Source organism: Microcebus murinus, chromosome 2, assembly GCF_040939455.1.
Source record: "Microcebus murinus isolate Inina chromosome 2, M.murinus_Inina_mat1.0, whole genome shotgun sequence".
Classification (NCBI taxonomy): Eukaryota; Metazoa; Chordata; class Mammalia; order Primates; family Cheirogaleidae; genus Microcebus; species Microcebus murinus.
Window position 1 is genome coordinate 87,687,153 of NC_134105.1, and position 110,348 is coordinate 87,797,500.

Consider the following 110,348-nt stretch of genomic DNA (forward strand, 5'->3'; position numbering starts at 1 on the left):
AAGATTCTCCCCTTTTCTCTCGTGGATGCCCTTTTTGGCCTTTACCCATCTGCACCCAGATGCTCAAAATAAACATTTTGCCACACATGAGTCTTCTGTCTCAGCTCTGGACCTATCAAGACTCTGTCTCAAAAATAGAAAAAAGAAATAAAACCAATGGATATGTGAACTAAAAATCTTAAGGCTCCCCACCCCTACTGGCTGACTGAATGGACCCCCTCTTGGCCAAGGGGATATCCTAAAACTAAATTGCCTGCCATGAGGAGGGAGGTCAGACATACCTCATCATGCCCCCCTCCCTTCTTGGAGATATTCCTTTGTAACCCATTAACAGGCCTAAGACTATGCAAGACAAACCTGCAGGTCCTCAATTTGCACAATAAATATATGTTCCCTGGCTTTCTCTGATTAACAAACCTCCTTATGGCTTTGCTTTTTCGTTGTATTTTTTTTGAGACAGAATCTCACTCTGTTGCCCAGGCTAGAGTGCCGTGGTGTCAGCCTAGCTCACAGCAACCTCAAACTCCTGGCCTCAAGCAATCCTCCTGCCTCGGCCTCCTAGGTAGCTGGTACTACAGGCATGTGCCACCATTTCCAGCTAATTTTTTCTATTTTTGGTAGAGACGGGGTTCTTGATCTTGCTCAGGCTTGTCTTGAACTCCTGAGCTCAAAGGATCCTCCTGCCTCGGCCTCCCAGAGTGCTAGGATTACAGGTATTAGCCACCACACCCGGCCTAATTTCTTTCTATTTTTAGTAGAGACAGGTCTCCCTGTTGCTCATGCTGGTATGGAACTCCTGAGCTCAAACAATCCGCCTGCCTGGGCCTTCCAGAGTACTAGGATTACAGGTGTGAGCACCCAGCTTCAAGTATTTTTTTAAAAGATGAGGTCTTGGCTGGGCATGGTGGCTCATGCCTGTAATCTTAGCACTCTGGGAAGCCAAGGCGGGCAGAATGCTCGAGGTCAGGAGTTCAAAACAAGCCTGAGCAAGACCCCGTCTCTACTAAAAATAGAAAGAAATTAATTGACCAACTAAAAATATATATACAAAAAATTAGGCCGGGCGCGGTGGCTCACGCCTGTAATCCTAGCTCTCTGGGAGGCCGAGGCAGGCGGATTGCTCAAGGTCAGGAGTTCAAAACCAGCCTGAGCAAGAGCGAGACCCCGTCTCTACTATAAAAATAGAAAGAAATTAATTGGCTAACTGATATATATATAAAAAATTAGCCGGGCATGGTGGCGCATGCCTGTAGTCCCAGCTACTCGGGAGGCTGAGGCAGAAGGATAGCTTGAGCCCAGGAGTTTGAGGTTGCTGTGAGCTAGGCTGATGCCATGGCACTCACTCTAGCCTGGGCAACAAGCGAGACTCTGTCTCAAAAAAAAAAAAAAAAAAAAATTAGCTGGGCATGGTGGTGCATGCAAGTAGTCCCAGCTACTCAGGAGGCTGAGGCAATAGGATTGCTTGAGCCCAGGAGATTGAGGTTGCTGTGAGCGAGGCTGACGCCATGGCACTCACTCTAGCCTGGGCAACAAAGTTAGACTGTCTTAAAAAAACAAAAGATGAGGTCTTGCTATGTTTCCAGGCTAAATTAGAACTCCTGGGCCCAAGGGATCCTTCTGCCTCCTCCTCCCCAGTAGCTGGGACTACTACAAATAGGTACCATCATCTACCCACCCTCCCCACCCCCAACTATTTCAAGTTTAATTGCATTCCTTGCTATGTTGACCTGCTAATCTAGTGGCTTGGCAACTAAATCACCAGCATTGTCCAAATTGCGCTCAGCCTTCCCCGGCAGCTGGGCCTGTAAGTGTGTTATACCACTCAGCTTTTGAACATCTTTCTTTTTTTTAAGAGACAGGCTCTCTCTGTAGCCCAGGCTAGAGTGCAGTGGCATGATCATAGCTCACTGCAGGCTCCAACTCCTGGGCTCAAAGGATCCTCCAGCCTCAACCTCCTGAGTAGCTAAGACTATGGGCATGCACTACCACGCCTGATTAATTTTTTAATTTTTTGTAGAGATGGGGGTCCTGCTATATTGCCCATCCTAGAGTCAAACTCCTGGCCTTGCCAGGCACCGTGGCTCGTGCCTGTAATCCTAGCACTCTGGAAGGCTGAGGAGGATTGCATGAGCTCAGGAGTTCGAGATCAGCCTGAGCAAGAGCCAGACCCCCATCTCCACTAAAAACAGAAAAATTAGTTGGGCATAATGGCATACGCCTATAGTCCCAGCTATTTGGAAGGCTGAGGCAAGAGGATCACTTGAGCCCAGGAATTTGAGGTTGCAGTGAGCTATGATGACACCACTGCACTCTACCAGGGGTGACAGAGCAAGATGCCCTATCTCAAAGAAAAACAAAAAACTTCTGGCCTCAAGCTATCCTCCTGCCTCTCTGCCTCCCAGAGTGGCCATCCCAGCCTGATCTACCACCTGGCCAGAACATCTTTTCTTATGCTTATTTGCCATTCATTTATCTTCTTTAGTGAGGTGACTCTTAGGTCTTTTGCCCATTTTTTAATTGGGTTGTTCCTTTAAGTGTCCTTTGTATATTTTAGATAAAAGTCGTTTGTTAGATAAGTCTTTTTTTTTCCTAATCAGCTAAATTTAAGATCCAAGATGTGTCTTTTTGAAATATTCCAGTTTGTAGCTGCTTTTCCCATTCTCTTGATCTCATACATTTTTAAATTAACATCTAAAATTTTTCATCGAATGTCTAAGTAGTTGTAAAGTATATAATTTGCTATGTATTATAATTATTGACAGTTGAAAAGAATATTTGTACCACTCTTTTAAAGGTATTCATTGAAATTTAAATACTACAGTTAACTGATACCATTACCCATTTTAAAAGCCATGAAACAGGCCGGGTGTCATGGCTCAGGCCTGTAATCCTAGCATTCTGGGAGGCAGAGGCGGGCAGATTGCTTGAGGTTGGGAGTTCAAAACCAGCCTGAGCAAGAGTGAGACGCGTCTCTACTATAAATAGAAATAAGCCAGGCACGGTGGCTCATGCTTGTAATCCTAGCTCTCTGGGAGGCTGAGGCAGGTGGATCGTTTGAGTTCAGGAGTTCAAAACCAACCTAAGCAAGAGTGAGACCCATCTCTACTATAAATAGAAAGAAATTAATTGGCCAACTAATATACATAGAAAAAATTAGCCGGGCATGGTGGCGCATGCCTATAGTCCCAGCTACTCGGGAGGCTGAGGCAGGAGGATCGCTTGAGCCCAGGAGTTTGAGGTTGCTGTGAGCTAGGCTGACGCCATGGCACTCACTCTAGCCTGGGCAACAGAGCGAGTCTCTGTCTCAAAAAAAAATAATAATAATTAAAAAAAAAATAAAAGCCATGAAACAGAGCTCCTTTTGAGGTGAGGAATTTTATATCATTCATTTTTCTCCTTGAACTTATATTTGTGTTAGGTGGTGAGGGAGTCTCCAAGTCTCCTACGGACAAAAGAGTGTGCCTTGCCTTGGTGCTGCTTGAGCAATTGTCCCCCGCCCCAAGAAGAACAAGGACAGGCCCCAGACCCCCTACCCCAACTCCACCTTGGTACTGGCCCACCTTAATCCTGACTGGAGGAAACACCCTACCAATATGTCAATCAGAATTCAGCAGGCCACTGGGCATGGTGGCTCATGCCTGTAATCCTAGCACTCTGGGAGGCCAAGGTGGGCGGATCATTTGAGCTCAGGAGTTTGAGACCAACCTGAGCAAGAGTGAGACCCCATATCTACTAAAAATAGAAATAAATTAATTGGCTAACTAAAAATATATAGAAAAAATTAGCCGGGCATGGTGGCGCATGCCTGTAGTCCCAGCTACTTGGGAGGCTGACACAGAAAGATTGCTTGAGCCCAGCAGTTCGAGGTTGCTGTGAACTAGGCTGACACCATGGCACTCTCACCTGGGCAACAGAGTAAGACTCTGTCTCAAAAAAAAAAAAGAACTTAGCAGGCCAACTGCAAAACAATGCAGAGGACTGTTTAGCCCACAGGCCAAGTGACATAGGTAAAATAGTCTAGAAGGTGACTTAGAACAACTTAAGGCTAATTTCATGTCATTAGCTTAAATCTATATTGCAGTTCACCCTCTCATGGGCTTTATTTTTTTATTTCATTTTTAGTATAAGAACAACCCTCTGATCTCATGGGCTTTAAAAGAGGCTTATGGGAAATCTGCATAGGCAGTAAGACTCAGATCATAAAACTCTCAACTGTCCATCAAAGTAGTTCCATGATGACTTTTGAACCATGGGGAGGGAGGTCCCTGTCCAGGCACTATATATGACCCAAGACCAGGCCAAGCAAGGTGGCTCACACCTGTATCCTAGCACTCTGAGAGGCCAAGGTGGGAGGATTGCTCAAGGTCAGGAGTTTGAAGTCAGCTTGAGCAAGAGGAATATCTCGTCGCTACTAAAAATAGAAAGAAATTAATTGGCCAACTAAAAATATATATAGAAAAAATTAGCCTGGCATGGTGGCACGTGCCTGTAGTCCCAGCTACTCGGGAGGCTGAGGCAGAAGGATTGCTTGAACCCAGGAGTTTGAGGTTGCTGTGAGCTAGGTTGACGCAGGCAGCAGAGTGAGACTCTTTCTCAAAAAAAAAAAAAAAAAAAAGACCCCAGACCACAACAAAGGTCTCTTTTGCTATGACAAAGGGTCCCGTTGTCCTATGTGGCATATGTATTTTGCTCTGTAAACCTATATCTTACTCTATAATCCTATCTTGCTCCCCCTGGATAATTTTCACCTCATGCTTGCCTTACTTTGGTGTGTCTGGTCATTCTTTGGCCAAGAGCACACCAAGAACTGAGAACACAGAACGAGGTTGCCAAACCTGACATTTCCATTCCAATTCCCTCAAAACATTTTATCCCCAAAACCTAAGTGGACATATAGGAATAACATCTATCGGGTGACGGGCAGGTGTGGAGAGGAGGGGATGGATATATTCATACATAATGAGTGTGATGCGCACCATTTGGGGAATGGACACGTTTAAAGCTCTGACTCGAGGGGTGGGGAGGCAAGGGCAATATATGTACCTTATCATTTGCACCCCCATGTAAGGCTGGTGGTGGGCCCCTCTCTTCCCTAGATCAAAAAGAAAAGGCTCATGAGACCAGACCTGCCAAGGACAAAACTGCCAGGCCCCGCTGAGAGGAACCACACCCAGATGTCCACCTGGATAAGAACCTTTCGGCTCTTGGATTCCACAAATACCTCCAGCCCCTCCTAAAATCCCCAGCTCTCCCGCCAAAAGTCCCTAGCCAGGCCCAAAGGGTATAAAAGGCCTCAACCCCTTCAAACAGCGGCAACTTCTGGGGCCCCCTCTCTTGGGGCCCCAGAACCTCATCCACGAGTGTATAATAAAGCCACGTGGTTTGGCCCCCACTCTTTCTCTCTCTGTGTCTGTCTTTTCTTTTCACTGCCGCCGAAAAACCTTACACCCCATAATAATGCTGAGAAAAATAATAAAAAAATTTTGTCCTAGTGACAAATATTTTTATATTCAAACATCCTCTTATGGTCACGTTATTTCTCTGCAGACAAAACTACATATGATAAATATATATATATATATATATATATTTTTTTTTTTTTTTTTTTGAGACAGAGTCTCACTCTGTTGTCCAGGCTAGAGTGAGTGCCAAGGCGTCAGCCTAGCTCACAGCAACCTCAAACTCCTGGGCTCAAGCAATGCTGCTGGCTCAGCCTCCCGAGTAGCTGGGACTACAGGCATGTGGCACCATGCCCAGCTAATTTTTATATATATATATATTAGTTGGGCAATACATTTCTTTCTATTTATAGTAGAGATGGGGTCTTGCTCTTGCTCAGGCTGGTTTCGAACTCCTGACCTCAAGCAATCCTCCCACCTGGGCCTCCCAGAGTGCTAGGATTACAGGCGTGAGCCACCATACCGGGCCTGATAAATATTGTTAATTTCCTATAAGGCTCTAAGTTCTAAAACTTTTTCTTCTGTTTAACAGTTACTATTAGTATAGAGCTAATATCAAAATTACATAAATATAAATATTGATAATTACTAAACACAAAAAGTAATATTTTATTGGAATTATATATATATATATTTTATTTTTTTTTTTGAGAATGAGTCTCACTCTATTGTCCAGCCTAGAGTGCCGTGGTGTCAGCCTAGCTCACAGCAACCTCAGACTCGTGGGCTCAAGCATTCCTCTTGCCTCAGCCTCACAAGTAGCTGGGACTGCAGGCACATGCCACCTTGCCCGGCTAATTTTTTCTATATATTTTTAGTTGGCCAATTAATTTCTTTCCATTTTTAGTAGAGACAAGGTATCCCTCTTGCTCAGGCTGGTTTCCAACTCCTGACCTTGAGCGATCCTCCAGCCTCAGCTTCCCAGAGTGCTAGGATTACAGGCGTGAGCCACAGCGCCCATCAGGATCTGAAAGTTTTGTTATTATTAGGTTTAAAGAATTCACCTTCCCCAAATTTCCACTCAACTCTCCTATGGAACCCATCTCACTCACCTCCTAGGGGTGTATTGTAGCCTTTGCCAGACCCCTAGGGAGGTACAGGAATGAAATACAAAAAAGGAACTTAGTTTCCTCCACCCTCCAGGTAAAGGCGCCTCCCACTTGTTCCCTAGGGAGCTAAAGCAATAGAATCCAAGAGGGGAACTTACTTTCTTTATCCCTCAGGGGTGTTTGAAAAGTACTCCTAGGCCTGGTGAGGTGGCTCATGCCTGTAATCCTAGCACTCTGGGAGGCTGAGGTGAGCGGATTGCTCGAGGTCAGGAGTTTGAAACCAGCATGAGCAAGACCCTGACTCTACTAAAAATAGAAATAAATTAATTGACCAACTAAAAATATATATACAAAAAATTAGCCAGGCTTGATGGTGCATGCCTGTAGTCCCAGCTACTCGGGAGGCTGAGGCAGCAGGATCGCTTGAGCCCAGGAGATTGAGGTTGCTGTGAGCTAGGCTGACGCCACCGCACTCACTCTAGCCTGGGCAACAAAGTGAGACTCTGTCTCAAAAAAAAAAAAAAAGAAAGAAAAAAGAAAAGTACTCTTCCCAGAAAAACTCTGTAAAACCCAAGGCTCTGCCCTTTACTCTCTGTGGACCCCTTTTTTTGCCTCCACCCATCTCCACCCAGAAGCTCAAAATAAAAATACTGTGTGTGTCTCCCTCTAGAATCCGGAACTAACAGTTATAGCATTTTGTGTGTGTCAGAATAAACATTCTGTGTGTGTCTCCCTCATTGTGTGTCTCCCTCTAGAATCCAGACCTAACACTTATAGCAGTCTAACTTAATTCTTTGAATGACTTCCAAGTTATATGCCAAAATGACTTGGTGATCTTTTACCAAAAATTATATTTAATGACTTCTCAGTGGACAATTTGATTAGCTCCTTCAAATATATTGTTGAAAGCTGCACATTGGAAACTACCTGACCTGCCAAAGGAAATCTTAGCTAGTCTTTTTTTTTTGAGACATTTTTTTTCACTTTGTTGCCCAGGCTAGAGTGAGTGCCCTGGCGTCAGCCTGGCTCACAACAACCTCAAACTCCTGGGCTCAAGCAATCCTGCTGCCTCAGCCTCCCGAGTAGCTGGGACTACAGGCATGAGCCACCATGCCCGGCTAATTTTTTGCGTGTATATTAGTTGGCCAATTAATTTCTCTCTATTTATAGTATAGTCGGGTCTCACTCTTGCTCAGGTTGGTTTCGAACTCCTGACCTTGAGCAATCCACCGGCCTGGACCTCCCAGAGTGCTAGGATTACAGGTGTGAGCCACCGCCCCCGGCCTTTAGCTAGTCTTTAGAATTGTTCACTTTCTGAACACCAATGCCAATACCATTATTTAGAGATGGCACTTTGTTTGGCACCTTGAGGGTTTTATTTATTTATTTATTTTGATTTAATAAAGTTTTATTTTTCCAAATATACAGTTGGTTTGACCTGTTCACACGTCTTCACCAGCAGCTGGGGCGTCCCCACCCTTGGTATTTCTGGTGTAAATTACTTGAGCTCTGTGCTTTGGAACCAGCTTGATAAGTCCTTTACTAAGGAGCTCCTGAAGGGCTGCCCTGGCCAGGGAACCTCCAATCTCCAGTCTCTCAGAGGCCACAGCTGGGGTTATACGCTTATAGTTGGGAACTTCCTGACAGAGTTTGTCATATGTAGCTTTGTCAAACAAGACTAAGTTGTTGAGCTTGTCCTGAACTTTGCCTTTGGACCACTTCTTCTTTTTGGCCTTGCCCCCAGATTTGTTCACTGGGTCTTTGTCTTTCTTGGACGACATTGCGGCATCTTTCTTCTTCTTGTCGTCCTTGGGCGGCATTGTGAAGCTTGGAGAAGCGCTGCAGCTACCGCAGCCTCGTTAAGATGTCAGACAAAAAGGACACCTTGAGGTTTTTATACCTCAGGACAATGCACCATTATAAGATTTGAATAGGTCAGATGTAAACCTTTCTTTTGCAAAGTGAGAGAAGAGGTCTATTGTGCAAGAGGAGAAGGCAGGAACACAGAACCAGTTTTATACCCCCTTTTATTTTTATGTATTTATTTTTTTTAAAGGCTGGTCAAGTGCAGCAATGGGAGTGGAGAAAGAACAAAGGAATCTGTAATCGTTGTGATCAATTAGTTGTAAACACCACTGCACACAGACCAACCTATACCACCTTTTATTTTATTTTATTTTTTGAGTGAGAGTCTCACTCTCTTTCCTGGGCTACAGTGCCATGGCGTCAGCCTAGCTCACAGCAACCTCAAACTCCTGGGCTCAAGTGATCCTCCTGCCTCAGCCTCCCGAGTAGCTGGGACTACAGGCATGCACCACCATGCCAGGCTAATTTTTTCTCTCTATATGTATATTTTTTAGTTGTCCAATTAATTTCTTTCTATTTTTAGTAGAGATGGGGTTTGGCTCTTGCTCAGGCTGGTTTCGAACTCCTGACCTTGAGCGATCTACCCACCTCGGCCTTCCAGAGTGCTAGGATTACAGACATGAGCCACCGCGCCTGGCCTATACCACCTTTTAGATACAAATACAAATAGAAGTTGAGGATCTGGGAAGTCAAAAGTGAATTCCTTGAAACAGTGGTCACCAGACTTTTGGCACCAGGGATCAATTTCATGGAACACAATTTTTCTGCCATGAAAGATTGTCTTCATGGGGAGGGAGGACAGACGGAGAGAGGGAGCTCAGTCAGTGTTGCAAGCAATGGGAGTGGCTGTAAATACAGATGAAGCTTGCTCCTCAGCCACCACCTCCCGCTGTGTCGCCCCACACTAGGTTTCAATAAAGACAGTTTTTCCATGGCTGAGTGTGGGGGTGGGAGTGAGGAGTGGGGGGTTGTGGCGGGGCTCTGTGGCCCAGTTGGTAAGAGGCCACAGGCCTGTACCCATCCGTGGCCCCCAGGTTGGGGACCACAGCCTTAAAACAATCTGAATGTCCATGTATCCAGGGGTACCTCACAAAACTGTATGCATTATCCTACTTATAAACTATTTAAGGGATTTTTTTTAAAAATGGTTATATTGATTATGCTGCATTTTCATAGTACACTGACTTGAAAACTTGATCTTTTCTCCACCAGTTTTTGGTTACTGCTTTCTTAGAACCTGGATATGAACCTGGATGAATTCACATATGACTCCTTCTCTCATTCTATTCTTTCTGCTTTAGTGCTTTAGTGCCTATTGCTAACTCCTTCATTCTGTGTTCCCCATTCAATTTCCTATGAGGATCTGATAGCCCCAGATCATCTCTTCATAGGGAGCCACAACACAGGTCATTGGCTTGCATGTATATTAGTGCCATATCAGTCCAACTGGCTGTGGCCAGAAAGCCAAAGTCACTTAGGATAAATCATGGTCATATAGGGGTTGCCCTGTCAACAACACTATCAATGAGACAATTTTACTTAGAAGAGACAATGGGTGTGCAAAGACCAAATAAAGAAGTGACTAGTCAGGACTGTCCAATCCTGACTTTGTCTTGCAGCAAAAGCAACTAATAAAAGGGAAAAAATGCTTTGGAATCCATTACCTAATCTCATTTGGGTGTAATAATTATTCATGCAGCCCTAGTACTCTATTTCTGATCAGACACACAAATAATTTTAATTAAAAAAAATTTTTTTTTGAGAGACAGGGTTTTGTTATGTTGCCAAGGCTGGTCTTGAACTCCTGGCCTGAAGCAATCCTGCCTCAGCCTCTCAGGTAGCTGGTACTACAGGCACATGAAGAACAGTTTTGTAAAAGATTGTGACAGTTATCCCCTCCTTGTGTGATTTCTCCAAAGGTTGGAGATATTATAACTTCTGAATATTCCTTACTTCTTGTCAACATCTTACAATGAATCTGGTATGAACAAATTTATATGTTTTTTGTTTTGTTTTGTTTTTTGAGACAGAGTCTCGCTCTGCTGCCTGGGCTAGAGTGCCGTGGCATCAGCCTAGCTCACAGCAACCTCAAACTCCTGGGCTTAAGCAATCCTACTGCTTCAGCTTCCCAAGTACCTGGGACTACAGGCATATGCCACCATGCCCAGCTAAGTTTTTCTATTTTTAGTAGGGATGGGGTCTTACTCTTGCTCTTGTTCAGGCTGGCCTCAAACTCCTGAGCCCAAACGTTCCGCCCGCCTTGGCATCCCAAATTCTAGGATTACAGGCGTAAGCCACCATGCCCAGCTTAGTATCAACAAATTTACCACCCATCCGCTGAGCAGATCACTCCCATCTGTAACCCTGGCCATGCCACATGGTTGGCAGCCAAACAAAAATGTCCCTGGCAAAACATTGTATCAGAATTTATTTAGTTATTTTTTTATTAATCATATTATCTTCTTTCTTTTCTTTTTTATTTTTTCAGTGTTTGGCTTTTATTGCACACTAATGTATCAGAATTTAGATTCTTAGGAATTAAAGTTAACTGTTAGATTTAAAAGAAAATAAGGCTGCTATAACATTTTTAAGGTGATTTAAATACCTTTAATAATTTTCATATAAAATTTTACAAATATATAATCCCTTACAATAAAATGACCATAATTTAAATAATTCAGGTTCATTCTTACATGCGATACTGCTCTCCTGAATAAAACTGCTGCATCTTTGAGACACAACATGTCCTTCAGGTATATTATTTTCTATCCTCTTCTAACATGGCATTAACTGATTTCCTGGACTGCTCTCACATTCACTGAAGGCTTTGGATTAGTCTTACTTTCCAGACAAGTAGAACTAATAATTCATTCACTAAGTAAATATTCACTGGATTTACTTAGTACCTGCTATATGTCCACTGCATGCCTGGTGCTTGGAATGATTAGCTGAAAGGCAAAAGACCCTCCCTCCGGTGGTCAAAGATGACAAATAAGCAGATATTCAGGGCTACTATTCAGCCAGTATGTATTTGTATGACTATACTTGTTTTTAATATCACCCCTGAAAAAAATTTAAGTATTATAACAGTGACAACCTGTTCCAAACACACCATCTGTTCTTTCATGCCTGAGAGCCTTTGCGCAGGCTGGCCCTACTTAGAATATCCATTCCCCTTTATTTGCCTAGTTAACCTCTAACAATTCTTCTTTTTTTTTCTGCCCCCTATAATCTGCAGGAATTCTAAAAATTCTTAAATCTTAAATCATATCTTATCTGATTCAGTGTTTTGAAATCATAACCAAGGAGATGGATAGCTTTGTCTAATACCCTTGTTCTTCAGAACAAATCATCGGTCATATCAGATTTTTAGTTCTTGAGTATATTAGTCAATGGCTTCTTATGTTTCTCTAGATTTGTGGTTTTTCTGAGCAATCAAATGTTCAGTTTCTGTTATTTTAGTTACTCATGGCAATCATTTTAATCCTTTATTCGTTTATTCAAGAATGATACATGTTTACTGAGCACTTATACATACCAACATGACAGCCTCTTCTTTTAAATTGATGGAAATGCAAAGGACCAAGAGTAACAAAAGTACTTTTAAGAAGGAAGAATGAAGTTGGAATAATTCCCTGCCTGATTCTAAAACTTAGTATAAGCTACAGTAGCTAAATACTTTGGTATTGGTGAAAAGATACACATGAAGATCAATGGAAAAGAGTTCAGAAGTATACTACATATAGCAGGTTAACTGATTTTTTTTTTTTTGGTTGTTTTTTTTTTTTTTTTTTGAGACAGAGTCTCACTTTGTTGCCCAGGCTAGAGTGAGTGCCATGGCGTCAGCCTAGCTCACAGCAACCTCAAACTCCTGGCCTCAAGCAATCCTCCTGCCTCAGCCTCCTGAGTATCTGGGACTACAGGCACGTGCCACCATGCCCAGTTAATTTTTTCTATATATATTAGAATATATATATATATATTATATATATATTTTTTCTATATATATTAGTTGGCCAATTAATTTCTTTCTACTTATAGTAGAGACAGGGTCTCGCTCTTGCTCAGGCTGGTTTCGAACTTCTGACCTCCAGCAATCCGCCTGCTTCGGCCTCCTAGAGTACTAGGATTACAGGCGTGAGCCACCACGCCGGGCCGGGTTGACTGATTTTTGACAAAAGTGTTAAAGCAATTCAAAGGGAAAGAAAGGTCTTTTCAACAAATGGTGTTGGATCAATTGAATAGTTGTGTGGGGAAAAAAAATGAACATCAACCCTAATTCACACCATAGGCAAAAATTAACTCAAAATGGACCTAAATGTAAAATCCAAAACTATAAACTTTTAGAAATATAGGAGGATACTGCTATATTCTCTTATGGGATTGGCATTGGTAGTTCTCAGAAGACAAAAAAACAGGAATCATAAACAAAACAAAGGCTGGGCGCAGTGGCTCATCCCTGTAATCCTAGCACTCTGGGAGGCCAAGGTGGGCAGATTGCCCGAGGTCAGGAGTTCGAAACCAGCCTGAGCAAGAGCGAGACCCCATCTCTACTATAAACAGAAAGAAATTAATTTGCCAACTAATATATATAGAAAAAATTAGCTGGGCATGGTGGTGCATGCCTGTAGTCCCAGTTACTCAGAAGGCTGAGGGCAGTAGGATTGCTTGAGCCCAGGAGTTTGAGGTTGCTGTGAGCTAGGCTGACGCCATGGCACTCACTCTAGCCTGGGCAACAAAGTGAGACTCTGTCTCAAATAAAAAACAAAAATTGATAATTTAGCCTCATTAAAATAAAAAAAAAACTGATCTTTGAAAGACACCATTAATAAAATGAAGGCCAAGCATGGTGGCTCACGCCTGTAATTCTAGCACTCTGGGACGCTTGTAGCGGGAGGATCGCTCAAGGTCAGGAGTTCAAGACCAGCATGAGCAAGAGTGAGATGCCATCTCTACTAAAAATAGAAAGAAATTAGCTGCACAACTAAAAATACATAGAAAAAATTAGCCGGGCATGGTGGTGTATGCTTGTAGTCCCAGCTACTCAGGAAGCTTAGGCAGGAGGATCGCTTGAGCCCTGGAGTTTGAGGTTGCAGTGAACTAAGGCTGATGCCACAGCACTCTAGCCCGGGCAACAGAGCAAGACTCTGTCTCAAAAAAAGAAAAAGAAAAGAAAAGAAAAGAAAAGAAAAGAAAAGAAAAGAAAAGAAAGGAAAGGAAAGGAAAGGAAAGGAAAGGAAAGGAAAGGAAAGGAAAGGAAAGGAAAGGAAAGGAAAGGAAAGGAAAGGAAAGGAAAGGAAAGGAAAGGAAAGGAAAGGAAAGGAAAGGAAGGAAATTAAAAGGCAAACCACAGACTATGTAAGAATACTTGCAACACATATAGCAGACAAAGGATTTATATACAGATCATGTAAGGAACTCTTCCAACTCAGTTATAAGACAAAGTAATAAAATGGGCAAAAGATTTGAAATTACTTCATAATAGAAGATATATGAATGTGAATAAGCACCTGAAAAGATGTTCAACATCATTAGTGGTAAGGTCATTGAGATAACACCTCACACATCCAGTAGAATAGCTAAAATTAAAAAAAAATTATATGAAATATTAGTGAGTATATAGAGCAATTGGAATTGTCATACATTGCTAGTAGGAAACAGTTTGGCTATCACATAAAAAGTTAAACATATAGCTACCATATGACCCAACCACTCCACTTCTAGAAATTTAGCCAAAACAACAAAATGCCACACAAAGCCTAGTACACAATTGTTTACCTATTTGTGATGGCCCCAAATTAGAAACAATCCCAAATAACCTTCAATGATTGGGACCCACGCGACAGAATACTACTCAGTAATTTTTTTTTTTTTTTGAGACAGAGTCTTGCTTCGTTGTCCAGGCTAGAGTGAGTGCCATGGTGTCAGCCTAGCTCACAGCAACCTCAAACTCCTGGGCTCAGGCAATCCTGCTGCCTCAGCCTCCCAAGTAGCTGGGACTACAGGCATGCACCACCACGTCTGGCTAATTTTTCCTATATATATTAGTTGGCCAATTAATTTCTTTCTATTTATAGTAGAGACGGTGGGGGGGGGGAGCCCTTCTCGCTCTTGCTCAGGCTGGTTTCGAACTCCTGACCTCGAGCAATCCGCCCGTCTTGGCCTCCCAGAGTGCTAGGATTACAGGCGTGAGCCACCGCGCCTGGCCCACTCAGTAATTATAAAGAAAAACAAAGCACAACCTGTTGATACATGCATTAAGGATGAATCTCACTATGGTGAGTAAAAGGCAGGCAAAAAAGAGAACAAAGGCAGTTCATTTTTCCATTGGCCAGGAAGGACCTGTTGAGGTTGATATACCTATCAAGGACAGTAACTACCATGGCTTTAGTGCTTTGATGAAACCCCAGATGTGTGGCCTTCTGGCCAGGCATCTACAATTTCATATTGTTGGAACATTACTTCATTCCTGGGGGTTGCAGCTCTAAGTTTGCTGTGGCTGAACCAAGAAAGAAGGCATACACAGATTTCTACAGAAATTATAATTTCATGAAAGATTGTAAAATGAGGAAGGCTGATATATTTCAGAGTGCAAAGTAATTTTGGAATATAAGTTCTTTGGGTTGAATTACATAGAAGTCTATAACTGACCTGTGTTCCTGAGCTATGAATATGTGGGCTAAGGAACAGTTTCTCTTGGGAAATACACAATGAACAAATTTTAAAAAGAGAGAACAACATATGATGGCATTTATTTAAATTCTTTTTTTTTTTTTTTTTTTTTGAGACAGAGTCTCACCCTGGCTAGAGTGCTGTGGCATCGGGCTAGCTCACAGCAACCTCAAACTCCTGGGCTCAAGCAATCCTTCTTTCTGTCTCAGCCTTCTAAGTAGCTGGGAATACAGGCATGTGCCACCATGCCCAGCTAATTTTTTCTATATATATTTTTAGTTCGTCAATTCATTTCTTTCTACTTTTAGTAGAGGCGGGGTCTCACTCTTGCTCAGGCTGGTCTGGAACTCCTGAGCTCAAATGATCCACCTGCCTCAGCTTCCCAGAGTGCTAGGATTACAGGCGTGAGCATTTACATAAATTCAAGAAAATGCAAACTAATCTATATTGACAGAAAGTTGTTGCCTTGGGATAAAGTGGGAAGGAGAGATGGATTACAAAAGGGCACATAGAAAACTTTGGGGGATGATGGATGGTTATTTGATTGTGGTGATGGCTTAATAGTGTACATGTATGTCAAAACTAATCAAACCAAATTTTACAGCTTTACCTATGTGTAGTGTGTAGAGTTCCTCATTTACACCAGAATAGTTTTTTTGGTTTTTAATGGGGACAAAAGTATAATAATAACTTCAGGCTATTGTAGGGATTCACTGAATATGTAAAGCACTTTATTGTAATACCTGGTTCCCTGAGTTTCATACCATTGAGACTTAGATATCAAACTGCAACCTTTCTACTGAGCTCCTCATCCACAATCTAGGAGTAAAGATAGTCTAAGACTACACAGAAATGTATCTGAGGAATTTTAAAAAGTTCTTAATATTTGACAATTAGAGTGTCACTTCGTAAAGTTAACAAACCATTATTATCAAGGCAAAACGTATACACACAGGAAGGACTGGATTCAAAAAACTGCATTTTTTGGCCGGGCGTGGTGGCTCACGCCTGTAATCCTAGCACTTTGGGAGGCCGAGGCGGGCGGATTGCTCAAGGTCAGGAGTTCGAAACCAGCCTGAGCGAGACCCCGTCTCTACCAAAAATAGAAATAAATTAATTGACCAACTAAAAATATATATACAAAAAATTAGCCGGGCCTGGTGGTGCATGCCTGTAGTCCCAGCTACTCGGGAGGCTGAGGCAGTAGGATCGCTGAGCCCCGGAGTTTGAGGTTGCTGTGAGCCAGGGTGACGCCATGGCACTCACTCTAGCCTGGGCAACAAAGTGAGACTCTGTCTCAAAAAAAAAAAACAAAAAAAAAAAAACTGCATTTTTTTGTTCCCCCCCAAAATTGTTTTCAATGGATAATTCATTTTAGAGAGGTTAGGATCATCAGTTGTTCTTTGGAATTATGTTAGTATAAACTACTATATAAAAAAACAAAACCTACTAGGAAGTAAAAACCAATTCCCTCAGAGTTTCAGTTCTCCTCCAATGTAAAATAAAGGAACTAGACAGGATGATCACTCATGTACTGTACAGCTCTAAAGATTTATCAATCAATTTCTTCATTTATCTTTTATCTTTCCTTGCATTGTCATACCACTATCTCCTGCTTTGCCTATTTTTCTGCTTGTCTTCTCTCTCTCTCTCTCCTGGTTCATCTTCATTTAAGCGTGGATATTCCCCAAGGTTTCTGTCTTATCCTTCTCCTCTCTGGGTATGTGCCGCTGAAATTAAGATAGCCACCCTCAAACTTTCTAACCCAAAAGTTTCTAGGAAAGAGTTAATGATAGGTAGGGTAGTGATGCCCTTTTGGAATGACTCTGGCAAGCTCTGTAAAGAACGGATCGAAGCCAGAAAATATTAGCAACAGTAACATCCTAAAGTAGACTTTGGGGTCATGGATTTAATTATGTAACCCTTGGATTTAAATGTCACTAAATTTCCAATGTTTCATCTTGGCATTCCAGGCACCTCACAGCCATTACTCCCCCATAGTATATCTCCTGGCCCCTGTAACCTGGACTATTGACTCTCCAGTGAGCCCGAGCTTCCCTGCTTCTATATATGCTCAGGCCGTTGGACAATAAAACTGCCCATCCCGATTCCACCTGTAGAAACTTCAGTGCCCTCTGTTGCCTTCTCTTAGCTCCCAAACACAAAGAAACTTGCCTAAGTTATCAATAACCTTCGAGAAGGCAGACCGATTCTGACTCATTTCTACAGCTCTTCCCCACTTCCTTCCAACCCCTCACCCCTATTCACAGTGCCTCGCCCAATGTTTACCACCCAGAATGCATCAGTAGAATTGAAAGACCTCGAGGCACCTACAGATGCCCGGAAGATTCTGCTAGGCTACAGGTATAGGAGCTCTTTTAATGCTCACAACTCAGCCAGTTATTCCTATCTTATAGTTTAAATAAATTTAGGCTGAAAGAATTTAGACCTCCAGTTTGAGACTAGAAGCCAGAGAAAAACAAAAAGCCCTTTTATATGAACTACATGGAGAAGTGGGGTCCCTGACCACTGTCCCATCCAGGGAGTCTTAAAAGAACCCAGGAAATCCTCTAGCATACTCCGCAGAATTCAGTCACGAGTTAGAAAGCACATCGCAGCCATGCGAATCCTTTTCTGCCAGCCCTCGAGAAGAGAAATCAGGCAGGTCCCCAGCCCAAATACTAAAACATTCAGGTCGGGCTTACAACTCCCTCGACCCCCAGTTCTCAGGGGACATCCCCTCAGAGGCAGGCACAGTAAGCCACCTCGAAGACTTCAGCTCGCAGAGAACGCACAGAACCAGGAAGAGGAATCTCCTGCCCACCTGGGCGTCTCTCATTGGCCGCCGCCTTAGCGTGGAACGCTGGGGCGTGTGGCGTCACATCCGCCGGCCCGCCATCTTGTTCCCAGGGGCAGTTGGCGGAAGAGATCGCGCTCCCTGGTCGCCGGCTCGCCTGCTGCCTGGAGTTCTCGTGGGTCGCTTCTCGCCGTCTGCTTTCGACCCGGGGTTCGTTTGTCGGCATCCCCGTTGCTCTCCCTCAGCTGGCTGGGGCACAGCGAGGCGGCCCCCTCTTCCAACGGCGTTCCATGGAGTAGGGTCCCGGACCGTTGTCCCGAAGAGCAAGATCGAGCTTGGCCCCCTCCCTCCTCCCTCCCTCCCTCCCTCCTTCCGCCGCAACATGGCTAACAACAGCCCCGCGCTGACAGGCAACTCGCAGCCGCAGCACCAGGCAGCCGCTGCCGCAGCTCAGCAGCAGCAGCAGTGCGGCGGCGGCGGCGCCACCAAGCCGGCGGTCTCGGGCAAGCAGGGCAATGTCCTGCCGCTGTGGGGCAACGAGAAGACCATGAACCTCAACCCCATGATCCTGACCAACATCCTGTCGTCTCCTTACTTCAAAGTGCAGCTCTACGAGCTCAAGACCTACCACGAGGTGGTGGACGAGATATACTTTAAGGTACGAAGCATCTAGGCCTTGGGCTTGTGGGTAAGTTTGGAAGGCAGAGTATGGAGGAAACGGGCGGAGGCGGCCCCCGAGATCTGAGGATTTGTGGGTGGGGGAAGGTGGGACAGGTGGAGAGCTGCGGCCTATAGTGTGTCCGGGAGGGGTCCGACTGGGGCCGCCCTCTCGTTTCCTTTTCAGATTTTTAGGGCCTAGAGAGCCCGCCACTATTGATCTCTCTCCTCCCCCAGCCTCCTGCCCACTCCTGGGAGAAGTTGGGCAAGAGGGGTTGGGGAGAGGAGAAAAGAGTAATTAGAAGCCTGTCCAGTTTACAGTTTTAAAATTATTCCTTTTGACGTGGATCTATTCAGTGCCAACCTGTTGGTGCTTCTTCCGCCCACCCCGGGCCAGGGCGTGTAATGACTTCAATGTTGGCCTCGTGTTGTTGGTACTCACTATCCGATCCAGACAGGGAAAATGGTCCATGAGTGTGTGTCGGGAGGGGTGGGAGGGTTGAGGGTGGAGAGGTGCCAGTTCAAGAGGTGTACAGAAGGCCTGGAAATTTTCCCAGCAGGAAGTCAGGAATAAAAAGGTCTCAGCCACCTGTGCATTGGGCTTATTTAGAATTATCTGGGCCCTGGGCTTCTGCGGCAGGGTCGGTGCTGGCTTGGCTGTGCTGGGGAGCTCACCTGGCGCCTCCTCACTGCACTCTTGTCTCAGTTCTTGTTTCGTTAGCAGGATTGACTCAGTCTTGCAGCGAGGCTCGGAGCAGCCCAGGGTCGCAGGTAGAGGTATGCACTATTAATCATGCTCAATCGCCATAAATGCATTTCCCTGGTTAAATGAACGATTGATTAGATTTTTTTTTTTTTTTTTTTTTTTTTTTGGCCAATGGTTTTGGTCTTTTCTTCACCAAGTTTTAAAAATATCTTCCAGGCCCCTGAAGGTTACTTTATATTTTAAAGAATGTTAATAATATTGTTAGTGGTCTTTAAATCTTTTTGCTAGAGCATCTAATATATAATCTGTTTTGTCTATATTGACTGTTAAAAACTTGACAGACCACACATAAAGTATTTTCTGTCATCTGAATATATGTGTGGAGATGTTACCAAAAGGACATTTCTCTTTTGTCCACCGCCCCTCCCCGCCCCCCCAAGTTAAGTGATTAGATTATTGAAGGATTTTTTTTTTTAAAGGTACTAGTTACTTTTTATAGAAAATAGATCTTGAGTAATACAATTTAACTTTGGTATATAAAGTACACAGATAAGTTTTCTTCCTCCTCAAATAGTCTATTATAGGTCTAAGTATAATTCTTTGAACTAGATTTTTTAGCTTTTAAAAGGTAAGACCTTTTCAGCATGGATACAGTATGGCGAATATTTAACCATTAGCTTTATTTATGCAGTAAACTTTAAACAGTTGAAAATTGGGTGCCTGCTCTTTTTGTGGCAGGTTCTGCTTTATAACATAGGCAAAATTTTATTAGAAGAAAAGCTTATTTTCAAATTTCAAATGTTGTGTTTTGAGACAGGACTCTACTAGGAATTATTTTTAAATTCAGTTACAAAACTGAAGACTCAGGTATTATTATTACGATGTTTAGATCAAATAATCATTGAAATATGTAGGCTTCCAACTTTGTGATTTGATTTTCTATTGCATCCACCCCTTACTTTGGTTAGCCTTTAAGGAATTGAAACTAATTTATACAGCAAGTGGGGGGAGGAAAGGAAACAGTAAAGCACTGCAGGAGTTGATGAGCAAAATAATGTAGTGCTTAAATTTAAATGCATGCTTTTCTGTCTGAAGCCATTTTTCAAGAATATACAATGTTACCATGTGTGGGTGGAAATACAGTTTTAGAAATACATAGAATGAAAGAACAGGATTTTTTTGTCTTAAGAAATAAAGATGGGTCTGATCTTTCCAAATGACCTTTTGCGTTCTTTCTATTTTAGAGCTGATATTATTTTGGCTATTCTGGGGCAAAGAATGGTTTTTGCTGGATACTCTCTTTAGCAAAGATACTGTATCATCTTTGATTGTACTTAGTGTATACTAATGACTATTCACACTCTGTTTTTGACACAGTTTATATTCTGGCAAAAAATAGGTTCACATAATTAGGCATCAGATAAATTACAAGAATGATCTCTGTGGAAGTGTGGCCTTTGTAATTTATCTTTAATTACGAATGAACCTGATCTTGGTGAAAAGATATGCAAATAAGTTCTGTCATTTTGCACCAGAAGTAACTTGTTACTGTTTTAGCAAATTTTCTTCTAGTTACTTTCTTTTATTTTATAATGTAGATTTAAAAATTTGGACTAATGAGAGTATTTTAAAGATTTTTTTCAAACACTTGAACTTCATTTCATTAATATTTTTTACTTTAGATGCTTAAATCCTTTTTAAAATGAAAATTTTTATTTTTTAATCAACTCATAGTAAGATACAAAGTTAAAATATTTCTCACACATAAGTATCAGCTCTCTATACAGCTAGTTTAATGGGATTTCAGCTCTGTAAAGCTGTTATGGTTTCATTACACTATAGTAGCCTTATTGGTGCTCTTTAAATGTCTAGGCAGTTTTTCCCAACATGATTTACATGATTAATGTCAATAAACATAATGTATACTTAATGCCAAAATAATTTTGGAAGAACTACTCTATTACGGACTTGGGCTTTAATCAGACTTAAACAAATTCAGAGTATGAATGTTTGTTGTGTTCCTCTTTTCTGTTTTCAGGTCACACATGTTGAACCATGGGAGAAAGGAAGCAGGAAAACAGCAGGCCAGACAGGGATGTGCGGAGGGGTAAGTAGAAGTACGTGCATTTTTTAGTTTTTCTGTGTCTGATAACTAAGTTTATATTTAGAAAACTAGAGTTCCTCTTGTCAGTTACACACTTAAATGACAATTTGTAGGCAGCTCTTAAGAATTTATTTTTTTAAAGACATAGTCTCACTTTGTTGCCCAGGATAGAGTGACTGCCATGGTGGCAGCCTAGCTCACAGCAACCTCAAACTCCTGGGCTCAAGCAATCCTCCTGCCTGCCTCAGCCTCTCGAGTAGCTGAGACTGCAGGCATGTGCCACCATGTCAGGCTAATTTTTTCTCTATATATTAGTTGGCCAATTAATTTCTTTCTCTTTATAGTAGAGATGGGGTCTCACTCTTGCTCAGGCTGGTTTCAAACTCCTGACCTCGAGCAATCCACCTGCCTCAGCCTCCTAGAGTGTGTTGTTCTCCTTTTGTTTGATAGTTTTGTATTTCTTTTTATTATTTTTACTGATAAAGAATAAGTGTAAAGAAAAGGTGGTTTTTTAATTCTCTATTTTTAGGTGTGGATTATGGCTTGTTATTAATACTTAATAGGATTAATGAATTGGTGTTAAGTATCTTACCTATTTTACTACTTTTTCTTAACTCTTCTTTGCCCTGAAGGTTCGAGGTGTTGGAACCGGAGGAATTGTTTCTACTGCTTTTTGCCTATTATACAAGTTATTTACTCTGAAGTTAACTCGAAAGCAAGTGATGGGTCTTATAACACACACAGACTCTCCATATATTCGAGCTCTTGGATTTATGTATATAAGGTGAGTGTGCATTTATCTACATTTCCAGTAAATACCTCATTTTAATTCACTTGAGTTTAATAAGTCTTTTGTAATTCTAGATATACACAGCCCCCTACAGATCTATGGGACTGGTTTGAATCCTTCCTTGATGATGAAGAGGTATGTCAACAAGGGTAATAATTAGTTTCCTTCTGATTACTCTCATTTTTTAAATATCTTTTATTTACTGGAGGTGCAGTATCTTCCACAGTTTTCTGTAGTTAAATTTATTTTAGTCAAATACTTTTAGAATTAATATCCTTTTATTAAGACTTAGTGCCTCTTATAGATCTTAGGTTAAATTTCTGAGTTTTATTTTCTTTATATTGTTTTAAATGTGCTTTGGTAACTATTAAAATTTTCTCTTCCTAATTGTGTGTATTGTATTGATCCTGAATTGTACAACTGATAGTTACTTTTTACGATGGGCCATGCTCAAGATTGATGATAAAAAACATGCACAGAGAATACTAATTGTAGCTTTTTTTTTTCTTCTGGAACATTTCAGTTCTTCACCCTCTAACTTCTTCCAAATATCAATATTCCCACTTGGGTAGAAGTGCAGAATTGAAGAGCTGGGTGTGACTTAAAATAGACTGAGAGTTTGGATGACTTATTGAAGGTGACAAAAGAAATAAATTTTAATTCTAGTTTTTTTGACTCTTAGTCTACTATATATATATATATTTTTTAAATCTTTTTCTTAAATTACAGATTGTGTATTTCTAATCTGAAAATTTGAAATACTCCAAAATCCAAAACTCAAAATGCTCCCAAATCTAAAACTTAAGTTACTTTGGGAAATTTACTGAGTCAGATTTAAGTCACATATGTATTAATTTGCTTACATAGAGAAGTCCATGATCTCAGAATGTACTAAGTAGTGAGCCTTGTTGTTCATATATCTATCTCCACCACTGCTTTGTATTTTAAGGTTCATAAAGCAATCAATGATGCTATGTTTCAATAGTCTGTTTTAAAAGTTCCTCCAAAGAATTTGTTGAATTAAAGGATGGTTCTGATGGAAATCTATTGTGTTTTTGTTATTTCTGTGCACACCTAAAACAAAACTCAACACATTTAGACTTGGAGAATTTTAATTTTTCTTGTCTCTTTTTCTTTTTTTTCCCTTTTACCTGTTAACTGAGCTATTTAACAACCCAGAAAAAGCAAAGTGTTTTAAATCACAATCTTTAAAGTTCTCTTCAAATGAAAGTTTTTCAGACTGAATCACTTCTCTGTCTTTAAAAAAGCATGTCCCTCTTCATAATTGGTGTTGTATTAGGTTTGTTTCTGAATGCCTGTTTAATCTGTTTTTTATTATGTTTACAAACCTGAGGTCCTCTATTTAAGCTAACTTATTGTTTTCTTCCTTAGATATCTGCAGCGATTATATTTGGAAATACTGTATATCTGAACACTTAAATGTGTGTGAGTGCAAGCAGTTTTACCTTTAGCTCTTGTTTTCCTGTTTAGATAACAAATCTCACTTTCCTTGTGTGCTTGCACTATAGGTTTGGGACTGACAATAGCTGACTAACATGTCCTGAGCTGTGAGAGGGCATAGCAAGAAGGCCTTCATGCGGTAATGACCCTTTTCAGAGACAATGGTCATCATGGATTATGCGTTTCCAATTATTTGTTCATTTATTTATTTTCTACATAACTCTAAATTAGAAAACCTCACTGCTTCATGGCAGTTGGTTTGCTATTGCTTCCAGTTTTATTAGGGCTTCATTTTATATTAGAGCTGTTAAAAGATAACCTTTAGACAGGAATTGTCTAAAGTAGTTCATATGTAGCTAGGTTATAGTGCTAGGTATGATGTGTGCAAATATGTCCACAGACATAAATACATACTTAGTAGGTATGTGGAATGTAAATTTAAGTCAGTTGTTTCACTTAATTTAGAATTGTAAGGGGCTTTTTCATATTGTTAACTGAGTGAGATCGGTTCCCTTTATGCCCATGAGGCTGCAGGGTTTGTTCTCACCTGCATGCACACACTAAGCCCAAATGTTTCTCTGTATCATTCATTACCAGATTAGGATACAAAAATTAAAATTTTTTGTTAGAATTTTTTTTGTACTTGAGATTCCAAAAATGGTAATATTTTATAGTATTCATAGATATATTGAAATACGTTTTTTGACGGCTAGGGCATTTTTTGTGTTTCTGTAGGACCTAGATGTGAAGGCTGGTGGAGGCTGTGTAATGACCATTGGAGAAATGCTGCGGTCTTTTCTCACAAAACTGGAGTGGTTTTCTACTTTGTTTCCAAGAATTCCAGTTCCAGTTCAGAAAAATATTGATCAACAGATTAAAACTCGACCTAGAAAAATCAAGAAAGATGGGAAAGAAGGTGCTGAGGAAATAGACAGACATGTAGAACGCAGACGTTCAAGGTAGTGTGACTCTTGAATTATGGTTATTTTTAAAATATGCTTTATGAAGTGGTCCCAACATTTTAATAAAAAAAAGGAAAAATTAATAAATAGAAATTAAGAAATATATATGCTTTATATAAACTTGATGGTTCTCAGAAATCAGTGGTAAGTTCTTAGAAAATTCTGTGTATATAGTTTGTCACTTCTACCCTCTAAAAGGTTTTCCTTCAGGGCATTTTTAACAAAATTTGCATCTGGAAATGAGAACAACCAAATTTTTTGCTTTGGTTATTGTGGTTTTTTTTGAGACAGAGTCTTACTCTGTTGCCAAGGTTAGAGTGCTGAGGCATCAGCCTAGCTCAGAGCAACGTCAAAGCTCTAGGTTTAGGCGATCCTCCTGCGTGAGCCTCCCAAGTAGCTGGAACTACAGGCTGCCACTGTGCCTGGCTAGTTTTTTTCTATTTTTTATTAGAGACAGGGTCTCGCTCTTGCTCAAGCTGGTCTCAAACTCCTGAGCTCAAACCATCTGCCCGCCTCAGCTTCTCAGAGTGCTAGGATTACAGGCATGAGCCACCACACCCGGCCTGCTTTGGTTATTCTTGATGTTTATGTCAGCTGGAGACCTAAGTAATAATAATTAAGTTTTACTATGGGCCGTGCACAGTGGTTCGCTACTATAATCCTAGCACTTCCGGAGACCAAGGCAGGAGGGTCACTTGAGTCCAGGAGTTGAGGTTGCAGTGGCTATGATGACACCACTGTAGTCTGGCCCAGGCAGCAAAACAAGGCCTGGTCTCAGACAATTAAAAACAATTTTTTTAATGCTTAAGTTGGGGCTCTAAAAAAAAAAAAAAAAAAACAATTTTTTTTTTTTTTTTTTTTTTTTGAGACAGAGTCTCACTTTGATGCCCAGGCTAGAGTGAGTGCCGTGGCATCAGCCTAGCTCACAACAACCTCAAACTCCTGGGCTCAAGCAATCCTCCTGCCTCAGCCTCCCGAGTAGCTAGGACCACAGGCATGTGCCACCGTGCCCGTCTAATTTTTTCTATATATATTAGTTGGCCAATTAATTTCTTTCTCTTTATAGTAGAGACAGGGTCTCACTCTTGCTCAGGCTGGTTTTAAACTCCTGACCTTGAGCAATCCGCCCGCCTTGGCCTCCTAGAGTGCTAGGATTACAGGCGTGAGCCACCGTGCCCAGCCAAAAACAATTTTTTTTAAATACAACAAAAATTTTTTAAAAGTTTTACTGTGGAAAAAAGGTAAAATTTTTAATTAAGTTGTATTCATTGACATTTTCTTCTTACCTCCTCTTTCTTAGGTCTCCAAGGAGATCACTGAGTCCACGGAGGTCGCCAAGAAGATCAAGAAGTAGAAGTCATCATCGGGAGGGCCATGGGTCTTCTAGCTTTGACAGAGAATTAGAAAGAGAGAAAGAACGCCAGCGACTAGAGCGTGAAGCCAAAGAAAGGGAGAAAGAAAGGCGAAGATCCCGGAGCACTGATCGAGGGTTAGAACGCAGGCGTAGCAGAAGTAGGGAAAGGCATAGGAGTCGCAGTCGAAGTCGTGACAGGAAAGGGGATAGAAGAGACAGGGATCGGGAAAGAGAAAAGGAAAATGAGAGAGGTAGAAGAAGAGATCGTGACTATGATAAGGAAAGAGGTAATGACAGAGAAAAGGAGAGGGAACGATCAAGAGAAAGATCCAAGGAACAGAGAAATAGGGGAGAGGTAGATGAGAAGAAACATAAAGAAGACAAAGATGATAGACGGCATAGAGATGACAAAAAAGATTCCAAGAAAGAGAAAAAACATAGTAGAAGTAGAAGCAGAGAAAGGAAACATAGAAGTAGGAGTAGAAGTAGAAATACAGGGAAACGAAGTAGAAGCAGAAGTAAAGAGAAATCAAGTAAACATAAAAATGAAAGTAAAGAAAAATCAAATAAACGAAGTAGAAGTGGCAGTCAAGGAAGAACTGACAGTGTTGAAAAGTCCAAAAAACGGGAACATAGCCCCAGCAAAGAAAAATCTAGGAAGCGTAGTGGAAGCAAAGAACGTTCCCATAAACGAGATCATGGTGATAGCAAGGACCAGTCAGACAAACATCGAAGGAGCCAAAGTATAGAACGAGAGAGCCAAGAAAAACAACATAAAAACAAAGATGAGACTGTTTGAAAATTTTTTGTAAAAGTGGATCACATTGAATCCTATAGATGTTTGATTTAATCTGCTTCCCCCCCCCCCAGTTGAGATTGTGCAGTAGTTATGCACTCTTCAAAGTCCCTGTAGGCCGAATTTTCATTTCCTCTTTTGTGTAGGGAAGTGCCTTTGTAATCCCATTTATTGCATTGATGTTTTCACCCAGTTGTTGAGTTTGATACATGATGCACAGATTGTTCTTGCATTTTTATTGTTTAATTGTTTTTGAAATGTACAGTCTGTACATATGTCCTGAAAATGTTTTAATTCCTTTGGCATGATTGCCATGTTGGTTAAATTTGTATAAGGCAATAAACTGCCACTAATTCTATTTTTGTTTTGTAGGTGTGGGATTATGGTTTGTGTACTGAAGTTAGCATGACTGTGCTTTTCATAATAGAATGCTAAAGACTTTGAGAATGGATCTTGGATGTCTACTTTAGGAGAATTATGTGCTGTCAGTGTACATGAAGGCAGCAGTTGTAGGATTAACATTCTTGTCCACTGTATATTATCTTGGAAGGCTCTTGTTAGTATGTTATACTTAATATTCTCCACAGTTAACCTTTAGAGAGAATTTATGAGAAGTTAGTTTCTGATGCAGAGGTTTAAATTAGGCTGTGATTTGATCAAAAGTCCTTTTAGCATTCTACCTCAAAGGGACACTGTTAGTATGCCTAAAATTTATTCGCTTAGTTTTCCTTTTTTATTTGAAAAAATACATGACATGTAATCTTTTTTCCTTGAATTCTTTCTCAGATTTTAAAGTACTATATTAAAGAGAAAAATAATGTCTAAAGTCTAGCATTCTTGCAGAAATCTATACTAACATGTAATTGGGAGAGGGTGGGGCAGATGAGTAGAAAAACAGATTCAAGCCTCAAGCTTCCAAAGCATTTTTATAAATGGAAAATACTTAAATTATGAAACAGCTTGATATAGTGTCCTTTTTTTAAACTCCAAAACTTTTTTTATTGATAACAACGATCACTGTTTGAGTTTTTAAACTTAATATAGAACAGAGAAGTATTAAAGTAATGCTATGATGCATTATTTAAGACTATCAGCAAATGATTTGATAGATTGTTCTTATGACTTGTATTCTGATTACGGAGAACCATCATGAGTGTGGAATAAATGCTGGATTAAATCCTTTATCCTGGGTGTTGGCTTTCTCCCCATTTGTTAACATTTTTTAAAAGTATTTTTATTGTGGAAGTTGATACAATGTCAGTAGAGTCATTTTCCATAGAGGGATATCTTAGCACCCGGATGACAAGTGAATATTAACCTTGTCAGTGACATGTCACTAGGGTGATCTGATTGGGTGATTGTTCCACATCAAAGGTGCTTGTTTAGTTACTTTTCACTTAGACCATATGTTAGCATCATTTAAAATTTGGATTTGAAGGAAATGTTATAAAATATCCAATACTTTGTAGAACAGAAAAGTGGCCCAGAGCGATGTTTTGTGGGTGCTAGGGGTAAACGTGTTCTTGACAGTGCGGTGATCTCCCTGGCTCACGTTGTTTGTTTCATCTCACTGGTTGTATTGCCGGCTAATGGGCACTCAGAAGCTACTTTGCAAGAGTGTTAAATGGAACACCCTTGCCAGAGTCCTCCACATGTGGGCTTCACATTTGTACCTAACTCCATTTCAGAAAAATCTCATTAAATGAAGGAATTCCTCTAAAAATGGTATGCTTTTTTGTTTTTTAAGTAGAAGACTCAGTTATCTTTTAAGTTGTAATGAAAGCCAGGTTTATCTTGCATTGAAAATCTATTCTTAGCATGCCAAAATTATGGTGCTACTCTTTTGGATATAGTTCTTGAAATGTTAATGTCATATTTTAGATAAAATGTAGAAAATTTAAATTATTTCAAATAGAGGTGAAAGTACTACCACGGACTGCATTTGATTTCTTAAGATTTTTAATATTGTAAGTTTGCTTTTGAGGAAAATTTTGGGAGATGTGAGAACATGTAAATCATGCTAGCCAATGCCAAATAGATGCATGATTTATTTGAAGTGTAGCTTTCTAAGAGACTGGGGAAACTATGAAAGATATCTCAGGGTCATTTCTTGCAACAAGAGAACTTGAAAATCTTTTGATAGAGCTTAATATAACTAGCAGCTTCCATCCAGTCTTTGTATCTAACTTGTTGAAGTGATCTCACCTTTTTGTGTATTTATATCTTTGCCTCTTTTTATTTTTTAATTTTTTTTTTTGAGACAGTCTCACTTTGTTGCCCAGGCTAGAGTGAAGAGCCATGGCGTTAGCCTAGCTCACAGCAATCTCAAACTCCTGGGCTCAAGCAATCCTACTGCCTCAGCCTCCCGAGTAGCTGGGACTACAGGCATGTGCCACCGTGCCCGGCTAATTTTTTCTATATATATTAGTTAGCCAATTAATTTCTTTCTATTTATAGTAAAGACAGGATCTCGCTCTTGCTCAGTTCGAACTCCTGAGCTCGAGCAATCCGCCCGCCTCAGCCTCCCAGGGTGCTAGGATTATAGGCGTGAGATACTGTGCCCTGCCTCTTAGCCTCTTTTTAAATGTTCAATTTGTATTTTTTTTTTTTAAATTTTACAAATGTTAAGCAAGTATGTGCCAAAGGCAAACACTGATGATACAGAGGTGAACAAAGCAGACAAAATCCGGCTCTTAGGAGCTTACATTGCAATGGAAGGAGTCAGAAGATAAACAATATAAATAACAAAAGGTATGTTAGACAGTGATGAGTGCAAGTGAGGAACAAAATTGCCAGGAAGATAAGAAAGCTCTTTAATCCCCAAGGGACTTACCTCCTTGCAAACACATGCTATACAGGGGATGGTATATATCATCAACCTTGAAATTTTAATATGAAATGTCCATTTTAATGTTGTTGATCTTACCGGTCTTTCACTCTGGCTTAGTTCTTCAGTTTCTCCAAGATTGTGGTTCCCAACCCCCAGCCCTGTCCTTGGTGTGTTAGGGACAGGGCTACAGAGCTCTGCTCACCCACCCCCACCTTTCTTAACCTTTGAGTTCTGAGCCCCCTTTTAGGAATCTGATGAAAACTCATCGATCCTGTCTAGAAAATTACCCTGAAATTTGTGTGTAATTTCAAAGGAGCTCCTAAAAACTGCTCTAGAACTTTTATTCTGTTTACTTACTGATTTTTTAAAGCTGTGATTAGGTGTACAGTTTTTGAGGATGAGTAGTATAGTAAACCAGAAATTACATTCCTGGGAATATCCCAAAGGCAGTAACTGCTTTTGTTTTTAACTTAAGAGGTGAAATGGGGCCAGGCACGGTGGCTCACACCTGTAATCCTAGCACTCTGGGAGGCCAAGGCAGGAGGATCACTCAAGGTCAGGAGTGGGAAACCAGCCTGAGCAAGAGTGAGACCTCGTCTCTACTAAAAATAGAAAAATTAATTGGCCAACTAAAAAATATATAGAAAAAGCAGGGCGTGGTGGCCATGCCTGTAGTCCCAGATACTCGGGAGGCTGAGGGAGGAGGATTGCTTGATCCCAGGAGGTTGAGGTTGCTGTCAGCTAGGCCAATGCCTCGGCACTCTAGCCAGGGCAATAGAGTGAGACTTTTGTCTTAAAAAAAAAAAGAAGTCAATCCTGTAAGTGAGTTAGTTATCCAAGGCTGAATTCAGCATTTGCAAGATGCTAGAATCAAATTAGGACCAGAATCAACTTGTTGCCCGTCAGTTGGTCAGTATCAACAGTGAGAAATTGTCAAGTAGTCAGTGTTTTGAGGTTGCACTCTGGTCACTTCGAGTGATCCTCACTCCTCGGCCTCTCAGAGTGGTAGGATTACAGCTGTGAGCCATCGGGCTGGCCCATGGATGGATCTCTTAAGTGGAGCTAATTTTATGGGAAAAGTAACACTTCTTCCTGATAGTGTCAATCTCTTTCTTAAATTCCTCTATCATGTCACCTATAAAATCCATATCATTTTGCAAATATCTCTAAAATGACATTTTTAATTTTAGGATTATTGGGGTTTTTTTGAGACAGTCTCCCTCTTTCGCCTGGGCTAGAGTGCCAAGGCATCAGCCTAGCTTACAGCAACCTCAAGCCCCTGGGCTCAAGCAATCCTACTGCCTCAGCCTCCTGAGTAGGTGGGACTACAGGCATGCGCCACCATGCCCGGCTAATTTTTTTCTATATATTTTTAGTTGGCCAATTAATTTCTTTCTATTTATAGTAGAGACGGGGTCTTGCTCTTGCTCAGGCTGGTTTCGAACTTCTGACCTCGAGCAATCCGCCCGCCTCGGGCCTCCCAGAGTGCTAGGATTACAGGTGAGAGCCACTGCGAGACCAGCCCTTTGGGAGATGTTTAAATCTAAGATTATTGTTTATTATTATTGTTTATCAACGTGTTATTGTAGGGAACATGACTGTGAGTACGATCAACTGAACAATGAGCATCATAGCTGACTTAAAATCCATATTCCATTTCTCAGAGCATTGGTAGTCAATGAATTTCTACTATTATGTAATCATGATTAATAATGTATTGCACAGGTATGGGTGTGTGTGTGTGGAGGGGTGCCTTTTCAGCCTAAAGTTTGCAAAAAGTTACACTTGCTAAACAGCTCACCTGAAAGCATTTCATATAGCATACGAACTATGAGGTTTTGTAACAAGGATTGGAAAAAGAAAATGATTTATTGCAAGCATAAGCTTGCCTGATCTGCAGGTACCTTAAGTCCACCAAAGTTCAGTTGATTTTCTTGCCCAGTTCTTGTTCAGGCCATTCTGAAGCTGAATTATTTCTCTCTTTCTTGGGTCAGTGGAATTAGTCACACACACACCCCTGGCAAATTCCATCAGTGCTGACCCCCAACATCCCAAATAAACATACAGTCCAAGTGAAATAAAAAAAAACTGCTGAGCAAATGCAAGAGAAATCCTCTTGTCCTCTCCTTCCTTTTTATTTAGAAATTTTGAAGTCAACAGTGTCTTGGATATTTTTTAAATGCCAGGCTCTCATCCAGCCAGTCCAGGTACTGCTTCAAGGAATATTTCTCTCTGAATGAGTGTTCCATGTCTGACCCTCGCTCTGGGAAATGAGTTATGCTGAACCTTGTGCAGGGACAGCCACTGATTTGTGGATGTGCTAGTTACCAATTTATTTCTTAGCTCCAAATCCTCCCTCTATTGCCCTGCTTTGTGATTCTGGAGCTGAACCTTTTAAACATTTCTCCTTTGCCAGTTTGTATGATGTTAAGCTTGTCAGTAGAGGGTGATGGAGGGAGCTGCAGGAAAAAAGAGTTTCTCTTCTTTGTTCTATTGTGTTTTCTTTTTTCTTCTGGGTTGTGTAGGGGCCAGCGGCATGGAAGACACCCAGTCGCATTCATCTCCCAGCAAATTTCAGTGGCATCTCATTGAAGGGAGGTCAAGGGAATTTCCCAGCAAGTCCACTGGTCCCCTGCCAGCTTCCCAGCAAGTGTTACTAGTGCTCCAGCACGCAACTTCCCAGTCAGTTTCAGCAGCACCCCACAGATTTCCGAGGAAGTCTCAGTAGCATCCCAGTGGGTGATGTTCTACAGTTTTGCTGACACCTGCTCTCCAGCCTTCAGCATCTCAGCAACCAGAGGGTCACAGCTGCATCTTCTCCAACAAATTTGTTCTTTCCGTGGGTCCTCTGCCTCAGCCCCAGAGGTAGTGGCTGTTCCCTATATCCATTATTTCTATGTTTTTTAGAATCCTCTTTACCCTTAGTAATTAATCCCTCGTTACTGATTAATAATTGTTTTTAGAGTAGGGGTCTCACTGTGTTGCCCAGGCTGGAGTGCAGTGGCCCCATCATTGCTCACTGCAGCCTCAAACTCCTGAGCTTAAGCAATCCTCTTGCCTCAGCCTCTTGTGTAGGGACTATAGGTGCACATCACCACACTCAGATTTTTTTTGTTGTTGTAGTGATGGGGGTCTTGTTATGTTGCCCAGGCTGGTCTCAAACTCCTAGGCACAAGCAATTCTCCTGCCTTGGTCTCCCAAAGCACCAAAATTGTAAGTGTGAGCCACCACGCCTGGCCTAATAATTCTTTTTTTTTTTTTTTTTTTTTTGAGACAGAGTCTCACTTTGTTGCCCAGGCTAGAGTGAGTGCCATGGCGTCAGCCTAGCTCACAGCAATCTCAAACTCCTGGGCTCAAGCTATCCTCCTGCCTCAGCCTCCCGAGTAGCTGGGACTACAGGCATGCACCACCATGCCTGGCTAATTTTTTCTATAGATATTAGTTGGCCAATTAATTTCTTTCTATTTATAGTAGAGACAGGTCTCGCTCTTGCTCAGGCTGGTTTCGAACTCCTGACCTCGAGCAATCTGCCCGCCTTAGCCTCCCAGAGTGCTAGGATTACAGGCGTGAGCCACCATGCCTGGCCCATGGTCTAATAATTCTTTTTTTTTTTTTTTTTTTTTTGAGACAGAGTCTTGCTTTGTTGTCCAGGCTAGAGTGAGTGCCGTGGCGTCAGTCTAGCTCACAGCAACCTCAAACTCCTGGGCTCAAGCGATCCTACTGCCTCAGCCTCCCGAGTAGCTGGGACTACAGGCATGTGCCACCATGCCCGGCTAATTTTATATATATATCAGTTGGCCAATTAATTTCTTTCTATTTATAGTAGAGACTGGGTCTTGCTCTTGCTCAGGCTGGTTTTGAACTCCTGACCTTGAGCAATCTGCCCGCCTCGGCCTCCCAGAGAGCTAGGATTACAGGCGTGAGCCACCACGCCCGGCCTAATAATTCTTTATATCAAACTTTCCCTGTTGAAATTAACTGAACTCTGGGTGATACAGGATACTAAGAAGATACCAGTCATGTTGGTGCTACCTCATTAGGCTGGCTGATAACCTCTGAAGTAGCCTCGTATGAAGAGGGCTCAGCCCAATAAGTTTGTTGAGAATTATATAAGTCAATCAGATTGGCTCCTTCCAAAATTTTGACTGAGAACTAAGAATTGGCCAGTCCTGAGAAGAATATGTAAGACTTGAATAGGGTGGCCACATGAAAGAGTTACCATGATAAATAAGCCACTGTCCCCTGAAGCTACCTTGTCTCCTGCTGGCTTTCTAGATTTTTCCTTGTCTCGTCAGTGGATATTGTTGCAATTTCTCTGTTTTCCATAAGATGTCCTGAGTTTCTCTTCTGTGGAACCCAGGAGCCTACGTCATGTTCCTTTTAATGCAATCAAAAAGAACCCATGGTCACTGAGAGGGTCTTCCTGACATTATCCTGTTGTTTAATTTTTCTGTCTATTCTCAGAACCAGTAAAAAAGTATTATCTGGCTGGGCGTGGTATAGCTCATGCCTGTAATCCTAGCACTCTGAGAGGCCGAGGTGGGAGGATCGCTCAAGGTCTGGAGTTCAAAACCAACCTGAGCAAGAGTGAGGCCCCTTTCTCTACTAAAAATAGAAATTATCTGGACAACTAAAAATATATAGAAAACATTAGCTGAGCATGGTGGCACATGGCTGTAGTCCCAGCTACTCGGGAGGCTGAGGCAGGAGGATCGCTTGAGCCCAGGAGTTTGAGGTTGCTGTGAGCTAGGCTGATGCCATGGCAATCTAACCCAAACACAGAGCAAGACTCTGTCTCAAAAAAGAAAAGAAAAGAAAAGAAAAGAAAAGAAAAGAAAAGAAAAGAAAAGAAAAGAAAATGAAAAAAAGTATTATCTACTTTGATTTGACTTAGCAAAGAAGTCAAAAAAAGTTTTTTTTTTTTTTTTGGTTTGTTTTTTGAGTCAGTCTCACTCCGTTGCCCAGGCTAGAGTGCCGTCAGCCTAACTCACAGCAACCTCAAGCCCCTGGGCTCTAGCAATCCTCCTGCCTCAGCCTCTCTAGTAGCTGGGACTACAGGCATGAGCCACCATGCCTGGCTAATTTTTTCTATATATTTTTAGTTGTCCAGCTAATTTCTTTCTATTTTTTTAGTAGAGACAGGGTCTCGCTCTTGCTCAGGCTGGTCTCAAACTCCTGAGCTCAAATGATCTGCCCGCCTCAGCCTCTTAGAGTGCTAGGATTACAGGCGTGAGCCACTGCTCCTGGCCAAAAAAAATTTTTTATATGATTCTTTTTCCTTGGTATAAATGATCTGCCTACAGACGGAAGGGGAATTTAGAGGTGTGATGGAAGATTAGATTATGAATTAGGGCCACTAAAAATCTTATAGTGTTTTTTTTTTTCCTGGACAATCAATCCTACTCCATATTCCTTCTATAACCCAAAAAAGAACTCTTTTTTTATACCCCCAACAATGGCTCTCTCAAATCTTAACTAGTGTCTTAAGCCCCTGCTCCACCTCCATATTCATTCTCACTTCACATACAAAGACTATCATGTGAAAAGTCCTTCAACTTGCTGCCAGGCACATCTATCCTGTTTTCCTTCTTCTCTCTCTTTTTATCAGAGTGCCATGGCATCAGCCTAGCTCACAGCAACCTCAAACTCCTGGGCTCAAGCGATCCTCCTGCCTCAGCCTTCCTAGTAGCTGAGACTACAGGCGTGTTCCACCATGCCCTGCTAATTTTTTCTATGTATTTTTAGTTGTCCAATTAATTTGTTTCTATTTTTAGCAGAGATGGGGTCTCCCTTTTGCTCAGGCTGGTTTCGAACTCCTGACCTCGAGCAATCTGCCCACCTCGGCCTCCCAGAGTGCTAGGATTACAGGCGTGAGCCACCGCGCCCGGCTGAGCCCAGGAGTTTGAGGTTGCTGTGGGATAGGCTGATGCCACGGCACTCACTCTAGCCTGGGCAACAAAGCAAGACTCTGTTTCAAAAAAAAAAAATTGACATTAGCTAGAAATAACTGCTATTAGAATAATTATCTATCCGAACTTATTACTTTAAAATTGTTGTACTTCCAGACCGTTGTTTCTCTCCCTTCCCTGAACCTCCCTAGCTCCTATAAATCTCATGTTATCAGATTATACTATCTACTATTCCTTGGGTGTTCATATCATCCACAGACCTCAAAAGATACTCCCTTAGTGTTTTAATACTTATAGAGTTTAACAGATAGAGTTTAATAGCCCTTTCCTCTCTGGTCCTGCCCGAATCCTTAATGATTCCAGTATCTATTGGACAATCTTTCCAATACTCTGGCCTCTCAATTTCTTGACCTCCTGACCTCCAGTGATATTTTTTCCTTCCACCTGACCTTAGCTGCCGATTCCCATGGATAATCATGGAACTGGTCATCATCAATAACTAAAACTTAACCCACAGTTTCCATTTATTTATTTATTTATTTATTTATTTATTTATTTATTTATTTAAGACAGAGTCTGTCTTTGTTGCCCAGGCTAGAGTGAGTGCCGTGGCATCAGCCTAGCTCACAGCAACCTCAAACTCCTAGGCTCAAGCAATCCTGCTGCCTCAGCCTCCCGAGTAGCTGGGACTACAGGCATGCGCCACCATGCCCGGCTAAGTTTTTCTATATATATTAGTTGGCCAATTAATTTCTTTCTATTTATAGTAGAGATGGAGTCTTGCTCTTGCTCAGGCTGGTTTCAAATTCCTGACATTGAGCAATCCGTCAACCTCGGCCTCCCAGAGTGTTAGGATTACAAGGCGTGAGCCACCACGCGCCCGGCCTACAGTTTCCATTTTAAACATCCCATTCTCTAATCACCAACTCTTATATGTCCTGCTTACTTCCTCTAATATCCTTTCCAACAGTTTTTTAACTCCCCTGGCTCCTGAAATCTATTGCCTCTGCTGACTTTTCACGCTTGTTTGCAGCCCTCTCAGCCGCCACTGCAATGAGACGTTGCAAGCCTCACTTCCTGGCTTACCTAGCTTAGTTTCCACTGTCCAATCTTATAAATCACTTCGTTGTAAACACCCTCAGCTTTCTTGCTGTAGTCTCTATCACACTTGTCTAGTAATACCCTAATCCATGATAAATACCACTCTCAGCCTGCTCTGTGCCTGTGCACAAGTGACCCAATGTGACTGGAGAAAATACACAATCATGTGACCTGGCTTCTCTTTAAGTTCATGACTGTTAACCTCCATAAGTGATCTGTTGAAGTTTCAGCAAAGGTACCATTTGGAGAGAATACAATGTGAATACCGGGTTCCATCCTTCAGGACACAGTGATACGTTTCATCAATGAACAATGTGCTATATCCCAAACAGGTAAAATACTGAGTGGGTGCAGGAAGGGTCCTGTCTCCTATCACGCCCCATGACCCACTTGCAGGGTCTGTGCTTCCCCCCTGTGGAACTCTGGGCTCATGTGAACCGGAGAGTGAGAGCTTCCTTAATTTTTGCACCCTAGAAGCCTCTCTTGCCTTTCATCAGCCCTGATGGATGCAGAGGTGCACCATCCAGATCTCCCCTCCAGTGTTGTCCTGAATTCAGGCAAGAAGCACTGACATTCCTTTGTCCACCAGTCATTGGGTGCCCCAGCGAGGGGCTGTGACTTTGAGCAAGGCAGCTCTTGTCACCCAAGGGCAAGTCAGAGAGACTCAGAGCCCTCAGCCACTCCCACTCCCTACATGTAAGGAGTGAGTGCCCACACTGCTGTTGTAATCAAGCCTTCCCCCTCCATGGGGCCTTTGTACTTTCTCTTCCTTCTCCCTGGATGCTCTTTTCCTAGATTTCCAAAAGACCCACTCCCTCACTTCCCTTAGCCAGGGGTGGGAAACCTGCTGCCTCTAGATCCCCAAGTGCAGCCCCTTGACTGAATCTAAATACCTTTATTAGAAGGATTTGTTCTGTAATATTTGGATTCGGTCAAAAGGGTGGACTAAGGCTTAGGCCTATGCTCAAGTACCGGCTTGCTGGAGAAGTCTCCCTTGACTGCTATATATAAACTAGAACTCTATCTTTCAATATTCTCTCCTGTTACTCTGCTGTATTTTTCTTCATAACATTTAGCAACACCTTACATATTGTATTTTACTACCTTAGCTGTGTATTGTGGCCTTCCTCTACCAGAGTTTATGCTCAATGAGTGCAGGGTTCTGGTTTGTTTTTGTTTGTATCCCCAGTGCCCAGAATAGTTACTAGTATGCAGTAGGTACTCAATATATATTTTTTGAACGCACAAACTAAAATACCTTGAATTCTTAGTAGTCAGCTCACAGAAGGCAGAATGGCTTAGTGGAAGGAGCTTAGGGTTTTGGAGTTAGACTGATTTTTTTTAACAGCTTTATTTAAGCATAACTGACATATAATAAATTGCACGTATTTAAGGCATAAACTCAATACATTTTGACATATATATACACTCATGAAACCATCACCACAATTCAGGTAAGGAATATATCCTTCATCCCCAAGAGTTTCCTCTTGCACTTTTGTAATTCCTCCTTCTCACCCTTTCCCATCCCCAAGCAAGCACTAATTTGCTTTCTATTTTTAGAGTAGTTTGCATTTTCTAGAAATTTATATAATTGGACCAAACCATCTGTATTCTGTTTTTTTGGTCTGACTTTTTGGAGGTTCATCCATGTTGTTATGTGTATAATAGTTTATTTTTTTTCCGGGAACTATTTCATTTCTTTATCACTTACCTTGGTTGATGGACATTGATTTGATTATTAAAAATAATGGTACAGTGAATATTTTTATGGAAATGGGCTTTCATTTCTGTTGGGTAAATACCCAGGAGTGAGGTTATTAGGTTATACAATAGATATGTGTTTAACTTTTTAAGAAACAGCCAAATTATTTTCAAAGTGGTTTTACCATTTTGCATTCCTATCAGGTATGAGATTTCTGGTTGCTCCACATCCTTGTCCACACTTGGTATAGTCAGTCTTTCTAATTTTAGATATCTAATATGTATATAGTGGTAACTTATTGTGGTTTTAATTTGCATTCTCATAATGATTACTGATGTTGAAGATATTTTCCATGTGTATGTCTTCTTTTGTAAAGTGTTTATTCATATCTTTTGCTCATTTTTTATTGAGTTGTTTTCTTTTCTTTTCATGTTTTTTTTTTTTTTTTTTTTTGAGACAGAGTCTCACTTTGTTGCCTGGGTTAGAGTGCTGTGGTGTTAGCCTAGCTCACAGCAACCTCAAATTCCTGGACTTAAGTGATCCTCCTGCCTCAGCCTCCCTAGTAGCTGGGATTATAGGCATGCACCACCATGCCCCGCTAATTTTTTCTATATATTTTTAGTTGTCCAGCTAATTTTTTTCTATTTTTAGTAGAGATGGGGTCTCACTTTTGCTCAGGCTGGTCTAGAACTCCGGAGGTTAAGGGATCCACCCACCACGGCCTCCCAGAGTCCTAGGATTACAGTTGTGAGCCACCTTACCCAGCCTCAATCTTTTAAATGAATTATTCTTTCAGCGTTGTATTTGAAAAATTTTTGTTTAACTCAAGGTCACAAAGATTTTCTTCTACTATTTTTTCTATATCTTTTCTAGTTTCAGATGTTACATTTAAGTCTATTATTTGTTTTGAGATAATTTTTTATTTTTTATCGTTATTTATTTATGTTTTTAGAGACAGGGTCTTGCTCTGTCACCTAGGTTATAGTGCAATGATGCAATCGTAGCTCACTGTAACCTCAAACTCCTAGGCTCAAGTGATCCTCCCATCTCAGCATCCCAAAGCACTGGGATTATAGGTGTGAGCCACCATGCCTGGCCTTGAGATAATTTTTTAATATGGTATGAGGTATGGATCAAAGTTTATGGCTTTTGCATATAGTTACCCAATTGTTCCAGCACCACCTGTTGAAAAAGTCTATCCTGTCACCTTTGGATTGCCTTTGCACCTTTGTTGAAAGGCAATTGTCTATATATGTGTGGGTCTATTTTTGGACTTTCTGTTCCACTGATCTATTTGTCTGTCTTGATGCCAATACTACCCTGTCTTAATAACTGCAGCTTTATAATTAATCTTGAAGTCAGGTATAGTAAATCCAGTCTCTTTTACTCTCTTGGTTGGAAGCAGAGGTCAGGCTGATGAATTTTAACTCCAGCTCAACGGTTTAATACTTGTGTGATTTTAGACAAGTCAGTTAAGTATGTTTGTTACTTGTTTATGTACTTGTTTATTGTTAGGATTATATATTATCATGCTTAGATTAAATACTAATTTTTAATTTTAATTTTAATTTTTTTAGAGATGGGATCTGGTTATGTTGCCCAGGCTAGAGGGCAGTGGCTAGTCTTAAGCACCGTTGTTGCACAATACAGCCTCGAACTCCTGGGCTCAAGTGATCCTCCTGCCTCAGTCTCCCAAGTAACCGAGCTAAATACTAATTATTATTAAGAGCCTGACTTGGAAAATACCTCTGGAAATAAAAGGTGTTGGATCTGTAGGGTGATACTGGGGACGGATTAACTTAATGTGCTTGCCAGGGACCTCTCACTATCTTTCTCAGAGCAGGGACAGGCTTTTTTTTTTTTTTGAGACAGAGTCTCACTCTGTTGCCTGGGCTAAAGTGCTGTGACGTCAGCCTAGGTCACAGCAACCTCAAACTCCTGGGCTCAAGTGATCCTTCTGCCTCAGCCTCCCAAGTAGCTGGGACTATAGGCATGGGCCACCATGCCTGGCTTACTTTTTCTCTATATATTTTTAGTTGGCCAATTAATTTCTTTCTATTTTTAGTGGAGACGGGGTCTCGCTCTTGTTCAGGCTGGCTTCAAACTGCTGACCTTGAGCGATCCTCCTGCCTCGGCCTCCCAGAGTGCTAGGATTACAGGCGTGAGCCACCGCGTTGGCCAGGGACAGGCTTTTGCTCTTTCATCGAACACATCAAAGCTTTATGGCAAATTGCTCTTGATAGCCGGACTGATCACTTTGAACTGAAACAACAACAATCGGAACAACAACAAATAAAGCTGAAAAACAAAAAATAAAATTGGTCAGTATCCCCAAGTTTAAAATGATCGTTCTACCATATCAATACTTTCCTATACAGCTTTGTAAAATTTTTATTTAGAAAAAAAAAAGTTTCTAAAAGAAAAGGAAAAGCATTCTATATTCTACTTTAAAACCAAGGTTACAGTAGCTTTTTGGCCCGTTTGGCGTGGCTTTCTCTCTCTTCTTTTATTCAGTCTTTGCGGTACCTGTCCCTGCTAGTCTCCAGGTGCCCCTGATTGCAGGTCAGCTCCACACTGAAGGGGAGGAGCTATTTCCTAGGGTCTCTTCCCAGCAACACGGCCTCACATCCCAGCTGCCAACAGCGCTGCCCTTCCGGGGAGCAAAGAGGACCCTGATCACTTTGTTTTGTGCCATGTGAGTGAGTGCTGTGTCCAACAGGATGGCTGGTGGCGTGGAGAAATGTTTGACTTTGATAGGATTCAGTGTTATCTGTCTTAAAATGGTGAGTTCACCTTTCCAACTACCCGAAACTATTTAGGGAAAAAAAGAGACATTCATCGTCTTTTTCTTTTTCTTTTTTTGATGGGCTTGGAAGTGGGGGCGATAAAAGTCAAAATACTTTTGGATTGCACCAAGATTGTATATGTTTGCATGTTTGAAATTTAAAATGATATGCTAAAGAAAGAAAACAAGATTATCATTATATTTTAGGAACAAAGATTTCTGAAGTCTGTCAGCAGCTACTGACTTAGTTCAATAGGCAGATTCAAGAGGAAAAATGAAATAGTAATGTGATCTGCCTCCATCCTCTAAATTCTATTTTAGGGTTCTTTGTGATAGATTTGAGTGTTGGGAAATTATTTGTGCAGATAAATACTTGTATGGATTGAAAGAGTACTCACTTTAGGTATAAAAATGTTGTGATTAATTTACTACTGCTCTGAGTTGTATTTTACTTTTCCCCAAGTAGTGTTTTTCTTTATGGTTCTAATTTTCTAAACTTTTCTTTTCAGGTTGCTTCAGCAAAAACAGGTAAACTTTTCTAACATGCAAGTTTTTCCTCCCCATATTTGATTTTAATTTTCATTGTTAATTCACGGGCTGCCCTGAAATATAAAGGCTATACCAGGAAAAAACTTCATCATTTTCTGAGTACTCACACTGGATGCTAACCGTTGTATCAGGTGCAGGGGAGATGATAACTGGTAAGACAAGTCAATATATCAAACTCAAAAGACAAGTCTTTGTATTTTTATTAAGTACTGTAACATATAGAGTCATGTAGCCATGCATTTTCTCATACACAGTTGGCCATGAGTAAAATATTACAATGATCATCTTTCTAGCCAAAGAAATAACATCTTAATGAAGGGTCTAATTTATATAACTTTTCTTGGATGTCTGGGGAATTAGACAAGAAAACTGGAAATGTTGTATTTGATTAAATTGTGAAGATTCCATACTTTAATCAAAAAAGGACTTTACACTTCCAATATTGCATATTTAAAATATGGATGATGGTAAATCACAGCTGAAAAGGGGTTTTCTTTTAGAAAGATTTGATCACCATTTTTCTTAAATAAATGACTGAAAGCAAAAATAATTTCTTTAGAGGCCTCTCATAGTTCATTTATTCTCTTATAGAAATGTAAGTCCCTAGATAGAAATTTATGTTTAATAGGATTTAGATTGTCTGTAGGAATCATATAATATCAACTATATCACCAATAAACTCTCATAGTGATTCAACATAAATTGTAATATTTTTAATTTATTATTTCGTCTACACCAAAGAAAAGGAAATAGAATTAAGACAATTTTAGAATTTGATATATAGACATGGCAAAGCCATAAAATTTCATAAAATCCATGCATATATATTTTTTATTTATTTTTTTTTGAGATAGAGTCTCGCTTTGTTGCCCAGGCTAGAGTTCTGTGGCGTCAGCCTAGCTCACAGCAACCTCAAACTCCTGGGCTCAAGCGATCCTTTTGCCTCAAGCCTCCCGAGTAGCTGGGACAGGCATGTGCCACCATGCCCGGCTAATTTATATACATACATATATATATATATATATATATAATTTTTTTTTAGTTGTTCTGCTCATTTCTTTCTATTTTTAGTATAGACAGGGGTTTCACTCTTGCTCAGGCTGGTCTCGAACTCCTGACTTCAAGCAATTCTTCCGCCTCAGCCTCCCAGAGTGCTAGGATTACAGGCATGAGCCACCGCACCCAGCCTCACTTATTGTATTCTTAAGAGACCTTCAGGATTGGCCAGGAAGCTCTGGGAAGGACTGCTTGGCCATATACAAAGCGGCTTTTTTAATAAGTAGCCTTTGGGTGGACAAAAATCTAGTTCTATTGTCTCCTACAAGGTCCCAGCTCACCCAGGGAACACTAAGTCCTCAGAAAAGGCCCTGTTTGAGTCCCCAGAGCATTGACACTCTTCAAGAGAAAGAGTAGGTCAGGCTGCGATGCTGAGGATGCTGTTCATTGAGTTGTCCTGGCTTTTCAGTAGATGGGATGTATTTCATTTATACTGTATAGGAAGTTTTATTTGAGGGTGTGTGCATTTTGATTGTCTTTGGGTTCTGGCATTGCTGTTTTTCTGTGTTGGCCACTGGAGCCTCATGGGCTAATTAGGTCTGAGTTGGTAGAAAGCACAGGTGCTGGGAATCAAAGGGTTTCATTTTGACTGATCAGAGTGGTTAGCTATATACATCCAGGGAATAATCATTTGTTTCTCTTTCGTCAATTCAGTAAGTGGGCTAAACAGAGAAGTAAGAAAGAGTAGGGAACTGCTGCTACTTTATGGAGCCTTATACCCACGCTTTTCATCTCTTAAAGGGGAACATAGTACAGAGGTGTCCATCTTCTTTCATGGCTGGTGCTGGTCAGAGCCTGCCCTAGAACCTAGGGTAGGGCAGGTGATCTGGTTCTCCAGCCTCTGCCTGCCTCACACTCCCCAGAATCTCATTGTCACTGGCACCCATCCACGGCAGAGCCATATGGCCTGGCTTTTCCAAACCCATCAAAAGTTACTTGTCACACACACACACACACACACACACACACACACACACACACACACACACACTCGCACTTTCAAAATGCCCTTACAGGCCAGGTGTGGTGGCTGATGCCTGTAATCCTAGCACTCTAGGAGGCCAAGGCAGGTGGATCGTTAGAGTTCAAGACCAGCCTGAGCAAGAGTGAGACCTTGTCTCTACTAAAAATTAGAAAGAAATTAGCTGGACAACTAAAAATATATAGAAAAAATTAGCCGGGCATGGTGGCGCATGCCTGTAGTCCCAGCCACTCAGGAGGCTGAGGCAGGAGGATGGCTTGAGCCCAGGAGTTTGAGGTTGCTGTGAGCTAGGCTGATGCCACGGCACTCTAGCCTGAGCAACAGAGTGAGACTCTGTCTCAAAAAAAATGCCCTACATGCCCTATTTCACTTAATCTTTACAACAATCTTAAAATGTGGGTATTTTATATTTTAATGTAAATCCTATTATGTAGATATTATTACTATTCCACATTTCTCAAGGGAAAAAACTGAGACTAGAAGAAATTACATGATTTGCACGTGTTCACACCCAAAAGTAAAAGGCAGATTGTACTTATTCATATGTGGGAGGTAAATATTAAAATAATGGATCTCATGGAGACAGAGAGTAGAACGATGGTTATCAGAGGCTGGGAAGGGTAGCAGGAAGGAGGATAAAGTGAGGATGGTTAATGGGTGCAAAAGTATAGTTAGATAGAATGAACAATATTTGATAGCACAACAAAGTGACTACAGCCAACAATAAATTGTGGTGTACTTTAACTAAAAGAGTAGAATTGGAATGTTCCTAACACAAAGAAATGATAAATGTTTTGAGCTGATGGACACCCCAATTACCCTGATTTGATTATTACACATTGTATGCCTATATCGAAACCTCCCAATATTCTGTAAATATATACAACTATTATGTTCCCATAATAATTAGGGGGGGGAAAGCAAATGGCAGAGCAGGGCTCACACCCAGAGTTCCTGAACCCAAATCCTTAGTTCTTCTGCTACCATACAACCCCGAGTTTCCTTCTGCTGATCCTGGCTTCCGGCATACTCCTTACAGGCCAATGTGCCTCTCCTCACTCAGTTCAATGAGGCAAGTTTTGTGGAGCCCTCAGGCCCCGTGACAGGCCCGTGGGGAGATAGTCTGTATCATGCTAGCCATTTATATGACTTTCAGACCCCTCCATGAATGCACTTTTAGGCCTTCTATGTCTATGGTTGGTTTGGTTGTCATTTTCCCAGGAAGTTGGTCCATTCCAATAAGCAGGACTGGCTAACATAAGAGATAAGACTTACTGTGGGGACAGAAGAAACAGAAGGAGTTGAGAGACACCAGATAATTAGAGGAAAGAAGGCATATAGCGTACGACAAGTCACTGGGGGAGCAGAAGAATGATGTGTGTGTGTGCACACGGGCTGAAAGGGGGAGCCCCTGCTGGGGCTTTCTATTCTGCAGCAGGGAGAGGGGACATGGGCCCTTCCTGCAGAGTCAGCTTCCACTGGCAAATGGCTGAGATGAGCAGGCCTGCAACTTTCCCCCAGAAAGTACAACTGTCATAATTTTCTTTTGATGGCAAAAGAGACATTCCTGGGTGATGTTCAAGGAATGTCTGGCCAGTGCACAGTGGAGACTTTGTTCAATTTTGCAGCATGGTTATTTCTGAGATGCTGCCAAAGCCAACTCTCTGGGCTATTGGTAGAGAAAGAGAAGGTTGTCTGTGTGTGCACACGGGGATTTGGCTGCGGGGGAGGGGAGCTGACGCTGGCAAATCACACGTCTGTATTGACTCTTTCTCCCTCTTTGCCCTATAGTTTTGTTTGTTTTGCCCTTTAGCTTTGAATTTGGCATTTAGCGATTTAACTCAGCAAATGGAGTACAGCTTCAAACTTAAAACCCAGCTATTTTTATTTGACCTTTTCTATCACTTGGATCTCCTACATCCAGGACATTTTTGTGTCTGTGGAGTTTTGTAAAGCGGTAAATCTCATTACCGTGCAGTGTCTCCTACGCCATACCCCAAGTGTAGGGGTGCCTTGTGCAAGCTCATGACATAAACATTCACATCCCCCTGGTAAACCAGGGCCAAGCCTGAGTGAGGCGGTCCACAGCATCACATTCTTATGCTGAGGCAGGTGTTTTGATAGAGAGAGAGAGAGAGAGAGAGAGAGAGAGAGAGAGAGAGAGAGAGAGAGAGAGAGAAAATAAAGTTTTTTTTTATTTCATATATAAGAATCTGAAAATTGTTCCACTCTCATAATATGAAAAAAAGTGCTATGGAGTAATTATAAAAAAGAACTCAATTCTCCCCCCTTCCTCCATTTAAATGCCGTTTGGGAAATGTGCAAAGTGCCTGAGAGAGTGACCACAGCCACTGGGCAGGGGTCGGGAGTGGAGGTGGGGCCAGCTGGAAGGCAGTGCAGCACATTTGTGGGACAAAGAGGGGACATCAATGCCAAAGCAGCCTGGGAAATTCACAGAATGCCAAACTAGAGTGGAAGCCCCTGGAATAAAGCCCCTCAGTTATTCTCTGTCTCCTCTAGGAGTTCTTTCCCACATTCTCTTCCCATTCTTAGTAAGCTCTTATTTGTACAAAAAGTGCAAATGATCTCATAGGCAACCAGGAAAAACCTCTCTGAAATCCCATTTCTGAATGAGAGGTTTGAGTTTTCCAGATCTCTTCTGGAGAGTAGCTTTGCCTTTCCTTTTCTCTGTTTTTCCTTGATCTTGAAAATAAGGGCAAAGCTTATGTCTGAGGGATGGCACGAGGATGACTTAGTTTGAAGAGTAAGATGACAAAAGAAGTAATCCTTGTAGGTATCCTGGCTAATGGACAACTTCAAAATCTCTTTCAGCTCCTGAAATACCCACTATTGATCAGGCATATTCAAAAATCAGTAACAGCATCACTGTAGAATGGGCTACAGTGCCAGGTGCCACCAGTTACCTCCTCACAGCCAAAGACGGGGACACGGTCATTGAAACTATGGTGGCCAATTCCCCAGGAACTGTGACAGGCCTGAAGGCTGCGACCTTGTACCAAATCACCATCAGATCCATCGGTGCTGCTGGGAGAAGCCAGGCATCACCTCCAACACAGGCAAAGACAGGTAGCTGGATGCTCATTCTCTGTTGAGTGTTTGCTTGTGACCTGGATCAGTTATACTGCATAATGCCATTTGGTGTCACGTGAATGCCTACAATTCAGGGCCCAGAACTGAAAGCCACCAAATGATGCTTTTTGGGAACTCAGATATCTGTGGAAGAGGTGGCATTTAAATGCCAGTTACTTTGCTTTGGAAAACAAAGACCATTTCTGGGCGTCTTTAAAATCACCCCTGCTTTTAAATCTCTGAAACAGGGATTTCTTTTTTTTTTTTTTTTTGAGACAGAGTCTCACTCTGTTGCCCAGGCTAGAGTGAGTGCCATGGCGTCCGTCAGCCTAGCTCACAGCAACCTCAATTTCCTGGGCTCAAGTGATCCTTCTGCCTCAGCCTCCCGAGTAGCTAGGACTACAGGCATGCGCCACCATGCCTGGCTAATTTTTTCTATATACATTAGTTGGCCAGTTAATTTATTTCTATTTATAATAGAGACGAGATCTCACTCTTGCTCAGGCTGGGTTCAAACTACTGACCTCGAGCAATCCGCCCGCCTCAGCCTCCCAGAGTACTAGGATTACAGGCGTGAGCCACCGTGCCTGGCCTGGCCCGGGATTTCCTTTTTTAAACCATGCCAAATGGACACATAGAAGGCATTTTGCTGCACCTTGATTGTATGGCATATATGTTAAAAAATAAAAACATTTGGAGTTTGTCATAAGCATTATGTGAATTGATTTGATAAAGTTGTACCTAGCAAGGCATATTCTAAAAAGCTATTTATACATTAAAATAGTATAATTCATCATTTTCCCCATTGGTTTATATTATGATTACAAGGATATATTATCTAATTTCTGACCAAATTCCACTTGAAAGTAGTGCCTAATATTTAGACTTTCTCTGTTTCCCATTCCTCTGCCAAGTCATTTATGATTAATACACTCTTAAATAGCAATTATTTAATGGAACTCTGTTGTGAATTCTTTTATAAAGCAAATAATTATTTTACAATATGTGTAATCAACCTCAATTTACTTATTCCTAAATGTGAATTATCCTCTATTGGACTTTTGTAATGTAGATACATATGCTTTTGTCTTTTTAGTGTTGGCTGCACCAATTCTAGAAGTCAGCTCTCCAAGTTCAGACTCTATTCTTGTGCAGTGGGAAGCTGTATACATGGCAATTGGATTCTCTGTGTCCATTATGCGAGCCAATGGCTTGGGCAGAATATGGAAAGAGAATACTACAAACACCTCCTTGACATTCACCAGTTTAGAAGCCGGGACTCTCTACACCATAAAGGCCTATGCGTGGAATGCCAACGGAATCCCTGGGGATGACTCCACCTGCAATCAGAGAACAAGTAAGAACTTCTCAGATCAACCTCAATCTTATTTTTGATTAATGAGCAGGGCTGTGCATTGAAGCCATCAAGAGTAGTATTAAATGATAAGTACAGAGCAGCTGGCAGCAGCTATTTAAATTTATTATGAAGTTATTTATAGCACCTTGACTATTCTTCCTTTGTAGTTTCAATGCTTTCTGCATAAATAAAGAAATGCTGCTCAGAATACACAGAGCATGGCACCTCCCCCTCTGACATCCACCTCAATTTCAGCTTACATATGCAATATCACACAGAAGGAGATTATTCTTTTTTTTTTTTTGAGACAGTGTCTCACTCTGGTGCCCAGCTTAGAGTGCAGTGGTGTCATATAGCTCACTGCAACCTCTAACTCCTTGGCTCAAATGATCCTCCTGCCTCAGTCTCCTGAGCAGCTGGGACTATAGGTGCTCACCAGCATGCCTTGCTAATTTTTTGTAGAGACGGGGTCTTGCTCTTGCTCAGGCTGGTCTCGAACTTCTGGCCTCAAGCAATCCTCCTGCCTTGGCCTCCCAAAGTGCTGAGATTACAGGTGTGAGCCACCCTGCCCGGGTGAGGAGATGATTCTTGTTAGGTTTACCAGTCACCCCTCGTGCCTTCCTGAGTTCAGGCCAACAGTATAAACACAGAGAATTGGGCCAAACAGGAATTCGCTTATTTGGCAGACATTGAGCGTATGTGCACCGACTCTGAGCCGGCATTGTTCCAGAGATACAGCAGCAAACAAAGAAAGGTTCCTGCAGCCATGGTGCTTTATGGTGTGGTAGGAATCAGTGTTTCAGATCTATTTCCAAGTCCTCAACTGAGGCCTGAGGCTAGCGTAGGGCTTCCCATCATCTCTCCTGCAGTCGTGGAGAGAAGCCGGAGCATGTGTATTCTCTCTCCACCCACACCCAGGGACATCCTGCCCAGGGCATCCTGCAGCAGAGCAACTGGAAGTCCAAACCGAGTTAGTGGAGTGAGGGGAGAGAGAGAGACAAGGTGGGCGATGGGGAGGGGTGTGGAGAGACAGAGAGAGCGAGCTGTGTTTTGGTGTTTTTTTTTTTTTCTTTTCTTTTGTACAGTAGCTTATGTTTGAGCAGAGAGATCTGGTTTTTTTTTTTTTTTTTTTTGAGACAGAGTCTCACTCTGTTGCCCAGGCTAGAGTGAGTGCCATGGCGTCCGTTAGCCTAGCTCACAGCAACCTCAAACTCCTGGGCTCAAGCGATCCTCCTGCCTCAGCCTCCCGAGTAGCTGGGACTATAGGCATGCGCCACCATGCCTGGCTAATTTTTTCCATATATATTAGTTGGCCAATTAATTTCTTTCTATTTATAGTAGAGACGAAGTCTTGCTCAGGTTGGTTTTGAACTCCTGACCTTGAGCAATCCACCTGCCTTGGCCTCCCAGAGTGCTAGGATTACAGGCATGAGCCACCATGCCCTGCCGGTTTTTTTTTATTTTTTTAATCCAATCTCAAGATGAGAGAGAGAGAAAGAGAGAGAGAGAGAAAGAGAGAGAGTGCTCTGTTTATCCATCCACTGGTAATGTGACCTAAGTAAACACCAGACTCTTACCAACCAGATTAGCTGTTTCATCCCTTGGGAAAGACCAAGGAAAGGGTGGAAAGAGACCAGAAATATTCTTTCCAATTTCCCTTAAGTTTGAAGGGGAATGGAAGCCCCACTGTTAATAGGACAAGGCAGATAGATATATGAGGAGAAGAGAAGGGTTTGCCTTTTATAATACTTCTCTTTCTTTTCTTTTTCCTTCTCTCTCTCTCTCCCCAAATATTTACTGAGGGCCCACTATATGCTTGGGCATAGGTCAGCTGATAGGAATACAAAAATAAAATAAAGCACAATCCCTACATTCAAAGAACTGGTTGTGTCCAAGTTTTATGCTTTGAACATTTGTAATTATCCAACAATTGGGGCACCCTATCCTCTGTGCTCTGTTAGGCCACATCTTACTTGGGTTTTTGAAGTTACAACAAAAGTCTTAACTGTTTCTCAAAAATGTAGGTCCTGGTGCCCCTGCCAACATTCAAGTCTCTTTTAATAGTGGGGCTCTGAAGGCGTCTTTCTCATGGGTACCAACAGAAGGAGCTTTCAACTATACTGTGATGGCTTTGAGTGACTCTTCAGAGCTGAGCTGTAGTACAACCTTCAGTTCCTGTACCATCTCCTCTCTCCAGTGTGGAACTGAGTACCTGATTTCAGTTTTAGCAAGTAATGATGCTGGATCTAGCAAATCCTCTTCAGCAGTGACCCTGAAAACCGGTATGTAAACGGGAGTGAATGGCTGTAGGCCTGGCAAGTCAAAGTGACTGCCATGAGGGAAACAGACAATCCCCGACAATGTTCCAGAACACTCTGGAAAGAGTGAAAACAAAAGCCTGCTCTAAATGAAAGCATTAAGTTGGACATTCTGATGAGTTTTGAATAATGTTGATAGTGAAACCAGATATTGTGCATTGCAAAAAGCATTTTTTTGAAAATTAGGAGGCCTGGCTCCTATCCCAGATTTTTCATTAATTAACATTTGTATGGTTGTAAAAATTCTAAGATCCATATTGAGTTATAAACAGCTCTAACTGAGCAGTACTACTCACTGCCTCTTCTTTACATTGTGTTTCATGAGCTAGGCTTGGTGGGAGCTATTTTTTAAAACAAAGGTAGGGCCGGGCGTGCTGGCTCACGCCTGTAATCCTAGCACTCTGGGAGGCCAAGACGGGGCGGATTGCTCAAGGTTGGGAGTTCAAAACCAGCCTGAGCAAGACCCCGTCTCTACTAAAAATAGAAAGAAATTAACTGACCAACTAAAAATATATATACAAAAAAAAAAAAAAAATTAGCCGGGCATGGTGGCGCATGCCTGTAGTCCCTGCTACTTGGGAGGCTGAGGCAGTAGGATCGCTTGAGCCCAGGAGTTTGAGGTTGCTGTGAGCTAGGCTGATGCCACTACACTCACTCTAGCCTGAGCAACAAAGTGAGACTCTGTCTCTAAATAAATAAATAAATAAATAAATAAATAAATAAATAAATAAATAAATAAATAAAATAAAGGTAGGATATTTCTACCATTGCGCCACGAGGTCCCCAAGGTAGGATGCTTCTAGTTCTGAATATGTGTTTAGATTTTTTTCCCCTTTGCATTCTTATCAGAGAGATAAATGCGTATGTACGTGGAGGTTTACTCCTCTATTTAGAAATATCTATTTAATACAAAGAAAAAATCCTGAAGCAGAAGAAGGGCAATATAATTTTTTAAATTAAAAAAATGTTATAATAGAAATATCTATGTGTTTTGGGGGTGGAAACTAACATTTGGTGAAGATCTACCATGTCTCAGGCACTGCAAACATTACATTATTTAATTCTCATTACAACTCAGTGAGGCAGGCTCCATTATTTCCTTTCTCAGATAAGAAAATTAAAGCTCAGGTTAAATAATTTTCCCAAGGGCACACTGACAATAAGTGGTAGAGCTGGGATCCAAGCTCAAGTTTGCCTGATTTCAATCCTCTTAGCCAAAGAAAATCTGGGTAATTACAATAACATCCACTTTATCCGATAGTCAGAATTATGTCATTCTAAGTTTAAAAGGCTTCTGAGCAGAGAGAAAAGGAGCTGTCACGAAGCTGATACGCTCTATTCCACGGGAAAATATACAGTCTAATCTCTCAGACCCACAGTTTTTTAGAGGTAAATTAAGGTCACTGATAACAAACTTGGTGATTTGGCTTCTCTTTTGACAACCACAATTTAATGTGGATGGGACATTCGGAGTGGTTATGAGGGCAGGATAGCTGAGAGTGAGGGGCCATAGATAAGAAACATGTTCGAAAGCACAGCAATTCCAAGTTAGTCATTTAATGTAGAGGAGTACCATGCAGTGTTTTTCAATCTTGGATGCACATTAAGGGCATCTGAGGAGCTTTTTTTTTTCTTTTTTACAATCACAGCACTTGTATTAATAGCTGTTGAAAGGGCATGAAAAATCCACACAAGGCCCTGGTACAGAGATTGAACATGCGACCCTGGCATTATTCACACCATGCCCTAACCAACTGAGCTAACCAGCCAGCATTGAGGAGCTTTTATAAACTGCTGATACCCAAGTACTTAATTGGTACCCAAGACCAATTAAATCGGAATTGCTGGGAATAGAGTCTGGACATGAACAGTTTATAAAAGCTCCCCAGTTGATCTAATGTACAGTCCGGGTTAAGTGACACTGAAGTAGTCCTGAACACTTTAGAGGTCTAGGATGTGCTACTGTAGTTTTGTATATCACAGTCAAGACCATGGGAATGACCTTGACTTATCAATAAAATAACTATGTTTAGAAAGTGCTGCGTATTTCCTGGGGCCCAGAAATGTATTTTAGGAAGATTTCCATTAGAGATGACTAAAATTTTAAAAGCTCGGGGCTTGAATGAATAAACTTTATTTGAATTAATTCTTTCAGAAGACTTCATTTCACACTGATCTTGAGTAAATGAGGCACTGCCTTAACAGAAAAACAGGCAGTATTAACCAAGGTGATCCATGCCTATTTCTGACGTGGTCCAGTGCACATATTTATTGTAGGAGATAAATTTTAAGACAACTGAGAATGTCTCATTGGTTTGCTTGAAGAATTAGAGACTATGTCAATAGAAAATACAATGATCGATGGCTATATTTTTGTCTCTAAAACACAACTTAGGATATATCCATTATTCTCTTCAGGGAAGACTGGTTTCATCTCTGGATAAAGCCAAATCGTTCAACAAATGTTCTAACAATGAAAATCCCCACATCTTAAAATGAGTATCAAACCCTGCTCATTATTTCAAACAATATTTCAAATAACAAGAGTGTGTAAGGGCCGGGCGTGGTGGCTCACGCCTGTAATCCTAGCACTTTGGGAGGCCGAGGCGGGCGGATTGCTCAAGGTCAGGAGTTCGAAACCAGCCTGAGCGAGACCCCCCGTCTCTACCAAAAATAGAAATAAATTAATTGACCAACTAAAAAATATATATATACAAAAAAATTAGCCGGGCATGGTGGCGCATGCCTGTAGTCCCAGCTACTCGGGAGGCTGAGGCAGGAGGATCGCTGAGCCCCGGAGATTGAGGTTGCTGTGAGCCAGGCTGACGCCATGGCACTCACTCTAGCCTGGGCAACAAAGTGAGACTCTGTCTCAAAAAAAAAAAAAAAAAAAAGAGTGTGTGGAGAGGCTATTGGAATTTGTTGTAGTGGTTTGGGGTCTATAGCATAGCCCTTGGTTCCATAAAGAATCTTCTGGATGGGCGACTTCCGGGGCCCCCGCTCTTGGGGCCCCAGAACCTCGTCCACAAAAAAAAAAAAAAAAAAAAAAAAAAAAAGAATCTTCTGGGGCTGGGCGTGGTGGCTTGCGCCTGTAATCCTAGCACTCTGGGAGGCTGAGGCCTGAGGATCGCTCAAGGTCAGGAGTTTGAAACCAGCCTTAGTGAGAGACTTCATCTCTACTAAAAATAGAAAGAAATTAATTGGCCAAATAAAAATATATATATTAAAAAAAAAATTAGGCGGGCATGGTGGTGCATGGCTGTAGTCCCAGCTACTCGGGAGGCTGAGGCAGTAGGATTGCTTGAGCCCAGGAGATTGAAGTTGCTGTGAGCTAGGCTGATGCCATGGCACGCACTCTAGCCTGGGCAACAAAGTGAGACTCTGTCTCAAAAATAAATAAATAAAAAGAAAATCTTCAGGCCGGGCGCTGTGGCTCACGCCTGTAATCCTAGCTCTTGGGAGGCTGAGGCGGGCGGATTGCTCAAGGTCAGGAGTTCAAAACCAGCCTGAGCAAGAGCGAGACCCCGTCTCTACTATAAATAGAAAGAAATTAATTGGCCAACTGATATATATATAAAAAATTAGCCGGGCATGGTGGCGCATGCCTGTAGTCCCAGCTACCCGGGAGGCTGAGGCAGAAGGATCACTCGAGCCCAGGAGTTTGAGGTTGCTGTGAGCTAGGCTGACGCCACGGCACTCACTCTAGCCTGGGCAACAAAGCGAGACTCTGTCTCAAAAAAAAAAAAAAAAAAAAAAAAAAAGAAAATCTTCTAATGCTTCTGGTTTATAGTTTTACATATCATGTATCAAACCAATCTGTTACAAAGCTCAAAGCTGATGATTTGGCCAGGCGCAGTGGCTCACGCCTGTAATCCTAGCACTCTGGGAGGCTGAGGCAGGAGGATCGCTCAAGGTCAGGAGTTCGAAACCAGCCAGAGCGAGACCCAGTCTCTACTAAAAATAGAAAGAAATTAATTGGCTAACTAAAAAATATATATATAGAAAAAATTAGCCGGGCATGCTGGCGAGTGCTTGTAGTCCCAGCTACTTGGGAGGCTGAGGCAGAAGGATCGCTTGAGTCCAGGAGTTTGAGGTTGCTGTGAGCTAGGCTGGCTCCATGGCACTCTAACCCAGGCAACACAGTGAGACTCTGTCTCAAAAAAAAAAAAAAGCTGATGATTTGGGTTGTCTTAAAATCTTGGATAATTGCAAATTCTCAAAGAAAATCTCCTGCAGTAGTCTTACAACTGCTTATTATTGATCATTTCCTAGTTGCTTGTGCACCTGGAAGAGTGATAATCCAAGAAGATCCCCCTGGCCACCTGTCTGTGGCTTGGTCCAATGTAGATCTGGGTGATTACTATGTGGCCTTCGTGAAGAGTGATGATGGCTTGGAAGTACATTGCAACACATCTCTTACCCAGTGCAATTTCCTATCTGAGTGTGGCTTCACTTACTTTATTAGTGTTTTTGCCTATAACAAGGCAGGACAGAGTCCTTTGGGTGACGTATTCAATTATACCACGGGTAAGTAGCAATTGATGCTTGTGAAGGGAGTTACTTCTGAGTTCACTAAACTCAACAGCAGAATGGATCAACTATTCTCCTACCTGGGAGTCATTCTAGGGCCAAGAACAGAAACTGAATCTCTTATCTCACATTTTTTTCCAGGCTAGGAAATTTTGGCATCCTGGACACAAGTTTAACAGGCATGCGAAATTTAGGAGTGAAAAGAGGGAAAAGAACACATTTGTTCAACCCTGCTCTGAAAAATTGGGCTCTGCACAAAGACGCACTCATTGTTCTAGCCTGTGCAGCATGCCTAGGGGGATGCAGTCCCTGCATTTCAGGAGTTCACTCTCCCTGAGACCCAGAGACAGAGATGCAATGGCCAAAATGCTACATGGTGTGGAGGGCTTTGGAGTAGAACACCTGGGTTTAAGCCCTAACTTGATGCTAACTCATTCCTACAGTGGGGATAATGATGTCCACCTCACTAGTTCCTTATATCCTCTACTGCAAAATGGGACAAATAATAATGAGACCACGAACATGAAAGGCCTTTGTATGTGATAAGGCATGATGCAAATATTTTTATTAGCATCATTAATCCTGTTACTATTATTTTCCTCCACTAGTCTTGGATTTTGTGCTAGGCAGGGATTATGTTTTATTTATCTCTTCCTCTTCAGTGTTTGTCACAGTGCGATCAGCATATGGGAGATGCTTGATTTTTTTTTTTTTTTTTGAGACAGGGTCTCACTGTGTTGCCCAGGCTAGAGTTGTGGCACCAGCCTAGCTCACAACAACCTCAAACTCCTGGGCTCAGGCAATCCTTCTGCCTCAGCATCCTGAGTAGCTGGGACTACAGGCATGTGCCACCATGCCCGGCTAATTTTTTCTATATATTTTTAGTTGGCCAATTAATTTCTTTCTATTTTTAGTAGAGGTGGGGTATTGCTCTTGCTCAGGCTGGTTTCGAACTCTTGACCTTGAGCGATCCTCCTGCCTCGGCCTCCCAGAGTGCTACGATTACAGGCGTGAGCCACTGCGCCTGGCCTGAGTTAGATGTTTGTCCATGGAGTTCTTTAGGGTCTCTTCTAAGATCTACTCATACAATTATGCTTCCCCTTGCTGCCAGCTTCATCTTGGTTTAGTGCCCGGAAAGACTGACAGGATCTGAGAGTAGTCAGCATACTGCTTTTGTCAGTCGGAAGAGGGGAAAGATTTTCCAGTAGAGGGGTCAGCAGACTTCAAGGCACAGAGAAATGAGAACACAGGCGGGGGAGGGAATTGGGGAGTCTGGTGTGGCAGGGGGTGGGGGGAGGTGCAACTTGTAACAGCCTTGAATGTCCTGCTAATGATTTGTCCCCTATGCAGGGACTGGGCCTGGGCAGATCTGTTGGAGGTTACTGTGGTAGTTTAGGAGGTCAGTGGCAGAGACTCCGGGCATGGGGAGTTCAGGACTCAGTCCCTTCCCCACACCCCGAATTGTTCCCCTACAGACCTCCATTCTCTCTCTGTTCCTGCTTTCAGCTCCCTGCTGTCCTAGTGACATTAGCCCCGTGTTGGTGTCCAGTGATAGAGTAGAGATTGTCTGGTCTCCTGTCCGTGGTGCCGAACTCTATGAAACCAAGGCTGTAGATGGGTACAACGTGGTTGAGTGCAATGACACCGTTCCTGCCTGCACCCTTTCGGCTCTGGAGTGTGACACCAAGTACAACATCACGGTGTATTCTTTCAGCGAAGTCAGGGGCAGCAACATGTCATGCACTTCCCGGTTTATAACCACAGGTACAGTGCAGCTATGATTTCATTCACTGGTGTCTGAATGACTCACCCCAGCTATGTGCCTCGGGATGGACATTCAGCAAGACCTATAAAAAGTTAAATCCTGTTAACCATTCTTTGCGGGGACCATTAGAGCCCCTGTTGTACTAAGGAGAGGTGGAAAAGAAAGTGGGAAAAATGAAAACAAAAGGAGACCAAGGGGACAGCGGGAGATTTTGCTATCGATGGTCTTAGCTGTTCGGTTCCTCCTTCCTTTGAGGGGCCTGCTCGTATTTACACCATTTGCAAATGTTTGTCTTATTTACTTTTTTTGGGACTAATATTTCCCGGTTAGTCCAATACTATAGGAACCTAATACCCTGTGTCAATGTCAATGGTTTTCCACACATAGGCACTATGAATTTGGCCTACATGCGTGATATGTTTGAAATTCTGATGATCTCATTGGTGGAAAAAAATCAGTTTTAAACCAAATGGGACGTGTGATGTTTTTGACTCATGCTATTTCAATTAATAATGTAAAAATCTCTTAGCTCCCTGCAGTCCTGAAATAAATGTTTCAAAGGATGCATCCTCCATGATTAAGGTACACTGGAGATCCACTAATGATGACGCCACGTACACCGTGACTGCCCAGGGGGAGACAGGGCTGTATCAGTGCAGCAGCACGGGGGAGTCCTGTACCATGGGGGCCTTGCCCTGCGGCTCGGTGTTCTCTGTCACCGCTGTGGCTGAAACGCAGGCAGGACGGAGCCTGCCCAGCTACAGTGTGCCCCTGGAAACTGGTAGGTAGCAACCACCAGCTTGAATGTGGTCTGCAGCAGGGTCCATAGGAATTGTTTTAAGATGTGAACTTTTTAATTTAATCTTCCCTCAGTGTGATAGAAATACATTAAACTCAGAGACTTTTCTAAGAGCCCCAGAGTTGAAAATAAAACTTTCAGCATTTTACAGGTTCTGTAAAAATGTCCTCAAAAAGCTCTAGTATAACCCCTACATTGGCATCAGAGGAGGAATGTATTAACTCTGCAAAACATTTATTTGAATTTATAGCCCCCCACAATACAATCTATCAAAACAGCTAACGAACAAGTAACTAAATGAGCTGGTTTGTTATTTATTTCTTGGCTCAGCCCTTTCAAATCTTTCTGTAAAAAATGCTTTCTGACTTTCAGTTTCCTAATTGGTAAAAGGGGGTAATGGCCTCATAGGGTGGTTATGAGGATTAACTCTTTGCACTCGCTTGCTTTTTTGTCCTTATCCACTCGGCATTATTCACACTCGACGTCCGAGTGCAAAGGGTTAAGTCAATGCTGCCAAGCGCTTAGCATAGTCCCTAATGCATAGTAAGAGCCTCAGAAAAGAAAATCCGTTATTTTCTTCACAGTACTGTGTGTGAACGAAGTTTAGCAAATTACTTAAAGCCTTTGGATATTATTTTTCTCTTATACGATGATAGATGGCAACTTTGGACTATAAAAGTTGAAACACCTAGCCAGGCACAGTGGCTTGTGCCTATAATCCCAGATACTTGGAAGGTTGAGGCGAGAGGGTCACTTGAGGTGAGGAGTTTGAGGCTGCAGTGAGCTGTGGTAATGCCACTGTACTCCAGCCTGAGTGACAGAGTGAGAGCCAGTCTCAAAAAAAAAGGCCGGGTGCTGTGGCTCACGCCTGTAATCCTAGCACTCTGGGAGGCCGAGGCGGGTGGATAGCTCAAGGTCAGGAGTTCGAAACCAGCCTGAACAAGAGCGAGACCCCGTCTCTACTATAAATAGAATGAAATTAATTGGCCAACTAATATATATAGAAAAAATTAGCCGGGCATGGTGGCCCATGCCTGTAGTCCCAGCTACTCGGGAGGCTGAGGCAGAAGGATTGCTTGAGCCCAGTAGTTTGAGGTTTCTGTGAGCTAGGCTGATGCCACGGCACTCACTCTAGCCTGGGCAACAGAGTGAGATTTTGTCTCAGAAAAAAAAAAAAAAGAAGAAGAAGAAGAAGAAGAAAAGAAAAAGAAATTCAGCAGCTGAAACACCTAATAAAAAGCAGCAGAATAGAGACAACAACAAACACTGTACACACAAAGATTCTAGGTATTCTGTATCCTGTATAGTGGGTCCCTAAAAAATTGAGTCAGCTAATGGTATCTTAGGTGGCTAAGAAATCAAGCTTTTATATCAGTGATGTCCTATGAAATGCCTTTCTCAGGTACATCACTTAATCACAAATGCTATGAAATGTTGTATTGGAAGAAAAGGTGAATGTAACCATTGCTTTGAAATTTGCAACTGGAATTGTTCAAGTTGGGAGACAAGAAAGGATTTATTTCTTTTTCCTTTTTTTTTGAGACAGAGTTTCACTTTGTTGCCCAGGCTAGGGTGAGTGCCATGGAGTCAGCCTAGCTCACAGCAACCTCAAACTCCTGGGCTCAGGCAATCCTTCTGCCTCAGCCTCCCGAGTGGCTGGGACTACAGGCATGCGCCACATGTCCGGCTAATTTTTTCTCTATATATTAGTTGGCTAATGAATTTCTTTCTATTTATAGTAGAGACAGGGTCTCGCTCTTGCTCAGGCTGGTTTCAAACTCCTGACTTCGAGCAATCCTCCCGCCTCAGCCTCCCAGAGTGCTAGGATTACAGGCGTGAGCCACTGTGCCCGGCCAGGATTTATTTCTTATCTGAAAAAAATGGGGGAAACTTCAATACCAATTACCAATAGCCAGTTACTGCAGTGCATTCTTGGGGAAAGCACCCACTAGCCATAGCTGATGTTACATGACATGTCAGAGGGAGGGAACAGGAAAACGTTTTTGATTAACAACTGAAAGTCTGAGAAATGTAGGACATTGAGCAAAATGCAGGCATTTTTTCACAAATAATATTCAGTGGAAATAAATCCCTAATTCATTTTCTTTTATCCCATTTAAGTGCCGTGCTGTCCAGCTGGTCTGACAGTAACTCAAATCACGCAGTCAGTAATCAACGTGAGCTGGACTATTGGGATGGTGGCCCAAACCTATGTGACAGTTTTGGAGTCACACACTGGACAGTCTAAGTGTCACACTCATCAAAACCACTGCCTCCTGGGATGCATCACATGTGGCGTCAATTACACAGTGGCATTAAAAGCAATTAGTGCCACTGGGTTGACTGCGGACTGTGCCCACCAGAGTTATTCCTCTAGTAAGTGAACTCTAAACTCTAGCTCAAGAGTATCGGTAAGGACTTTATTATACATCCAAGCATAAGCCCTTCCTTCTCATTTGAAAAGATGCTGCATCTCCACCTAGCTTGCTTTATAAATTCAGACTACTTTCTAAAATATTTTTAATTTTCCCCTTGACTTAGAACCTCAAATCAGAGCCTTCCGTTGGTAGTTGGTGAATTAATTCCCCCTGTAACAATATTCAGGTATATTAATACTTTTTCTGAAGGGATGATGTATCTTATATGACACAGCTACCTGCACCACAGAGTAATTCAGCCTGGCAGAGTTTACACGTTCTATTTGGTTTGCATTCTTTCCTTCTTCTTCTTCTTATTATTATGCTACTACCTCTCTGTCTAAGCCTCTCCAGTTCCCTTCAAGGGTTTCTTATTTCAACAGAATAAGAGAGCAAAGGCATCTATCTACTGACAGTATTGTACCTTGTTCTTCACAAAGAATAAACCATTAGGGAATAGCAGGGGAAGGGAAAGCAATGTAGGGTTGGCAAATAAGATTCCTCTTGTGTGATTCTAATCCACTGCAGTGGCTGCTTGGAGCCCTGTTTTGAAAAACCCCCCTGAGGATGCCTCCCAGGCTTAAGTAGAAGGAGACAATGATCAGTTAGTTATGTCTGCCTGGGGCATGGAATGGTAGAATTGAAAATATAATTTTGGCATCCCAGAGGTAGCAGTCTATAACTGGGAGTCTAAATTAGACATGGCTTCTTTTTTTTTTTTTTGAGACAGAGTCTCACTTTGTTGCCCAGGCTAGAGTGAGTGCCATGGTGTCAACCTAGCTCACAGCAACCTCAAACTCCTGGGCTCAAGCGATCCTGCTGCCTCAGCCTCCTGAGTAGCTGGGACTACAGGCATGTGCCACCATGCCCGGTTAATTTTTTCTAATATATATATAATAATTTATATACATATATTAGTTGGCCAATTAATTTCTTTCTATTTATAGTAAACATGGGGTCTTGCTCTTGCTCAGGCTGGTTTCAAACTCCTGACCTCGAGCAATCCACCCGCCTTGGCCTCCCAGAGTGCTAGGATTACAGGCGTGAGCCACCGCGCCCGGCCTAGACATGGCTTCTTATAAGCTATGTTGCCTTATCTTCCCTAATTCTGTCTCCTCATCAGTAAGAAAAAATAGGGATAATATCTTCCCAGCTTCTCCTTCAAAGTTGTTTGGAGAATCATAATAAATTATAATGTGAAAGCATTCATAACATGCTGCGCATATGTCAGCTGCTTTATACTTTCTTTGGCCTATTATTTTTCATTAGATTTGCTGCCTAAGTTCTCTCCTTGATACCCAGTTCTGCTTGGAATATGGCCCATTGCTTATTCTTTTAAGAATAAATCAAATGAGCCCGATTATAATAATTTTTAAAAATTATGCAATATCATTTTAGTTACTAAGGAATCCACCATTTGGTGCCCAGCTTGACACCTAATGTGTGGCCTGCTCAAGGTGCTTAGGAAAGGGGAAAAAAATACCTAATCAGCTAGCATGGATGAAGTGTGGACCAGCAAACTTGGTCCCTAGACTGTTGAGTGAGGGATTGTTTCCAAGGCATCATGCTACTCAGCTCAGTAAAAACAGTTTTTTTCAATTAAAGCTGAATGCAATTAATTATATAATATTTAAACTTAATCCCACCAAAATAAAATGAAACTAGGGCATGATGAGGGATCTTGACAAGTATTCTGTGCCTTTGACTCATAGTTTGAGTCATGTACAATATGTATCTGCCAAACGTGGACCTTTTTGACTCACCATTGTTTTATACTAAAAATTCATATCCACACCACCTTCACACACGGATTTCTGATCATGCAGCCCACCTGTATGGAAAAAGCTTGAGTACCCCTTTAAATCTTCCCCTAACCGGTAATTAATCACGTTATTTAGAATAGTTTACTTACATTAATATATTTTTCCCTGCAGTAATCAAGGCCATGTTTGTGTGAAGGTGGAAGAAGTGATTTTGTGCTTTTTGTGTTTTATCCTACAGGTGCCTGCTGCCCTTTGGGGGTGAAACTATATAGGCTGGGCCCTAATGGCATCCGGATCTACTGGCAAGCCTCCAGGGGCTCTGCCAATTACAGCACCGACCTCTATGGCTCCAAAGGCATTTTCACGTGTGTCCCAAGTGCTGGCCTCAGTTTCTGTGATGTCACCGAGATCCCCTGTGGTGATGTATATACTGTGATGGTCTCACCAGTTGCTGAAACAGGACTGAAGCTTACTTTCTGTCCCAAAAAAATATATTCAGGTAAAGCAAGTTATGACAGTTTATCTAAAACCAACCCTCAACTCAGACCTATGAATTAAGACTCAGAACAATCTCACTTATTTGCTATGTAGGAAGGGCAAAGAGGGAGTGACATTTCTACATGCCACAGACATACTCTGGCTGTGGGGAACACAAAGATTCTTTGGAATGGTGATGCTTTATTATTATTTGATTTGGAGACGCTCTTCTCTTCCCTCTCCTCCTTCCTAAAAAGGACTAGATGCTTGCTGCTTAAATAGTAAAGCATAATTTAAAGTGATTTTTCTGCTCTGAGATTTGGGGATAGATTTTTAACATAGTCTTAGAAATGATAGACATCTTGGGATGTTGGAAATTAAGAGACTTGAACTTTTAAGTGCTCATATTAAGAATTATGACTGAGGAAAAAGTTGGAGGATCCGAAAAAAAATGAATTTATAAATCATAAACTAGGTTTGGAATTATGAGTGGGCAGACAGTGTGTGATCACAAAGCATGGCTGTCAGCAACTGCCATCTCACCAGAGCTGGCAGAAAACATTAGCAATTCTCCTGCTCTGTATTCCAGCACCTTCTGCTACCTTGCCCAGAGCATAGTCTTACATTTTTTGTACATTTCTAAAAGAAAAGAGGTGATTAAGCCCTAGAACTTTGCAGATGAACACAGAAAGAGGAATAAGTATGGAATCACAAACTTTTACTGATAACCAGGATCTAAAATTTCCAATTATATATAGATGACAAGAGGTTCAGGATGGCTCTTGGTGATAGAACGAGGCCAGTTCCTCCTATGGGAGCATTTTCATTGTCCTTGGCTGTCATGCTCTGATTCCTTGTTTTTTCATTATCTTGTCCCCAGGACAAGCTGGCCCAAGCATAGCCCTATGGGAAGGGACAGGAATAGGTTCTTGGGGTGAGGATGAGCTCTTAGGAAGAGGCATCTACAGCTCAATAACAATACTTCATCACATCTGCATAATATTTTATAATTCATCAAGTATTTTCACATTCAATATCTTATTGAATGCTCAAAATAACCCTATGAGGTAGGCTCAGCAGATTTTATTATTTCTATAAATGAGGAAACTGAGGCCCAAATCTCTATGTACAACCCTTCTCTTCTCTTCACCTCTTCTAAATCATACTCAAACTCCTCTGGGCCAAAAGGAACTCCTGATCCTCTACTATTTCTGATCTTCCTCCCATCATCCTTGTTTCAGGATAAAAACTCTGGAGTCCGCTTTCCTCTCACTCACCCTCTGTTTCTAAGTAGTGTCCCATTCCTGTCCTGGTCACCTTCACTGTGGTTCCTAAATCCAGCTGCTTCTCCTCATTCCCACAGCTACTGCTATGCTTCAGGCCCCCACAGCTCTCCCCTAGACTACTGCACCGTCCTACATTCCTGCCTTCACTCCAGCCTCCATACTATCACCAACATCGTCCTTCTAGGACACTGATGCAATTGTGTTACTTTTATGCTTCCATATCTTCGAAAGTTTTCCGTTGCTCCACAGGATAAAATTCAATCCTCTGAGCATGGCATTTAAGGTCCCTCACAATCTGTCCCCTGTTTACCTGTGCTTGCACTGTCCAACAGAAATTTAATGTGAGCAATGGCTGAAAATTTTAATTTTCTAACAGCCACATTAAAAAGTAAAAAAGAAACAAGAAAAAAATTGATTTAATAATAGATTTTAGTTAACTCAATATACCTAAAATATTATGTCAACATCTAATCAATATGAAAGCTATTATTATTACTATTATTTTTGAGACAGAGTCTCACTCTGTTGCCTGGGCAGGAGTGTCGTGGCATCAGCCTAGCTCACAGCAACCTCAAACTCCTGGGCTCAAGCAATCCTTCTGCCTCAGCCTCCCGAGTAGCTGGAACTATAGGCATGCGGGCCACCAGGCCCAGCTAATTTTTTCCATATATTTTTCAGTTGTTCAGCTAATTTCTTTCTATTTTTAGTAGAGACAGGGTCTTACTCTTGCTCAGGCTGGTCTCGAACTCCTGAGCTCAAGCGATCCTCCCACTTCAGCCTCCCAGAGTGCTATGATTACAGGTGTGAACCACCACACCCGGCCGTGAAAGTTATTATTAATAATAAGATATTTTGCTTTTTTCATACTAAGTTTTCAAAATCCACTCTACATTTTGTACTTATACCACATCTTAGTTCAGACTGCCACATTTTGAGTGCTCAGTAGCCACTTGAGTGGCTACCGTATTGGACAGAGAAATTCTAGGTTCATTCCACAGCATCCTTCCTCAGAGGACTCAATTCTGTAGTGTAGTCTCATGGAATCATACACGCCTTCCTCAGGCACACACACTTCCCATCATGTTCCTGAGCTAATGCAGTGCTCTTCTCTTTGCCTGGAATTCCACCACACTCCACCAAGAGAAGTCATCAGCCCAATTTTCCCCCTCTGTGAAGCCCTCTCCAATTCATATGAGCTGAGTTAGCTCTTTCCCTCTCTCCTTGATGAGCCTACAGCACCCTTATCTTTTTTTTTTTTTTTTTTTTTGAGACAGAGTCTCACTCTGTTGCCTGGGCTAGAGTGCTGTGGCGTCTGCCTAGCTCACAGCAACCTCAAACTTCTGGGCCCAAGCGATCCTCCTGCCTCAGCCTCCCAAGTAGCTGGGACTCCAGGCATGTGCCACCATGTCCGGCTAATTTTTTCTAGATATATTAGTTTGCCAATTAATTTCTTTCTATTTTTATAGTAGAGATGGGGTCTCGCTCTTGCTCGGGCTGGTTTCAAACTCCTGACTTCGAGCAATCCATCTGCCTTGGCCTCCCAGAGTGCTAGGATTACAGGCGTGAGCCACCGCTCCTGGCCAGCACCCTTATCTTTACTGAACATATTACTGTGAATTGAATGTGTGTGCTTTCTCCTAATAAGTGATGGTCTCTCTGACTCTCAGTACTTAGCACATAACTGTTGCCCAGTATGTTTTGAATTTAAGAAAGAACGAGGGCCGGGCGACGTGGCTCACGCCTGTAATCCCAGCACTCTGGGAGGCCGAGGCAGGCGGATTGCATGAGGTCAGGAGTTCAAAACCAGCCTGAGCAAGAGCGAGACCCCGTCTATACTATAAATAGAAAGAAATTGATTGGCCAACTAATATATATAGAAAAAATTAGCCGGGCATGGTGGCACATGCCTGTAGTCCCAGCTACTTGGGAGGCGGAGGCAGAAGGATCGCTTGGGCCCAGGAGTTTGAGGTTGCTGTGAGCTAGGCTGATGCCACAGCACTCACTCTAGCCTGGGCAACAAAGTGATACCCTGTCTCAAAAAACAAAAGAAAAACAACAACAAAAAAGAAAGAACGAATCTATGAGTTTATATGCCTATGATCATACAGCTGAGTGATGAAAGTCTCCCGTTCTTTCTCCTGCTCCTTGCCCACAATTCAACCCTTAGGGAGTCATTCCTCTGATGGCTTGTTAGCCACCAAAAGTCCTTGTTAGTTAGAACTCTGATACCCTTAGGTGGGGTGCCATATCACGCCTGCAGCCATTTCAGCTCGGTAAGGATTAGGTGTCCAGACTCAAGTTAGGAAATCCTCCTTTGCTTCAGTCTCCTAGTAAAAGCCATGCATTTGGGAGAAGTGCTTTGTTTTTTTGGAGACAGAGTCTCACTTTGTTGCCCAGGCTAGAGTGAGTGCCGTGGCATTAGCCTAGCTCACAGCAACCTCAAACTCCTGGGCTCAAGCAATCCTACTGCCTCAGCCTCCCAAGTAACTGGGACTACAGGCATGCACCACCATGCCCGGCTAATTTTTTCTATATATATTAGTTGGCCAATTAATTTCTTTCTATTTATAGTAGAGACGGGGTCTCGCTCTTGCTCAGGCTGGTTTTGAACTCTTGACCTTCAGATGCTTTGTTTTTGTTTGTTTTCTGCAATATAAGTGGTGCCTTACTCTGATAATCAGGACAATATTGTAAATGATAATAATGACTAACATTAAATTCCACATGCCACACACTATCCTAAGGGCTTTACATGTATTAACTCCGATTAATCCGTATAACAAACCACTGAGGTTGGCATTCTTATTTTTACCACTTTACAGATAAACTGAGGCGTAGTGAAGTGACTTGCCCAAGGTCATACTGCTAGAAAGTATCTTCCCTTATCACCCAAGTTTGTGCTTATTCATTCTTTGGTTTACTTCACTATTATCCTTTCTTAAGTTATATCTTCGCCATCTTAAATATATCAATAAATATATTTTAAGTGCTTGTATTTTTATTGCAGTAACTTGCTCTGGAAGTACACTTGGAATGGGTAAGTCATTTTTCTCATGGATAAAATAGAAGGGAGTTTTTGTAGCCGCATCATGGGCTTATTTAACTGACTCTTCAATTAGAAAGGCAAATGCTTGCTTTCTTTCCCTCCCTCCTTCCCTCCCTTCCTCCCTCCCTCCCTTCCTCCCTCCCTCCCTTCCTTCCTTCCTCCCTTCCTTCCTTCCTTCCTTCTTTCTTGAAAGGGGTTCTTGCTCTCCCATTCCATAACTTTTGCTTCCCAAATATAGTGCCTCCTATCAGATTATAACAGTTGCGATGAATTTCCTTGGATTCTGAAGCCTTTTCAGTTTTCTAGGGTCCCACAGGAAAATGTAACTATTTCTCAAAGGGGCGGTGCTTAATCCATCTTACTGTGGTTCCCAGCCTGGCTATACATTGGAACCACCTGGAGAACTTGAAATTAACTGATGTGTGAGCTCTGCCCCCAGGAAGTCTGATTTAACTGGTCTGAAGGCTGGGCATCAAGATTTTTAAAAGTTCCTCAGATGATTCTAAAGTATAGCCAAGGCTCAGAACTGCTCCTTTAGAGCAGGGCTTCTCAAACTTCACTGTGCATGTAAATCACCTGGGGCCTTGTTAAAGCCAGATTCTGATTTGGTAGATGGGGTCTGAAACTCTGCATTTCCAACAAGGTCCAGGTGACGCTGGTGATGCTGCTGCTGCTGCTGCTCTGACCACACCTGCAGTAGCCAGGCATGGGGGAGAATCTGCTAACAGCTGGCTGGGATGTTTGCTTCTGGTTTGCCTGGGTGGGTTTGCCCAGGGGAACAAAAGGGGTTCTGAAAAAGTGGAGTTGGAGTGAAGATAACCTTCGCTGCTTCCTCGGTTTTGCTCTGGGCTGATCTTGTCTAGCCTACTTTGGTTGCCCCCAAGCAGAGTACTTCCTGGGCAGGGCAGTGGAGATGAACACCCAGAGCCGTGAGTGCTGATGCAGTAAGTAGCATACGCCGCTTCAATCCTTGCCACAGTCTTCTAGGAGACAGCTTGCTTTGGGGCCTTAGGAAAAGCCCCAACATATTTCCCAAGTTTGTAGTTTTTTTTTGTTTGTTTCTTTTTTTGAGACAGAGTCTCACTCTGATGTCTGGGATAGAGTGCCGTGGCGTCAGCCTAGCTCACAGCAACCTCAAACTCCGGAGCTCAAGCAATCCTTCTGCCTCAGCCTCCCAAGTAGCTGGGACTACAGGCGTGTGCCACCATGCCCGACTAATTTTTTCTATATATTTTTAGTTGTCCAATTAATTTCTTTATATTTTTAATAGAGACGGGGTCTCACTCTTGCTCAGGCTGGTTTCAAACTCCTGGCCTCGAGCAATCCACCCGCCTCCGCCTCTCGGAGTGCTAGAATTACAGGCTTGAGCCACCACGCCCAGCCCAAGTTTGTAGTTTGATATCCCAAACTACTGAACTCTCCCTCCCCCCCCACGTCAGACATGGCTGACTTCTTCCCAGGGTGTGAGTGGAAGTGAAGCCTCCTGCCAGTAAACCCCATCAGACAGCCTCCCAGGTGGGGCCAGCTCCCCACCGACCACCTCCTTCCCTGGTAGGGACTGACTGGGTCTGGAGTCTCCTTCCACTGCTTGTGTTCTACCTGAGCTCCTTCCTCTCCCTGTCCATTGCTTCCCTGAGCACAGCAGGATACATGCTTTCCAATTCCTGCCCCACTTGCAGGTCTGAAATAAGCATAATCCTTATTAATTTTTTAAGTTTTGGTTTCTCATGACTGCAGGTAAACAGATCTGGCTTATTGAAAACAAACTGAGAGAAAACTTTGAATTATAAAAAATTGCTTTTAAGGCCCGGCACGGTGGCTCACACCTGTAATCCTAGCATTCTGGGAGGCCGAGGCGGGCGGATCGCTCAAGGTTAGGAGTTTGAAACCAGCCTGAGCAAGAGTGAGACCCTGTCTCTACTAAAAATAGAAAGAAATTAATTGGACAACTAAAAATATATAGAAAAAATTACTCGGGCATGATGGTGCATGCCTGTAGTCCCAGCTACTTGGGAGGCTGAGGCAGAAGGATTGCTTGAGCTCTGGAGTTTGAGGTTGCTGTGAGCTAGGCTGACGCCATGGCACTCTAGCCCAGGCAACAGAGTGAGACTCTGTCTCAAAAAAAAAAAAAATGCTCTTAAAAATCTCCCAAAGTACTAGTGACTATAGCCCTGGTCTTCAGTGAAAGGTACATGGGCCTAGATCTGTATTCTTAGAACCTATTTCTAGTATTATGGCGATTTTTAATCAGTATTCCCTTGAGTCAGAGAGGGCAGAGGAGGAGAGGAGTGGTATGTTATATATTAGCCTTCCCTAAGATGTTTTCTTTTTTCTTTTGAGACAGAGTCTCAGCCTGTTGCCCGGGCTTATAGTACCCTCAAACTCTTGGGCTCAAGCAATCCTGCTGCCTCAGCCTCCCAAGTAGCTGGGACTACAGGCATGCGCCACCATGCCCAGCTAATTTTTTCTCTATATATTTTTAGTTGTCCAGTTAATTTCTTTCTGTGTTTTAGTAGAGACAGTGTCTTGCTCTTGCTCAGGCTGGTCTCGAACTCCTAAGCTGAAACGATTCACCCACCTCCACCTTGGCTAGTATTACAGGTGTGAGCCACCATACCTGGCCCCTAAGATTTTGTTAAAGAAAGAGTTGCAATGCTTTAAGAAAAAAACAAACAAACTTGAAAACTGTTACTCTTAGATCTTGCTATTTTCACTTATCAGCATCCCTAGAGAGCTTGTTAGAAATGTATAATCTCAGGCCCCACCCTGACCTGCTAAATCCCCAGCAGATTGGTAAGTGTGTTCAAGCTTGAGAAGCACTGCTTGGGTACTGTTCTCTAACTTTGCCATGTATCGGAATCTCCTGGACAGCTAATAATGAATGCAGAGGCCCAGACCCTATCCCAGAGAAGTGCCTGTGTGTGTCCATTGGGTTCTCAGGTGATTCTGATACAGGTGGAGTTTGAGGAGCACTGCCCTACTGGTCTTCTGTTTTCTGTACCTTTGGGCTGCTGCTTATCCTGGCTCTACTTCTCGTTAGCAAGGGTCAGTCTTCAGCCTGAAATCTGCCACTCTCTTAAAGTATTATAGATCCTTATAGAAACCCTGCAAGACCCTCAAGACCCTAACCCTAACCCTAACCCTAACCCTAACCCTAACCCTAACCCTAACCCTCCTGGGCTTACCAGAGTAAGCCAGGTTATCTGAGGGGCTCTGCAGTCATCTGGAAATCATTATATCTAGGGGGAAATTCTAAATTGCTGTCTTCAATGTCAGCATTTCTCCTCCCTGTGCACAGGGCAAGTCAAATCAGGTCCCTGGCTAACATGGAGCCTTTGAACACGCTAAGGGGAGCTGTGGGGATCTTGTTGGTCTAAAACTCTGGGTCTTTGACGCTTGGATTATCCTAAAGCTTTTCACCTGCGAGAATGGACTTTTTCAGACTTGGATCAGGATTCAAATCCTGCCATTATTACTTGCCTTAGGTTGCATCAATTCTTTCTAAGCCTAGGTTTCCTCATCTGAAAATTGGAATAAATAATAATCTGCATAAAAGATAATGAGGATTAAAAGATAATGGGGATAATTATGAAGATAATATTGAGGATATGAGGATAAAAATGAGGATAATAATTAAAAGATAATGAAGATAATCTGCATAAAAGATAATGAGGATAATTGTGCATCATCTGCGTAAAAGATAATGAGGATTAAATCAGATATAAATTATTGGACAAAATGTCAGGTCCATAGTTAGTTAATAAATGGTAGCTATTATTCAGGATAAGTTTAAGCTCATATCATATTTTATTATGTATGAGTTATTAACATTTTAATGTGCTACTTCTAACTAAGACATATACATTTTAACCTCAGTTCTCATAATACCATAACTCATGGGTTCTCAAAGTGTGGTCCTGGAGCCAACAGCATCAGCTCCATTTGGGAACCTCTTAGATGTGCAGTTTTTGGGGCTCTACCCAGACCTACTGAATCAGAAATTCTGAGGCTGGGGCCCAGCCATCTTTGTTTTAACAAGCTCCTCCAAGCAAGTCTGATGCATGCTAAAGTTTGAAAACCACATCTTTAATTCAAGCAAGCTACTTTGATGCTGGGAAACTCATGTAGGCTGGGAGGAAGAGGAAAACAATCTATTTGAAGTGACAGGGCTCTAATAAGAGGCAGACAGGAGGGGTTTATGCTTGACATCACTCCGTGGGGGGGATTCTTCATCTTCAGGATCCAGCATGTTTCACTGTCACTTGCACATCCTGGGGAACTTCAAGGAAGTTTCCTCTCCTTAACAACTTAGCAGTTGAACAGGTTTATGTTCTCCCTATACAACTCCCTGAATCAATAAAATTTTGGAGTTCCCCAAGGAACACAGCAAGTTGGCCTGGGGGTAGAAAGGAAAGTTCCTTGTTCTGAGTCAGTAGTCTGAGCTAAAAGAGGATTTGTTTCAGGAAGCAGGAGAGAGATCACCCTGGTCAGTTAGAAAGTGCTGGTCAGTTTAAACAGTCTGCCTCTTAAACAGTTCAGATTCTCTTAGTATCCTGCTTACTTACTGTGAAATACTGCAAAATAGCATTTCAAAACAAAATACTAATGCAATCTGAGACATGTGTACTTTTTCATTTAAGAAAATGTCTGCATATTTAATGCATCTTTCTGCCTTTTCCATTCTTCATCCTTTTCAGTGATTTACAGAGGGAAGAGAAATCCAGAATGACCCAGTGAACCCTGGATAAAAATAGACACTTGACCAAGTGAGTAATGTAAATTGATTTTGTGTGGTTCTACGGCAGAGTTTTTTGTCTTTGTTTTAAAAATTCTTTCCATTTTTCTTTTGCAGAGCTGTCTCAGTTGTTAGTGATTAGAAATGGGAAAGATCTATTAGAATACAGAATTTTTCTAGGATAGGAAAAGCTCCTTTTACCTTTAGAAGAACAACTTTGACTCTGCTTCCTGAGGGCAAGGTCAGGTGTGTGCTTACTCACACGGGAGTTCAAGATCTGCTGTGGTGAGGACTCTAGAGTCATGGATCCAGAAAGTTCTCTGGAAGGCTACCAGAGTGAGCCAGCATGCTGTGAGAACCCTGAAAACATGAAAGGTCTGCTTAGCAGAAATTCTTCTGAGATTTCACATCCGGGCACATCACACCCTTCATGAGTGTTTCATCAACACCAGCGCTTGCCATGCAGCCCTTAGCCATTCAGGGGCTAGAGATGTTCACACCCAGAGAATTCAAGCCGCCTACACAGAGACAAGGCTCACCCCAAGACACAACACCACCAGGACTCCAGCATAGGTTGGATAGCAGCAGCTACCAGGGCAACCCATGGTAACAAACACCCTCATCACACTTAGAAGGGAAGCTGAGCTGCTTGCTGGGTTTGCTGAGCCAAAGCATCAAGTGATGTGACATTCTTGAGAGAGCATCTGGGAAAGCAGAGCAGCTGGCCTGTTGCTAGAAGGATTGCAGTTATGCTTCTGAATGAGCAAAGACGCCGGGTGGAGGGCAGCCACTGGCAGAGCCTCAATCTGTGGCAGACTGACACACGCGCATCTTTTTGGGGGAGGACCATCCATCTTATTGGCTATGTCTCCCACTCCCACTGTAACTGCTTTTTTGATCTTTGCAGAGGAAAGGCAATAATATATAACATAAATCTGTTGTATCTAGAAAAATGTTTGTCCTTCGAATGCCAGTAATCTAATTTTTAAAAATAGTGCAAGTAGGACTTATGTAACACACACACACACACACACACACACACACACACACACACACACAGCTGCATTGCTTACTTCCCGAACACATGGCTACGGAACCAAGAATGTCTGTAGTTGGGAACTAACATAAAACTCTGCCCACGGGGAATCGGAGCATGGAGTTAGGCTTCAGCTAACCATGGAATCGGGGGCAAACTTCCCTTTCTATGTCTCCTCAACCTCCCATAAGGTGTGCTCCAAGAGAGGTGATGTTTTCTCTGCAAGATCGATCAGAGATCTTCCCCAGAGCACTTCCCCTCTGCACTTGAAAAGGGAACAAGCCAATGGCACAGATCTCTAAAAATGGAGTTTGAAGCATCAGACAGCACACGCAGAGGAAGGTTGAGTTTAGTTCACTTTTGTTCCTGCACACCAGTGAGTGAACAGGAGTTAAGCGGGGTGCATCAGCATCACTTAGGAAACTCATTACTTATAAAGATTCCCAGGTATCACTGTTGGAGATTCCAATTCAATAGGTCTGGGACTGGCCTGGGAATCTGTATTTTCAACAAGCTCAAAAGGTGATTCTGACATGGGGCCAGCTTTGGAAACTTTAAAGGCTTGCCTGGGTGAGCTCTTCCTTGAAGCAAAATTTCAGTGATAGGAGGCCTAGAAGATAGAGGCTTGTGGCTTGAGAGGAAACACTGGTGAGATCTGGAGGGTACAGAGCAGGTCCATGCCCTGTGAGGGCAACCATGATGGTACATAACTGGGGCTGCATTCTGGGCTGTGGTCCAGAGCCCATGTGAGACTGTGTACTGAGTCCAGTTGCTGTCAGGGTGCCCTCTGAGTAGAGTCGTGTTCAGGGCTGACTGGAATAGCCAAAGAGCCCAGGGTGAAGACCAAATGGAAGGCTGGGACCACTGGCCCTAGGGAATCAGGAGGCTGGGACCGGTATACTCATACCCTACAAATACCAGGGCAGAAAATGAAATGGACATATGCTTAGCTAGGGATCTAAGGCTGAGCTCTTCGGTCAGAATTCCACAGAAGACAATGTGAGCCACACTGGGTGAAGATAAAACCAGTTTATTTAACACACATATAGTATATACTACATGCTTCTAAGTGCTTCCCAAATATTCATTTTACTCTCACATCAACCCTATAAGCTAGGTAATAACGTTACCCCCTTTATACAGATGAGGGAAAAAGAGACTCAGAAAGGTCATGTAGCTCCACCACGTTCACACAGCTAAACAGTTCAAACATAAATTATCAGGGAGTCAAGTAAGTAGCATTGATTAGACCTGCTAATCTATGATACCTTTATGGAGAGTATTTCCCTAGATTATTATTATTATCAATTATTAATTATTAATGAAGAGGACCTGGGAATGGTTTTGTGAGTGAGTGACCTAACTCAGGTGCTTGCACATTCAGCCCTTGGCTATTTTGGCTATCTGCGGTGTGAATTATACAAAGCAGCTTTTGATTTCTGGCCAGTGTTGCTAGATTTTAACTTCCATTCTGCTGCATCATGTTTAGGGAATATGAATTCATTTTTCAATTTGTTAAAAAGCAAACTAAAGGAGACTTAGAGAAACAACTCAGGGAGGGTATGCATAACTAAGGGAGCATGGGAGGAGAGGTAATATGATACAATGGAAATGGCAGTGGTCTTAGAGCCAGATGGATACAGATCCTAGCTCATAATGAGATTTTACATAATTTATTTAACTTCTCTAGCCTCAGTTTTCTCATCTGTAAAATGGCAATATTCATCTTGCTGCGCTGTTGTGAGATTTGAGACAAAATACCCATATTCAGCACACAAGTGCAATGAAACTGAGGTGTTTAGGGTCACACTGCTAGTAAGAGGGAGAGCCAGAATTTGCAGTAGGTGGACCCGTGTGCAGAAAAAGCCAACGCTTGCTCCACTATTCCACAGTGCCACCCTGGAATCTGGGTTGAGTAGCATCAGTCAAAACTTCACCTTATATGACCAAAGTCAAACTCCGAACCCAGAAGGCCCTTTTTATGTCATTCTGTGACATCCTGCCAAGAATACACACCTAGTGATGGAGTGGGAACAAGGATCCAGCTTGGGCTACACAGAGAGCAATAGAGCAGTCTGTAGGATAACCTGCAATGTCTAGGAGAGAAAAGGAGAATGAAGAATAAAACAGTCATAAAATGGGCCTTCGTTCAGTCTTTAGCTTTCAGTCTAAAGACTGAAACAGGATCTGCACCTTTCACCCTCGTCTCCAGATTGGTTCAATGACTCAGCTCGGAAGGGGAAACGGTTCTGGAAGACAAATCTAGGCCTAGGCGGGGTCACCTGGGTTTTTCGAGGAGTAGCTAGCACCAGTGTCGAGAAAACCATTATTTTAAGTGTTATTTCACCATCTTCAAAGACACCAGGCATTTCACCAGCATCTTTTGAAGGTTGGTTTCATGAGCTCACGGCCTGAGATGATTCTCCAGATTTGTGTGTGCATGCCTAGCTAAGGGGATATTTCGGAGAAGTCGGTCCTAGAGCCTTTAAAATCTTTAAATTCTTTCAAAGAATTACCTCCCCACCGGTCACTATTCCTTCAAGAACGGTGGCCCCTTTCACCCTCCTTTCTCGAATAATTTTTTGGAGTTGGCCTTTGCAGGAGGTGGAAAGTGCGGGTCCCGTGTTGTCAGTCCTTCCCTCTGGCTGCTTATCCCCAGTCTACTTTAGACTGAAACAGGATCCGCACTTTTCACCCTCCTCTTCCGAGCAGTCCCATGACTCAGCCCGGAAAGGGAAACAACGCTGGGAGACAAATCCGTTCTTACGCACAGTCACGTGGGGTTTTTCGAGGAGTAGCTAGCACCAGTGTTGAAAAACTCGTTGCTTTGTTATTTCACCATTATTTCACCGTCTTCAAAGACACCAGGCATTTCCCCAGCACTTTTGAAGTGTGGTTTCATGAGCTCACAGCCTAAGACAATTCTCGCAGAGATTTCTATCCCGATCCTTAGCTAAGGGGCTGTTTCAAAGAAGCCCTTCCTAGAGCATTTAAAATAACCATTCTGCAAAGAATTATCTCCCCATGGGTCAGCATTACTTCAAGAACAGTGGCCCCTTTCACCATCCTTTCAGGAATAATTTTTTGGCGCTGGCCTTTGTGAGAGGTGGAAAGTGCAGGTCCCGTGTGTCAGTCCTTCCCTCCAGCTGCTTATCCCCAGGGATGAGAAGTGCGCATGTGCCAGTCTATATTAGACTGAAACAGGATCCACACTTTTCACCCTCTTCTCCAGACTGGTTCGATGACTCAGCTTGGAAGGGGAAACCATTCTGGCTGACAAATCTAGGTCTAGGCATGGTCACCTGGGTTTTTCGAGGAGTAGCTAGCACCAGTGTTGAGAAAACCATTATTTTAAGTGTTACTTCACCATTATTTCACCATCTTCAAAGACACCAGGCATTTCCCCAGCATTTTTTGAGGTGTGGTTTCATGAGCTCATGGCCTAAGATGATTCTCACAGAGATTGCTATACAGATGCTTAGCTAAGCAGCCCTTTTGAACATGTTGGTCTTATAGCCTTTAAAATAAACATTCTGCAAAGAATTTTCTCCCCATGCGTCACCATTACTTCAAGCATGGTGGCCTCTTTCACTATCCTTTCAGGAATAATTTTTTGGAGCTGGCCTTTGTGAGACGTGGAAAGTGCGGGTCCCCTTAGTCAGTCCTTTCCTCCAGCTGCTTATCCCCAGGGATGAGAAGTGCGCTTGCGCTAGACTGGTGAACAGTGCGGATCCTGTTTCAGTTTAACTGAAACAAGAACCGCACTTTTTTTTTTTTTTTTTTTTTTTTTTTTTTTATGCTCTGAAGACAGTTGAAGAACCGCACTTTTCACTCTCCTCTTCAGACTGGTTTGGTGGCTCAGCCTGGAAGGGGAAAGGGTGCCGGCAGGCAAATCCGTGCTCGGGCACAATCACGTGGGTTTTTCAAGGAGTAGCTCTCACCAGTGTTGAAAAAGTCATTACTTCAATTGTTATTTCATCGTCTTCAAAGACACCAAGCATTTCCCCAGCATTTTTTGAGGAGTGGTTTCATGAGCCTACAGCCTAAGACGATTCTTGGAGATTTCTATCCCCATGCTTAGCTAAGTGGCTGTTTTGAAGAAGTCAGTCCTAGAGCATTTAAAATAACCATTCTACAAAGAATTTTCTCCCCATCGGTCACCATTACTTAAAGAACAGTGGCCCCTTTCAAAAACCTTTCAGGAATAATTTTTTGGTGCTGGCCTTTGTGAGAAGTGGAAAGTGCAGGTCCTGTGTGTCAGTCCTTCCCTCTGGCTGCTTATCCCCAGGGATGAGAAGTATGCATGGGCAAGACCAGTGAAAAGTGCGGTCAGGATCCGCACTTTTCATCCTCCTCTTCAGACTGGTTTGGTGACTCAGCCTAGACATGTAAATGGTGCTGGCAGACAAATCCATGCTAAGGCACGGTCACATGGGTTTTTTGAGGAGTAGCTAGCACCAGTGCTGAAAAACTCATTACTTTAAGTGTTATTTCACCATCTTCAAAAACACCAGGCATTTCACCAGCATCTTTAGAAGAGTGGTTTCATGAGCTCATGGCCTGAGATGATTCTCACTGAGATTTCTGTGTGGATGCCTAGCTAAGGGGATATTTTGGAGAGGTTGGTCCTGGAGCCTTTAACAAATCTTTAAAGAATTATCTCGCGAACCATCAACATTACTTCAAGAATGGTAGCCCCTTTCACCACCCTTTCATGAATAATTTTTTTGGAGCTGGCTTTTGTGAGAAGTGGGAAGTGCAGGTCACGGTTCAGTTCTTCCCTCTAGCTGGTTATCCCGAGAGAAGAGAAGCGCGCTTGCAGGAGACCAGTGAAATGTGAGGATGTCCCGGCCCGCGGGACCTTCTGTTACTCTTGGGGTCAAGGGGGACCGTGCCTGAAAGAGATGGGCGAGAGAAAGGAACGAGACCAAGCAAAGGGTTGTCAAGGTCTACTTTACTTAGATTCTTAGTAGGTTTTATAAGCATACAGAAACAAGGAAGTAGAAACAAAAAATGCAGTGGGGTGACGGTGAGTCTTGGGTTTGGGCTAATCAGCCCCAATCAGTATCTTATCGGTATGAGGTTTGTGACTGATTACTCAACCCCAACCTGGCAGGTGGTCGGGAACAATTGCAGTTAGCATACCCTGGAGCATTTTGGAACGCATTCTTTTCAGAGCTATAGCTGGAGGGTGGGGTGTTGTTTTTGTCCTAGGAATTTTTCTAGGGCGAGGCCCGTGCGTAGGACAAGTCATAGGAGAGTTGAGGGTCTCTGAGGGTCCTTGCCTCTAACATGAGGAGCCTGTTTCAGTCTTTAGACTTTAGTCTTTAGTCTTTAGACTGAAACAGGATCTGCACTTTTCACCCTCATCTCCAGACTGGTTCGATGACTCATCTCGGAAGGGGAAATGGTTCTGGCAGGTAAATCTAGGCCTAGGCGGGGTCACCTGGGTTTTTCAAGGAGTAGCTAGCACCAGTGTTGAGAAAACCATTATTTTAAGTGTTAGTTCACCATTATTTTACCATCTTCAAAGACACCAACCATTTCACCAGCATCTTTAGGTAGACAAAAGATGTGCAGCAAAAAAAAAGTTCAGTCTTTAGTCACAGGTGGCCTCGTGTGCAGCAAAAGCCAGTGCTTGCTACCCTCTTCCACAGTGCCACCCTGGAATCTGGCCTTGAGTATCATGCATCACAACTTCACCCTCTATGACCAAAGTCAATCTCCCAGCCAAGAAGGCCCTTTTTGTGTCATTCTGTGGCACCTGGTCATTCCCCTCTAGGATAAGAGATAGAGACACCTCAACCCCCTCTGTCTTTTTTCTTGGTTTGACTCTCCAGGGCAAGGAGCTCCCTTTATAAAGGTGAGTCTACACTTCATATGTTTTTCTTATGGATTGGGGCTCCATCCTACTATCCTAAGCAGAATCTGATTTAAAACTGAAAAGGGAGAGGGAAATAATGTGCACATTTCTTTAAAATTTTGAGCAACCGAATCCATTTAGAGTAGGTTTAAAGGAGGCCAGGGCTCCAGCTTCCATTCCCATATAAGCCTTGAACAGAAAAACTATTCATGCCATAGGCTGTGCCTGAACCCATTTTATGACTGTTTTATTCTTCATTTTCCTTTTCTCTCCTAGACATTGCAGGTTATCCCACAGACTGCTCTACAGCTTTCTGTGTAGCCCAAGCTGGATCCTTGTTCCCACTCCACCACTAGCTGTGTACCCTTGGCACGTTACCTAACTTCACCAAGCCTCAGTTTTCTTGTCTGTAAGTGTTGCTTTGAGGATCAATGAGGTAATCTACTTAGTAGAGTGTCTGGCATATAGCAAGCACTCGGTAAATATTAGATGTTAGTATTAGTAGTAACTAACCATTTCCACTCCCTGTAGGACCAACGTGAATCTTTATAACCAACCACTGATTCTTTGCAAGTCCCTCTGGGAAAGCCTACTTCTGCCAATGTCATGATGGTTATGTCAGTCAGGGTTCTCAACAACTGAACTAATTCATGATTCATTAGATTGGTTTCAAGTCCCAAAGACCCATCTCAGTAAACAGATCTCTGCCTAAACTTTCCGAGTCTAAGCTCAAGTATCTTCTGTAAATCAGCTTTCAACAATGATTTTGGATTCTATCGTATTGACAGCCCCTCCCTAAGCTTGTTGCACAGATTTGTTGAGTAAATGATTATTGTTTTATTGGTTCATTTATGTATATTGTATCATTAAAGGTATTCAGTTTTTCAACCAACTTTGAACTACCTACATACAGCATGCCAGGAATTGTGGTCTTAATTCGAATATAAATTAATCTGAGGAAGTAGTGGGTCTCTCATTTATTTGAGTTTCCTGAAGGTCCAGCACAGTTACGGGCACACTGGAGGGTACTTCATAGTTCTACACAATTATTAATATTTTTGTCCTTTAAAAATGAATAAAATAAACTTTTTTGGGGGTGAAGTAAATTTTTCATTCGGTAGTTGAGCTGGTTACTGAGTGAAGTCTATTATGAACCCTTCACAAAGTGAAGACTTGTTTTGTAAAGCGAAGGATCTCCCCTTCTTCACGTATGTGTGAATTCAGATTTTCATAGGCCGCGTTTGCTCACAATCTGTTGGCAAATCTTTGCTTTTCCTACAGCACAGGACGACGAACCTCGGGTAACAGCAGCCTCCCGCGAGGGGGCGCCCGACTGCCCACGGCGATTGCTCCCGCACTGCGCAGCCTCCTTCCAGGGGTGGGCGGAAATCCCCTTGCTGACGCGCCTGACGTCTCCGGAGGGCGAGGCCCGCGGGAGGGGGAGGAGTCTTCCCTGCAGCGTGGGGCGGGGCCACCGCGAGCGCGGCTGGCACGGCCGAGGTGGGCTGGGCGTGGGAGGCGGCGGCTGCTCCTCCGCGGTGTTGGGAAGATGGCGCCGCCGGTGACCGAGAGGGGGCTGAAGAGCGTCGTGTGGCAGAGTGAGTGCGGTGGGGTAGGGGCTGAGAGAGCGAAGGCCGGGAGGCCGCCGCGCCGGGCCTTGTTTTCCTGCTGCAGCCCCGCAGTGTCTTGGGGAGCCGCCGCGGACACTTGTTGCTCTGGGACTCGCGTCTCTGTTAGGACTTCTTCCTGCTTTCCTTCCCTGCCCTGTTTCTTGCCAGCACCAGGGATGGGCGGGGTGCGACAGGACGCGGCCTTCTCGCGGGCGTCGGGCACCCCCTCGCGTCGGCCGGGCTGTGGCCGCGAAGCTCCGCCCGGGGTGGGCGCCGCGGGCCGGGCTGTCCCTTCCACGGCCCCTCTGCGCATCCTCGGCCCCGCTGCCCGCTCTCGGCTCGCGCCCGGGCCCCGCCAGTCGGGGATGTCTCTCCATCCGACACAATCTGGCCGCTGTTTCTCTATCCCGCCTCCCCCGCCCCCATCTCTTCTCCACGCTTTAGTTTCCAAAGGACTGCTTGTTCGTGTTAGTGTCAAGGAGGTTCTACAACTGTACTTTTCAAAAAACCTCACTGTTAAACAGACCCTTCTTCCACTCTTCCTAGAGGAGACTGCTTTCTAAAAAGTTGTTCAGAAGGGACCATTGGAATGATGAGATGTCTAGCCGTGACAGCTCCCTGCATAGCCGGGCAAGCTGCACCTTCACCTTTTCCTTTGCTCTCTCCTGGCCGCTCCCTGCTGTTAGGACCAAACTACTTTATTGGTTACTGATGTTCTGCCGTCTCATCTGCGACTTTCATAAAAATCACCCAAACTTAGGTCTGGCAAGTTAAAAAAGTAATAAAACCACCGAACAGGAAGAACCACCATTGTTTTGCATCGCTGGGTTCAAAGTAATTATGGTCTAGTAGTGGAAAAGGAGTAACATCTAATTAGTATTTCTTACTCTAACCTGTTGAGCAAAGAACAGAAGTGATTTAGTCAACAGATTTCTGGAAGTTACAGAGTTCAGTAACTGGGATAGTGCTTAACATATAGCAGAAACTAACGTGTATGAATACGTGGAAAAAAGAAAATTATCTTTTTAAAAATTGGTTATCCTAGAATAACACAGGGGAGTAAACATTTTTAAAAAAAATAAAAGCCGGGCGCGGTGGCTCACGCCTGTAATCCTAGCTCTCTGGGAGGCTGAGGCGGGCGGATTGCTCAAGGTCAGGAGTTCAAAACCAGCCTGAGCAAGACCACGTCTCTACTATAAAATAGAAAGAAATTAATTGGCCAACTGATTTATATATGTAAAAAATTAGCCGGGCATGGTGGCACATGCCTGTAGTCCCAGCTACTCGGGAGGCTGAGGCAGGAGGATTGCTTGAGCCCAGGAGTTTGAGGTTGCTGTGAGCTAGGCTGATGCCACGGCACTCACTCTAGCCTGGGCAACAAAAGTGAGACTCTCTCAAAAAAAAAAAAAAATAAAAAAAAATAAAAGATAAAAATTGGTTAATTTTAAGGTTGACAGTTTGGTTTTCAAGATTTACATAGTTGGCTTTTAAGATTTGGCAATGCTTTAAATTCACAATGGCATTTAAATACATTTATGTGAAAATGGGTAATGAATTGTGTTATATAAATTGTTTCCAAGATATAGAGGTGCTTAACATCAGCATTTATCAGAAAAAAAGATAATGATAGTAATGTCAGTCTTGATAGCATGAAAACTAGGCAAGAGGGAGACTGTAGAGAAAAAATTTCTATCTTGTGCTGTTAACTTGTGGCACCAGGCTATCCAGATGGAGTGTAAGATGAAGGCAGAGTTTGAGTGGAAGGAAGTAGGTGTAAATGTTATAAAATAGTTCTTTGAATCTTTGTGTAAATTGAAACAACCAAAAGAGAAGGTAATATTCATTTAACATTTATTGAGTAAAGCATATATTGAGAAGGGGGGAGCCTCTGAGTTCTCTTAGCCAAAGATGAAAGATTCTGAAAGAAATGTTGAAGGAATCTCCTGGAAGTAGGTGAATTATACATTTGACTGGGAAAAAGGGTTTTGTAAATTGAAGATACTACAGTTGGTTGAGGCTAGAAAGCTAAATAACTTAAGAACCTTTAATTTATCAAAAAAAGCGTGGTAAATAGGGAGGGGAGAACTAATATTTCTTGAGCATTTACTCTGTGCCAGGCACAATTCTTTTTGCTTTTTTCTTTTTCTTTTTTTGTTGTTCTGAGCATTGTACGGACACAATTCTTTACATGTATTAAACATCATGAGAATTAATATCTCTATTTCATAGATGATAAAATTGATAAGCTATAAAAGCATAGCAGCATTATTCATAATAGCCAAAAATTGGAAATAACTCAAATGTCCATGGACTAATGAATGGATAAATACAATAAAAAGAAATGAAGTACTGATATATTCTATAAAATCAATGAATCTTGAAAACATTATGCCATATAAAAGAAGCCAGTCAGTCACAAAGGACCACACATATTGTATGATTCCATTTATATGAAGTGTCCAGGATAGGCAAATCTGTACATACAGAAAGTAGATTAGTGGTTGCCTACATCTGAGGGGATGGGGCACGTGGGGGGATGATGGTTAAAGGAACAGGCTTTCTTTTTGGAGTAATGAAAATGTTCTAAAATTGATTGTGGTGATGTGACAGATGCATAACTCTGTATACTGTGTGCTGCAAACTATTGAATTGTACACTTTGAATTGTATGATATGCAAATTATATTTCAATAAAGTTGTTTTTAAAAATCTGATACAACTATTTAATATAGACATAGGATTCACAGCCCAGATCTTTTTGACTAGAGTTAATGTATGACCTGCCTGTGGCATTCCCTAATGTTTAAACTTAATTCAGGACATTCTGCCCAGTCTATTGCAGTAGCCTCCTAATTGAGCTTCCAAGCTCTTATTCTTTCTCACTCCAGTCCATCCAGAAAATAGCTGCCAGAATACTTTTCCTGTGATGGTATTGTGCTATTATCATGCACTTCTCTTGCTTGAAGATCTGCAGAGACCATCAGTTGCCTAAAATTCATTCCAAACATTTAGCCTGCTTTTGAAGGCTTATAACCTGGCCCCAACCTACCTTGTTATTCTTAAATACTTTCACTTGTATAATCTTGTTGTTCCATGTAGTCTATGTGGTTTACTCTTTTTTTTTTGACAGAGTCTTGCTCTGTTGCCTGGGCTGGAGTGCCATGGCATCAGGCTAGCTCATAGCAACCTCAAACTCCTGGGCTCAAGCGATCCTTCTGCCTTAGCCTCCTGAGTAGCTGGGACTACAGGCATGTGCCACCATGCCCGGCCATTTTTTTCTATATATTTTTAGTTGTCCAGCTAATTTCTTTCTATTTTTAGTAGAGACCAGGGTCTCACTCTTGCTCAGGCTGGTCTGGAACTCCTGACCTTGAGCGATCCTTCTGCCTCGGCCTCCCAGAGTGCTAGCATTACAGGTGTGAGCCACCATGACCGGCCTGGTTTACACTTTTTGAAATCTTTTACTTCCACATCTTATTTGATGCTGATTCCTCTGTTTAGAATGCTTCTCTTTCCCATATTTTAGTTCACCTTTCCACATTTTAGCCAGCCTTCAAGTCTCAGCTTAAATAGGGCTACTGTAGTTAGCCCATAGTAGTTTCTCATTTTAATCCGGCCTCTTAAGTTTCTGTAGCATTTAGTTTTATCTTCTTTAGTGGCACTTCTCACTACTGCCTTATATGATTCTCTTGATAAGCTTCTTGAAGGTAGTTTTACTGTTGTCTTGTAGAGCTTTAAATTCGTAATGGCCTAGCAGAATGTGATGGATAACAATGCTTGTTTAAAATAAATGAAAGACACTGTTATTTTTCCCTATTTCTTGCCACCTAAAGCCCCCCATTTATTCAGTAAATATTATTGAATTCCTATAGAAGTACAGCAGTAGAAAGCAGACAAGTTTCTAGCCCTCTTCAAACTTGCTTTCAAGTGGTGAGAAATAGAAAATAAACAAGTAAACAAAGAATAAAGATGATTCTTTCAGTGTGTGATATAGACGGAAAGAGGCTACTATAGATAGGTGGATCGGGGAAGGTTTCTCTGAGAAGGTGATATTTGAGCTGAGACCTGAAACATGAGAAGGAATCAGGCTTTAAGGATTACCTTAAAACCTTGTCTAAAAAACTGCCCGAATTTTAATATTTTGAGTGTGAAAGACTACATTTATTTACAAAACTAATTCCCATATTTAAAACTGAAAGTTTCTGTTGCTCATTTGCCATATTTGCTACAGGAAAGTGGTAGCAAAAATATCACTGACAAAAGGTTTTAAATAAAAATATGATGAAGTTTATTTAAAAAATAAACACAAAGCAAAACAACTAATTCAACTGCAAAGCAAGTTCAAACCACTGATGGCATTTCTTTTCCTTATTTATGACATTGTTCATTATAATTTTCTCTCATCTATAAACAGTAGTCTAATGCGATGTTTATAATTTATGTCTATTAAATATTCATTTAGAGTAACTTTTAGAGAAAATTAACATAGGTAGATTTTAAATTATTTTCAATAAAAATAATCAGAATGTATTTATTTGAGCCCATTCTTTATATATGATTCATAAGCTTTTTCCCTTTTTCACATTTTCCTTCTGGTCCTTATAGATCATGACTTATTTTTCATTTGTTATTCTGTGACTTCCTTTTTTTAAAAAACAACTAGTATTGACTCAACATTTTCCATGCTCCTTCAAAATCTTTGTAATTATCACTTTAAATTAATTCTTAAATACCTTGAGGTGGCAAAAAATGTTGATACTAGAAAAGAATATAAAATAAAATAAATCTTCCTCCCAACGCAGACCCCAAGCCTCTCTATCTAGAGACAACCACTCTTAGGTTTCTTATAAATCCTTGTACAAGGAGCAGTGGGAACAATGAAAGATGATTTTTCCCCCTCCTTCCTAAATAGCAGTCACCAGCATTTTTGGCATTCTATTAATGCCTAAAGAAAGCTATTTTCTTCTTCCTATTTTGAAAGGAAATGACTCTAAGATTTAATTAAGTGTAATGGTAGTGTAAAGTGCACTAATGCTAAGTGTACAGCTGGATGAATTTTTTTTTTTTTTTGAGACAGAGTCTCGCTTTGTTGCCCAGGCTAGAGTGAGTGCCGTGGCGTCAGCCTAGCTCACAGCAACCTCAAACTCCTGGGCTCGAGTGATCCTTCTGCCTCAGCCTCCCGGGTAGCTGGGACTACAGGCATGTGCCACCATGCCCGGCTAATTTTTTTTTATATATATATCAGTTGGCCAATTAGTTTCTTTCTATTTATAGTAGAAACGGGGTCTCGCTCTTGCTCAGGCTGGTTTTGAACTCCTGACCTTGAGCAATCCGCCTGCCTCGGCCTCCCAAGAGCTAGGATTACAGGCGTGAGCCACAGCGCCCGGCCTAGCTGGATGAATTTTTTACTCATGTAACTACCATCCAGATCAAGATATAGAAGGTTTCCAAGTACCCCATGACCTTTCCCAGTCAAGACTCCACCCTTTCCCCCAGAATAAATACTATTCTTGCTTATGTCACCACCAAATAATTTTTTCATTTTTTATTTTTTTTGAGACAGAGTCTCACTTTGTTGCCCAGGCTAGAGTGAGTGCTGCGGCATCAGTCTAGCTCACAGCAACCTCAATCTCCTGGGCTCAAGAATCCTCCTGCCTCAGCCTCCCAAGTAGCTGGGACTACAGGCATGCGCCACCATGCCCGACTAATTTTTTGTATATATATATATGTTTAGTTGGTCAATTAATTTCTTTCTGTTTTTAGTAGAGACAGGATCTCGCTCAGGCTGGTTTTGAACTCCTGACCTCAAGCAATCCGCCTGCTTCGGCCTCCCAGAGTGCTAGGATTATAGGCATGAGCCACCATGCCCAGCCCAAATAATTTTTTAATGGTGACTTTTTACCTTTATACCCTATGTTTAAGAGAGAAATCCTCCAGACCGTTTATTAAGTAATGTGTTTTCCTTAAGAGTAAATACTGAATTTACCACATTTTTACCTGGAAATAATTGTTTTAATATTTGCCTTTATATATTTAATAGTCCTCAGTTTTCATATGTTCTACTTTCATATAATATTTGAACATTAGATCTTGAAAGCCCTGAGTGGTCTTGTCCATGTGCAATTCATTTAGTGTTTTATTCAACTGAGTCATGATTATTGCTTTTGCTTCCTGCCCTAGGCCCCTGGGTTTGCCTTTATAAAAATTCTTTCTTACCTGTTTACTGAATAGCCTGGGTAGGCAGAATCTGTTGGAATCATAATTAGGAATTTAATAACATGTTTTAATTTTCTGCAAATGTAAATTCCTTTATGACTTACAAATCTGATTTTTTTGTTTTTGTTTTTACTTTTGGCTATTTGATTTTTAAAAACGTTTTCATTATGCATTATTTTTAAAAATCTAGTTTATTATTTCTCCACATTGGACTAATTATTATAAGACTTGGTTTCCAGTCCAAGTTATATTTCAGTTTCCTAACTGAAACAATGAGGGATTTGGACTACATTTTCTTTTCAGCTTGAATTCTCCATGATTCTGCTTTTTAGATCCTCACTTTGTTTTATTTTCTTTACTTCTGCTTGCATTCCTGGTAGTTTTCTTTTTCTTTTTTTTTGAGATAGAGTTCCAAGTTAGAGTGCCGTGGTGTCAGCCTAACTCACAGCAGCCTCAAACTCCTCCACTCAAGGGATCCTTCGCCTCAGCCTCCCTAGTAGTTGGAACTACAGGCATGTGCCACCATGCCCAGCTGATTTTTTTTTATACATATATTTTTTAGTTGTCCAGCTAATTTCTTTGTATTTTTTTAATGGAGACAGGGTCTCACTCTTGCTCAGGCTGGTCTTGAACTCCAGAGCTCAAACAGTCCTCCCGCCTCAGCCTCCCAGAGTGCATGGTGTGAGCCACCATGCCTGGCCCTGGTAGTTTTCTTTTGTGTCATAGTTTTCTTTTATGTTGCTTTATTTAAGACTTAAATATTTAATATTAGGTTTTCATTGCTTAATGACATTTTACAAATTATTTCTGTCTCACGACTTTTTGCTCTGACATCTGCTTTCTTATCATGATTTCTTGCTCTTTATTAGGTATGATCCTAGTCCATTACCAGCAAATTTAAAATAAATTCCATATAAAAAATCTAAAATGTAAAAAGTAAAATAATAAAATGTGAAGAAAATGTATGATAATATGGATTAGACTGTTAAAAAAGTTAACTGGTAACCCAGATGCCATTAAAAAAAGATTTTATTATATAAATATTATAAATTCCTTTTTGGCAGAAGACACCATGACACCATACATGAACAAAAATCAAGAGCTAAACTATAAACGTGAAGAAAGTATTGACTACACATATGAGGAAAAGGCTTAGTATATATAGAGTACCTGCAAATTGATTAGGAAAAGGTAATGACCCAATAGAAAAACAAGCAAAGAATATAAACAGGCAATGTGCTGATTAGAACATTGTTCTGTTACCAGTTTTTGGCTGGTTTTTTTTTTTTTTTTTTAGAGACAAGGTCTTGTTCTGTCCCCTGGGCTGAAGTGCAGTGGTGTAAAATAAGTAAAATAGGAGACACCTATCTTTTAGGCCAATAGTCTCACTATGGGAATCTTTGTTTCAGAAACAAAAGTAACAGTAAATAAAGATATATGTATAAGGATCTTTATTGCAGCATTATAGTGGCAAAATTGGAAGCAGGAAGACTGCCTATCATATGGGAGAATAGTTGAGTAAATTATGGTATGCTTGTATTAAGGAATATTATGTACCTACTAAAAATAATGAGTTCTAGCTATATGTTTATATGAAGGATAACCATGATGTATATTTCGTGAAAAAAGTGACAGAATAATCCGTATATGCTAATTCCATTTTTGTGATAATTTAATTATTAAAAGAAAAACTTGTAGAGATTAGAGAGAAGGAGGTTTGGACTTGAGAGGTAAATTAGAGTAGGAGGCAAAGAGACTAGTTAGGTTACTGTGTTGATCCACAAATTGGATTTTTTCCTTAGCCATTTTGGACCTTTTGAGCGGTTTATTATGATGTTTCTAACTCTTGATTTAGATTTTTAATTCCTAACTCCTTTTTTTTTTTTAAAACAGAGATAAAAGCCACAGTGTTTGATGACTGCAAGAAAGAAGGCGAATGGAAGGTAGAATTTGCATACTTTTCTTTTATATTGAGGACTTAAGTATATTGTCCTTATAATACTTCTGTGAGTATAGTTGGCTGTCCATTTCTGAGTTGTTCTTTTTTTTTTTTTTTTTAATGCTTGTATCTTTTTTTTTTTTATTTTGGCATATTATGGGGGTACAGATTTTAAGGTTTCAATAAATGCCCATTCCCCCCTCCCCCCTCTTTTTTTTTTTTTTTTGAGACACAGTCTCACTCAGTTGCCTGGGCTAGCTAGAGTGACATGGCGTTGGCTTAGCTCACAGCAACCTCAAACTCCTGGGCTCAAGTGATCCTCCTGCCTAAGCCTCCCTAGTAGCTGGAACTACAGGCTTGTGCCACCATGCCCGACTAATTTTCCCTGTTTTTAGTTGTCCGGCTAATTTCTTTCTATTTATAGTAGAGATGGAGTCTTGCTATTGCCGAGTCTGGTCTCAAACTCCTGACATCAAGTGATCCTCCCGCCTCAGTCTCCTAGAGTGTTAGGATTACAGTCATGAGCCGCCATGCCCGGCCTGTCAATCAAGCACAGATGGAAGATACTTGAAAAAATAATAATACAACAATAAAATAATACAAATTTAAAAATCAATACAGTATAAAAACTATTTACAGGCATTTACATTATGTTAGGTATTCTAATATTAAAAATCTGGAGATTATTCGAAGTATATAGGAGGATTGTGAAGGTTATATTAACTGAAGAAAATGACGAGGTTCATAAATTTGGAAAGGAGAGCTCTGTTATCTCATAAAGGGTTGCAGCCTGTGAGTAGCCATTCCCACAGCCTGCAAAGCAGAGGCCTGGGCAGAAGCCAGGAACATGAGACAGGAATTTATATTGAGTGGGACGGCCAAATATACATATTTAACAAGCTATAGGAGAAGTCATGAATATTTATGAAAGAAGAACCATACACATGTGCAGTTGAGCTTTATGTCCCTTCTCAGAAAATATGTCCCTGCTCAGAAAATAAAATAAGGGGTCCATGCTCAGAAAATGGCAGCCCTATGTTATAAGGTGCAGCAGGGACATGAAAATCCTCTTTGCACATGTTCCATGAACTGGTTAAAACTACTTCATTAGTTGGTGGTTTCTTGTCAGGAAAGAATGCTGGTCTGGATCACACAATTGGTTTCTATTAGCCCTTGGGAGAAAAGACTGATGGCTGTAGCAAGGGAGGGGGTATAATGAAGCATGTCTGACCTCCCATCTTTCCCATCCCATGATGGCTAGGAACTCAGGTTTAAGGTTTCTCTGGGGTCCCTTTGGCCAAGCAGGGATCCGTTCAGTCAATGAGGAGCTAAGGATTTTGTTTTAGTTCACACTTATTTGCAAATACTGTGTCATTTTTATATAAGTGACTTGCGCATCTGTGGATTTTGGTATGGGGGGAGGTCCTGAAACCAAGGGACGACTGTATGGAGTCTGGATCCACACTGCTTGTTTTCAAATCCTAACTTTAACACTTAGTAGCTGTGGCTCCTTGACAAGTTACTTGACCTTTCTCTGCCTCTGTTTCCTTGTTTATAAAATGGAGATGATAATACCTCATTTGGTATGTAAATATCAAGTGAATTAAACCATGTAAATTGCCTAGAACAGTGCTTAGAACAATAATTATTATTCTACAAGTGGCAATTTATAATTTTTAGAAAATTTGATGTTAAGCATAATATTTATTTATAATGAACAAGCTCTCCTGCTTCAAATTAGAAATATTTCTATTTGTTTACTTATGTGTATGTATATTGAGAAAATAAATCTCCAGATCATGCAGTTGAGATCATTTTGCCTACTGTCTTGATATTTTATGTTATAAAAAGTTTATAAGGTTGAATGGGTTTAATGGAAAATTCTGCCTTTTGTAAATTCTTGGTAATCAGATGCTTATTCTTAATTTGTGTTTGTTTTAAGATAATGCTTTTAGATGAGTTTACCACCAAGCTTTTGGCATCCTGTTGCAAAATGACAGATCTTCTAGAGGAAGGTATAACTGGTAAGTGTTACTAATTTTTGTTATGAAAACTTTTTGGGGGGGTCAGAGTCTCACTGTGTTGCCCGGGCTAGAGTGCTGTGGTGTCAGCCTAGCTCACAGCAACCTCAAACTTCTGGGCTCAAGTGATCCTGCTGCCTCAGCTACCCGAGTAGCTGGGACTATAGCACACACCACCATGCCCGGCTAATTTTTTCTATATAGATTTAGTTGGCCAATTAATTTCTTTCTATTTTTTATAGAGATGGGGTCTCCTTCTTGCTCAGGCTGGTTTCAAACGCCTGACCTTCACCAATCCTCCCGCCAGCCTCCCAGAGTGCTAGGATTATAGGCGTGAGCCACCGCACTCCTGGCCCATTTTTTATTGTGATTGGGGAGGCATGGAGTATTAAGAAATTTTAGTTAGTAATTGTGTTTCTGAGGAGCTTGTGTTTTATTTTATGACTTTAGCCACAACAATTAGATTTGATATTCTTCTTTTTCCTGAATCTCCGAAATAACCTATATCTGCTTTTTTTTCTTCAGCTGAGACATAAAAATAAGTACCCCCAACCAAAACTAAGTCAGTTGCCTTGTTGATGTTGTTTTTTAAATTTTTTACATATTTACCAGGTTTATATATTGATACACTAGGTTTACCTCAGTATTTTGAATAACGTTTGTGGTTTTCATGTATTACTTTAAAATGGATATTAAGATTTAGGTCATAAAATTAACTTTTGTATAAAATATATGTGTACAGTTATGTAAATATATTTGTACATTTATAGAAGTATATTTACAAATGTATAATGCTGACTTTGTGAATTTCTCTTTATTACCTAGAAATGAGACAAATAATTACAAGTTTAAATCAGTTTTAGTATGAAAATTTTAAATATTAATACTTACAGATTCTGAAAAAAAGTCATGCCACCAGAAGTTATTCCACTAGGCAGGATGGTGTTAATGAGATATTAATCTGTATTATCTTTGTGGGAAAATATACCAGTATCTTATAACATTAATAATCATGTTATCATCCTTAACTTATCATCCTTCATTGGTTTGAATTTTATCTTCATAACAACCCTATAAAGACAGATAGTAAATACTGCTATTCGTAACGAGGAAACTGAGACTCAATGTCAAATACAATTCATTTATATTTTGCATCCTAATGTACATATGTCCTCTGTCACTCCTAACTTGTGAGACTCAAAAGTATACCCAAAATTCTCAAGAAACCTGACTATGTAATATTTATGTTTTGATATTCATATGTAAAATATTCTTTATTGTTGATGACATATTCAATTTGTGATCTTTCTGACCCTCAATGGAAAAAGCATTAAACTAGAAATTAGATTAAAGCCTTAATTTTTCTGTTTCTGGATAAATGAAATGTTGATTAAGCCACTGAAGTTTTTCAAGTTCCCAAAGATCATTCTGATGTAAAACTAGGGTGAGAACCATTTGATAGTATGTGTGAAAGTACTATGAAACTGCAGAGCTATTATACACCGTAGGGAGGTTTTATTGATTTTGTAGACTGTCATTTCTTACTAGTGTGTTCAGTGTTGATTAATATTCTTGAAGTAAAGTATCCATGGCCAGCATGTTTAGGAAACAGTATTAAAGCTAAACATCTTTCTTTAGGACTTTTCAGAACCTTTTATACACCAAGATGTGTGTGGATCCCCTGGATAAAGCATAGGTATTCAGTTTTCTAAACTTACTTGACCATAGAAAGCTATTTTTGAGAAGCATTTCATAGGATAGATTGAGAAGCATTTCATAGGATAGAAGATTTCATACCATAGAGCTCACTGTCATGAATGTTCTTGATATCCTCCAGAGTAACCTAGGTTTGCTTTGGTTTAATCGTTTACTAACTTCAATTGATCAGAGTTGTTTCAAAGTTTCACATTACCTCTCCTGAGAATTCCTCTGTGAGACTTGGCATTAGCAAGTTCAGTGGTCAAACTTTCTGTAGTCATGTCACCAGAAAAGAAGCCAAACTCTATAAAATAATTGTAAAGAGATTTATTCTGAGCCAAATTTGAGGACCATGACCCAAGAAGCCTTGAGCAAATAGACTAGCTGTGGTTGGGTTGCAGTTTGGTTTTATACATTTGAGGGAGACAGGGGTTACAGGTAAAGTCCATAAATCAATACGGGGAAAGCATACATTGGTTTGGCCCAAAAAAGCAGGGTAGGGTACTTAAAGGTTATAGGTAGGTTTAAAGATTCTTTGACTTGTAATTGGTTAAAGACTTGAAGCTTTGTCTAAAGGCTTGAAATGTTTTAAGATAGGGAAGTCTGTTAATCAGAGATAAACCACTGGACATATATTTGTTGTGTAAATTGAGGACCTGCAGGGTTTGTCTTGCATACTCTTAGGCCTGTTAATGGGTTACAAAGGAATATCTCCAAGAATGGAGGGGGGCATGATGAGGCATGTCTGACTTTCCTCCTCATGGCAGGCAATTTAGTTTTAGGATATCCCCTTGGCCAAGAGGGGGGTCCATTCAGTCAGCTGGTGTGGGCAGAAGCCTTAAGATTTTATTTTAGTTCACAGTCATTTAGGTCATTGTATAACTATTCAGTAGTGTCCTCGAATTTTAAAAAGTAAATGAAGAAAAAATGATACTTCAGTATTTGCTACTTCAGTGGATAATAAAGTCAAGTGTAAAAGCCTTTTAAAAAATTAGACTGGGAATTAGATTATTCCTTTGTCACTATTAATAGGTCTTTTTCTTTTTTTCCATCATTTGATAGATATGCACTTTTCAGTGAATTGGAAAAATAACACTTTCTGCTGTTGTTAAAGAGATTTCAGCATTTTTCAAAGCCTGTGTTCTAAATCACATCACAGTATTTTCACTATCTTAACATGTACATTATTCACCAAACATAATAGTGTATATAGCATAAGATGACTGTAAGACACTTCATTTTGAGTATTAAAGAATGTAAATTAACACTGAACCTTAATCTTGTAGAATTATGATTGTTGGGAAAGGAGATAAAAATTAAATTTTTTCTTGGAAATTTTATTTGGCATCTAGTAGTAGCTATGATAAACCTACACACTACTAATATAAATTTAGGAATGAGGAAATGAAATCACTTTGTATTATTTCAGCATATTATGGGGTACATATGTTTAGGGTTACGTATATTGCCTTTGCTCCACCCGAGTCAGAGCTTCAAGCGTGTCCATCCCCCAGACGGTGTGCACCGCACTCATTAGGTGTGAATATACCCATCCCCTCCTCCCCCTCTCATCTGCCCGACACCCGATGAATATAACTTATTACTATATGTGCACTTAAGTGTTGATCAGTTAAAACCGATTTGATGGTGAGTACATGTGGTGCTTATTTTTCCATTCTTGGGATTCTTCACTTAGAAAAATGGGTTACAGTTCTATCCAGGATAATACAAGAGGTGCTATATCACCATTGTTTTTTGTGGCTGAGTAGAACTCCATGTTATACATATACCACATTTTATTAATCCACTCATGTATTGATGGGCACTTGAGTTGTTTCCACATCTTAGCAATTGTGAATTGTGCTGCTATAAACATTCTAGTGCAGATGTCTTTTTTATAGAATGTCTTTTGTTCTTTTGGGTACATGTCCAGTAATGGGATTGCTGGATCAAATGGTAGTTCTACTTACAGCTCTTTGAGGTATCTCCATATTGCTTTCCACAGAGGTTGTACTAGTTTGCAGTCCCATCAGCAGTGTAGGAGTGTTCCTATCTCTCCGCATCCATGCCAACATCTATTGTTTTGGGACTTTTTCATAAAGGCTATTTCTCATTGAAATCACCATATTTAAAAGAGAAATCCAATGATAGCCTCTCTTGCATGTCATATTAATGTTAATTATTTCTAGGCTCTTTGTCAACATGAATTTTGAAAGGTGATTCTCTGGATTTGTAGAAGGATATGTAAATAGCATGAAACGGTTAATTTGACAATTAGAGTTTATTAGTTTTATATTCATATTGTTTTAGGTAAATTTATAAACTTCTTAATTTCAATAATAAAAATATAACTGACTAAATTCTAATGATACTTTATTGTTGAAAAAATGCTTTATAAAAATGTATGATTTTAAAAGAATAATAATTAATTGGCAAGTTATTTAAAGACTATTATAGTAGATTGAGAAGCCTGCCTGTTCTACTTCCTAATTATGTGATTGGGTAAGTTACTTAACTCCTTTAAGCCTCAGTTTCCTCATTTGTAAGATACTTATCTTATAGGGTTCTTATGAAGTTCAATAAATAATTCATGTAATGTGCTTAGCCTGGTATCTGATGTCTTATTTGCTACTATTAATATTATAGCAGCATATTTAAAAAATACACATTTAATTTTTAATGCATCTTCTTGGTTTCTTCATGGCATGTTGATTGTTAATGCTGGTAGACCTACCTATGAAATAATTGCTTTATCTTTTTTTCCTCACAATAAAAAGACAATTTGGCCCAGGGTTTAGCCTCAGGGAAGACACGTTTTCAGGATTTTTTAGTTTAACAGATGAAGACAAGGAAAATGTTAAACCCAGTATATTTAAAAATGTTTCCCTGTTACTTTAATTGGAAAGTACAATTAAGTTTATTTAAAAATTGTTTCAAATGTATAAATATTTGGTTTTATAAAATGACCTTTATTTTTGTTAGTTGTAGAGAATATTTATAAGAATCGTGAACCTGTCAGACAGATGAAAGCTCTTTATTTTATCACTCCGACATCAAAGGTAAGCATTTTGAATCTTATAAAATAGTTTCATCAGCATTTTCAACATTGTTATGGTTTAGTAATAGAAAATTCACAGTAATAAAATACCCTTTATTGGAAAAATATTGCCATAAACTAATTTGCTTAGGAAAGTTTTTTCTGTGTTAGATTGTTTTATTTGCATTTTTCTCCATGAGAATGTATTTTCCCCGTATATGAAAGCAGAAAATCCTTTGGTCCTAGGGTTGATAAAGGAAAAAAAAAAAAAAAGCAGAATTAAATTGCATGAAATGATAGCATTTCTTTACATAATTTGTTATTCATGTAATTCCTATTGAACCGTAATTTTGGGGGGAAATATAGGTAAAAGAAATTGTCTTGAATTAATTCTTCCTTTATCTTAGTGACTTTCCTGTGTCATACATGTATGTATATATGCATATGTATGTATATATATATTTTATGTCAAACTTCTTTAGTTTATAATCTGACTATATGATTTAACCCATACTTTAAGCTAAATTTTTAGAGCCAATTAAAGTATCAGATTCCTTTTGTTCAATACTGGAGAATGTATTTTCGAATATCTCGTCTTGCTTATTCCCACCTAGACTGTTAATCTAGCAACCTCAGTTTCATTTCACTTCTAACTCTCGTAGACAGTAGAAAAAATCCCAGATATTCACTATTTAGTCTCTTCATAAAAGAAAATTCATGATTGGAAAGATACAAGTTAAAAGCAACATTTTCACCTAGCTAATTGACAGAGGGATTTTATGCCTGTATATGTATGTGTGTGTATATATCACATTTTAGCTGTTTTAGCTGTCAATGGATAATGTTGCAGAAACTATCATGTACTGCTAGTGGGAAGTGTAGATTGATACAGCCTTTTTGGAAAATAATTTGCCATTCTTTATCAAGGACCTTAAAAAAAAGTTCTATGTTTTAGAGTTTATCATAAGGAAATAATCAAATGGTTAAATCCTAGCAATAAATCTAATTAAGTTTTTAATATTAGTAAATAATAGTATGAAAGACTATATAGCCATTAAAAACAAGGTTTCTAGGAAGTTTTAATGACCTAGGTAAATGCTCTGTTGCCCGGGCTAGAGTGCCATGGTGTCAGCCTAGCTCACAGCAACCTCAAACTCCGGGGCTCAGGCAATCCTCCTGCCTCAGCCTCCAAAGTACCTGGACTACAGGCATGCGCCACCATGTCTGGCTAATTTTTTTATATATTTTTAGTTGGCCAATTAATTTCTTTGTATTTTTAGTAGAGACGGGGCCTCACTCTTGCTCAGGCTGGTTTTGAACTCCTGATCCTGAGCGATCCACCTGTCTCGGCCTCCAAGTGTTCATTTTTAATGTCAGGTGACAAGAGCAGGGTATAAAATTGTATATTCAGTAAAGAAGCAAAGGATTCAGAGAAGATGGTATCTGAAAGTGACTCCCTTATCTACCACAACCAACTCCAATTTCTTTCCTTCCATGAATATATTGCTTACTGGGTCCTGTAGGCCTCTGGGTACAAGTGAGGCCTTGCGGTCTGTGGGAGCAGTGGTAAAGACACCTGGTGTGAGACTTGCTTTCTCATAGACTGGGCAAGCACCTAGAAACTCAGCATCAGAGTTCCCAGGCAAGGATCACAAAGCGACAGATTTTAGGAAGAGTTTGCCATAAGAGATATGTGAACTCCAGGGGAAAGTTCAATTAGATGTCTCAGAAAGGCTCTGGTGGTTTGTCTGCTTTGCATTGGTGGTTTTGCCCTTGGGAAGAGAAACTTCTTTGACTTCCTCCTATTGTGACAACTAAGCCTCAAGTGAGTTGACAAGGAAAAGCAACCACACAGCTAAGTGGATCCAGCTACCAAAGAAAGAAAGTTCAATAAAACAAAGAAGACACATCTAGCAAAATAGAACTGCTTGAAGGATGACAATCTGAACAGAAAATAGTGCCATGAGGAGAGTCTACTATAGCACAAAAACCTTCCAAAGCTCAAAAGTGTGATTTGCTAAACAGTTAATTGAAGGAGAGGATAATTACTTTTGAAATTTCAATTAGTGGCCTAGAAGATCAAAATAGAATATCTCAAAGGGAAAAAAAAATCATGGAAATCATGGGGAAAAAGATAAGAGACTTATAGGATAGATCCATGTGATCTACCAGAAGGGTAAGATGGATCAGATGGAAAAGAGAAAATAATTAAATTCTTTGTTCTTGATTTTCGTATTTAGACAATTGTTACCTTTTATTTTTGAGTCAGAGTCAAATTCTGTTGCCCAGGGTACAGTGCCGTGGCGTCAGCCTAGCTCACAGCAACCTCAAACTCCTAGGCTCAAGCAATCCTGCTGCCTCAGCCTCCCGAGTACCTGGGATTACAGGCATGTGCCCCCATGCCCCACTAATTTTTTCTATATATATTTTTAGTTGGCCAATTAATTTCTTTCTATTTATAGTAGAGATGGGGTCTCGCTCTTGCTCAGGCTGGTTTCGAAATCCTGACCTTGAGCAATCCTCCCGCCTCGGCCTCCCAGAGTGCTAGGATTACAGGCGTGAGCTGCCGCGCCTGGCCCCTTCTTTCTTTCTAAAACAGCTGCATTGAGGCATATGCTTCCAGGCTATATTACCTGTTGCTTCTCATCTTTGTAGTCATCTACCAGGCTCTGGGTCTTTCTAATGACTTGACAATTTAAACTTCTAGCTTATTGTCACTCTTTCAACACTTCTCTAGTCGTAAGTCTTGGGGTGGTTTCATTTATCCTTGTTTATGATACTTCCAGAATGTTGGCTTCTCATTTCCTTGATCTGTTATCTTCTTATATAGTCTTGTCTTCTGTGTTGCTTCAGCTTTCCTAGGCTTCTTCATTGCCAATAAGAGCATCCTATTCATGCATGTTACTTTATAGTTTATTACCTTACTACTTGTTACCTTATTAGTTGTCATTGGCTAGAGAACATAACATCTTAAAAAATCAGTTTATAAATTAAGCATTTAGCCAGTAAGGTTTTATTTTATCATTGAAATAAAATAATCTTAGTTATTTCAAAAGCTAGCATATGTAAACTAGTATTTAATAAAATGTATATTAACATCTAACCTTTTTTAAGTCTGTAGATTGTTTCTTACGTGATTTTGCAAGTAAATCGGAGAACAAATACAAAGCAGCATATATATACTTCACTGACTGTAAGTCTTTTTAAAAGTTATTGCTTCATTGTTTAAAATCCTGTTAGTTTTAAAGTACCGAGTTATTTTCTTTTTGTCATTTATTGTAATTAGGTTAGAAATCTAAAAATATAAGATTATATCAATCCTAAAATGATAGGAAATTAAACCATTCCCAACTACTTTCAAAAGACAATCAGTTTTGATGGTATACTGGCATGTGGAGGGTTGGTAGAGAAGGCTGTACCTCAAATTCTAAACTGGTAACATAATTATTTTTAATCAAAGTTTCAATTGGAGATTTGATTATATTATAAAAAATAAGACCTTTTCGGAGGGCACTGAAGAAAGTAGCCATCTGTTCGGCAAATATTAAGGGAGAAAATCTATCACGTTTCTCTTACTATGCCATATCTTCACAAAGAAAGTAGCTAAAGAATCACATAGAAGTCTAGAGATACATACAATTCTGTTTTATGTTATATGTTATATAATTATACTTATAAGTAAAATAAAAATACCATTTATCTAAGTTGTCTTGGTCTCTGCTATTAAAGATTCCTCACTTTAAGTACTATATTGTTTTTCTTAGAAAGTTTTACCTCATGCCTAGTACTAGTTTATATTTTTTAAAATGTTATACCATAAGTATTTGTCATGTAAGTAACCTTATTCAGAATTTCTGTTTATGAATTGATAAAATTTAATGAATGCAAAGTCCCTTCTAACTTAAGAAATCTTAACACTAGAGAAAATCATGTTAAAAGACACTGGCAGCCAATGGTTGTTATTCCAACCTAGATTTAGTGGAACTATGAACTCTTAAGTGAAAGGGGAAAAACATGGGTTATGAGTTCTAGAACTTAGTATTTTAGAACTTAGTACTTAGAATTTCCTAACATTAGAAAACTGCTTGTGATTTGAGGAAAAATTAGCAACTTGTGTGATATGGTTGCAATGTAGATCACCTAGTGGCAGATTTGGAAAAGTAGTGTAAATTTCCAAGACATTCTGAAAGTGCTGCTCTTTATAAAAGTTCATGAGTTTGGACATGATTTTCCTTCCTTAGCAATTTTAGTTTGCTCTGTTAGCAGATCTCTATGGAAATATTATCTGAGGTTATAGTGTATGTGAATGGGGGAGATGGAATCTCTATTATAGCCCTTTTGACTAGAATATTATCTATTCTATAAAGCAGAGAGTAATACTGATACATTATCTCTGTCCTCATAGTAAATTACTTTGTGAAAACTAGTAATTATGCATAAAAAATAAATAATTCTTGGATGTTATAATGATTTATTCAAAAAGAATAAAGGTTTAGATGGAGTTTTATGCTTTGATTTTTTTTCCCTCCCTCTCAGTTTGCCCTGATAATCTCTTTAACAAAATTAAGACTTCTTGCTCCAAGTCAATAAGAAGATGTAAAGAAATAAATATTTCCTTCATTCCACATGAATCTCAGGTACTTTCTATTTTTATTTTTAATTTTCATTCATATTGGATTTTTAAATTTGGTTTTATGAGCTTATTAATAAAGTATATAATAAAGATTTTTATATATGTATTTGGTGAATTTTGAACCTAATCCACAAATAAACATTCCCTATGATGAAGGGAGCAACATGGGCAATAAATTGGAATGTGATGTTAATAATAAAAAGTCGTGTTTAAATTTTATATGTGTCACCAAGTACTATGTTTATCAAATTACAGCACTACTAGATTATGAAATCAAGAGATTTTTAAGCACAGTCCTCATTAGATCACTCCAAAAAATAAATATTTCATTTAGCCTCTGTAACCATTCATGATATTAAAATACAGATTTGTTCATAAACTTTATATAATATTAAGTAAATTATTATTTTAATTTATACAATGAAGGGGTTTTGTTGATTTGTTTGCTTTGTTTGCTTTTTGAACAGTTAATGAGCCTTTACTTAATAACTAATGATGATCATAGCAAACATAGTACTCTGTATCAGATACTCTTTTGAGTGCTTTACATAAATTTATTCATTTAATCTTTGGTAGCCTTATGAACAGATGGTACTTCTGTCTCCATTTTAAAGATCAGGAAATCAAAGAGGTTACGTCACTTGCCCCAAGTCACATGGCTAGTGAATCGTTCACATTTGTTGTGCTTTTTAATCTGTATTTGGATTCTAGCATTTTATAGAATTGAAATAATTTGCTGTTGTTTGGAACTATGCGATCAATATTTGAAGGCTACGGTCTCTATCCCCGGGCACAGACCTGGTGCTGGGCTGCAGCCCAGCAGGAACCGGGCTGCAGAGCAGGAGGCAAGTGGCCTGCAAGTGAGCAAAGTCCCACCTGCACCCACAGCAACTCTCTATCACTTGCATCACTGCCTGAGCCCCGCACCCCAATAGATCAGCAGGGGCATTAGACCCTCATAGGAGCATGAACACCACTGCAAACTGTACATGCAAGGAATCCAGAGTGCGTGCTCCCCATGACAATCCAACGCCTAATGATCTGAGGTGGAGCCGAGGCAGCCACCCTGCCACCCCTGGTGGAAAAACCGTCTTCCACAAAACCAGTCCCTGGTGTCAGAAAGGTTGGGACCACTGTTTTAAGGGATAGAAAGGTTCTAGATAAGGGATTTCTCTTGTAAGATACTGCTGTTTTTGACAAAGATTATAATCCAAATTGTAAAATTTTAAGGTATCTGCTTAACATTCAACTATTTTCCAAAAGTTACCTTTAGACTTAATTCTTTAATATGATATATAAGTTTAGTGTGGGGTGAAAATGAGCTTCCTAGTGGCATTTAAGGAGCATTGTGATAAATATTATAAACACTATCAGAACATCTTGCTTCACAGAAGATACAGTTTTAGCCACAGAATTCACTAAACTTCTTCGATTGCTGTATTTGAAGGAGAGATTTGTGTGTTTATCTGACTAATTTGATGGCTGATGAAAATAGCCTGTCTTTATGTGTATAGAGAACTCTCTTGAAAAGTTTCTATTTACTAGTCTTTGCAAAATGTTGTGGGTTGGTTGGTTTGTTTTTGAGATAGGGTCTCACTGTGTCATCCAGGCTAGAGTGTGGTGGCACTCCTAGCTCATTGCAACCTTAAACTCCTGGACTTGAGTGATCCTCCTGCCTCAGCGTCCTGGATAGCTGGGACTACAGGCACATGCCACCACGCCCAGCTAAATTTTCTGTTTTTTTGTAGAGATAGTGTCTTGCTCTTGCTTGGGCTAATCTTGAACTCCTAACCTCAAGTAATCTTCCTGCCTGGCCTCCCAAAGTGCTAAGATTACAGGTGTAAGCCACTGAGCCTGGTCCTGAAACGTTGTGATTATTTAAGGTCTTGTCTGTCTGTATTTTTCCCCTAAGTTTTTTATCTTAATTTACTTCCTTGATAAATATCTTAAGAGGATCTACTTAATAAATTTAACAGTTTTGGAAAAATTGCAGTGCAAATATTTTGGATTTTTGTTTGTTTGCAAGTGAAGATATAAATGAAATACTACTAAGTACTTTGAGCTCTGAGCAAAGGCCTAATGAGCTTTTATCAAGATCATGATCAGTGAACATTTTCTGCTAAATGCAAAGCAGTCTGCTGTGAAAAGATTAGCAAGATATATCTTTTACCCTTATTTGAATACTGTCAAGGAGATACAATATAAAGATATTATATGTCTTCAAAACCATATCATTTATTGTTTAATCAATTAGGATTAGCTTTAACTACATATAATAGAAAAATCTAAACTTTCAGTGGCTTAAACAATATGGAAATTTATTTCTTGCTAGCATAAAAGAAGTCAGAAATAGGCCACATAAGGCTGATATGCTGGTTTACAGAATTGTCAGGCACCTAGACTCCTAGCCATGACCCTCATCATCCAAGATGACTAGAATTATTACATTATCATTTGAGGAGTAGTAGGATGAAAGTAGGATGAAAGAAAGCATAAAGTAATACCTTTTGTTTATATCTCAGCTAAAATTTAGTCACATGGCTATGTGTAACTACTTGGGAAACTGAGAAATTTCTTTTAGCTGGGCACATATGGCTGTTCCTCACAAAGAATTGGAATGTAGTTACTGAAAAGTAAGGAGAGTATGGTTGTTGGGGAGGCAACTCATAGTCTGCCACAAAAGACAGAGTCTTTTTTTGTTTTTTATATATATATATTTAAATTTACACATTGCAATTGTACATATTTATGGGATATAATTTGATATTTTGACAAATATGTTATATAATGATTCAATCAAGGTAGTTTATTTAGGTGAGATTAATTCTTACTGGGAGATTGGAAAAACATTTGAAGAATGGATATACATTCATAAATAGTAATGAAGAGGGAAAGAACATTTTAGGAGGTGAGAATAATTTGAATATAAAGATACAGAAGCAGGAAAGCAGCAGGAAGGTATGAAAGGTAAGGCTCTCTGTAGGTGGGTTGAGACTGCATTGTAGGAGGTTCCAGGTTCTACCAAGAATAATGGCAGAAAATGAGCTGGTATGGAAAACAGTGGGACTGGTCCTAAAGTCTTTAAGGAAAAGTAGATTCCTAGAAGTCAGGAGATTGTTGGGGAGAGATTGGTCAAGTCAGATATGATGGGGCTTCAAAGAAATAAAGTTGGACATGCAACACATTTAGAGGTTACGTGAAGAAGAAGGTTGACCCACTCCTCATAGTGATTCCATGATTCATAGTGATTAAGGAAAGATCTTTCTTTCTCTTTCAGAGGGCTTAAGGTAAGTAATACTGTCACGTATACATTAAGGCAAGTATAACTGACCCTTAAAACAATGTGGGAGTTAGGGATACCAACCCCTGCATAGTTGAAAATCCACATAAAACTTTTGACTCCCCTAAAACAGTTGACAAAAAAAGTTTTGTATATGTATTGTATACTATATTCTTACGATAAAGTAAACTAGAGAAAAGAAAATGTTACTAAGAAAATCATAAGGAAGAGAAAATATATTACTATTAAGTGGAAGTGGATCATTGTAAAGGTCTTCATCCTTATCATCTTTACATTGAGTACTGGCTACGGAGGAAAAGGAGGAGTTGCTTTTGCTGTCTCAGGACGGCAGAGGTAAGGGGAGGCAGGAAAGGCAGGCACACTTGGTGTAACTTTTTTTTTTTTTTGAGACAGAGTCTTACTCTGTTACTCCAGATAGAGTGCACTGGTGTCATTGTAGCTCACTGCAACCTCAAACTCCTGAGCTCAAGTGGTCCTCATGCCTCAGCCTCCCAAGTAGCTGGGCCTACAGGCACACGCCACCACACATGGCTAATTTTTCTGTTTTTGTAGAGACGAGGTCTCACTCTTACTCAGGCTGGTGTTGAATGCCTGAGCTCAATCAATCCTCCCACCTCGGCTTCCCAGAGTGCTAGAATTACAGACGTGAGCCACCGCATCTGGCCTTGGTATAACTTTTATTGAAAGAAATCCACATATAAGTGGACCTGTGCCATTCATTTTGTTGTTCAAGGGTCAGCTGAAAATAAAAAGCATTCAAGGATGTGAGGGAGTTCGTTTACAGTGGACCTTAGGGAGTGCAAAAAGTTTGGTATAGTTAGTGGAGAGGATGCTAGAAGAGATCTAGGTAGAGATAGAACCAAGCTAGCTGTAGATTGGCATGAAAGGTAGATGGAGGTTAGAAGGGTCCATTTAAGGAGCTGATTGTGGGTCATAAAGATGAAGAAAACGTGGTAGCAGTCTAAAAGAACTTTTAATCGTGGTGGTGGAAAGTGGAGAGGAGGAAGAGGTAGAGGTAAAGGGAAGAAATGGGAGTATAGAATGAGAACCAGCCCCCAGATTCTCTTGGGTAGATTGCAGTATTAGATGGCTTAGATTAAGTTGTGTTAAGAACCTCTCAAATCTCAGTGCATTATAAAAACGAAGATTTATTTCTTGCTCATGTTATCCATTGTGGCTTGGCTGAGGCTTTGTTCTACGTCATCTACATTTTGGGACTAAGGCTGATATCTGGGACAAAGCAGAGGGAAGAGAAAATGGTGGAGCCATTCCTAGCTTCTGCTAGGAAGTGGCAGGTGTCTCTTCTGTACACATTCCAATCACCATAGCCAGGCTTGACACCAGTGGATGGGAGGCTGTACTCGCATAGTGAGAAGCCTTGGTGTGGTGGAGGGGCACTAAATGTTTTTGAACAAATAATACCATCTACTGCAGTGGGATAGTATGAGAAAGTCACATCAAGTGTAGGGTGCTTGTTGACAATTAATACGGCAACCTAGCCTTTGAGTAGCAAAGAGGTGAGTGGATTAGCCACAACTAAATTTCACTCTGTGTTCAGGCTGCTGCTTTTTGTGATGGGTTATGTTTAGAGAAATGAATGACTATATGTGAAAGGAAATGCAAGGAAGTTTATTCATAATTTATTACTTAATCTACAATGTTTATTGTAGATTATTTACTTGCCTACTTTTATACCCAATACATTATCCTAGGCTGAGAGGGATTACTATCATTGTTAAAAACAGTAACAACAAAACTTAGTTTAATTGGGAACTCTCAACACCAGTTAGAGGGCTGCTTTTTTATATCCTTCAGCTAATACAACAAGCCTGTAATTCATTTCTTTGCACATAAGTACATTCTTTTTTTCAATGAATGATGTGTCTGAGGTTTTGTTGTATATATGTTAAGACTTACATCTGGCACAATGCCATGTCTTTTGGGGAAGTATATGTTTATTTTAAGGACATGAAAATATAAGCTAAAGAATTGAAGATATATATCAACTATGGGAAATTTCTAGATTAATCACTAATGGGTTAAGATTTTTAATTTATATCTGATATATAGGCCAGTTTTGGCTACTTGTATTTGTCCTAGGTATTAGATTTTTATTTTGGTTTGACTACTTCAGGTTCCTTCATCTGTTGCACAGGTAGTGAAAGCAAACAGTGCAATCTGTATATGAAACAAGAATTGAAGGAGGCCGGGCGCTGTGGCTCACGCCTGTAATCCTAGCTCTTGGGAGGCCGAGGCGGGCGGATTGCTCAAGGTCAGGAGTTCAAAACCAGCCTGAGCAAGAGCGAGACCCCGTCTCTACTATAAATAGAAAGAAATCAATTGGCCAACTGATATATATATAAAAAAAATTAGCCGGGCATGGTGGCACATGCCTGTAGTCCCAGCTACCAGGGAGGCTGAGGCAGAAGGATTGCTCGAGCCCAGGAGTTTGAGGTTGCTGTGAGCTAGGCTGACGCCACGGCACTCACTCTAGCCTGGGCAACAAAGCGAGACTCTGTCTCAAAAAAAAAAAAAAAAAAAAAAAAAAAAAGAATTGAAGGAGATAGGTAGATAAAACATGAAAAGAGTGTGAAAAGAAAGGATAAAATCAAGATGACAGTGAAAATGAAATTTGATTAAGGTAAAGACATAGTTGTTTCAGGAAACAGCATGATTAGTGTGAATATATTGTTTTAATGTCCCAAATAATAGGTGCATTTTTCTTGGTATATTTTTTAAATCAAGTCTGCAGATTGACAGTGTGACTTTTTTTGGCCTAATTTAGGTGTATACTCTTGATGTACCAGATGCATTCTATTACTGTTATAGTCCAGACCCTGGCAATGCAAATGGAAAAGATGCCATTATGGAAGCAATGGCTGAGCAGATAGTTACAGTCTGTGCTACCTTGGATGAAAATCCTGGAGTAAGATATAAAAGGTAAGACACTCAGCATCTGTACATATTATGCTTCCTTTTTGCTGTCTAGTATAGGGGTAAATAATGTCTGTGTACTTTTGTGTATTGGTTTGCAAAATTTCCTTATGTAATAATCATGTTCTATATATAGGAGATTTAAAGTTTAAGGCTTAATAGCCTTTAACTTAATAGCCTTTAGTAACAAAAGGCTTTGTTACTAAATTTCAGAACTTAAATTTGGTAAAATTTGTAGATGTAGTTTTTTTTATCAGTTTAAGGAATGCTTAGAAGAAATGTCTTTGTTGTCATGTATGGAATACAGTCTTACAATTAATGTTATATCATTAAATTTCTGCCAAATTTAAATGGCCAAATTTTCTGTATACTTGTTATAGTGTCTGAGTATGTATAGTATTAATAACTAATTCCAGTGTCCATCCTAAATAAGTTTTGGGTTTTTTTAAGGAGGTAAAGTTTAACTTTAGTAATGCATACATTGATTTATATGCTTCTTTTTAAAAATGAAGTTTACTATAAAGTACATAAATTATATGTATAGTGAGTCCTCACTTAAATGTCATGAATAGCTTCTTGGAAACTGAGTTTAAGTGAAATGATGTATAATGAAACCAATTTTATCATAAGCTAGTTGATATAAACAAGAGTTAATTTCCTTAGTCACAAAATGTCACCTAACTTGTATTAAAGATCCAAAACACTTCTGGTATTAAACATTGAGATAAATGTGAGCTATACATACATTTATAAAAGATTAATAAAAACAAGCAAGATCATTATATATCCAATTATTGCAGTACAGGGTCTGCAGTCTCTGGCTGTCGGCCAGAGACCATCTTGGCAGCTCAGGATACAAGGTGGGAACCCACCCTGGACAAGATGCCATTCCATCACAGGGCACTCTCACACACATATCTACACTTACTCAGACTGGGACAATTTAGACACGCCAATTAACTGAATGTGCACATCTTTGAAATGTGGGAGGAAACCAGAGTACCAGGATAATAAAATGCATGCACATATGGGGAGAACATACAAACTCCATGTAGACAGTGGCCCTGACCAGGAATGGATTTTTTTTCCCCCTCAATGTCATAATGAGACAACATTGAATAAAATGACATTATTCGAGGACCTGCTGTATATGGCTTGATAATTCATTGCAAAATGAACATACCCATCTAACACCACCAGGTTAAAAAAAATAGAACTTTTTTTTTTCGTGACATAGTCTCACTCTGTTGCCCCAGATAGAGTGCCATGGTGTCAGCCTAGCTCACAACAACCTCAAACTCCTGGGCTTAAGCAATCCTTCAGCCTCAGCCTCCCGAGTAGCTGGGACTACAGGCATATGCCACTATGCCCAGCTAATTTTTTTCTATATATTTTTAGTTGGCCAATTAATTTTGTTCGCTTTTTTCAGTTGAGAGGGGGTGTCGCTCTTGCTCAGGCTGGTTTCGAACTCCTTCTGACCTTGAGTGATCCACCCGCCTCAGCCTCCCAGAGTGCTAGGATTACAGGCGTGAGCCATTGCGCTCAGCCAAAAAAATAGAACATTAACAGCATAGCAGAGGCCTCCCTTGTCTTCCCTTGTAGTAACCCCTGTTCCTCCACAGAGATGACTACCATTTGACTTCTAACACATGGTTTAGTTTTTCCCGATTTTAAATTGCTATAAATGGAATTGTATGTTTTTTTGTTGCTCAACATTATTTTTTGAGAGTCTTCTGTGTTGTGGTATGTGGCCAGACAACTTGGATTTTAATTCTGGCTGTGCTACATACTCATTGTGTGACTGGTCTCAGTTTCTTTATCTGTGAAATGGGAATGATAATAGTACCCACCTCATAAGGTTGTTGTTAGAATTAAATGAATTAGTATCTGTAAAGCACTCCAAAGAGTGCATGGCACTAATAAAATAGTAGTAGTAAATATACTGCACTACTACTAGTAATAAGTATTATTACTCATTTCTACTTTAAAAAATTCTTTAATTTGAACATTGGCATTTGTCAAATCAGTTGACTAAATTGTTTAATTTCAAATTCATGTAGTACTTTAAGTCACATTACTCATAACTTACCATTTAAAAATTCCACTATTAATTACTTAGAAAAAAATATAGTAAATCTCCTTAATTCATATTTACCAAACAACCTCTTTACTTAAACCTTAGATATTAGAAGCATTCTTTTTCTTATAAGTGATGTGCTGATTCCATTCTGGACTCAGTGGAGCTGAGCTAAGTCATTTGGCTCCTGCTAGTCACTGTTCAAGCTTTTGCTGTTGATGATTTTAATGTTCAGGGAAATAAATAAACATAACCAATTTATAATTTAATAGTTCACCTAGGGACCTATTTTGAGTTATTCTAATAAATAATAATCCTGTCTTTTAAAATTCTGCATGTTTTTTCAAAATATTCCTTTATGTTCTTTAGACTTTTCAAGTGTAATTTTAACATGAAGTTATTGCCTTTTGAAAATGTTTTGCAAAGAGTATAAATTACTTTTTATAGGTGCTGTTTTATTTATTTTTGACGTATAAAATGTAAAAATTCTTTAACATTTTGAAGCCCTCACTATGAGACCTCCCATTTTTTAAGTTGGCGTGCTAAAGAGCCTTCTCCAACATTTTTCTTGTAGATTTGGAAGTTACACTAATGTCACTGGTCATTAGTGTACAATTACAATTTAGAGTACAATGTTACCATTTTAAAAGGCAGTGATACACAAAATTACACAAACGAGTATACTGGAAAGTTCACTCCTGTTAGAGAGCAGGTGGGGAAAGCTCACACTGCTACGTTGACAGGATAATTGGTAAATTAAATTAGAGAGCAATTTGATAATTTCTAGAAAAGTTGAAAATGTACATGCCCTATAACCCAGCAATTATACCTTTACATATAATATACCTAGACATATACATGGAGATGTATATATAAACATTTGTTTCAATGTTGTAATCATGTAAAATTGAGAATGACTCTCCTGTCCATCTTTAGGAGAATGAATATAGAATCCAGTATAACCCTATGGTTGAATACTATATAGGAGATAAAGTGAATAAATCTGATCTATATGTCAACATAGATCTCAAACACACACACACACAAGTAACAGAAGTGACTAGAAAATACATGTGAAATTCATGATTGTGGTTGCCTTGTGTTGGAGGGTAGCACATGGGACAGGAATAAAGGGAATTGCAGCTTTATGTGTAATATCTTATTTCCTTTATATTAAAAAATCTGAAGCACATATAAGGTTTACATTCATAAAATATTTCATTTTGTAAACATTTTTACAAATAAATTACATGGCTTAGTTTTAGAATTCAACTATATGATATTGTAAAATATGTCCCGAGAGAAGGAAAGATAATTGTTTTAACATTTTTACTATTTTTAGTAAACCTCTAGATAATGCCAGTAAGCTTGCACAGCTTGTTGAAAAGAAGCTTGAAGAATACTACAAGATTGATGAAAAGAGCCTAATAAAGGTAATGTATGAAAGGCAAATAGTGACTATACATAAAGTCTATCTTATTTCTTTACAAGCCAAAATAACTTATTCATTAATTTTCTAGTATTTGGGAATCATTTGTGTAGATCTCCCATACTGATTTTAGAGTCTTTAACATAGACAGTTATGGATACCTTAATAGTGTGGTATTATTATACCCTCTAAATATCCCTCTAAAGGGGAAGTTAATGGGTTTTGAAGTCAGCACTGTGTCCACATCTGGCTCTGCCATTTAATTCATTGTTAATGTCAGTTTGGGCAAATGATATAACTTATGTAACTAGATTTTCTTTTCTATAAAATGGAGATAGTAGCAGTATCTATTTTATAAGTTAGTGAGAGGATTAAATGAGTTAATACATGTAAGTCCTTAGAGTAATACTTGCCAATGAGTAAACATTTACTAAATGTAGGAATTCCTGTTATTACTAGCTCTTTTTTTTTTAATCTATAAATGAATGAGATAATATGTATCTTGGCTTGGTTGGTTTGAGGATTAAGTGAGTTAACATGTGTTTGGCACCTATAGGAATTTAGTAATTGGCAGCTGTTACCTTATAAAGATAATATAAACAAAGACTAAGGTTGAAACCTTGGGATACCAGCATTCAGGTGTGGGTTAGAGAATGAAGAGCCTGAGGAGACTGACAAAGGCAGTGCCTACAGGGCTAGGAAGCCATATTACAGTAGCTAGAGAATGAAGGAAAATAACTATTTATAGTTTAAAAGAGGAAATGGGGTCCGGGGGCAAGGTGGCTCACGCCTATAATCCTAGCACTCTGGGAGGCCAAGGTGGGAGGATTGCTGGAGGTCAGGACTTGGAAACCAGCCTGAGCAAGAGCAAGACCCTGTCTCTACTATAAATAGAAAGAAATTAATTGGCCAGCTAAAATTATATAGGAAAAAATTAGTTGGGCATGGTGGCGCATGCCTGTAGTCCCAGCTACTCGGGAGGCTGAGGCAGCAGGATTGCTCGAGCCCAGGAGTTTGAGGTTGCTGTGAACTAGGCTGATGCCATAGTACTCACTCTAGCCTGGGTGACAAAGGGAGACTCTGTCTCAAAAAATATATATAAAAGAGGAAATGGACCTGGAAACCACCAATTACAATGCTATGTAATAAGTGGAATGAGAAAAGAATACATAGAGTATAATGGAAATACAGTCTGGGGCTTATCTTGTTCTAAATTGGAGTCTTGGAAGGCATCCTAGAGGAAGAAGCCCTTGAACTTGGACAATGAGTATAACATGATAGAAGAAGGAGTTTATTGCATGGATAATAGGATTCTTAGGGTAGAGGCATTAGAGAAAAAGGCAAAAATCCATGATTAAGCAACTTGGCTGGAATGGAGAATG

The 110,348-nt window shown here is 40.7% G+C and overlaps 3 protein-coding genes and 1 pseudogene across 3 annotated transcripts in view; 3 read left to right on the forward strand and 1 right to left on the reverse strand.

Annotated features, from left to right (window-relative positions):
- Positions 1 to 7,909: 7,909 nt before the first annotated feature.
- On the reverse strand, positions 7,910 to 8,338 carry LOC105863973 (small ribosomal subunit protein eS25 pseudogene; annotated as a pseudogene).
- Positions 8,339 to 17,926: 9,588 nt separating this feature from the next.
- PRPF38B (pre-mRNA processing factor 38B) lies at positions 17,927 to 27,031 on the forward strand. Its single transcript, XM_012751676.2, has 6 exons — positions 17,927 to 18,501; positions 21,245 to 21,313; positions 21,943 to 22,094; positions 22,175 to 22,235; positions 24,297 to 24,520; positions 25,824 to 27,031. The coding sequence occupies exons 1-6, from the start codon at positions 18,226 to 18,228 to the stop codon at positions 26,674 to 26,676; spliced, it is 1,635 nt and encodes a 544-aa protein (XP_012607130.1). The 5' UTR covers positions 17,927 to 18,225; the 3' UTR covers positions 26,677 to 27,031.
- A 13,877-nt stretch (positions 27,032 to 40,908) lies between these two features.
- On the forward strand, positions 40,909 to 72,120 carry FNDC7 (fibronectin type III domain containing 7). Its single transcript, XM_076010967.1, has 13 exons — positions 40,909 to 41,001; positions 41,513 to 41,531; positions 46,423 to 46,677; positions 47,777 to 48,037; positions 50,062 to 50,319; positions 54,628 to 54,882; positions 56,392 to 56,649; positions 57,180 to 57,431; positions 59,571 to 59,825; positions 61,868 to 62,128; positions 66,400 to 66,429; positions 71,136 to 71,204; positions 71,291 to 72,120. The coding sequence occupies exons 1-12, from the start codon at positions 40,939 to 40,941 to the stop codon at positions 71,165 to 71,167; spliced, it is 2,199 nt and encodes a 732-aa protein (XP_075867082.1). The 5' UTR covers positions 40,909 to 40,938; the 3' UTR covers positions 71,168 to 71,204; positions 71,291 to 72,120.
- Positions 72,121 to 79,519: 7,399 nt separating this feature from the next.
- Positions 79,520 to 110,348, forward strand: part of STXBP3 (syntaxin binding protein 3) — a 59,513-nt gene continuing 28,684 nt past the window's right edge. The window contains exons 1-8 of the mRNA XM_012751649.3: positions 79,520 to 79,670; positions 87,791 to 87,840; positions 89,779 to 89,860; positions 94,538 to 94,614; positions 97,707 to 97,785; positions 99,129 to 99,229; positions 105,312 to 105,466; positions 108,880 to 108,970. Of these exons, the coding sequence (XP_012607103.1) occupies positions 79,622 to 79,670; positions 87,791 to 87,840; positions 89,779 to 89,860; positions 94,538 to 94,614; positions 97,707 to 97,785; positions 99,129 to 99,229; positions 105,312 to 105,466; positions 108,880 to 108,970 (684 nt within the window). The 5' untranslated portion in view covers positions 79,520 to 79,621. The remainder of the gene's footprint in view (positions 79,671 to 87,790; positions 87,841 to 89,778; positions 89,861 to 94,537; positions 94,615 to 97,706; positions 97,786 to 99,128; positions 99,230 to 105,311; positions 105,467 to 108,879; positions 108,971 to 110,348) is intronic.

What these genes read in the sequence shown, in the direction of transcription:
- FNDC7 (XM_076010967.1), top strand. Translation starts at nt 40,939, where the DNA reads ATGGCTGGTGGCGTGGAGAAATGTTTGACTTTGATAGGATTCAGTGTT. An exon ending in CACCTGCAATCAGAGAACAA is followed by an intron (nt 48,038 to 50,061) that starts GTAAGAACTTCT and finishes TCAAAAATGTAG; the next exon opens with GTCCTGGTGCCCCTGCCAAC. An exon ending in CGTATTCAATTATACCACGG is followed by an intron (nt 54,883 to 56,391) that starts GTAAGTAGCAAT and finishes TCCTGCTTTCAG; the next exon opens with CTCCCTGCTGTCCTAGTGAC.
- PRPF38B (XM_012751676.2), top strand. Translation starts at nt 18,226, where the DNA reads ATGGCTAACAACAGCCCCGCGCTGACAGGCAACTCGCAGCCGCAGCAC. An exon ending in CTTGGATTTATGTATATAAG is followed by an intron (nt 22,095 to 22,174) that starts GTGAGTGTGCAT and finishes TTGTAATTCTAG; the next exon opens with ATATACACAGCCCCCTACAG. An exon ending in GTAGAACGCAGACGTTCAAG is followed by an intron (nt 24,521 to 25,823) that starts GTAGTGTGACTC and finishes CCTCTTTCTTAG; the next exon opens with GTCTCCAAGGAGATCACTGA.